The 140658-nt window shown below is 37.0% G+C and overlaps 15 protein-coding genes, 1 long non-coding RNA gene, 2 other non-coding genes and 5 pseudogenes across 28 annotated transcripts; 10 read left to right on the top strand and 13 right to left on the bottom strand.

Moving 5' to 3' along the window:
- The first annotated feature begins 1058 nt into the window (after positions 1-1058).
- Positions 1059-2186, top strand: LOC125202827 (NAC domain-containing protein 90-like). 2 transcript variants are annotated; one of them, XM_048101301.2, is made up of 3 exons: positions 1059-1229; positions 1313-1572; positions 1640-2186. In XM_048101301.2, the coding sequence occupies exons 1-3, from the start codon at positions 1073-1075 to the stop codon at positions 1883-1885; spliced, it is 663 nt and encodes a 220-aa protein (XP_047957258.1). In that variant the 5' UTR covers positions 1059-1072; the 3' UTR covers positions 1886-2186. The 2 variants fall into 2 exon arrangements, with proteins under 2 accessions (XP_047957258.1, XP_047957257.1); XM_048101300.2 differs by having other exon boundaries at positions 1310-1572.
- Positions 2187-16651: 14465 nt separating this feature from the next.
- LOC125212100 (protein ORANGE-LIKE, chloroplastic-like) lies at positions 16652-20028 on the top strand. Its single transcript, XM_089063522.1, has 8 exons — positions 16652-17015; positions 17403-17520; positions 17601-17708; positions 18023-18109; positions 18258-18334; positions 18443-18570; positions 18958-19091; positions 19667-20028. Exons 1-8 carry the CDS (start codon positions 16816-16818, stop codon positions 19742-19744), a joined length of 930 nt encoding a protein of 309 aa, XP_088919648.1. The 5' UTR covers positions 16652-16815; the 3' UTR covers positions 19745-20028.
- Positions 20029-21673: 1645 nt separating this feature from the next.
- On the top strand, positions 21674-24039 carry LOC125206526 (small ribosomal subunit protein uS11x). The gene is made up of 6 exons (XM_048105775.2): positions 21674-21799; positions 22479-22598; positions 22779-22824; positions 23333-23418; positions 23518-23647; positions 23754-24039. Exons 1-6 carry the CDS (start codon positions 21797-21799, stop codon positions 23819-23821), a joined length of 453 nt encoding a protein of 150 aa, XP_047961732.1. The 5' UTR covers positions 21674-21796; the 3' UTR covers positions 23822-24039.
- Positions 24040-28288: 4249 nt separating this feature from the next.
- Positions 28289-28819, bottom strand: LOC148932302 (uncharacterized; annotated as a pseudogene).
- Positions 28820-29164: 345 nt separating this feature from the next.
- Positions 29165-30763, bottom strand: LOC148932301 (uncharacterized; annotated as a pseudogene).
- A 2146-nt stretch (positions 30764-32909) lies between these two features.
- Positions 32910-36521, bottom strand: LOC148932300 (uncharacterized). The gene is made up of 2 exons (XM_089063655.1): positions 34707-36521; positions 32910-33358 (listed from the first exon to the last, which is right to left on the bottom strand). Exon 1 carries the CDS (start codon positions 35819-35821, stop codon positions 35228-35230), a length of 594 nt encoding a protein of 197 aa, XP_088919781.1. The 5' UTR covers positions 35822-36521; the 3' UTR covers positions 32910-33358; positions 34707-35227.
- A 13433-nt stretch (positions 36522-49954) lies between these two features.
- On the top strand, positions 49955-51075 carry LOC125221613 (NAC domain-containing protein 90-like). Of its 2 annotated transcripts, none has more exons than XM_089063385.1 (3): positions 49955-50114; positions 50236-50507; positions 50596-51075. In XM_089063385.1, the coding sequence occupies exons 1-3, from the start codon at positions 49955-49957 to the stop codon at positions 50830-50832; spliced, it is 669 nt and encodes a 222-aa protein (XP_088919511.1). In that variant the 3' UTR covers positions 50833-51075. The 2 variants fall into 2 exon arrangements, with proteins under 2 accessions (XP_088919511.1, XP_047979771.1); XM_048123814.2 differs by having other exon boundaries at positions 50224-50507.
- A 2407-nt stretch (positions 51076-53482) lies between these two features.
- On the top strand, positions 53483-57483 carry LOC125210600 (mitochondrial fission protein ELM1-like). 2 transcript variants are annotated; one of them, XM_048110150.2, is made up of 11 exons: positions 53483-53680; positions 53816-53957; positions 54057-54111; positions 54584-54680; positions 55184-55333; positions 55471-55597; positions 56154-56266; positions 56341-56404; positions 56854-56947; positions 57039-57147; positions 57261-57483. In XM_048110150.2, exons 1-11 carry the CDS (start codon positions 53570-53572, stop codon positions 57366-57368), a joined length of 1170 nt encoding a protein of 389 aa, XP_047966107.1. In that variant the 5' UTR covers positions 53483-53569; the 3' UTR covers positions 57369-57483. The 2 variants fall into 2 exon arrangements, with proteins under 2 accessions (XP_047966107.1, XP_047966099.1); XM_048110142.2 differs by having other exon boundaries at positions 53484-53680; positions 54054-54111.
- Positions 57261-58995, top strand: LOC125218002 (casparian strip membrane protein 1-like). Its single transcript, XM_048119596.2, has 4 exons — positions 57261-57384; positions 58029-58308; positions 58405-58528; positions 58597-58995. The coding sequence occupies exons 2-4, from the start codon at positions 58037-58039 to the stop codon at positions 58810-58812; spliced, it is 612 nt and encodes a 203-aa protein (XP_047975553.1). The 5' UTR covers positions 57261-57384; positions 58029-58036; the 3' UTR covers positions 58813-58995.
- Positions 58981-60018, bottom strand: LOC125217996 (putative F-box protein At2g36090 pseudogene; annotated as a pseudogene).
- An 888-nt stretch (positions 60019-60906) lies between these two features.
- On the bottom strand, positions 60907-64529 carry LOC125202581 (nuclear intron maturase 4, mitochondrial-like). 5 transcript variants are annotated; one of them, XM_048101007.2, is made up of 4 exons: positions 64386-64529; positions 64027-64136; positions 63742-63878; positions 60907-63578 (listed from the first exon to the last, which is right to left on the bottom strand). In XM_048101007.2, the coding sequence occupies exons 3-4, from the start codon at positions 63818-63820 to the stop codon at positions 61135-61137; spliced, it is 2523 nt and encodes an 840-aa protein (XP_047956964.1). In that variant the 5' UTR covers positions 63821-63878; positions 64027-64136; positions 64386-64529; the 3' UTR covers positions 60907-61134. The 5 variants fall into 5 exon arrangements, with proteins under 5 accessions (XP_047956964.1, XP_047956959.1, XP_047956962.1 ...); XM_048101002.2 differs by having other exon boundaries at positions 64027-64209; positions 64386-64528; XM_048101005.2 differs by having other exon boundaries at positions 64027-64303; positions 64386-64526.
- Positions 64530-65460: 931 nt separating this feature from the next.
- On the bottom strand, positions 65461-65540 carry TRNAL-UAG (transfer RNA leucine (anticodon UAG)). Its single transcript has one exon. It is a non-coding gene; the product is annotated as a tRNA-Leu (tRNA).
- Positions 65541-65921: 381 nt separating this feature from the next.
- LOC125202841 (protein trichome birefringence-like 8) lies at positions 65922-68069 on the bottom strand. Its single transcript, XM_048101318.2, has 4 exons — positions 67647-68069; positions 66695-67084; positions 66469-66627; positions 65922-66393 (listed from the first exon to the last, which is right to left on the bottom strand). Exons 1-4 carry the CDS (start codon positions 67997-67999, stop codon positions 66063-66065), a joined length of 1233 nt encoding a protein of 410 aa, XP_047957275.2. The 5' UTR covers positions 68000-68069; the 3' UTR covers positions 65922-66062.
- A 7609-nt stretch (positions 68070-75678) lies between these two features.
- On the bottom strand, positions 75679-76982 carry LOC125202842 (B3 domain-containing protein At2g36080-like; annotated as a pseudogene). The gene is made up of 2 exons (XR_016135280.1): positions 76151-76982; positions 75679-76035 (listed from the first exon to the last, which is right to left on the bottom strand). The product of XR_016135280.1 is annotated as a B3 domain-containing protein At2g36080-like (transcript).
- A 4920-nt stretch (positions 76983-81902) lies between these two features.
- Positions 81903-81974, top strand: TRNAG-UCC (transfer RNA glycine (anticodon UCC)). Its single transcript has one exon. It is a non-coding gene; the product is annotated as a tRNA-Gly (tRNA).
- Positions 81975-86750: 4776 nt separating this feature from the next.
- LOC125202681 (uncharacterized protein At5g41620-like) lies at positions 86751-89255 on the bottom strand. Its single transcript, XM_048101131.2, has 3 exons — positions 88490-89255; positions 88223-88324; positions 86751-88125 (listed from the first exon to the last, which is right to left on the bottom strand). Exons 1-3 carry the CDS (start codon positions 88946-88948, stop codon positions 86938-86940), a joined length of 1749 nt encoding a protein of 582 aa, XP_047957088.2. The 5' UTR covers positions 88949-89255; the 3' UTR covers positions 86751-86937.
- A 3517-nt stretch (positions 89256-92772) lies between these two features.
- Positions 92773-96685, bottom strand: LOC148932299 (uncharacterized). The gene is made up of 2 exons (XM_089065722.1): positions 96260-96685; positions 92773-96044 (listed from the first exon to the last, which is right to left on the bottom strand). Exons 1-2 carry the CDS (start codon positions 96665-96667, stop codon positions 94671-94673), a joined length of 1782 nt encoding a protein of 593 aa, XP_088921848.1. The 5' UTR covers positions 96668-96685; the 3' UTR covers positions 92773-94670.
- A 1922-nt stretch (positions 96686-98607) lies between these two features.
- LOC125207693 (UPF0496 protein At3g19330-like) lies at positions 98608-101969 on the bottom strand. Its single transcript, XM_048107148.2, has 3 exons — positions 101816-101969; positions 100408-100642; positions 98608-100067 (listed from the first exon to the last, which is right to left on the bottom strand). The coding sequence occupies exons 2-3, from the start codon at positions 100439-100441 to the stop codon at positions 99202-99204; spliced, it is 900 nt and encodes a 299-aa protein (XP_047963105.2). The 5' UTR covers positions 100442-100642; positions 101816-101969; the 3' UTR covers positions 98608-99201.
- A 3617-nt stretch (positions 101970-105586) lies between these two features.
- Positions 105587-106283, top strand: LOC125202554 (small ribosomal subunit protein eS17-like). The gene has a single exon (XM_048100967.2). It carries the CDS (start codon positions 105668-105670, stop codon positions 106097-106099), a length of 432 nt encoding a protein of 143 aa, XP_047956924.1. The 5' UTR covers positions 105587-105667; the 3' UTR covers positions 106100-106283.
- Positions 106284-107258: 975 nt separating this feature from the next.
- On the bottom strand, positions 107259-111164 carry LOC125216389 (TLD-domain containing nucleolar protein). 2 transcript variants are annotated; one of them, XM_089065504.1, is made up of 9 exons: positions 111123-111164; positions 110829-110915; positions 110657-110759; positions 110478-110582; positions 109385-109470; positions 109095-109297; positions 108675-108855; positions 108149-108326; positions 107259-107777 (listed from the first exon to the last, which is right to left on the bottom strand). In XM_089065504.1, the coding sequence occupies exons 2-9, from the start codon at positions 110879-110881 to the stop codon at positions 107475-107477; spliced, it is 1212 nt and encodes a 403-aa protein (XP_088921630.1). In that variant the 5' UTR covers positions 110882-110915; positions 111123-111164; the 3' UTR covers positions 107259-107474. The 2 variants fall into 2 exon arrangements, with proteins under 2 accessions (XP_088921630.1, XP_047974076.1); XM_048118119.2 differs by lacking the exon at positions 111123-111164 and having other exon boundaries at positions 110829-111005.
- Positions 111165-117660: 6496 nt separating this feature from the next.
- LOC125202422 (uncharacterized) lies at positions 117661-118973 on the bottom strand. The gene is made up of 2 exons (XR_007173098.2): positions 118008-118973; positions 117661-117930 (listed from the first exon to the last, which is right to left on the bottom strand). It is a non-coding gene; the product is annotated as an uncharacterized LOC125202422 (long non-coding RNA).
- A 2954-nt stretch (positions 118974-121927) lies between these two features.
- On the top strand, positions 121928-123785 carry LOC148932298 (uncharacterized). Its single transcript, XM_089065061.1, has 2 exons — positions 121928-123095; positions 123643-123785. The coding sequence occupies exons 1-2, from the start codon at positions 121928-121930 to the stop codon at positions 123678-123680; spliced, it is 1206 nt and encodes a 401-aa protein (XP_088921187.1). The 3' UTR covers positions 123681-123785.
- Positions 123786-138760: 14975 nt separating this feature from the next.
- Positions 138761-139475, top strand: LOC125201811 (protein GL2-INTERACTING REPRESSOR 1 pseudogene; annotated as a pseudogene). The gene is made up of 2 exons (XR_007172984.2): positions 138761-138929; positions 138994-139475. The product of XR_007172984.2 is annotated as a protein GL2-INTERACTING REPRESSOR 1 pseudogene (transcript).
- Positions 139476-140658: the final 1183 nt, after the last annotated feature.

Genomic DNA, 140658 nt, shown 5'->3' with positions numbered 1-140658 from the left:
GGCGATGTACCATATTTAACGCAAGAATGCAAGAAAAGTTAATTTCCACTAAATTTAATTAGTCTAGAGATGGCAAATAATATGGAATAAAAATAATATTCCAAATTCGAATTCTTCATTGGTTAGTTAGAGTTTATATCTGAAATTTCATAAAGTTCAAAATGTAAAATTCTAATTATTCTTGTCTCACCTGGACCACTTGATAATAATTATGTCTAATATATATATATATATTCTTGGATAACATTATCATCTTATGAAGCCTATTTATATTTACGTGGTATCAGAACAGGTCTAAGTAAATATTGATTTCTTTATCATCTCTTTGTTGGGTGAGTGAAAGTTTGATGTTTATTCTGGCCCACACATGCAGGGGCACTATAAAAAACTTATCTTTTAGTAGCGTTTGAATTTTTTTTTAAATAATCATAATTTAGGACGCAAAAGAAAGTGTTTCTCTTTACCAATAAAAAAAAGATGGCTTCTCTAAGTTGAGAGCAAATTATTTTAACCTTTTACTTTTTTAGGACGCTTTTAATTGTGTCCCCTAGTTTTAGTTGGAACACTAACAATATGGACACTTTATGAAGCGTTGGTGATATAATTAGACATACAAATTGCATCCTTAATAGCATTAAAAATGTCCTTATCCGATTTTTTTTTTAGTGGGTGGGGCTTGTTGAAACTCATTCTTATCCCACATCAGCTTAGCAATGATCATATTTCATCTATATATTTTTGGATAACTCATTATTTCTTATAATTATTTTTAAGGAGGGTGAGTGATTCAATTCTACGTAGTGTTGTACCAGTATAAATCAAGAAACAATATTTTTCTTCCATCGCAAATAAGAAAATATAAAATGAAATGACATGAGAATTGAAATGGGGACACGAGAAAATTGGTGGAAATTTCCACGCCGCGTCGTGTGTTTCCTCGTGATTGAGACTCAATTTCTCTCTTATTTACTTGAACCCCACGACTACATATCGTTTGCTAATGCTATAAATTACAATAGCATGCAAAATGGTTCAAAACTAATTACTACTCTCTACTCCCAACTTGTTAGAAATGGATGAGGTGCTACCAGGTTTTAGGTTCTATCCCACCGAAGAGGAACTAATATCATTCTATCTCCATCACAAGCTCAGAGGCACAAGATTGGAGGACATCGACACCCTCATCCCTCTCCTCGACATTTACCAATACAATCCATGGGATCTTCCACGTAACTTTTCAACTTAATTACTTTGTTATGATGATTAATTAAATGCTTAGATATATATGATTTGTATTTTGTATATATAGAAGTTGGTAGTGCGGAGAGTGAGCAGTGGTTCTTCTTCAGCCGGCAGCAAGAAAGGGAAGCGCGAGGGGGAAGGCCGAACCGCCTCACGGCCGAGGGCTACTGGAAGGCGACAGGCTCCCCCGGCGACGTCTACTCTTCGCAGAATTGTGTGATCGGCCGGAAAAGAACCATGGTTTACTACGTTGGGAGGGCTCCAAACGGAACTAAAACCCCTTGGAAAATGAACGAGTACAAGGCTGTTCATTCTCCTCCAAATCCACAGGTCTCCTCTCCTCATTAATTAATTATCATTCCAAAAATATATTTATTCAAATGAAAATTAATTGCAGTTGAGGGAAGAATTGAGCATTTGCCGAATATATAAAAAAGCAAGAAACATCACGGAATTCAACCGGCGGCCGCCTCTCCGTGAACAAGACACGGCCGTGCCGCTAATCAACCATCCATCACCAGCTGAGAGTTCGATGCCCAACGTTGTTAATCCGGGATTTCATCATCAATCACTGCAAAATGAAAATGAAAATGAAAATGAAAATGAAAACGAAAATGATAGGGATTGTGAATCCTATTGGTGATCAAAGTATGATATATGTATACATGTAATTTTACACATGTATATATATATATATTCAAGAGGAAGCAACAACATCACCAGCCAACAAGCAGCAACTCAGCGCAGCCACTTATCTTAGAGATTATACTATCTCAGACGGTATCTTATTTAATTTAGTAGTATATTAATGTTATTGAGTCGAGTATATTATTATAAACGCCTTCTCGGGTTATCTTTGTGGGTTCTTTCCGAGTCGAGAGTTAGTGTCTAGTATAAATATAGAGTCTTTGTTATTGAATAACATTGGAGAAATAATACATAAAATTTCTACAAATCCTATATTATCTCCTAAACTCGCATTTCTAGCTCTTACATATCCATGAGCGCTGCAACCACAAAAGTTTAAGAACAAAACACACACTTGTGCACGAAACTGTGTGATCGTATTACTAATAACTAATAAGTCCATCAAATTCCTACCAATATTAATTAACCGGAGGTAAATTGTAGTCATCGAGCAGATCACCACGTAGTCCCTAAACCTTTGTGCAATATGTATTAGTGAAAGAGATATTCTTACACCACATCTTCTTGTTTTAGCTGATGAACATCTATCTTGCCATACTTGATACTCCATCCCTCCCATAAAAATAGGGACATTTCCATTTCCATCCGTCCCATATACGTTAATTTATTTACAACTTATACCACTAAGGCCTACCATGCATTAAACACAAATAACACAAATAATAATGTGGGTTTCACTTTCCACTTACATTACTTTTAACTACCCTTCTCTTCTTTCTTACTTTACTATTATGCATTAATTCGCATGCCGTCCCAAATGTTTCGATTTTATGGGACGGAGGGAGTATATGAAGCTACTACTCACTCTGTCCTCGATATAAAGTCTTATTTCATCATTTGATTCAACGTCCACATTTAAAAATTCTACTCCCTTCGTCCACAAATATAAAAGGCACATTTGATTGGGCATGAGTTTTAAGAAGTGAAGTAGAAAGTGAAACGTTAATGGAAGGTGAATCTTAATTTTATATAATTTTATAGTGAGATAAATTGGACTTATTGACATACATGCCGATGAAAATAACAAAATAAAACATTTATTGGTGGACCGAGTGTAGTATATCCTTTTCTTGAGTATGTGTATCTCGTACTGCAATAAATCGTTATACTCACATTTCGGAAATGCTCTTTCTATCTCCCTCTCTGCCTGTCACATAGACGTTATAAAAATTGTACCTGATCAGCCGTTAGATAGGCTATTAGATCCTAATTTTGTGAACTGGCTTTGAGCAGCCCAGTGGATATGTTTAAGTGAATGCGACAGATAATAATTAGGATTTGATTATAATTTTATTGGTGAATTAGTATTAAATTCTAATTAACAGTAATTAATACTAGCAATATAGGAGTATATGTTGTGGTTGTCTGCACACAAGATTCAACAAAATTGCAAAATAGTGAATTATACTTTCTCTTAATTTTCACTTTTTTTAATGTTCTGTAGGGATGATAATTTTCATGGGCATGCATGATGGGAAAAAAAATCTGGGCAGACCATTTTTCACTCAAATTCATAATACTAGTAATTATTATGGCATAGTAGTGTCGCCGTGTAGGAGTGCTAGTTTCTCTCAGTTTTCATCTTGTTCTCATATTTTCTTATCTCTCACTTTCTTATGATAAATTTACATAACATCCCTAGAGAAAATTGGGTTGTGTGTGATTCTTGTAAATAAATTTACATTTCTATTGAATTCAACTGCGTAACATAAACACCTAATCTTCTTTTTGTTTATTAGATATATATTCTTAATCTCAAAATTTTGCTTTTATAAGGAGAATCACATAATTTGGGTTGGGGAGTTAAAATATGATTCAAAAAATGTAAAACGTCCGATTTTGAATTTGATTTGCATATGGATCATCTAATTGAATAATTATTTTATTACTCTTATATTTAGATTGGTTATTTAATCATCCAATTAATGACCAGTCTACAGTAATTATATTTCAGAACTACCCTCATATTACTACGCTAACATGTGCATTTTAATATTACTATTATACTTTCATGTTCCTGAAAATTTGTCTCATATTTCCTTTTTCATTCATCTCTAAAAGTTTGTCATTTTTCACTTTTACCATTTTTAATAGAGGACCCTACATTCCATATAGGGATGTCAATGTAGCCCGCAATCCGTGGCCCGGCCCGAATAGCCCGCCAAATTTACAGAGTTACGGCTGAAAATTTCTAGCCCGATAAAATTACAACCCAACTAGCCCGCACCCCGATTAACCCGCAACCCGTTAGGGCCAGACCCGAAAACCCGATGGGCTAAAAAAGTAACTTTCAATTTTATATATTAAATATATAAATTATATATTAAATATATAAATTATATATTAAATTTTTATTAACATAATAATAGATATATAAATTAGAAACTTCAAATTCATTGAAAAATATATTTCAATTTCTAAACCATGCTTTAAAATTTCTTGATGTTTATGTTTTATTTTGCATAAATCTCAAAATATTAATATTTGATCATGTTTATGTTTGAGTTTAAGCATATATCTCAAATTTATCATAATTAAATATTTTACATTTTATAAATATAACTAATTTTCACCATTATTTATTGGATTGAACGCGTGTTAATTTAATCGATAGCAACCCGATTAGCCCGCTGGACTAGCCTGAAACCTGAGCTTTTAGGGGTAGGGTTGAACTTTTATAACCCGAAAAAATCATAGCCCGATTAGCCCGCACCCGTTTCACCCGCAACCCGAATAGGGTTGGCCCGAAACCCGGTGGACTGGCCCGATTGACATCCCTAAATTTCCACTAACTCATTTACACTCACATTTTTTATTATAAAATTAATACTATATAAAAGTAGGACCCGCATGCCATCAACTTTTTTAACCCACTTTCTATTAAATTTCTTAAAATCCACACCGGGTCAAATGGTGATGAATTATTAGGGACGGGGGGGTACTATTTTGCACAAATCTTATAATATTTCTCTTAATGGATTTTAGACAATTTATAAAAAATCATAATCGACCTTTGGATTTACACGCGGTTCAACTTTTACTATAATTCTTTAATTATTTTTTCTTTCTACCTCTCTCTTACTTTATTAATTATGCATTAAAACTCATGCCTGACACAAAGTGCATATTTTTATGGGGTGGAGGGAGTATCACCTTATCTGAAGTTTAAAATATCGGATCCAACTTGTGCATATCATCTTTTCTGAAGATTGAAATTAATTGAGTAATGAGCATCGTCACTTCTACCTTGATGACATATCTAATATTTAAGGGTTTTTGGCTTTAAAAACTATAAACTTTCTCCGAATTCCGGCTTTCCCACTAATTTTGGGATTTGTTTTTAAAACCACGAACTTTTGATTTATTTGCTTCTTCCCACGACGGGTCAAAGGTGAAACCCGACTGATCTATGTGTCGTTTTTAATCTTATTTGGCAGTAAAATCATAAGTGAGCTCCAATATGGCAATGCTACATGTCTTATTCTATTTTGCCATATTCCCATTTTCCACCCTAAATCTTTGCTCTATTCTCATTTCTCATCCTTATCTTTTCCGTAATACCATTTTCCACATGAGGCTTCTCCAAATTCAGCTGCCACTCCCCTCATTCCTCCTCCTCAATTACTCCGACCTTGACCGCCTCACCCGCATCGTCAGCGGCGCGTCTACGAAACTAGCAACCAGATGCAAGGTGGAGATGGTTTCATCGCAGGGGAGTGAGCTAGACGAAGGTAAGGCGGCGCCGGCGAAGGGTGCAGAGTTGTCGTGAGAAGGAGGAGAGTGATGGAGAGGATAGTCAACTTCGGCTCGCACGCCGGTGACAGGGTAGACCGCGGTGGAGGCGGCAGCAGTGACGTCGACGGCGGATCATCGGGATGCGGCAGCGCTGCACACGGCTGTGAGAGAGAATGAGGAAGAGATGAGAAAGAACTAAATTTGGTGGCGGTGTGTTTTGTTGAGATCTGCGGATTGAGGAGCTCTCGGTGAAGAAGGAGCTCGAGAATTGCGGATTAAGGATCTGAATTGCAGATGCATCACTAGAAATCGTTGAAGATTGAGCTTGGGAATCACACATCTCCAGGAATTCTTCAATAATTATTTCATGTATTAAATTTGAAGTTTTAATTCAAAAAATAGTGTTATTTCAGTCACAAAACCAGTTTCCAAGTCATAATTCCGGTTGTCCACATTGGACAATTTTGCATCGGAGATTTGGTATTCGGGTCGGGTTGGAAAATAGCAAATGAATCAAAAGTTCGTGGTTTTAAAAACAAATCTCAAAGTTGGTGAGTAAAACCGGAATTCGGGTAAAGTTTAAAGCAAAAAACCAAATATTTTATCATTTTGACTTTTGAGAAGGGAAAACATGTAGTGTATTTATTTGAAACATTCAAGAGCTTTTCCAAAGGAAAAAAAGGTAAAAGAATGTTTATATTCTCAATTTACCTTATCAAAAAATAATTATATATTCTTTTTACATAATAATGAACTTCAGGAGAAAAGATAAATTTCAAACCAAATAAAATAACTAATGTAACCTTTTATATTTTGTGTGAAGAAGAAAAAGTAAAAATACATTTTCAAAATTAAACAATGTATAAGAGCATCCGCAATGGTCGGCTAGCGACCGGCTAGCCGATTCGTCGCGCTAGCCGATCGGCTAGCCGAACCATTGCAATCGGCAAACGCGATTTCGGCGAGCGGATCGGCGTGGGCTGGCCGATCGCTCGTCGCTGGCCGAAGCGCTAGCCGATCGGCTAGCCGCCATTGTGGAGGCCCGATCGACCAGCGCCGATTTTCGAATTTTTTTTTTTTTTTTTAAATCATATATAAACGCGATTTTCGTTTCATTTTCATTTACACCGCTTGTTTTAACGAGTTTTCTCTCTCTCTAACTTTCTGTTCAAGAGCATCATCGAGTGATGGATCACAACAACGAGTCCAGTCCGGCGACGAGCGGCTCTCAGACTCCCACAGTACCCGTGGGATCTGGATGGGGGCAGATGGGCCCGGGGTTTAACATCCCTTGGAATCAGATGATGGGGATGATGGCTGGTGCGCCGGGGGGCGATGGGGGGGAAACAGGGGGGTATGCCGGGGGGTATGCCGTGGGGGATGCCGGGCGGCGGGCAGGGGAGCGGCGGGCAGTCAGCGCCCGGGTGGGGGGGTATGCCCCAGATGCTGCAGCAGATGATGCTGCAGCAGATGATGGGGATGATGTGGCAGGGGGGGATGCCGCACGGTATGCATCCCGGGATGCCGGGGGGGTGCAGGGGTCACCGGGAGGGGACGCGGTATATCGGCCCTCGCTTGATTTTTTGACGGCTTCGTCTCACACGTCGACCCCGGTGGAGACGCAGTTCTCTGGCGATGACCTTCTGTTATTGCATGATATGGGGATCGATCTCGGGGACGATGATACTCCCGTTCCAGAAGACGAGGGGGAAGGGGAAGGGCAAGGCGGTCGGCGAGTCATCGCAGCCCGCTGCCACTGGCCGGAGGAAGTGGACGGAGGATGAGTACGCCGCGGTGGCCAAGGGGTGGTTGGAGGTGTGCGACGATCCACTGGTTGCGAACAACCAGCGGGTCATCAACATGTGGGCGAAGATCAGGGCTGCCTATAAGAGCCACTGCCCGCACGGGAAGGACTACAGCAACGAGGAGGTCCGGAAAGGGTGGGAGCGCACCAGGGCCACGGTGGGCCGTTTGCTGGGGTTTGGTGCCCCTTGCACAGCGGAAGACTTGTACAAACAAATAAATCAGACACGGATCTATTTGACCGATTATGCGATTAATCAATTCACATGTTAAACAGATAATTGCATGCTAGAACGCAAATAATTCTTGCTTAGAAAATATAAATCCTAAACATGAATACTACGGTTTAGAGTTACCAATTTGATTCTCCAAAGAATCGTCGATTGCTCGCGCCTTCTCCACGTGATGATCTTCAATACTAGACCACGGATCTTCTCTCTGGTTCCCGAACTGTATCTCGATATCAGGGTGGGCTGATCTTATCAAAATACTAGGACTCGAATAAAGAAGACAGAAGAAATCCTTTTGGGAAAAGGAGTAGAAATCGAATTCTCCTTCAGCTGGGGAGTTCGAAATTTTCGAAAATTTTGAGAATGAAAATTGTGATTATTCTGTCTCCTTTATTCTCCTATTTATATTAAGTTCCTTTTGGGCCCAGACAGGGATCTATGGAAGGTTTTGGATATGGGCTCGCCCAATTAGCTTTTTACTAATTAAATTGAACCCACAATTTAATACAAGCTTATATTGGAATATTACGAGCAGCCACTACAGAAGTAATATTGAACTCTCCCCATCCAAATCCGAAATTACAAGTAATCCGGGTTTCCACTTTTATTATTTATTTCCCGCGCTTAAGATATAAATGTCCATTAATTAATCAATGTCTGCTATGGACTTAATTAATTAATATCTTATTAATTCCAAGAGTGGACTTAGCAAGAAACATTTATTTATTATTCATAGAGTAATAAAACTCCAACTGGCCAGTTTTCCGAATAATAAAACCTTGTTCGAGCTCCTCTTGAGGACATTATCAAACGAGACTCACCTCGTGCACGATTCAACATAATAGCAATCCTAGCACCGCTAGATATTAATCATCACTACCCAATATATCAGGATTATTGGGTTGCGAAAAACCCGCACCATTTGATAAGTCAAAGTAGTGCATAATCAATACCGTATGCTCAATACTAACATATGTAGATTAAGAAAAAATATTTTATCAAGACCTAGTCTTTCAGTAGATAGCATAAAGACACGTCTTGCTGTTAGATCCGTTCAGTGCTATACCACACCATGTCATCTTGTTTCAGTAAGGCTTAGAAATATGCGGACTGACATTGCAACCTTTCACGATAGGTAGTCTAAGCCTATCTAGGTTGTGAAATTCTTCTTTTTCTTTTGCAAAGCATTGCATAGATCTGACCGTGTTACCTTAAAGTGGACGACGCCCACAACCGGTCTACTAAGCAAAAGACTTAGACTTTGTTTACTTCTTATGCATTTAAATGTTTGTAAAACATCTTATAAATGCACAAGCAAACACAATGTAATAATAATAGTGATTCTATTCGTGCGAGACTGCTCGAATAATACTGAATCGGGTTAAAAGTGGATTGTAGAGTTTTACGTATACAAGCAAGATTCTATTCGCGTGAAACTGCTCGAAACATGCTTTTCAGTATACCAAACCTAACACCGTTTTGCGAATTTGTACGCCAACGCCCTCCGTCAGCTCAGAAGTGGGCAGACTGAGGACGACGCCCGGAGGATCGCCGCGAGTCAGTTCCCCTTGGAGGGGAAGTATAAGGAGTTCACCTTCTGGGAGTGCTTCTTGTTGTTGAAGGACTCCGAGAAGTTCCGGGCTGGGTGCGACGCTGGGTGGCTGAAGAAGCAGCGACTTAACTATAGCGGCGACTACAGCGGCAGCAGCGGCGGATCCCACGACCTCCCCCCAGATGCTGAGGAGTTTCCATCCCCTCCTTCATTTACTGGTCGCCCCCGCCCGGTTGGACACAAGCGGGCGCAGCGGGCTGCGAGGGGCGGATCCCCCCTATCGCCCCGCGAGGTCCAGTCCTCCGCCCTCCCAGCCGCCCCACTCGAGTACACTCTCCATTCGCGTAACCAAACGCGGGCTCAGATGTTACAGGTCTTCCGAGAGTGGAAGAACGCCACTGACCCCACGGAGAAGAGGTTTCTTTACGAGATGCTCGAGAGCATGCGTGCTGATTTAGAGATCGCGAGGTCACGGCTGGGGGGTTCCGACGTGGGCTCAGATACCACGAGTGGCGGCAGCGGCGGCGGCGACGACGAGGACGACGGCGACGGTGATGAGGAGTAGAGAGTGGCGGGGCTCGTTTGTTGAAGCCCTTTTTTTAAAAAAAAAATCATGTACTTTTTTTTTAAAAATCTCAGTACTTTTTTTTAATGGAATGGATTATTTTTCCCGTATATGTGTCGTAAATTTAATTCCGTATATCGCAATTTTAATTCCGTAAATGTAGTATATTTTGAATTATTTTTATTGCGGCTGGCCTATGGCTGGCCTAAATCTGACGTGGCAGGTGGTTTTTTTAGTGTTGCTGACGTGGCAGAGGAAAGAATGGCTGGCCTATGGCTGGCCTAAGCACCATTGCGGATGCTCTAATACTTTCTCAAATACTCTTCCTATCGAATAATGCATTTTTATGAAGAAGAGTTAAATATTATAGTTATTTTTCTTTATCTCTTCCATTTATTTCTTCCCTTGGATATGCTCATAAACCAAAAGCATAAAAGAACGAACCACTTTGTTGTATACTAAACTTCCAAAGTCCATTCTCTTCCAAAGAAAAGAGCATGACTCGTGAATTTAGCATTGGTGCATTTATTTCTTCCCTTGGATATGCTCATAAACCAAAAGCATAAAAGAACGAACCACTTTGTTGTATACTAAACTTCCAAAGTCCATTCTCTTCCAAAGAAAAGAGCATGACTCGTGAATTTAGCATTGGTGCTATACTTTGAGACTTCAAGATGCTTCTTGGAGTACCAAGAAATTAAGTTATGCTCGAGAAATACAGTACAGTAGCCGACAATGGACCGTTGTTCGTCATGATCAAAAGCTCAATCAGAATGAGAAGGTAGTTATGATATTATTAGAAACTTGTATATTAATATCGTATTCTACTACCTCGCAAGATAACTTAATTAGGATGTGATTAGCTGCCTTCTAGTGAGAGTCCAAAGGACATGCCATGAATGGCTTATTGACTAATTTCTAGTCGTGCAAGTGTGACATATTACAAAGAATTGACTATACTTTTTTGTAAAAATTGTTAAATTTATAATTATAGTATAAAATTATTTTTAAGTTATTATTGCATGATAGTACCATTTACCTTTTGTTGATGTAATAAGTTACTATTATAAAAACAAGTTGAGTGGTTTTTGAGAATGTATGTGGAGTTAATCCAAGTATACGATGATATGGATTTAATAGTTTGATTACTAAAAAATTCAAGTAGAAAGCATTGTAATCCAAAGAAAATATTAAAGCCCAATGGGCCGAAATAACATTTAAAGAATATACTCCACAGAATCCATAGAAGTTAAGCCCAATATAAGTGACCTAGAAAAACAAACTATATAAGCCACTCACCCCTCTTCCTGTCCGCCCTATAACAAATATCTTCGCTCCATCTTCAAATTTCATTCTTCGCAATTTCCATACCCATTTTTCTCAATTTTTATAAGCGCAGCCCTTAAGATCGCCTTCCAAACTATAAATGGAAGCGTTTTGAGTCATAGCTGCGCGATATCAAATAAAATGAACTCGTGCATCCGCTTGATTTATGCGCAGCAATGTGTATATATCTCAGTGTTTTGCTGTGTGTTTATTTGGCGTTTTGTTTAGGGTTTTCCTTCTCAGAATTCCACTTTCCCACCTTCTTCATCACAGAGTCGGCCGATTCTGGCTTTGGATATTTGATTTTCCTATTTTTCGTGAATTTTTGCATATTTATTATGCTTGGTCCGATTAATAGGTTTTATTTACCCAAACGCTTGGTTTATGAACGCCTCTGCGCCGTAGATGGGAGACATCTCATTTGTATTTGTTTGTGATTTTTGTGAATTTTTTTTTCTGGTGGTAGAAAAAGGTGGAGTGTATTTGGTTAGGCGGATTTAAGTACTCTACTATTGCCAAAACTTAAATTTGCTTATTGATTAGTTTTATTACTACTGTTATGCAGTACGTTTTCGTTTTACCAAAATTTAAATTTACCTGTTGATGTATTTAGTTTGATTAATACTAGTATATCGGAAAAATAGTGAATTATAACAGTGGGTCACGCTGATGATCATTCTTGCTATTTCCTACAGATAAGAGATGATGGAGTAGGTGATCTCAAGTGTGTGCGATGGGTCTTGTTCCATTCAAGCTTATTCATATTCTGATTTCTCATTCCTTTGTTTGTATTATAATTTCAATTGATTTGATCTCGAACTTTTATTTTTTTTGTCATATTTCCAATCTATTAGATGAAAATATACTAGCATTTGGTTTTTGGTTTCGTTTTTTTGCCTAAATTAAAACGAAAATTGAAAAATTGGAAACTGAACTAAATTGAAAATAATCGAAATGATAATCCCAATCCGAAATTTGTAACATACTAATATCCCTGTACAAAGAGGTGAAATTTTGATAATCAGTACAGAATTAGTTGATTAATCTATTAATAAAGGGGACGCTATTATTACCAAAGGAAAGAACATTATTGTTCATAATTGGATTTCTAACAAAACAGAAGTTACGTTCAGATTATGATAAGGAGGGTTAATATTTGGGATTCAAATTGTCACAAATTTAAATTAGTTCTTTATCTGCTCGATAAAGTAAATGAAATTATTTTTGTTAACTCAGCACACGAGGCTCACCGCTGACGTATATCCCTTCCCTCCTCCATCTAGAAATAGAACTGACTAATCTTAAGTCAAAAGGTCGAGAAACTGAACGCCACTATTCTTGAACAAGTTAGAGCTGGGTCTTCTTTTTGTACTATTACGGATAGGCCTGTCAAATTGGGTACCCGTGAATACCTGATCCGAAATTTTCGGGTACCCGATCCCGAAATTCCCAAAATCCAATACCCGACCCGAATTTTATTTCGGGTACCCGGATACCCGACTCGGGTATCCAGTCCCAATTTTGATTTTGATTTTTTTTTTTTAAATTAACTACAAACTTTTAGAATTTATTTAATATTATTTAATTCAAATTTTATACAATGTTGAAGTACTAATATTCAAGTAAAAATAACTACAAGCTTTTAGAAATACAAAATTCTTATAGTAGCTCGAATTTAAGATAAAATAACTAATTCTTGTAGTAGTTCGAATTTAAAAGAAAATAACTACAAACTTTGAAAAATACAAAATTCATAAGTTATACATATTAACACCTTTCATCCATCCACAATAAGTCAATAACCATCAAAATTTATAAGTTCAAACATTCATCTTTTATAAATATCACAATTCAATAATTCATAAGAATCAAGATCTAACAATAATATCATCAAAAAATTCAAAATTATAAATATCACGAGTCAATGAAATTAAAATATAATTAAAAAAGTAAATTACATATCTTATATGCTAACTATTAAGTATTAATTAGATTATAGTTAAGAAATTATATTACATTTAATTATAATAAAAATATAATTTATTAATTTTAGAAAATAAATCGGATAATTCGGGTATACCCGATCGGATATCGGGTAATCCGATACCCGATAATCCAAAATTCTCACTACCCGATCCCGATCCGATACCCGAAAAATCGGGTTTCGGGTATCCAATTATCCGACTTTTTCGGGATTGGATATCGGGTATCCAATACCCGATATCCATTTTGACAGGCCTAATTACGGATATGAAAATAATGGTCAAAATCGGATGAAATTATCAACTGCCCCTATCGGAAATAGGATTTACTAGCGATTCCGAAGGGACTGGAGTTACATCCCCTTTCCATTCAAGAGTTCTTATGTGTTTCCACGCCCCTTTGAGACCCCGAAAAGTGGACAAATTCTTTTTCTTAAGTCTTAAGAACACATACAAGATTCTTCACTACAAAAAGGATAATGGTAACCCCACCATTAACTACTTCATTTATGAATTTCATAGTAATAGAAATACATGTCCTACCGAGACAGAATTTGCAATTTGCTAGCCTCTTGCCAAGCAGGCAAAGATTTACCTACGCGGAAAGGAAGATTCATTCGGATCGACATGAGAGCCCAACTGCATTGCCAGAATCCATGTTGTATATTTTCTATTTGAAAGAGGTTGACCTCCTTGCTTCTCTCGTGTACACGCTGAGCCCCTTTTCTCCTCAGCCCACGGAGACAAAATGTAGGACTGGTGCTAACAGTTCATCACGGAAGAAAGGACTCACTAAGCCAGGATCACTAACTAATCTAAATCACTAACTAATACTAATCGAATAACTAATACTAATCGAATCGAATAACTATTACTAATCGAATACTAATCTAATATAATAGAAAATACTAATATAATAGAAAAGAACTGTCCTTTCTGTATATTTTCCCCGGTTTCGTTGCTATCGCGGGCTTTACGCAATCGATTGGATTAGATAGATATCCCTTCAACACAACATAGGTCATCGAAAGGATCTCGGAGACCCACCAAAGTACGAAAGTCAGGATCTTTCAGAAAACGGATTCCTATTCGAAGAGTGCATAACTGCATGGATAAGCTTACACTAACCCGTCAATTTGGGATCCACCCAATTCGATATGTTATTTTCCTTGGGAGGTATCGGGAAGGAATTGGAATGGAATAAGATCGATTCATACAGAAGAAAAGGTTCTCTCTTGATTCTGTACCTATGGGATAGGGATAGAGGAAGAGGAAAAACCGAAGATTTCACATAGTACTTTTGATCGAAAAATCAATCAGATTTATTTCGTACCCTTCGTTCAATGGTCAAATTCTACAGGATCAAACCTATGGGACTGAGGAATGATAATTGATATAAAAAAAAGAGAGTGAAAAAGAAATTAATATTAAATAAAAATGAAGTAGAAGAACCCGAAGAACCCAGATTCCAAATGAACAAATTCAAACTTGAAAATTTCTGATTCTCGAAGAATGATGGGCAAGGGGATTGATCGAGAAAGATCTCTTGTTCTTATTATAGGATCGTGATTGGATCCGCATATGTTTGGTAAAGAGAATAATCTTCTCCTTTGAGAATAATCAAAAATGGAAAGTGTTCAATTGGAACATGAAAACGTGACTAAATTGGCCCTAATTACTCTTCGGGACAGAGTGGAAGAAGGGAGGGGATTCTCGAGCGCGGAAAAGGATCCAATGAATTCGAAAGAATTGAACGAGGAGCCGTATGAGGTGAAAATCTCATGTATCGTTCTGTAGAGTGGCAGTAAGGGTGACTTATCTGTCAACTTTTCCACTATCATCCCCCAAAAAACCAAATTCTGCCTTACGTAAAGTTGCTAGAGTACGATTAACCTCTGGATTTGAAATCACTGCTTATATACCTGGTATTGGCCATAATTCACAAGAAAATTCTTCAGTCTTAGTAAGAGGGGGGAGGGTTAAGGATTTACCCGGTGTAAGATATCACATTGTTCGAGGAACCCTAGATGCTGTCGGAGTAAAGGATCGTCAACAAGGGCGTTCTAGTGCGTTGTAGATTCTTATCCAAGACTTGTATCATTTGATGATGCCATGTGAATGGCTAGAAACATGTAAAGTGTATGGCTAACCCAATAACGAAAGTTTCGTAAGGGGGCTGGAGCAGGCTACCATGAGATAAAAGATCTTCTTTCTAAAGAGATTCGATTCGGAACTCTTATATGTCCAAGGTTCAATATTGAAATAATTTCAGAGGTTTTCCCTGACTTTGTCCGTGTCAACAAACAATTCGAAATACCTCGACTTTTTTAGAACAGGTCCGAGTCAAATAGCAATGATTTGAAGCACTTCTTTTTACACTATTTCGGAAACCCAGGGACTCAATCGGATGGATATGTAAAATACAGGATTTCCAAATCCTAGCAGGAAAGGGAGGGAAAGGGATACTCAATTTAAAGTGAGTAAACAGAATTCCATACTCGATCTCATAGATACATGTAGAATTCTGCGGAAAGCCGTATTCGATGAAAGTCGTATGTACGGCTTGGAGCGAGATCTTTCATATCTTTCGAGATCCACCCTACAATATGGGGTAAAAAAGCCAAAATAAGTGATTTTAGCCCTTATAAAAAGAAAACTGATTCTTAAACCCCTTTCACGCTCATGTCACGTCGAGACTTTTTTTTATTCACTCTGAAAAATTCACACAGAACTCACACACAGGGAACACACGCTAATCTTGAAGAAAAGAGAGGTTTCTTGGAGAAAGAATTCTCTTTGTTCATTGACTCACTGCTAACTAGATACAAGTAAAAACGGGCTTTATAAGTAGCTAAAACGAGTAGTAACCGCTCCTAACAGAATTGGAGCCAACTAGAGCATTAATAATAAATATAATATTATTATCATTTGTAATTAATAATTTATTAAAAAAATTTCTATTAATATTTTTTTATAAATAAAAAATAATAATAAGTACTATATTTTTAGTTTGGTGTTTAAATCAAATATATAATATAAAATCTTGATATTTTCCAAACACTGGAAAGTAAAGTGTTAAATTCTCTAAAAGTCTGTTACACATCGACTTGGTGATGATCCAATCTAATCTATATAAGTGTGGATAACCCTCCCCCTTATGAGGCCTTTTAAGGGGTGAGTGGCCCATTTCTAATATAAAGTTATTAGGAATCATATTCCCGGGTTTCATTTTCCCGAGAATCATTTTCCTTTCTAACTTTACTTTTCCGTCAACCAAACATGACCTTAATTCTTCACGTTTTTAAGAGCGTGGACTCATTTCTTACAATTATTAATAGTAGTAATAATATGACCCTGAAAAATTAAGTAAATTAGTAGTAATTCAATTGGAATTGTCAAGTTGGACTCCATGTTTAACCATTTAAAATGTCTATTTCAGACACCATGCTATTACTCCTCGTAGCCAATAAATCTAAATATAAGTTGATGACGCCAGACTAAAACTAAAACTCTAGAATAGAAGTATGGAGAAATATGTAAAGAAGTGAGTTTTGAAGGGGTAAGATTCAGTTATAGATTCCTTTAAAATTCCGATAGACAAACTTACAAACCGCCCATCCCCTGTCCCCGCCGGTCTCTCTCTCTAAGATTTGGATGAGCTGCTAAATTAACATGGCTTCTTTCTATGCTCCCCTGCCTTCCACGCCCCACGCCTATAAGCGTAATTTTTCCAGCAAACCTCTCATCTTCTCCACACATCCAAAACGCCTCCTCTTCTTTGGAAACGCCTCAAGAACCAAGATCATTGCATCTTCATCTTCTCCGAACGATGCCTCCGCTAATTCCGATGCTCCTGGAGACAGCGACGCAAGGTTGATTCTAGAAAACCTCCTTAATTCTTCTTTTAATTCTTTAACTGTGATTTCTCTAATTATAATCAGTCAATTGCCACTTTGTTTTGTTTTTTTTTTCCTCTGTGGTTTTCCCGTTTGAAGATTTAATAATTGAAATTGGGAGGATTTTGGACGGGTGTATTGATTCAGTCTTATGTATTCAGTGCAACTTGAAAACATGGTTTTGTGTTTTTTTATTTTGATTTCCTTGCAATCCTTTAATTTGGGAGCATCTTAATTTATAACTGATTTCTCCTTCCTGCTGAATTTCAGTTATTTAGGATATTATTCTGGAATGCTTTGATGATATTGTATTAGTAGTAGTAAGATTATTGCTGTCAAAATCCTCATCGTTTTACTCTGCAGCACTTTCTGCATTATAGAAGGGCCAGAGACTGTTCAGGATTTTGTTCAGATGCAGCTGCAGGAGATCCAAGACAACATTAAAAGTCGACGCAATAAAATTTTTCTTCTTATGGAAGAAGTGAGCTCCCTATTCTATTTCTTTCTGTATTTCTCCCCTTAGGCCAGCACGATAATATTTGTTTGTTTCCTTCACTGAAGTTGAGGAGGCTGAGAGTGCAACAACGCATTAAAAGCATGAAATGGGAGCCTGATCGTGAAAATGAGATGCCGGATATACCGTCATCAATTCCCTTTCTTCCTCATGTGGTAACTCTCCTGTGTAATCTTGCACATGATAGTATTACTATTGAAGTTTTCGGCTTATCTTCATTCTTTAACTACCTGCTTGTTGTGGGATTTCCTTTCGCGGTGACACAAGCCATTTATGGAACAACAACTTACTCATATTTCATACTAGTTCAATTGTTATTTTCATTATATATTATCTTTTCCATGATTTTATCGTATTTTCTAGTTATCCTACAACTCACACACGCACCCAGAGGTGACTTGAATCCCATTGTATTTCTGAATATCTTGTTCAGTAGTATCTAACACGGTTATCCATTCTCTTGAAGTAGACCCCAAGGACACTGAAGCAGTTGTATTTGACAAGCTTTTCGTTCATATCTGGAATTATAGTATTTGGCGGTCTCATTGCACCAACTGTAAGCTCCTAATCTTGGGAAGTTGCAACATTCCGCATGTGTCTGTCTGTTTTGTTTCTTATGATTGATGCAAGAAATAATGGGGATTCTATGCATTGTTCAAACTTCAAAGAGATGAGCTGAAATATAAAATCTTTTTATGTTGTAGCTTGAGCTAAAATTGGGCATTGGAGGAACTTCGTATGAAGACTTTATAAGCAAAATGCATTTGCCTATGCAATTAAGGTACGTGAATGCTTTAATTTTAAGCTTTGTTGTTACCACAGTATTGTAACTCTTGAGCTGAATCTAACTTTGCATGGAATTATGTACCACATGCGCTTATTGATCCAGTCAAGTAGATCCTATTGTCGCCTCGTTCTCAGGTGGTGCGGTGGGCGTTATTTCAGCATTGATGCTGCTAGAGATTAACAATGTCGAGCAGCAAGAGAAGAAAAGATGCAAATACTGTCATGGAACTGGTAATTATCTACATTTAAATAAAATATCGTCATCATTCCCAATGCTAGGAATGCTTAAACCACGACCTTCTTGTTATTGTGATACTTAATGCTACACAGTCCAGCATGGCAAACTCATGAAATATTGTGCATTAATACTTGGTGTCTGAAGACTTTCCAACATGGTGTGGTCTATAGTCGGGCCTTTGATCTTTTCCCAGAGCTGGTCTAATTTGAAGATAACTGATTATATTACATATCTAACGAATATTTCTGCTTTGAGAAATCTGTAGACTCAAACATTATTATTGCGTAATTTTTTGCATACTCGAAGTTTTGTGGTGCAACCCTTTTCGTTACTGATTTCATGTAGTATAATGTTTCATACATTCTTATATTTTTGGATAGGGTACTTGTCATGTGCCCGCTGTTCAGCAACCGGTTTGCGTGTGTCTGTTGAACCCATTTTGACAAGCGCTACGGATCGCGAGTTGAACGTACCAACTACTTGCAGGTGTCAAAATTGCTCTGGGTCTGGAAAGGTATGTAATTCTGTTAATTTCTATCATATGCATCACCTCGACCTACACAGTTCCGAAAGAGAACAAAGAATAAAATCAAGCAATAGAACTTTTTATTGATGGATATAATGTGATTCTTGCTCTTTCTTTTCCCATTTGCTGGAGAAGATTTACATTCTTTCCTTTTCCACGATTAGTACTAATTCATTTGTATTTACTGATTTAGCTTTTGATGCTATAGAAATGACCTTCTATAACATATTGACTTGTCTTGTTTCTTTTAACCACATATCTAATGTTGTTATCTCAACGAAATCTCGGGAAGAAACTTGATGATTAATATATGACATTGATGTAGCCCTTTCAACATTGAAACACATGTGGAAGTTGAGATTATGAAGAATTGATTGATCATAGTTTAGGTTTCTATTCACTTTTATATTGTTGTATATCTTTCTGATTTGCACTCTCCTTGATAAAAAATTTAGTATTCTTGGATAGATTGAACTGATGTGGTATATAGTTTCCTAGCTACGTAGATAAGTGCTGTACATTTGCTGAGTTTTGCCTACTGATTAGTTTTGGTTTGATTATAGGTAATGTGCCCCACCTGCCTTTGCACTGGGATGATAATGGCTAGCGAGCACGACCCTCGTATTGACCTATTCGACTAGAGGGCAGGGCAAGGGCGGTTAGATTGATTGGCTCAATTCTAGTACCTCGACCGGAAGTGTGATGTTTGCTATAATATGGAGCTAACCCCATGATTCATATGTCACCAATGTGATGTTGTATCATCGAATGCTGTATGTTTATGTTTGTTGTTATCAGACGAGTCATCTATGGAGTGAGGACATGAATGACAATTATAATTAACAAATGTAACAATGTTTGTACCGTGCGAGACGTTCCTCTTGATTTTTTTGCGAATGACATATATAGATGATTGGCTCTGTTATTATTAATTTATAATATTATTCTGCGAATGACATATATAGATGATCGGCCCTGTTATTACTATTAATTTATAATATTGTTAGTGGAATGATTTAATGGAATATCTTTAATAAAAATAGTAAAAGTAAATTGAGACAATTAATGAAGATAAGATGATAATGAAAAAAATAAGACAATTAATGTGAATTTGATGGAGTACTTTTGGTCACTTACATAATTATTTACTAGGTCTTGTTCAGGTAACAGTGAGATATAATATTAAATCAGTAATATAGATGAAATCATGAAAATGAGATGATTGATAATGAAATACTAGTACAATCTAATATTGACATTAGTCATCTTTTAATATTTTTTTTATTCATTTATTTATTGTAATAAATTTAATTTTGGCTAAAGTTTATTTGAATTGATTAATATTTTATCTCCATGTTCACATGATTATTCTTATTTAAATATTTAACCACCCTTACTTTTAGTCATTATTTATTAAGTGTCGTTCGAATATAGTGAGATCTACAATATTGGATAAGTTACAATAATATCTCTCAATAATTAAATTAATAGTAATATGAATGAAGATGAGATGGTTAATAATAAGATACAATTTAATATCTTGATATTATTGGACATGTCAAGATGTATTATCATAACTTAAGTTTTTGAGAAAAATGTAATCGAATAAAAAAATAAGATTAGCCATAACTTTTAATTATAAATATTCGTGATAATCAAATGACTCATAGTATTATTACATAGGAGTGACCTCCATCAAAATTTAATTAAAAATAAATAAATTCAGTAGCTATTATTATATAATTAATTCATTATTCATAATATGTCATTAGAACATCTACAATAGACATAGACTAGCAATAGTCCAGCCAAAAACTCCTTCTGTTATATTATCATACCTTTCCCACAGCCTGTAATAGTCTAACCAAACAATAGCCCTAACAATAGGTTAGCATTAGCCTAGCCAACGCCCTAGCCCAACAAATAAATTGACAAATATGATTAATTCATTTTAATTGTTGGTGTTTATCAAATATTAAAAAAATGAAGTGCAATTAATTGTAAATATAGAGTATAAATAAAAAAAAATTAAAAAAATCGGCTAGCCGATTGCTCGCCACGCAATAGGCGGCTAGCGATCAGCTAGCCGGTTAGTCCACACCCTAGCTCTACGGCCTTGGTTTTTCGTCCGTCCAGCTAGCCTAACGCAATAGCGGACTAGTCGAGCACCCTAGCCGCACGTCGGTGGCTAGGGCGTTGGTTAGTCCGCTATTGTGGATACTATACATTATCAAATACTCCTACAAATTTGTGGTCTAATTTTTTAAAACAATTATTGACCCGTTTCTAATATGAAAATTGATAAGTATCAACCATTTTTATTAATTATTATTATTATTATTATTATTATTATTATTATTCAAATTTGTGATCTGTTTTAAATGGAGAGTTTCTAAAAGTGATATCGATCCGTTTCTAAATAAAGAGTGATATCAACCACTTTTTTAAATTATTATTTTTGTTTTTTGAACTTTTTTAAATTAATTAATCGATCTTATGAAAGTTTTAATTAAACTCAAAGTAGATGGGCATTTTGGTCATATCGGTTGCACCCGTCATTCTAAACCCTAGCCCCCCGAGGTATAAAATGCTAATACTAACATTAGTTGAATTTTCTACTACCTGCAATTCTCCACTAGGTTTTTTTCCAGAGTTGTGAAGCAGCGAAAGCCAATTTCCCTTTAGCCGCAGCCATGGTAAATCCTTAGATTTATGATATTTTGTTTCTGTGTTCTGTTTTTTTCAAAATATGTCACATCTATGATTGAATTTTTGTATCTATTTGTTTCGAATGTGAAATCATATTGTTTTGTATGATTGCGATTCTGCTTATTTTTTCCTTTGGATTTGAATGCTCATTCACTGCTTTGATGCATGCCCTGTTATTCAGTTTAATCTGGATTTTTGGGTGCATTACCTGAAATTTTGAAATAAGTGTTTATGGGAGATAACTTGGGTCGCTTTTCAATAGCATGCCTCTGATTGGATCAATCTGTTGTTTTACTATTGTCATTGCCTTTGCTAATTGGGGGAAGACACTATTAATGCATGATTTCTAGATTAAAATAAATAAATAATGCGAATCTACACGTTAAACAATTTTTTGATTTAATCTGATTCTGCTGATGTTTTGTGCTCAGGAGTTTCCATTTTATTTGTTTTGTGTACACGACCTTCTACTTTTCCTGTTTCCCAGCCTTTAGTGGCCGATTGGAATTTAGGATTTTACCATCAATCCTTAATCACTCTAAATGGGCATTTGTGTTTGAGTTACTGCTTGATGAAGTCGTTCTTGTTCTGCTGTTACTATGTTGTTGATAAGAAATGTAAGTGTGCGACTAACTGTGTACTTGATCATTTATTTGAATTTTATAGTCGAAGAGAAAGACCAGGGAGCCAAAGGAAGATAATGTCACTCTTGGACCTGCCACTAGAGATGGGGAGCTTGTTTTTGGCGTGGCCCACATCTTTGCCTCTTTCAATGATACATTCATCGTGAGTGCAGAAGTGTTTTATTAGCATATATTTACAATAGGGTTACTGTAATAACTTCTAATTTTATTAATTGAAATGATATCAATTTATTCGTATTAACGTATGAAGATCTCCATGTTTACATGATTATTTTTATTAAAATATTCAGTCACTCTTACTTTTGGTCACCCTTGTTTGCAGCATGTCACTGATTTGTCTGGGAGAGAAACCATGGTTCGTATAACAGGTAGTCTTTATAGTGGCTCTTGGCTAACTGACTTTGTACTTACTTTTTGTTATATTTACTTCTTGAAAATTTAGCCATCGGTAGTCTTTATAAAAAAATTGCAAGTGAATTCAATTTTTTTAATGTTCTTTTATAACTAATGACCCATAGCAATTATTGATTCAAAATCTCCCAATAGTTCAGCACTTCAGCTACAAATGTTCAATAAGTTTCTATCAGAAGGATATAGATTGGAGCTTTGGGATGGAAGGAATGTTTGAACAATTTTTCAAATTGCACGCAATACCTTGACACCACTTTGGGGTGGAGATACATGCTTTGTACAGAAAGCAAAGTTTGATAGGTGTTGCCAGTGAAAATTGTTGAAACACTCTTTTATTTGAAGCATTGATGTGCTTATATCTTATTCCATGTCTGCTCTAAAAGCATAGTTTGATCGGTGTTTCCTTTTCAAGTAGCACCTTTCCTTAGATTGATTCTGATTTTCAAATTTCTCTTTTAAATTTAGGTGGTATGAAGGTGAAGGCTGACAGGGATGAATCATCTCCCTATGCAGCTATGCTTGCTGCACAAGATATTTCTCAGAGATGCAAGGTTCTATGATATTCCATCTAAACTTGCTATCCTTACAGAACATGCCATGAAACTATTAGTCTGCTTTCTGTATAAACTGATCCCTGGGCAACATATCAGGAACTTGGCATCAACGCCCTTCACATTAAGCTTCGTGCTACTGGTGGCAACAAAACTAAGACTCCTGGTCCTGGTGCTCAGTCTGCGCTCAGAGCTCTTGCCCGTTCTGGCATGAAGATTGGCCGTATAGGTATGGGAAATTTGTTGATGTCTGAATGTTTTAATGCCTTTTTTCAATCATGTTTCATTTCATTCAATGGAACCTTTCATAATGGGCACGTTGTTTACACTTGCAGAGGATGTGACTCCAATTCCAACTGACAGCACTCGCAGAAAGGGTGGTAGAAGGGGAAGAAGGCTGTAATTTTGTCATTTTGGTCATTGTACTCGCAGTTGTCTGTGGTTCATTTTTATGGAGTTTCTTATTTCTTCCCAGTGTTTAAAAATTTATAGTTCTACCAAAACCCATTGATGTTTTTACTCTGCGACATCGACCAATTATGAAATACTATTACTAGTATTTTTGCTCGAACTAGCTTAACGTTGCACATCATTTATACTAGTACAACGCATCTTTATTTACCTCATTGCCTTTTTTGCATTAATTTGGTTTTTAGTTATAAATTAGAATTGTTAATGGTTTCTACTCCTTTTGTTTTCATCTATATCTAGATAACAATCGATTACAATCATTAATTAGTTCATATATTGCAATTTGCATCCAAGATTTTCTAAAGATTTGATTGTTTTATATACAATATTTTTTGGTCAACAACACCATGGTGGGGATTGTTGATATATCCAAGATTAACTTTCTCGAGCTTTTGACATTTTTCTATTCAGTTTAATGTGTTCAGAAAATATGGCCCTAATTAAATATGGCCCTAATTAAATCTGAAATGCATGAAACAAATATGGCCCTAATTAAATCTTTATTGCCCCACCACATGCGAAATGATTGTAGGTGTTTGGTTGTACACATTTGAGCTCCAGGTTTTGGTAGACATGCGAGGACGTTGACGACTTTGTCCTCCATAATGTGGCGGTATACCTAATATACCCTCATGCTTTTAGCGGCTAAATCGAAATGAAAATATTGAATTTACCTCCAAATGAAATTCCATATGTGGCGGCAAATGGCTGTCTTTAAATAATGTGTGACTTTGTCGACAGATTCATGCTTGTTCAAACTTTAATCTAGTATGTGTCCCGCAAAATGTATTCGTAGCATATGTATTCCATTCTTTGCCGATTCATTCTAATGTATTCGGATTGTGTTCTGTAGATTGATATGTCCAGTTGTCCACTACAATGGAAGCTTCCGGCGCCACGACGGTCGGAGGAAGTGATCCTTCTGGTATGTGGGTTTTAGTTGTACCTTTTTTTTCGGTTCTTCAGAGGTGGTTATGGATAGCGTTGACGTGTGTGATTTGTAGGCGCGCCTCCTGAAAAACCAAGTCGAAAGTATAAAAAGGGGGATCGCACTCGACGTCTTTGGTCCCATCGCAAGGAAGAATAGCAGCTACTTTGGTCGAACTAGTTGCGCTGGGTTGGAAATCAAACAACGATTTTCGAACTGGATACCTTCAAAGATGTGAGGATAATATCAGGCAAGAATTTCCGACCTCTGACATCAAAGGTACACCGCATGTAGTCTCCAAATTCACTGCATGGAAAGCAAGCTACACAAGTCTGCGCAATATCCTCGAGCGGACCGGTGTAGGGTTCAGTTCGAACGGTGATTACAAAATCAACATCGACGACGAACAGTGGGAGCACGTTGTTAAGGTAGTAACATTGCATATATCTGAGTGCGGTCTTGTTTATGCAGATCAATTGTCTCAATTTAGTTTTATGTGAGGTTTTAAAGGTAGACCTGAAAGCGAAATTCATGCGCCATAAATCATGGCCTCTGTGGGAGACGTGGAAGACCATCTTCGGGAAAGACCGTGCCACTGGCGGTGGGGCGAGAATATTTCTGTTGCAGCAGCGCGCCTGCACGATTCTGACGGGGAGATAGTCAATGCGATGAGAGCGACTCCCAGCCCCCCTTCGTGTCAGTCCCCTTCACTGATCATGACACACCGGTAGATGAACATATTGGCGATCACATTAGTTCGGGTGCAAGCGACAAGCAAACTGGTGTTCCCAAAACAGGGGATGAAAAACGTAAGGTAGCTAGTTCGGACGAACTTCTTATGGACTTTTTGTCAAATTTACATGCTGAGAGTCTGAGACTAACTCAAGGTTGGAAGTTTTGTCATCGAAAATTGGGTACGAGTTCGATCTAGGCCAGGCTCAGCAAGTTATGTTTCAGAAGCTGGGTGAGGTTGACGGACTCACCACACGTCAAAAATACCAATTGTGCAATATATTGGTGATAAGGCTAATTTCATGCATCGGTTATGTGGTGAAAAACACTATATTTTACTGGGTCTATTATAGTTTTTAAGCCAGGTGTGTGACGGAATCGCTAGATCCAAGAAAAGCCGGAGGAAACGGACTAGCGAAGGAAATAAAGGAAAGTGAGCAGAACTGAAGGGAAAAGAATGGCTAGAAGAAGAGAGTCAATAGCTGAGGGAAACAAAGACTATCTATACCTCGCTGGGCCCACTTCAAACGCCTATAAATAAAGGAGCATGCACCACACGCATAGGGACGAATTTTGCTCTTAGCTCACACACGAAAAAAAACACACACTTGGGAAATGGGAGTTCTGGGGTAGTTTAGGGTTCTAAGGGTCTTATCTTCCGAGAAAGTCAGTCATAACACCGTCCTTGCGAAGGGCGAAGAAACAATCTACTTACATTCTGTCTTTGCACCTTATTTCATTCGAACTTCGCGTTTTGGAAGTCGATTTGGTTGTTGCTGTTACCGATTATCTATGCATTCAGTTTGTTTTTGTCATATTGGTGTTATCTTGTGTTGATCTACGTTGATTCTGTTTTGTTTGAAGTTTTATTTCGGCAGTTGCATGTTAATCTCTGTTTGGGTCAATTCTGTGCTTGATCTGGGGAATACGGCGATAGATCTGTGTTATTGTTGTTGATCGGAAGTTGTTGGGCGATTCTGTAGCTATGGGTATGTTTTTGGCCGGAGTTTATGTCGGATGCTTGGATCCGGAGTGGATTTAGCATCCGAGGTTGGATCTGAACAGGGGATTCAAGTTGTGCATGGATTTTGAGTTTTCTATTTCCTTTCTGTCTTACTTCGTCTAGTAGTCGTAGATCTGTTTAGTTTTTAATTGTTCTTCACTAAATTGCTTAAATCCAGTCTGCTTTGTTTTCCGATTACGTTTCATACCTGTTTCTACTGAGTTTTTATGCAATTTGATTTGAAGAAGATGATGTCGCTGTTAGTTAGTACTTTAGTTAGTTGTTTTTCCAGCTTTTCGTCCGTACACTGCTTTTTCAGCCATGGTCCCCACCGTCAGTTTATTTCCCAGGTCTAGGTAATTTAGAATAGTTTCTTAGATCTAGTGATTGTCTCGGTCTCCAGTTTACATGCATGATTTCCGTTTTGCCTAGATCTAGCTGTTAGTGTAGCAGATTTAAATTCCAAGTTTAGTCTAATTTCCTCAACCCAAAAAAATGCGTGGCAGCAGCCAACCCAAAAATAGTTTCCGAATCCTTGAGCATGTTCATTTCGCATCTGTCTCTGTGGGATCGATCCCTACTTCCCTGTGCTAAATTTTAGTATACGTGGTTGAGGGTTTTTGAAGTGGTATTCTGTGTGTCCGACGACCGAGATCTTCCAACGATCCGTGAGTTCCTAGACCTTGTGACCTAGAGGATTCACTGGACCTAGGAGTCTTGTTATTCCTTACTGTGCACGCAGTCTAAACAAAAAATAAGGAGCTTCAATTGGGCGATAAACCGCAGCGGCTTGAGGTTTTCATGGAGATGACCGAGCCTGACCGGCTTGGCTATCTTCTTGCTATGTTAGAGGAAGAAGGATGACTACCTTTACGTTGTTGTGTTTGTATTAGACTAGTCTTCGTATCGGTCATTTGTTTTCTTTTGTTGGTGTGAAGTATGTTGTGCTTAAGTTTGTTAACGTTTTGTATTGTGTAACCCATCAACCTTTTGGTTGGTGTATGGTAGAATATTGTATGGTTACTCCTAACCTAATTTTCCTATATGAATGACATGGATAGGCCGTGCAAGGTTGTGGAGTACACTACGCTACAAAGATGCAACATAAATCCACGCGTGACGATTAAAATTTATGTAGTAGATAATGCATACGTCGTCCATACCCAACTTACAACGACAATTAACAAAACAACCTTTACGCATTCTACGACCATAATGGCTTCAAACGACCTACTTACTCCATCAAACCAAAATACATTAACTTCTCCATATACATCAAGTTAGCCGTCACCAACCGAGGATAATCAAAGACATCCTCAATTCCATCTCACTTACTGGAATCCTGTTTGGCCATACGGCTATACGGCGAGTTAGATGTAACCGAACTTCCATTGGGGACACGGTGTTGGGAGCCTCGATAACATCCTGTCCAACGTGGGTACATGGGGCAGATAATGACTCAGTCTCAAACAATGTTGTCAAAGTAGTATGGCGGTCCATGGCGGTTCGCCCGAAAAATGCCACATGGATATGGCGTATCGGTATGGCGGGATATGGCGGTCATTAATTAAATATATAAAATAATATTTATATATTCATATATAATTCAAAAAATTAGAAAATAATAAAAATATAACATTAAAAACTCTAAAAATATGTAATAAAGCATAAAATAGAACGCAATTATATAAAAGTCTAGTAATTAAAGTCTTTAATTCAAGTGTTCAACAAAACATAAAACCATGATAAGCTTAATAGACATCAAGCTCAACATAGTCTTCTAGTTCATCATCATCACTATCATCGGCATCCATTTCATCTTCATCCTCCATTGCTTCATCCTCTTGATCTCCACTTACACTACCCTCAAATTCTCCCTCTTCCAATTCTTCATCTACAAGCTCAAGCCTTTTCCCTTTCCCTTTCCCTTTCCCCTTTTCTAGGAATGATAGGTTTCTTTTTCTTAGAAACTCTAAGACAACTTGAACTAGATGTAGAAGATTCTTTCCTTTTCTTTGACCTAGTATATGTCCTAGGCTCTCCAACACCCGAAGCCTTATACACCATGTTCCAATCAAGTGTATCATCGTCATCATGAACCAAATGATTACTACCATCAATATCATCATCATCATCATCCAACTCCCCAACTAGCTACTCATTACATCAATATCATCGAGAATAATAGGATCAAATCCATCGGTTGCACTAAGCTTGTTCTTATCATGCAATTTTTGGTTATATTTCACATAAACCAAATCTTGCATCCTCTTATACTTGAGCATATTTCTCTTTTTTGTATGAATCTACAAAATAAATATAATTAATCACATAATTGTTATTTATAAATATTATTAGATACTAATTCACTATTAAGTACAGTAAGTAATCTTTAAAAAAAAGTACATCAAGTAGTAAAGTAAGTACTAACCTGCTCAAAGACACTTCAATTGCGCTCACAACTGGAAACGCTACATGTCAAACTTAAGATTTTGATTGCAAACTTTTGCAAAATCCTAGTGTCTTTCCCAAACATAGACCACCAAGTAGCTGCACAATCATATATGTTACCAAATTAGAAAATAGAATTCAAAATTTTTTAAGTACTAAGTTTAAAGTTTCTCACCGGGATGTACAATCTTCCTTTGCCGTTGCGCAGCCTCGGTACCAAAGAAGTCGCCTGCGGCATTTGTGTACACATTCAACTCTTGAAGCTCCCTATCTTCCTCTCCTTGTTATCATAGAAGATGCTTGGATTCAGAAAATATCTAGCTTCATGCCATGGCCTATGGAGTTGACGACTCCATCTTTTATCAATTATCTTGAAAACATCTTCATATTTTTTTTCAATCCCATTGAAAGACTTCTTGATCGTCTCTTTCACCTTCTCCATTGCCTCATAGATGTAGCCCATCGCTGCCTTCTTCTCACCATCCACCATTCTAAGCACTCTTACAAGGGGACCCATTATTTTGAGAATGTAGACGACATTATTCCAAAAGGAAGTCATCATGACGGTCTTTGTTGCTTCGATCCCCTTCGCCTCCTTTGATAGCTTGTTGTGCATCCACTCATCACAAGTAAACATTTTTCTTAGGTTGTCCCTTTCCTCTTGAAGCCTTTACAATGATAGATAGGGCGTAGCAAATCGAGTGATGGCCGGCCTCACTAACTCCTTCTTGTTTGTGGTAGTCCTTAACAAGTGTAAGGTGAAACCATGACTATAAATATAGCCAACAAGACTAACACTCCTTTTAATTGTATTCTTAATCACGACAATCTTACCAATATCTTCGAGCATTAGGTCTATACAGTGTGCCGCACATGGAGTCCAATAAAGATGCTATCTCTTTGCCATCAACCACTTCCCGGCTGCAACATAATTACTCATGTTGTCTGTTACTACTTGGACAACATTTTCTTCGCCAATTTCATCAACCACAGAATCAAGCATCTCAAATATTTTTTCTCCTGTCTTCACAATGCCAGATGCATCAATAGATCTAATAAATACCGATCCACTAGGAGAATTAACTAAAAAGTTAATAATACTCCTCTGTTTTCGATCAGACCATCCATCCGACATAATCGAGCAATCAACCTCCGTCCATACCTTCTTCTTTTTCTCCAATAATGCTTCAGTACGTTCCATCTCTTTGTGCAAAGAGGAACTATGGTGTCGTGATAGCTCGGAACTGGCAAATGCTTGCCAAATTCTCCAATTGATTTAACCATAACTTCAAAGTAAGACAACCGAATCGCGTTGAACGACAAGCCTGCTTGATACCAAAACCGAGCAATATCCTGGTGGACTAGCGCTACAGCTTTTTTATCAAGAGATTCTTTCACATTCTGTTGCCTTATATTCTCTTTACTTAGTTTTCATAAACGCATCCATCGGCCCTCTCACTACTGTTGCATCTTCATCTGCATTGACACTCGTACTACTAGTACCACCTAAATCAACAAACTCTGTATACTTCGAAAAATCTGAGCTTCCAAAATTTTTTTTGGATTGGAAGTGATCCCAAGGCTCATTAGATGCTCTTTCGCTCTTGTGATGCCCCCGTTCATCTCTTTGTTGCAAAAGTTGCATTTGACTTTATTAGTCAACTTTTCATCAACGGGAGAACAATACTTTCAGCCCGGATCAGTTCTATTCGAAATTTTCCAATAGTGGCAGCTGTTGAAGCTTCTTCTCCATGAGACATTCTTGCAAATAAACATAATTAGTAAACAAAATCCAGAATGTTGACATGCTCTTGTTTATCACACAACTAGCTGATGATATCATTACTTTTTAAGTTTTTATACATTATAGAATGGGTAAAGCATATAATAGAACCACAAAATAGAAAAACACCTTGCCGGAAGGAGCTGATTGCTGGTCGCTGGAGGCCTGCTGTTGCTAGAAGGTGTTGGGCTGCTGTAGGCGGCGCGGGGGTGGGGGCGGCAAGTGGCTGGGCGGTGGCTGAGTGGGGATGTGTGGGGTTTAGGAGGCAGATTGTGAATATGAGGGGCTGTAGGGTGCTGGGCTGCTAGAGGTGGTGGCGGCGGCGAGTGGCTGGGCGGCAGATTGTGGAAGGAGTAGCCGTTGGTTGAATTAGGGTTTAGTTTTTCATTTTAATTAAATATTAAATGGGTTAGAATTGTTGGGGTGGATTGATTTAGTTTTGGGCCTATGCAAAATTCAATTGAAAAGTAAAAAGCCCCATTAAAAATTCAAAATTAGCACAAAAAAAGTCAAAATTGGCCTAAAATACCGCCATGGCGAGATATGGTGGCGCCACGACCGTGGCGGGCATGGCGGCCGCCACAGAAAAATGCCATGTATCGTTGTGGCGATGACGTTTTCATTAAAAACTAATATGCTATAGCGCCATATCCCCGCCATAGCCGCAATTTGAAAACATTGGTCTCAAACCTTGAGCGGACGTTTCTACTCGTCAGCTTCGGTTCACTTGCGGGAGCAATTTGAGACGGATTGGCGACCCCTTCCTCAGGAAAAAGCTTACGACGTACGCCTACCCTGGTCGGGAAAGCCAACGATTTGACCTCTTCTTCGTCAGTATCCACCTCCATGTCATCCTCTGATAGACCAACAGTGCCTCCTGAACTTGATATCTCAATCACACTTATGGTTGTCTCTTCCACGTTGTCTCCTGCCCCGAAGAGTTTACGAAGACGGTTGTATTCGGCTTCTCTATGGTAGTAGTAAGTCGCGGCAAATGGGTTGGTTTACGCATATTCCACAGAGTTCAACATGTAAAAGTGGTGTGTAACGACATCAAACAAGACAAAAACAAAGATATCGGGTTTTTGTATTACCTGCATTATAGTCTTCCAAATTGAATCGACCGCGTATACAAAGTTATCAACCTTGTCCCAATACGTTCCTTTGGTGGTGAAGAGATGGTACTTGTTTAGAAGCTAATGATGGTTAGCGAAAGCGTGTTCTTAAAAATAATGAAGAAAACCCTCGGTCCAGGAAATCCGCTAGACACTGGGTCTAGGACCTCAGAGAACCTTGACCTACATGTCGTCGGGTACACAATCATTTCCTTAACTCCCTCTTCAAAAACCCTCAACCCACTTTAGCTAGGAAAACTAGTACGTGGAAGTAGGGATCGAATCTACAGAGATGAATGCGCAAATAAACATGTTCAAAGACTCGGGGGCTATATATTTTTTTTGTTGGCTGCTGCCACGCAATTTTAGGGTTGAGCTTTAATTCCTAGACTTGGTAATTGAAATATGCTACTCTTACAGCTAGATTTAGGCAGAAACTTAAAAACATGCATATTAAGGAAAATAGAGCGAGACAATTGCTAGATCGAACGAACAATTTCCTAAATTAACCTAGACCTGGGAAAGCAACTGAATGTGGGGACCATTTTCTGAAAAGGTAGAGTACGATTGAAAAGCTGCAAAATAACTAACTAAAGGACTAACTAACAGCGACATCATCTTCTCCAACATTTATCATGAAACAACCAGTTAAAACAGAGCAAGAACGAAGATCAAAGCAAAGTAGACGGAATTAAAAGCGACAAAATCGAAGAACAGTTAAAACTAAGGCAAATCTACGGCTACTAGACGAGGTAAAACGAGAATACAGAATTTAAACAACTAAATGAAACACAAACAAGCAGATCCAACCACGGGACGCTTAATCCACTCCGGATCCAAGCCATCCACAACAACCAAACACCATTACCATCTCCGATCCTCACTGATCTACGTAGATTTAACCGATCAACAACAGATTTCTTATAAAACAACTTCAAACTCAGATCAACCAACAAAGATCAGCAAATCAAACCCAAAACAACACAATAAGATAAAAAAAAACATAAACAGACATATCCATTGCAAAATACGAGATATCCAACGATAGAAACAACACCAAAGTCGAGCCTCGAACAGCGAGGACTCGGCGAGTACCAAAAGTAGACAGAAAATTAAAGATAATTGTTTCTTCGCCTCCGTAGAGACGGTGTTGCACCCAAACTTCCGATGAAACGAGAACCCCCCTCAACTTTCCCCCAAGTGAGTGTGTAGAAAAAGTAGAAAAAAAACTAAGCTAGGAGCTGGAAAAGTGATGATCAAGTATATCTTCATGTGGATTGTGTGCTCCTTTTTATAGTGGATAGAGCTTCTAGACTGTTCTTGTGATTCCTATTTTGCCCTCCAATCGATGCTCCTCAGTCTAGTGGCTCTTCATCCTTCTGCTCAATTTTCCTTGCCAGCTTCCTTCACCATGCGATCTCTGTAATCCTCCTGGGGTTGGCATTTTCTCTACACACCTGGCTCACAAAGGTTTGTTAGACCTGTGAAATCGCAGAATTTAACCTTATAACCAATGCATGAAATTAGCCTTATCAAACTGCTAACACTTAAACAATACTTGTCCTCAAGTATAAAGACAAGAAAAAGAGAAATAAGGCGAATTTCGATGCATGGTTATTCTCTTACCAAAGTAAACTCCTAGACCTAGACACTAACATATGAACGAAAATAACACTTAGAAAATAAAACACATAGGCATGAACTAGTTCAAATTTTTAAGCAGTCGTCCCCACAAGCTTAAGGTCAATCAAATAGTCTACACACTCCAAATCCTCCCCTTCCTTTTGTCCACCTAGTCGCTCGATCACTCATTCCTCACCAGGGATGTTAGGATCGATCACTCTTTAGTAAATTCCTGCCACTGATGCTTCGGGTTATGTGAATTTCTCCTTCTATCCTCCTTTCCTAATTCTTTTCTTCTTCTTTTTTCCCTGGACTTCGTCCAGCTTATACCTCCTCTTTTCCTGGACTTCATCCAGCTTATACCTTCAGATCATTATATATTTTTTATTTTTCCTCCTCTGGACTTTGTCCAGCTTATACCTCTAGATTTGAAAATTTTTCTTCTATCTTTTTCTTCCCTATTTTTCTCCTTACTAAATTCTTCTCCCTAAGCATCAGGTGGCAACCCCTTTTATCATGTTAGCACTCAATGTTAAGGCTTTTAACTCACTTATGTAGTGGAGCTTCACAACTAGGTCAGTTAAGGCACCTTCTATCGTTCTTGCCTCCTCCAAACCGATTTCAGTTTCTCAAAGAAAGAGGTCTCAAAGTTGCATGCATCCTATTCTCAATTACTTTTACTAAGGGAATCTTGCCTTATTATTATCACCAGTTCATGCTATAACACATAGATCCTAAAAACTAAAACTCCTAGACCTAAGAACTCCTAAACATGCTGAGCACATACTGCACTAACTCTCCCACCCCCTCCCACTTTACTCCAGCTTGTTCCCAAGCTGTCCTGGTGAAGGGGGGAAATGAGGGAGTTGGTGCACACAATCAAAATAAAATACATAAAACTTCTCACACTTAGACCGAACAACGGGCTAAGTGGGAGAAAACAAAGACATAAAAAAAACAGCACACAAACTTCTCACACTTAGACCAAGAATTGGGCTAAGTGGGAGATAAACACCTAATCACAAGAAAGCATGCTTACGAAACATATAAACTTCTCACACTTAGACCAAAGATTGGGCTAAGTGGGAGAACACACTAGAAACAGCTAAACATGCTCAGCACAAATAATATGGATAAACAAAAACAGAAACTAAAATGAAATGACTGAAATGTAAAGTTTACTTGGTCAATGAGGGGGAAATTCAATTCTGAGTCCGGCTCCCTTGGGAGCCAGACTTTGGTGGAACGTTGGGGAGGTTCACTTTCACTTTCTTCTTTAACGGAGATGCCGACGCTTCCTCTTTAGTAATCACGGGGGGTCTAGACAGGGGTTTCTTCACCGGGACAGACGTCAAGGCCGGAGACACATGCGGGGCTACCGAAGGCTTGGGGGGGTGGTGGAAGCTGCTGTTGGGAGGAACTTCTGGGGCCGGGTTGCCGCTTCTCTTTGATTTGGGGAAACATCTCTCCCAACCATATTGCCATTCTCTGCATTAGCTTGACCACCTCGGTCATTCTCTCATTCTGGGCAGATGAGCGTCCAGCCAGGGTGTTCAAACTCCCCTTGATCTCTTGCAGCACCTTCTTGACTTCACCAATATCTCCTCTCACCACAGCCATCTCCTTCTGCAGCTCTGCCACGTCATCATTCACCACATCTTCCACCAGCTCCGGTTCACGCTTCACCTTGTCCACGTTGGCCCCTATGTTGTAGAAACACAACTCCTTCCCTTCCATTTGCGTTCCTTGGCCACTCGACGCTCTTCCTCGGCGTCTACCTCTTCTTCAGAGTCAGGAGTCTCTCCCTCCTGCATGCTTGTCGCCCCCGGGGCCAGGAATCCTGATCCCTTCGTCTGGTCATCCTCATCCACTTCGTCCAGCAAGCTTCGCCGGACCATCCTCCTTGACGCCCGCGGATCAGCGGGTGCGTCCTCTGGTTCCTCCTCCAGATCCAGTATCTCCATCGGCCCGTCCTCTTCGGGCCTCTGTCCTGCAACATCAATGGGGACCTCGTCCCCTCCAGAATTCTTAGGGATTTCTCCCTCAGCACACGTAACTAAGGTTTCCCCCGTAGATTTAATCGGAGTCTCCTCCTCAGGTTTGTTAGGGATTTCTCCCTCAGACACAATTGGGGTTTCCCCCTCCACATACACATTCGGGGTTTCCCCCTCCACATTCTTAGAAACTAGGGTTTCCCCCCTCACAGATTCAACCACAGGGGATTCCCCCTCCACTAATTGTACAACAGATGCATTACCTTCCCTCGCGATTCCATCCAACGAAAAATCCACCGCCATTCTGTCAATTTCGTCAGCAAATCCGCTGACGCTTTCCTCCTCGAGTCCGCTGCCGCCCTTCCCATGTTATGCGCTGTTTGGGTTCGGCCCCGTTGCATGCGTCTGATCTAGGGTTTTGGAAACCCTTAGGTTTGAACTCGGTGGTTGCGCCTTTGAGTCCTCAGGAATTGCCAGCGGTTGCTGACGAAACATCGAGAAATGGGAGAACAGTTCCTCAGCCTCTTCTTTACTTCCGAACTTCTCTTCTAATTCCTTCAAAAATGCTTCCTCATCGGGACTTTTAACGGTAGAGGAACCTTGCACAGAAGTCGGGTTCCATTCTGAGCGAATATCGAGCGCCGAGAAAGTCAGTTGAAACGGCGGTTGTCTAGACGACTCGCCGGACGGTGGTCTGGTGGCTGGGTCTCCCTTCTTCACGGTGGTTCCTTGTACTTTCTTCATGGTTACCTGCAACTGCACAATTTCTGGGGTAGGTTTGGTTAGGGTTTGAAACGATTTTGGGGAAAATTATTTAGAGAGAGAATTATAAGAGTAGAGAGAGAATGGACGATTGATTCTAATTGAGAATCAAATATCTCCAGCCTTTTTCAGAGTGGCAGGCGAACGGTTGCCATATGATGCAAGCAACCGTACGTTCCTCGAAAAGCAGAATTCGAATTTCAAAAGACAACCGCCTTCTCTCCTATCTACAAGGCTCTTCCTCCCCCTAGCAATTCAAAAACAAAGGAAATGAAACACCAAATTCCTTGGTCGGAGATCTCGAGTGACAAAACAATTTCCCTAAGGATTTTGGTGCTTCAAAAATATTTTTGGAAAATTAAAATTTTTAATTTGTTTGGATTTTCTAGTTTTTTTAGAAAGCAACTAAAATATTTACATAGCAAATGAATATCCTCAAGATTTCCTAGGTCAGTGCAAAAATAAATTTTGTTTCCCACTCTACGTGACCTAGGAATTTATTAAGGATATCCACTTGCCTGACCATCTTAAGAAATAATAACAGATGCATGTAGTGGCGTCACTTCCACCACATGCACATCTGTGTTATCTCTGTATACCTTCATTATGTGCCCATTTACCAGGAAGGGAACTGAGTTTGGGGCACTTCCTTGAATCTCTACAGCTCCATTTGCTCGAAGGCCAACGATCGTGTATGGCCCTATCCACTTGGATTTCAATTTACTTGGCATTAGCTTCAGCCGGGATTGAAAAAGGAGTACTTTCTGCCCTACGCGAAATTCCTTGACTCGGAGATTCTTATCATGCCAGAGCTTTGTTCTTTCTTTATACCACATGGCCGAGTCGAATGCCTCCAGTCTTAGTTCTTCCAATTCATGTAGCTACAGTTTCCGTTCCTCTTCACAATCCTGGGCCTTCATATTCATCTTTTTCACAGCCCAGTAGGCCCCTATGCTCCACTTCCACGGGCAAATGGCACATCTTCCCGAACACCAATCTGTACGGTGACATCCCGATTGGCGTTTTGTAAGCAGTCCTATATGCCCAGAGAGCATCGTCGAGGTTCTTACTCCAATCTTTCCTTGTGGTGTTCACCGTCTCTTCCAAGATGTTTTTGATTTCTCTGTTCAAAATCTCTGCTTGACCATTTGACTGGGGATGATAGGGTGTGGATAACCGATGATGTACACCATACTTTCTCATCAAAGCTTCTATTGTGCGATTACAAAAATGCGTACATTGATCCGAGATGATGGCTCTGGGCACCCCATACTTGTTGAAAATATTGGCCCGCAAAAATTTAGCTACCTCCTTTGACTCGCAGGTGGGTGTAGCCTTTGCTTCTATCCATTTGGAGACGTAATCCACCGCAACCAAAATGTATGTGTTCCCATATGAAGATGGGAAATGGCCCATGAAGTCCATGCCCCAAACATTGAAAATCTCACAAACTATTATCGGATTCTACGGCATCTCATCTCTTCTAGAAATTCCCCCGGTCAGTTGACATCTTTCACAGACTTGACAAAACTCAAAAGAGTCCTTGTTCAGAGTCGGCCAATAAAATCCATTGTCCAAAACTTTCCTGGCGGTTTTCCTAGGCCCAAAATGCCCCCCACAGGCTAAAGCATGGCAGTGGTTCAAGACATCTTTCTGTTCCCACTCCAGAATGCATCGTCGGGTAACCTGGTCTGAGCACATCTTCCAGAGGTAGGGATCATCCCAGAAGTAGTATTTGGCTTCACTCTTCAGCTTCATTCTCTGGGCCCGGGAAATTTCATGGGACCCTGGTAGTTCTTCAGTGACTAAGTAATTAGCCAGGTCAGCGAACCATGGCTCTGCATTCATCGGACGCTTCCCCCTGTCTGATGTTCCTAGACCTGTTGCTGTGAACACTGCTTCCCAGTCAATAGACCTAGCAGACTTCCGTACATAATAAAGATGTTCCTCGGGGAAGGCATCCAGTATAGCTTCATCCGTATCCCCTTGGAAAATTCGGCTCAGATGATCTGCAACTTTGTTCTCCGTCCCTTTCTTGTCTTTTACCTCCCAATCAAATTCTTGCAGCAACAACACCCATCTAATCAACCTTGGCTTAGATTCCCTCTTGGCCAGGAGTTACTTAATCGCAGCGTGATCAGTGTAGACTACCACTTTCGACCATAGCAGATACGGTCGAAATTTCTCGAATGAGTACACCACTGCCAGCATCTCTTTCTCTATGGTATAGTTCTTCTGAGCCTGGTTGAGGGTCTTCGAGGCATAAAAAATGACATAGCTTTTCCCGTAAATCCTTTGACCTAGGAATGCTCCCACTGCAAAATCACTGTCATCGCACATTACTTCAAAGGGGTAGTTCCAGTCTGGTGCGCGGATTATCGGGGCGGAGACAAGTCTATCCTTCAGCATCTGGAATGCCTTCTTGCATACTTCATCAAAATCAAATTCCACATCATTGTGCAAGAGATGCGTTAGCGGTTGGGCAATTTTTGCAAAATCCCTGATAAACCGCCTATAGAAACCTGCGTGACCCAGGAACCCTCTAACTTCCTTCTGATTCGTGGGGTAGGGTAGTTCCGAGATTACATCCACCTTGGCTTTATCCACTTGAATCCTTCGCTCAGAGACTACATGGCCGAGGACTATTCCTTCTGGTACCATGAAATGGCATTTCTTAAAGTTTAGGACTAAATTCTTCTCTTGACACCTTCTCAACACCAGATCCAAATTTGCCAAGCATGCATCGAAGGAATTTCCATACACCGTGAAATCATCCATAAAAATTTCAATGCATACCTCCAACAGGTCTGAGAAGATGCTCATCATACAACGCTGGAACGTTCCTGGTGCATTGCATAGTCTAAATGGCATCCTTCTATATGCATAAGTACCAAACGGGCAGGTAAAAGTTGTCTTCTCCTGATCTTCTGGATCCACATATATTTGGAAGTATCCACTGTATCCATCTAGGAAGCAAAAATATTGCTTTCCAGCCAACCTCTCCAACATCTGATCAATGATTGGCAAGGGAAATTGATCCTTTTTAGTGGCTTCATTAAGCTTCCTGTAATCAATGCACATTCTCCATCCAGTTACCAATCTTGTAGGCACCAATTCATTCTTATCATTTTCCACAACTTGTATTCCTGATTTCTTTGGCACCATGTGAACTGGGCTAACCCATTCGCTGTCTGGAATGGAGTAAATAATCCCCAAGGATAGCAACTTCAATACTTCCTTCAGAACTTCTTCCCTCATGTTTGGGTTTAGCTTGCGTTGTGGGTCTCTATGCGCTTTCACCCCTTCTTCCAGTCGGATGTGATGCATGCAAAGATCAGGGTTGATTCCTACCAAATGGGAGAGTGTCCACCCTATGGCCTTCTTGTTCCTCCGGATTACCTCCAATAGATCATTCTCATGTTCCGCTGTCAAGTGGCTGTTGATTATCACTGGGAATGTTTCATCTTCCCCAAGGTAGGCATACTTGAGTGTCTCAGGTAGTTTCTTCAACTCCTTCTTTGGTGTGATGGCTTCCTGGGGCAGGGGGTTTTTCTCCAGATTCTTTGTTGCTATCTCATCTAAATTGGTTCCCTCGTCTGGACCCTTCACCTGAACAGACCCCGTAGACTCGAATGACAGTGGTTGGTGGCAGAATGCCATGATCGCTTCATTGATCTGTTCATCTGTCAGGTTCCGAGTCAAAAGGGTTTCATACCATCCTGCCACCTCCTTATCAACAGACTGGCTCAGCTCCGAGTTGTTAAACTGTTCCTGCATTAATTCAGTCTCAAGATATTCCTGGACCAGGGGGTTAATGACATCGACAGAATGCAAATTCTCAACATCCAAGGGTTTCTTCATGGCTTCATCGATGTTAAATATATATTTTTCCCAATGATAATCCAGGCATATTGTTCCATCAAACACATATATTATAGTCTTAGCGGTGTGTAAGAATGGTCTCCCTAATAGCACTCCGCTAGACTCAGCAGATTCATTATCACTTATTTTTATCACATGAAAATCAGTTGGGTACAGGAAATCATGCACTTTCACTATCACGTTCTCCAACACACCTTCGGGTGAAATGCATGTCCTATCGGCTAACTGAATTACCACTTTTGTATCCACCGGACTCACTCCTATCAACTTCTTATATATCGAAAGTGGCAACACATTTATCGAGGCTCCTAAATCACACATAGCATGCTCAATTTTTATGTCACCCAGAGAAATAGACAAAGTGAACATACCTGGGTCTGTGCATTTTGATGGCATCCTCCTCTTTTGTATCACAGCTGACACATTTTCACCAATTACTATTTTCCCGTCGGGCTTGGTCTTTCCTGCTATGAACTCCTTGATGAATTTACTGAATGTAGGCAGCTTCAAAGTTTGTAGGAAGGGCAGGTTGATCTCCAGCTTGCCGAAAATCTCCATGAAGTCTCCGGTGTCGTCCTTCTTCTTTTTGGCTTCCCCTCGATGAGGAAATGGCTTCGTACGCTTCAACGTCCCTGCCAGACCTGAGACGGATGACTCACCGACTTCTTTCCTTCCTTCCTCAATCTCCACTTCAGACTCCGGGTCTAAGAAAAATGGATCGGCCATCCGAGGTAGTGGTTTCTCCAAATCCCCTTTTTGAAGACCGTCTTCCACTCTGACATTGCTTACCTCAGTATCCTCTAGGTCAGGGGTTTCTCCTTCCTTGCTCGTCAATAGAGGTGTATTCTCATTTTTTCTCATCACCGGACCTTCATAGCCCCGTCCTGACCTCAAAGTTATCTGACTAATATTTGCTCGGTCAGGTGGTTTTACTGAAGCTGGTATCCTTCCTTTGTGTCCCCTCATTTCATTCAAGGAAGTGGCCAATTGTGACATTTGTTTGGCCAACATATCCATGACAGACTTATGCTCCTGTTGAGCATCTTGGATTTTGTGTACCACATCATTGTTTGCTTGCATTGTTCTGCATGTGTTGTTGAGAGCTGACTAGGTCATGTACCATCTCATCCAGATTCCTCGGAGGTTTGTAGTTCGACTGATTTGAGTTGACCCCTGACTGTGGCTCGGTCCGCTCCCCTGATTTGGGCGGTAATTACCTTGACCTCCTTGATTGTTGCTGAACTGGTTCCCCGACCCTTGATTTCCTTGGTGCGCATGCTGAAAATTCTGATTGTTTCCGGTGGCGTTCCTCTGATGTGGTGGCACATAAGAGCTCCCTTGATTACTCTGGTTCATGCTGTTCCAATTGGACTGGTCCCCTTGATTTCTGTAACTCCAATTATTTGGTCCTTCCTGGTTCTTCCCTGACCAGTTTGAATTATGTTGGGGTCCATCCTGACCACGGTTAGACCAGTTCTGCTGGTTCTCTGCTGGACCTAAGTACTGTAGCTGTAGTTGTTGGTTTCCGTCTCCCCATCTAAAACAAGGGTTGTCTCTCCATGGTGCCTCTTTAATCTTCCACTGATTCCAGCTTGTATTCTGATTACTTTGATTCCAATTCCCCACTGCATTTGCTTTGGCTTGGAACTCTCCACCGGGCGGTGGACCATAATAGAGATGGAATTGATTTTCCTCTGGACCGGGCGGCTTCTCTTTCTCCTGCGAGGTCGGGGAATTCTTTTTCTCAATCGCACTAAGAAGTGCCTTCTCCAACCGATCTATTCTGTCCCCAACTCCTTCTCCTTCTTGTTCCTTAATTGTGTTTGTTGAACCTCTCCTCATGATACGCGGGTGATCATAGGCCTTCTTTGCGTCGATCAGCCTTCCCAAAATCTCTCGTGCTTCACTTGCCTTGTTTTTTGTAAAATTCCCCCCGCTCGAAGAATTCATTAAGTCCTTCGACTCAGGATTAGCTCCTTCATAGAACAAGTAAAAGGTCTCAGCCTCCATCATCCTATGGTTGGGACAGGCGTCGAGCAGCCCCTTAAATCGAGACCAGTATTGACTCAGGGACTCATCGTAATCCTGCTTGCATTCCTGAATCTCCTTCTTCAGGGCATTTGTTTTGTTGGACGGGAAGAAATAATCCAGGAATTCTAGCTTGACATCTTTCCATGTGTTGATCGAGTCTGGTGGAAGCCTCAGCAGCCAAGTATTAGCCTCCCCCTTAAGGGCAAACGGGATTGCGCGCAAACGGTAGTCCTCCTTAGTAGCCTCGTTGGGTCACTTTTGGATACTGCACAGCTTACTAAACTCGTTTAGGAATTCGTAAGGACATTCATTCATTCGTCCAGAGAATGTAGGTAAAACACCCAGCACATTTGTCTTGATATCAATGGCCCTCTGGCTCTGGTTTGAGACTATGGCATGGGCGGGCTCACCTTCCAGATGCGCGGTGAGTGAACTATCTCCGGATCGGGATCCTCCAAGTGTGCCATATCTACGTCTTCCTCTTCCTCGGTTATGGAGTGCTCTGTTTCTGTAGACGACTTCGGGTCCTCTCCTCCTGAGGAGTTCCACTCCTCACTTTCTGATTCAAATGGGAATGGATCTACTGTCGTAAACCCTGATCTGGTGGTGATGGTGGACGTCGATTCCTTAACCTGCCACCTGACTTGAGCGTCCTTTGACCCAGACGGGTTACTCCAGTTCCCAAATCGTGAGCTCTTGCTCTAAACTGCCAAGAAAAATAAATAACAGAAATTAAACTATATACACCAAATCCTCAAACACGTAAACAATTTACGCCATCCGTCCCCGGAAACGGCGCCATTTGAAGAGCTGGTACTTGTTTAGAAGCTAATGATGGTTAGCGAAAGCGTGTTCTTAAAATAATGAAGAAAACCCTCGGTCCAGGAAATCCGCTAGACACTGGGTCTAGGAACTCAGAGAAACTTGAGCTACCTGTCGTCGGGCACACAATCACTTCCTTAACTCCCTCTTCAAAAACCCTCAACCCACTTTAGCTAGGAAAACTAGTACGTGGAAGTAGAGATCGAATTCACAGAGATGAATGCGCAAATAAACATGTTCAAAGACTCGGGGGCTATATATTTTTTTTGTTGGCTGCTGCCACGCAATTTTAGGGTTGAGCTTTAATTCCTAAACTTGGTAATTGAAATATGCTACTCTAACAGCTAGATCTAGGCAGAAACTTAAAAACATGCTTATTAAGGGAAATAGAACGAGACAATTGCTAGATCGAACGAACAATTTCCTATAATAACCTAGACCTGGGAAAGCAACTGAATGTGGGGACCATTTTCTGAAAAGGTAGAGTACGATTGAAAAGCTGCAAAATAACTAACTAAAGGACTAACTAACAGCGACATCATCTTCTCCAACATTTATCATGAAACAACCAGTTAAAACAGAGCAAGAACGAAGATCAAAGCAAAGTAGACGGAATTAAAAGCGACAAAATCAAAGAACAGTTAAAACTAAGGCAAATCTACGGCTACTAGACGAGGTAAAACGAGAATACAGAATTTAAACAACTAAATGAAACACAAACAAGCAGATCCAACCACGGGACGCTTAATCCACTCCGGATCCAAGCCATCCACAACAACCAAACACCATTACCATCTCCGATCCTCACTGATCTACGTAGATTTAACCGATCAACAACAGATTTCTTATAAAACAACTTCAAACTCAGATCAACCAACAAAGATCAGCAAATCAAACCCAAAACAACACAATAAGATAAAAAAAAAAAACATAAACAGACATATCCATTGCAAAATACGAGATATCCAACGATAGAAACAACACCAAAGTCGAGCCTCGAACAGCGAGGACTCGGCGAGTACCAAAAGTAGACAGAAAATTAAAGATAATTGTTTCTTCGCCTCCGTAGAGACGGTGTTGCACCCAAACTTCCGATGAAACGAGAACCCCCCTCAACTTTCCCCCAAGTGAGTGTGTAGAAAAAGTAGAAAAAAAACTAAGCTAGGAGCTGGAAAAGTGATGATCAAGTATATCTTCATGTGGATTGTGTGCTCCTTTTTATAGTGGATAGAGCTTCTAGACTGTTCTTGTGATTCCTATTTTGCCCTCCAATCGATGCTCCTCAGTCTAGTGGCTCTTCATCCTTCTGCTCAATTTTCCTTGCCAGCTTCCTTCACCATGCGATCTCTGTAATCCTCCTGGGGTTGGCATTTTCTCTACACACCTGGCTCACAAAGGTTTGTTAGACCTGTGAAATCGCAGAATTTAACCTTATAACCAATGCATGAAATTAGCCTTATCAGGTGGTTATGATATCGTGGAAAGTTTTGCGACGGACGGAGAGAAAGCTAATGCGGATGATGATTGAAGGTTCGGTAAATGATAGGCCACACTTATCACGTAGCTCTCGCGCAACTTGGGCCATCAAATACGTTGGGAAATCTTCTCCAATCCACTCAACTTCTTCCTTCAGCCGAATCATGGTATCAATGAGCACTCCGTCGATGTTCGAGGCCCAATTACCATAATGCTTGTTGATTTATGTACTTAGCACCACAATAGTCAACATTACATGTCATCACACTTCACAATGTACACCTAGCTTCATATTTGAGCTGTAAAATCGATATCTACATTTATTCCCTACTACATCCCTCGACCGAACTAGATATATGGGTCATGATTTTCAATATCTACCAAATCTCTCAAATCTTACTTGTCTAGTCATTCGAACGCGGTTCCCAACCCGCCCACTTGTGTGGTGGTTGGTTGCATAGCATGAAATGACCGAAAAACGTTAATATCCACATTAAACAAAGCTTATGTACCACAAATATGAGATGTATGCATGCACATTTCATGTAACGTGATACATTAGTAATACCTAGACGACATCTAATCATGCAAACTGCATACACATACGTCGTGATGCGGTTGTGGTGCATCTCGTAGGCATCCTTCGACGACAATGATATTTTTGGATTATGTTTAACAAGAAATTGTTGCATAACGTGTTATCAAAATAATACGCACATCAAACGGCGACGATGCCTATCATCCCCCATACTAACAAAAACCAACATAGCAGATGTTCGCTAGTGAACGACAAAGGGAGTTGAGAAAGTATACAGACACCATAATTAATACGACATCACAAAAACTAAACAAAGTGTTTGTCGCGTAAGGGAAGCCAGCAAATACAATACCATAGCCACTCTCGCCCAAAATGCAACCCAAATTCACGAAATTAACAAATCTATGGGCGGTTAAATGGATCAGGCACTTCCCCAAGGTCATTGTCATCCGGCGTTACTCGGCACAAGAGCTGCAATAGGGCACAGTACTCCGGCTCGTCTCAGAGGTAGTACGCAATGGCGAACGGGAATCTCCGGCTGATCCCTCCCACCCTGGTAGGACGAACACAAATTGTATGTTCCTATCACAAACCGCCAAAGTATTCGTTGCTATTTGGCCTTTACGCGTTCGATATCGTGGCTTGTCCGTACTGCTCACTAACACGTTTATATGGGTACCATCAAGAGCACCAAGACATCTCTGGCATTATGAACGCAACAAGCCGAGTTATTTGAATATCTGGAATCACAAAGTCATACATTCAACCACTCGTCACACCTGGAACCATTTCCAACGGTAGTCCAAATAGCCTTATGTCACCGCATCCAGCTTGGAAAGCAATATATCGTGTAGACTCAATACAGCCCCCAAGACTTTGTTCACGTAATGCGACATGGTGGATCCCGACCGCCAAAACTGGAACTTCACAACGCGATTCTTCTGATGATGCGCTAAGACGAGCACGAACATCGCAACTTGTTCTTCGACACCAACACACTTTCCAGTTGTTAGACCAGAACGAATGGAAAGAACACGACATAGGCGACCGAAAGTGTTCTGGTTCATTCGTAGGTTGGCGAGGCAGTCGTAGTCAGTGAGCTTAATAAGCCGATCCATATGCTTCACTTGGATAGGAAGCTTATTAAGCACACTGTAACGCCGAGCGTTCTCCAGAATACGGAGCCGCTTCTTCCGGCCTTTACATTTCAGATAACGATGAATTAAAGATGTGGTTAATAAACACAACTGTTGCGTTATATTCTCCACCATGATGCACACCAAAGCAGATTTACTACGTGATTTCCTCATCTATACCAACACCAGGCAGACAAAAAATGTTTACAAATTAACCAAAACATTACCAAGACACACGCTTTATCAAAAAACTGCAAATTGCACGAAAGGAACAAAACGCAAAGACGACAATCGGGACAACGCATAAATTTAAAAACTTACTTTCGTCAAACCGTCGATCTGGTTCGCCGGAACTAAATCGACTTTAACATATTCACGGAATTCAAAAGCACAGATCCAACTAAAAGAAAAAACATACGAGGAAAGGGGAATTCACCCAAAATACAACAGAATTGTTGACTGGTTCTAATGAAAAATCGGTATACACAACCATAACATTTAAGCCACCCAATATAAAAATCAAATCATGGTTTAAAGCGGGATACCTACTCACGGCAGATGCGGTTGATATTGCTCATTTGCCGGCTCCACACACGGTCGGATCAACACAGATCTGAGGAAATTGAGTGAATTAGCAAACGGTAATAATAGAGACACAAACAATGAAGAAGACGAACAAATTGCGAAGTATTTCGTGCGCTCGATACGAGATTCAGAGGAGAAACGACAAGTTTTACACAGGTCTGGTAGCATTTCGGTACGGTGTCATCACCGACTTTGATCTACTCTCCGGCGCAAATGCTCTTGTGTTGGGAAGACGGAGAGATAGAACGAGATAGAGAGAGAGTGTGGGAGTGGAAGAGAGAGAGAGAGAGTGAGAGTGGAAGAGAGAGAAGGCGTGTTGAACAAATGAGAGTGAATTTGTGGTCTGGGATTGTTTCGAATATTTCAGGGACAAATTTGGAATTTTGTCTCCAAATCTAGTTAACTGTAGCGGACCCGATTTCAAATATTGGCTGGCTTCCGTGATTTCTATTAGACGATAAATGGCTCAAACAGTGCGGGCCGGCTGCAAAGTGACGGGCTATGCAGAGTTAACAAATGGTCACCGAACCATGAGAATTGCATAGATTTGTCGTCTATTACGTCCAAACAGGGGTCACCAAACGGACCCTTAACATAATACGTGCTTGTTTGCTTGTCATAATAAACTTAAGATTTAATCCTAATCTGCCTTTAATAATAATAAATAGTTCGACTTTTTAGATTCAATTTTCATATGATCCATGACTAACTAAAAGCCCGAGACTCATAGCCCTACCCCTGCAACAATTTTAATCTGTCTTTTTTTCTCTTCAGCCTCGTCCTTTGCAGTCTCTTCTCTCTTTCTCAGTCTATTCTCACCCCATGCTTTTCTTTTCTCTTTAATCCATTGGTCGGATTAATCATTATCATTTGCTTAATTAAGTGTAAGAAATAAATTAATAGCTTAAATATTATCATTGGCAAAATATGTTAAATTTATGTTTGATCTTTTTTTAAAATTAAAAGAAATATATAATTAATCTTAATTGCCAAACACCTTACTGAAAGTATTTTATACATAATCTATGGGCAACCGAACAATAATACAAAATCGAATACTAATTTAATCCTAGACAAAATCCATCTTAATTTATTCCATATTTTATCTTACTATTTTGTCTGACGAACCAAACACCACCTAAAGTGTTTCAATTTTTTTCACTTTGGTCTGTTCCTTAAAATTTTGCACTTTCTATTTCAAGAAATTTTTGTTCTCTCTAATGGTGGGACCCGTTATCCACTAAATATACTTCAACCAATTTTTCTTTCTATTTTTGTCTTATTTTACCAATTATAAATTAAAGTATGTACCATTTCAAAAGTTGTTATTTTTAAGGATATAGGGAGTAATTCTTCAGAATTCAAAATGTGGCCAAAAACTAATTTTGTGGGAAATTAGCTATTGCGTCCAAGCTCATTTTTTAAACCAAGTTTTAAGTTCATCCAGATATACCAAAATTTTATCATAGTTCGTGATTTAGTTACCAATACCTCATTCATTCCAAAAAAATAAGGACATTTGAGATGACACGAGAATTAATATATAATTGGTAAAGTAAGAGAGATGAGAAGAAAGGTAGTTGAAATAGTGTAAGTGGATTTATTGGAACCCTCGCTACTATTGTAGCAGTGTTTAATGGAGGAATCTAGTGATATAAGTTGTAAATAAATTGATGTATATGAGTAATGAATTTGTGAAAACTTTTCATAAATGGAAATGAGATATTTTATGGAAGAGACGCAAAAGGAAAATGTCCTTATTTTTATGGGACGGAGGGAATAACACTTTATATATTGCTCCAATGTTTACAATTTATTTACCAAAGAAATTAAGTATTATATTATCCACACGCTAAATACACTCTCCTCCCAATTACAACCACCTAATAACTTTATTAAACCATGCAGAATATTAGCAAAAAGACCTAAAAACAATCTTGCATGCAATCAGTTTTATTACTAATAAAGAAGACCCTAACAATTAATTTATTATGCAGTCAGACCGTGTGGGACTGTGGGGTGTTTCTACCTATTTGTGGAATTAGGCAGACACGAAATCTAGGAGAAGTTTCGTGATTACTATCGATCATCATAGTGAATCATAGTATTCTAAAGGAATATCTTCTTTTTTCCTTTGCTTAAAGACTTTTACTTAGGAAATTAAAATTCAACTGTACATACTTCTTATTTTAAAATTAGTTACATCTAAAGAGCTTCACTTTAATGACTAATTAATCCATGTTTCTTATTTAAAAAACTAGTGTTGTTAGAAAAGTTGACTGCGTGTATAAGAGAAAGTTATTAGATGTGAGAGTTACTACTTTTAGTATACCATTAAATATGTATTTAAAAAAACATAATCAAACCATTGAATCAGGCGGAGGCAATATCCTGGTTGTATGGAATGCGTTGAAAAATAATTTCATGATAATTAGAATCGTCGAACTATCCAATTTTAATTCCATCGCAAAGTGTGGATAACTGATAAAAAAACACAAAACAAAACCAAATTAATGGTTGTTTATTAAACACTTGACATGCCTAAAATATTGAACCCACAGTTTTAGTTACCAGTTTACCACTAACTAGCTTAATGGAGATGGTATTATATCATGCAGTAATGTGCACGGCATATCCCTTTTATACACTTTATGTAAATAAATAAATAAACTATGTATCTTGACTATTACTCCCCCATCCACAATTAAAAGACACAACTTCCTTTTCATCCCTCCACAATTAATTATCTCATTTACTTTTTTATTATTTTTATTTATGGACCTCACATTACACAAACATATTTCACTCACATTTTATTATAAAATTAATAAAAGTAATAGTCACCTTTTTTTGAATCAATTTTCAACTACATTTCTTAAAATCTGAACCGAACAAACTCATGACAATTAATCGTTGTTGGGGAGTATAATTCTTCTAAGTATGTTGAATAAGGAAACACAAAAGGAATCGCTTGCCAGCTTGCAACTTTGAAAACTTTTTCACTTCAAATTAAAACTAATCTCAGTCTTTCTTAATGCAGAAAATGGAAATCTCTCCCTATAAATGTACCCTAAAAAATGAGTTTTTAACATGTCATTCATTGCCTCTTATATCTCCTCAATTGAATGAATGCATCATGTGTTTTTGATTGATAGATACATATATATATATATATATACTTATAAATAAATATAAACAAGTAATATGGATGATGAAGAAGTGGTTGTAGGTTTTAGGTTCTATCCCACTGAGGAAGAGCTGCTCTCTTATTATCTCCCAAAGAAGCTGAATGGCCCCACACCGGCTATTGATAGGGTTATACCAATCCTCCCTATCTACGACTACAACCCTTGGGAGCTACCACGTACTAATTAACATCAATTTTTATTTATTTTCCATTCTTGTAACTAACCTTTTAATTTTTCATGTAAATTATTTAAGTGTGAAGTTTATAATTGGGTGCTGTTGAGCAGAATTTGCTGGAGAAGTGTGTCGTGGCGACGGAGATCAGTGGTTCTTCTTCACCGCGATGCAAGAAAGGGAAGCCCGCGGAGGAAGACCTAATCGCCTAACCGAGACTGGATACTGGAAAGCTACTGGCTCTCCTTGTGATGTTTATACTTGTCAAAATATCCGAATTGGAAGGAAAAAAACCATGGTATTTTACGAGGGCCGAGCTCCCCACGGGTCTAAAACTAGCTGGAAAATGAACGAGTATAAACTCTATGATCAATCTTCTGCTGCTGCTATTCCTCAGGTCTGTTTCTAGGGCTTTATAATGTGAGTATTTGATAATGATTAATTGATTTGAATGTTTATATGAATTACTTGTCATGAAAATTAAGCTGAAGGAAGAGCTCAGTTTGTGCCGAATTTACAAGAGATCCAAATTTCCGAGGGCGTTTGATAGGCGGCCGGTGGCGTTGCACCACCACCATCGAAGTAGTGATGAGGTTGTGATGACAACTGATGATCAGCAGAATTCAGGTGTGGAAAATGAAGTTGATTTGGATATGGCAACCGAAATTGAACCCTTAGAAGATTGGGAAATAGGCATGTGGCTTAACTACTTTGGCATATGAAAGATCTGGCAAAAGAGATTAACTTCTAATATTGTGATATACTTAGTACTAGCAGAATCTTACATATTTAGCAGTAACATTATTTATAAGCAACGCGGTTAATTAATGTTCTTGCGAAGAACAAATTAGGTGGTTGGGGATTGCTCTACTTATTAATCAAGTGTTGGAATAATCATGTCTGGATTCTCTTTTCATGTGTTTTTACATATATTATCAATGAATATAGTACTACATATTATGACATGCAGTGCAGGTTTTTTATGGTAGTGCGAAGATTATCATTATGTTTCAATTTGTGAGATTATAAATTTTTTATATGTGATCATTGTTTAGACTTGACACGGACAGTTCAACCGGCAGGCCGGTTCATGACCGAACTGGCCAATTTCCTCGGTTCAAAATGGTTTGATTTATAGGGTTCATGCTAAATGTGAATATGTGATATGACTCTTGGATTAAAGTTTCTGTAATATGACTATTATTCAAACAACACTACTGCAAAAAGAATTTGATTGACCTCAAGTCAATCGAAGGAAAATTAAATGTCACATTTCAATTGATTTTTATTTGACTTTGATGGGATTGGCTAGTGATCCAAGTAAACTTGGACATGCTAAACCTAATCTTGTATTTTCACTTAATTATAGCTCATCAGAATATTTATTAGGACAACTATCATAATCAATATTGACTTAATTAATCTTCAATGTGTAATTTATGTAAAATTAATTCTAATTTCTTATCTCTTTCACTTAGAAGTTGGACGATATCATAGATGTGATATAAATATTTAGGATCCTTACTTGTTAATTAAGAGTAGGAATCTCGAATGTATAAAATTTATCATTTAGATCTTTTATCTATTAATTTTCAATATGTGTTGTTTGTTTGATCTTTTATCTATTAATTTTGAATATGTGTTGTTTGTTTGTAGGTGTAGGATTATTAACCTACCGATAGAGCTAGGTTAGTTGCTAGGGGAGTGATCAATTGCTAACTCGTCATTTAATTGTTAACTACAACTAATTCAAGGCCATATGATTTTAGAAAACGTGCGGTCTACAATTTGTCATGTGTAATTTTCGTTTTTATTAATTAAATCAAAAAAGATAAAAAAAAATTCCAAATTAAGGTTTTGGATGAAAATGTCAATATAGTGTTCGGAAAATATCAACACACTGCTTTGAGAATGTCAACACGATGCTTTAAGAATGTTAACCCATTCCTTATATTGACATTCTACATGTATTATATTGACACATTTTATATAGTATGTTGACAGAAACATTTCTGCTTGTACGAAAAAATTAAAAAAAATTCAATTTTTTTTTAAAATTTTGACGTCGAAACATATGCATGTAGGATATCTTCGGAATCCTTATGAAATTATCTTTAATTTGATATATGTTGTATGAATTTAAAGTTTTGGGATTTCTTTTAAAAGTTAGTTATAACTAAACATGTAGTTAATTGACATTAATACCCATATTGATATTTTTTGGAATTAATCATATGGTCTTATTGACATTTTTCGTTGATCGTATTGACATTTAGGGATTAATGATCTAAGCTCTTAATTTGAATATTTAATAGATATTATTTAGTTGTGGTTAGCAATATAGGGGTGCACTATGGTGCCACCATAGATAGGATAACACCATACCACCAATATAGTCCGTTAGATCTCGTTTATGGATGCCTAGAATTAAGTTTCGTGAAAAAACACGGGTTTGCGGTCTACTGTATTAGATATTGCAGTCGTGGTAAACTGCAATATTGTTGTGGTAAGACTGCAATATTCAATGAACAGCACTGCAATCTGTTAACGTAAAATTAGAAATTTCCTATTTTACCCCTCCGTGTTTTTACACGTGGCAGCATGACAAGCACACGATTTTCAAATCCAATAACTTAAAATAATGGTATAGTGTTACAATAAAAAGGGTTGTCATCTTAATGCATCCCCAGCAATATAACACTCCCAACATTAATTCTATTAGTTGCCGTTGAACTCATTGAAAGAGTGTCCATAATTTGATTGCATGCTTTTGTACTTATTTAATTGTTTTACATTTCATTTTAACTTAATTAATTCATCTTTATTTGAATATAATCTCTAAGTGGTTCGATTGCCTTAGTACTACAATAACAACTGTATTTTTTCCGTGGTGGTAATATTAGACATTTAATTAAGCTTAGCTAGCTAGCTATTTCCAATTTTAAAATTGAACCACATTTTGAATAGATCTTCAAATAAATTATTTAAAATTGAATTTTATAAATATATTTGATTTAAGTATGTTGATTAGTTGTAAGATAATGGTGCATAGCATTATTACTTATTCCCTCCGTTCTATAAAGATTGTCCCATTTTTCCATTTCGGTCCGTCCCACAAAGTTTGTCTCATCTCACTTTTACCATTTTTGGTAGTGGACCTCATATTCCACTAACTCATTCATACTCATATTTTATTATAAAACTAATATATAAAAGTAGGATCCACATTCCACTAACTTTATCAACTCACTTTCCATTACGTTTCTTAAAACTCGTGCCCGGTCGAAGTGGGACAATCTTTGTGAGACGGAGGAATTATGTGCTATGATCTTCTCCTTATCAAGTCTAGTCAAGTCTAGTCTCATAATTTTGGACTATTCAACATAAGTCTATTTCCAAAATCCCTAAACCCTGAATTAGATTGAATAAAATCCATCAATTTTCCGATGAATTAACTCAATGCGGGTGATCAGCACAGCCATTGTGATCGGAAACGGCGTCGCCGGCGCCCAAAATCAGTGCATCGGCTTGCTTCGAGCTCTGGGTCTATCCGATAGATACACACTCTATGTAAGCAAATTTTATCCTCAATTAACGGAAACTCGATTCAGCTGCTGAAATGTGTTACGTAGTTTGGCCAATTAGCTTGCGTTATTTCACTCATTTTCTTGTAATGTCTGCTCATAAATTCTCCAATTGTTGCAGCGTGTTAATCGGCCGAGAGGCCGGATCAATGATAAACTTCGTTGGTTGCCAATTAATGTGCATAAACAATTAGATGGTGCTGTTGAGTGGATTCGTGGAAAACCATCTAAGAAATTGATGCCCTTTCCAGCTGAACCGAGAGGTATTTCATAAGCTCTGTAACTTTGTTTGTATATCTTCATCTGACAGGGGGTTCATGAATGAATTTATTGTGCCTCTGTTAATGGTATTGTCTCAGAAGTTTTGGAGGCAGATGCAAGACATATCGCCAGAGCTGCTCAGCAAACATTTGAGAGGTGCCTTTTCTTTTTTCAAGAAGTTGATTGTTCTTTTGAATCGTATCTTATGTATATTGTTGGATAGGCATTGATTATTTCGAAAGGCCAAAAGATGTTCAATTGTCATTTTTGCAATGTATTTTAGTATCCCACCAGATATCTTTGGTTTATCTTTGTTTTCTGTTGATGTAGTTTACTTAGTACCTCTTGGAACAAGTTATCGTGCTACCTTTGTAACTCAGTTTGGAACTTGGGTACAATATATGAAGCAATATCTATTTATGAAGGAAGCTTAGATGCATGTCTCTTTGCATTAGTGTCATCCATTTGTTATGCTTGGTGATCAAGAACATGAAGAAACTTGATCGACATGTTTCATAGTTTAGCCGATATAGGTTAACATAATTATAGGCTTATGACTATAAGGTGAGATATACATATAAGAGAACTGGGAAATGCTTCTGTGTGTTCTCAAGTTGCTTTCTCTTAGGGACGGCCCCATCTTGGTGGTTGCATCAGGTCATGATACCATCACTGTAGCAAGTTCCATCAAGAAGTTGGTTCCAGACAATGTCTTTCTTGTTCAGGTATGATGAGGTGCTATTGTGTTAAGTATTTATTCCTTTGACATGATCCTAGCTATTATGTTTTTTGCAAATCGCAAAATGTGTCTTGATACCTGAACTAGAATCACATCATATTTGGAATGCTAAAATCTAAAGGAACTTTAATTTCCATGGGTCCTGAGATAGTAGTTCTTATAAAGTGAAAATAATACGTGAAAATTGCGTTACTACATTGATTGATCGGACTCCAAGTGTACCAAGTTATATAAGCTCCTCTGGTTGTCTCTTCTCTTCACAAGCAGAAATTTTTAGGTTTTGCCAATGACTTGTTCTCACTGCATCTCTCTCTCTCTCTCTATGGAGATAGTTTACTAGTTCAACATCTTCATGGTTCTCACCAACCAAGGTGAAGTTTTAACCTTTTTATTTTGATGTGCAAGTGGAGTATGGTTAGTAAACCTGTGCTAGTTGGGAAGCATAATATCACCCTTCAGGATTTAATATGTTTTGCTATTTGCTTTCAGATACAACATCCAAGGTATCGTCTACACAGATTTGATCTAGTGATAACACCTCAGCATGATTATTACCCCTTATCGCCTGAGGCACGAGAACAAATCCCTTTATTGCTAAGAAGGTGGGTGACACCTCGAAAGCCTCCTGATAAACATGTGGTATGTTTACTCCTTCATTGGTCAAGGGATTTCATTGGCCACAGAAACTCTCGAATCTTTATCTGAAAATAGTTTCAGTTGTCAGCCATTATTTGACATTATTTATAAGCTTTATATAGCTGAAACGTTACTCTTAGGTCCTTACGGTGGGAGCTCTACACCAGGCTGATTCTGATGCTTTGAGAAGTGCAGCTTCTGTGTGGCATGATGAGATGGCACTCTTGCCTAAGCCCTTACTTGTTGTTTCCATTGGAGGCCCTACAAGTAGGTTATGCATTTATTTTTTGTGGACCCTTAAATTTTTTGAGTGTTAGTAGGAATGATCAAACCATTACCGCTTAGTGCTTACCTTGATGTCAGCATTCGCACCTCATCACATATAATATCAACATTGTACGGGCACATTTACATGTAATCAGAAGAGTAAATACAAACTGAGCATGATATGTTGCATGTACAATATGCAATCCCAAGATGCTTTATTCAATGCTAAAAGTTTTTTTATCCAAAAATGCTTCTGTGTTATGTTAGTTCTCATGTGCTACCTTCATCATACTGCCTCTGAATGCCGTATATTTGTTTTTAAGTGGTTCTTTAGGCGATTAGTCAAACTTATTTTTCTTACTATCTAAACTCAATTCTCATGAAACATATTCATATAAATACCATTTGTATGCTGCATTGCATGCTAATCTGCTAATAACTTGCTATGTTTCTTCTTCACTTTTCACTTCTATAAGGTTCGTCATTTATCTTCATGGAACCTCCTATTGGAAAATTCAATGTCATTAACCGTTTCTTGAATCTCTCGCTTCCACAGGACATTGCAGATATGGTGCTGATCTTGCAATGCAGCTTACAGCTTCAATAAAAAGTGTACTTCCCACTTGTGGAAGTATAAGAATATCGTTTTCTCGTCGAACTCCCAAGATTGTGCGTACTCTCTTCAGAATTTATGTAATTACCTATCTAAAGCTAAATTACTTTTTCATGGCTGCAACAAACAGGTATCTGAAATTATTTTAACTGAATTCTCAAACCATCCAAGAGTATACATTTGGAACGGTCAAGGTACTTAATTGAATATCATCTCTCTTTCTGTGTCACCACTTTACGTTTTTTATCAGATTTTGACAGACGTTATCATCTGACTGTCATATATTTCCTTAAAATTGAGTAAAAGAGATTGGAGACCTCGTAGCACTGTATTCACATTGGCTGGTGGCTTCTCGTAGTTCTTTGACTAGGAATTAATATTCTTCTCTCTTTCTGTTTCCCTTTTCCTTTTTTTTGTCCCTGATTTGCTCTCCTCTCAGAGAAAACGTTTCTTTTCAATATGGCTTTGCTTGGTGCTTTTGTTTACCATTGTTCTTTTTCTACATTAGTATCTATGAAGGTATAATTGTTGTAGTTTTGAAGAAAACCTTTTACTACATAAAGGCTCGGATCATTCTAATGAATAATATCAGTAAATTCCTCTTCAAGAGCTATTCTAAATTGCATCATATGATATCGTTCAGATCCAAATCCACATATGGGACATCTAGCTTTAGCAGATGCTTTTGTAATTACAGCTGATTCAGTAAGCATGTTGAGTGAAGCTTGCAGCACGGGGTATGTGGCTGTGTAGAAACTTACTCCTTTGGAAGTCTTTATTATTGTTTTAGCTAACTTTTTTATCCCAATATCTGGATTGACACTGCAGGAAGCCAGTGTATGTAATCGGAGCAGAGCGGTGTACATGGAAGTTTTCACATTTTATCAGAACCCTGCATAGCAGAGGAGCAGTTCGACCATTCACCGGTACAGAAAATGTAAGCAACTACTACTTACTTCCTTTGAAGTTCTTTTTTTGCCCGTTAATCCCGATTTATCCGCTAATACTGACTGATAACTGAGGAAATGGTAATCTAACTGGTTTGTGCAGATTTGTGAGAAATGGGAGTATGCTCCACTTGATGATACGGAGAGGGCTGCTGCGGAAGTGATTAAGGCAGTTGCAGAACGTGGATGGAGATTGCTGCCTTATTGTTAGAAGCAGCAGATTAATTGTACAAACTTTTGCACTCTAATCTCTTGTACTTTTTTTACCTAATTTAAAAATTATTTACCTTTACTATAATCCACATAATATAAACTTAATTATTTCAGCTTCATGCCTATTTTATTTGACTCTCTCTCTCTCTCTCCCATATGATTATATGGTCAAATAACTTTATAAGATTGTCTTAATTACACATAACAAATTGCCTCCTAGTGGATTAGGGAAGGTGCTCATTTACTTGTGATTGGTTGGACCATTTCTTACATCAGCCATGCATACATCTCTAAAATAAATCCCTTTTGACTTGTTAGTTTTTAACATAATTAATTCCAAAGTGGCAAACTGATATATGTAAAGTTTCACACAAATGATTATATATTTGCACGATTCAATCTACTCCTTAATCTAATGTCAACCCCTCTACCCCAACAAAATATTCCAAGTGACAAATTCAAAAAGTGATGAAATTTATATTCTCCCTCAACTGAAAGTAAAGCAACAACTCTTCTTGCTCCATTATCTTTACACTTCATCAACCCATCCCTAATTTCAATTGAAATCAGTATATAAAGCCACATTTCCTGTTTGCAATGCATCACAAAAACAACTCTCTTAATCTTAATTAATTAGTAATCCATCCATTCCAAGCAGTGAAAGCAATGGAGAAGAGTGAGGCCGCTACCATCGAAATGGGCAACACGAGCCGGGAAAGCAAAGGGAAAGCGCCTCTCCTTGCAGCTGCCGTCCACCACAACAAGGCGGCAGGTGGATACAAGAGGGGTGCTGCTGTGTTCGACCTCATCCTCCGGGTCTGCGCAGTGGCGGCAGCTATGGCGGCCACCATCACCATGGCGACCACCGAGGAGACGCTTCCCTTCTTCACACAGTTCTTCCAGTTCCGAGCCAGCTACGACGATCTCCCTACTTTCACGTCAGTCTCTAGCTCCGGAATCACACTTTTTAATAGTAGATCAATATATATTGTAATTGTACAATAAAATGATATAATGTTGTTGGTGTGGTTCAGATTCTTCGTTATAGGCATGGCAGTGGTGACGGGCTACCTCATTCTTTCCGTGCCTTTCTCCATCGTGTGCATTGCTCGCCCCGCTGTTATCGGGGCGCGTCTCCTACTCATTATCTGCGACACAGTAAGCTCTCTTTTTCTCTCTATCTCCCTCTGACGGCGATGGTGATAGGTTTGTTTTGAGTGGTGCAGTTGGCAGTTACGCTGGCTACGTCAGCAGGGGGTGCGTCGGCCGCGATAGTGTACCTGGCCCACAACGGCAACTCGGACGCCAATTGGCTCGCTATTTGCCAGCAGTTCAATGACTTCTGCCAGAGGGTGAGCGGCGCCGTCGTCGCCTCCTTCATCACGGTGGTGCTGATCATTTTCCTCGTCGTCATCTCCGCCGTCGCTCTCAGGAAGCATTAATCATATGATATCTCACCAACATTTCGGATTTGCTTGTTACATGTATATGGAGCTTTCTCTTGTTAATTTCCTTTTATTTTTATTTTGTTTCTCACCTAGTTAATTTGGTGTCTCATTGTTCTTACGCAAATATTGTAATTGTGACTCAATCAAATTATACCACATTTGTTTGCATAATATTCACATCAATATGTCCAGACCATTTAATCTATGAACAACACTAAATCACAAAATATAAAACCAAAAATAGAAATAAATGGATACTACAATAGCTAAACACAAGATATCCCAATCTCCCTCCCTTCTCAACTCTCTCTCCCTTTTTTCTCTCTTCGTCTCCTCAAACTCTTCGTACCTCCGCCGCGCCTCGGCCGCCCTGTTCTTCCCGGTGCCCTTTTCGGCCTCCAACGCCCCTTGCAAAATGACCAAACTCTCCTCCCCATTCAAATGCCTCCCATCCATATCCTCAATCTCCATCCTCACGTCTCTCACATCCATCTCGCCGCCGCACGTGACAACTATCCCGCATATCACGTGACCTCCATCGCCGCCGCAGAAGACCGAGCCAAACCGCACCTCCAGGTCCCCCGTCAGCCAGTGCCGCCGCACGGAAACCGGCTCGTGCGACGACAGATTCGCCGCCCGCCGCCCCACCGGATCGATCACGATCCAGCTCAGCGTCATTACACCTTCATGCATGCCGCCGTTTCCGGCGCCGGCGGAGCTCTTGACGGCGGCCGGGGCCGCTTCCTTGAGCTCTATAAGGTCGGCACGGAACGGGGAGCAGCGGAACCAGTCGCTGCTGGTGTCGGTGGAGTGGAGTTTGGTGAAGATTAGTTTGCCGTCGTAGTGTATGTCGACGGCGGAGAGTATCTCCGGCGGGGATGAGGGAAGGTGGGTGAGGGGGAGTTTGGAGAGGAGGGGGAAGGCGTGAGAGAAGAAAGCACGCGGGCCACCGCCGGGGAAGGTGGAGATGAGTTGGGAGAGGCGCGGGGAGGCGGTGGCCGGCCAAGTTGAGTGGCATATGCTCATCCATAGGCTGTGGTCGGAGGAGTGACGGCGGAGAGCGGAGGAGCAGCAGGCGACGGAGGCCAGGGCTGGGCCGTCCAAACGGCTGAGAATGTGGGAATCGATGATTTCGGGGTGTAAGGTGGGGAATCCGGCGGTGGCGCCACCGGCCAACGGCGGAGGATGCATTTCTTTTACACTCTGTAAAAAGGTGTATTGTAAGGTGTAGGAAATACTCCTATATGATTATATAGTATAATTGCAACTTCAGAAACCACAAACGTTGTCGTTTTGGTGGGATTATGATTATTCTAGTTTTAGAAGCTAAATATGAAATTTATCTGTAATGGTTAAATGAAAGTTAATTTGGAGAGTAATCATATGTAGGCGGTGTAAGATTCAAGTTCAAAAGATTGCACACTGCGTGCAAAAGTAACATATGATATTTTATTGTAAAATGTAATACACCAAAATATAATGACCGGCCTTTTAACGCTAATCTTGTCCAAACTTGGTGTTTCTATTACCCTTAAAGAAAGTCATTAAGTCGTTGTCAACAAATTTGTTTAATGTTTATGTGCTTATTGTGGTGATAAGTAACATCAAATTTGCTACGTTTGAACTTATTTTTGTTTTGACTCATTTGTTTAATGCAATTAATATATGCTAGTGTCGTGTTGGGTTTCTAATGTCTTACTTTAAGGGGGACTTTACTTTCGTGAATTCAAACTCAAAACTCAGTATATAATATAACTTGTATAAGATAAAATTTGCATAACCAAATCTTACCATATGATATAACACAATAATAGACGTACATAAGATTATTACAAGAATCAAGTTTGACAGTGATCTCAACAAATTCAATTTGATCACACCCATAGCTGAATAACCTCAACCACCATATAATACTTACTCCTAAGAACAGACACAAGACGTCACAGACAAAAATATCCACAAAGACAATGTCAATATCGGTAGTATAATTTAATTTGTCTTTGCACAAACTCACTTCGATTTATATAATCTAAGAGATTCTTGAGATGTCATTACTCTTGTCTGCACCAGTTGAATTTGAAAAGGAAGTAAATAAGTATTTTCACTATGAAAACTTTGATACGATACAACTATTCTCTCTCTTGCCAGAAATACTAATATACTTTGAAATCAAGAAAAATCTATAGAAGAGTTAAGTTACCACCTTAGCTGCTGCAAACTGAATAAAAGATTCCATAGCTATATTTTTGCAGTAGCTAATTTTTTCCAATCTCAACAACATGGATGGATAGAAGCAACATGTTCAAAGAGCAGAATTCACCTCCAAGTACCAAATCCTATTGATTGAAGTGATATGTTTCCAAGAAACAAGTCTTTCACATGCTTTTTACACAATCCTATTCTTCTCCTGTGTAAGCTGGGATGTATACAACTTGAAAATCCAGTCTTCCAGGCTGGAAATTTTTGTCTTTCCATTACATGAAGAGTATAAACACATGGCACTGAGGCTGAGCACCCTATGACGAAACAATAGCAAGGGCGTGACTCACTCACCATTCTAGCCAATGACAACGAACACAAGCCGCTGTATTGTATTCCATACATTAAGGCGCCATCAAAGTTATATTCCGGAGAAATCAGTTCCGTGATTGCTTCCTCAAGTTCAATATCTTCGGTTGAGGGGATTCTACTCAGCTCTGAATCAAATTTCTTCTCTATATCTGACTCGTGAATCCTATACTTCACAGCTAGTGTTCGGATGCATGACATTCTTACCTGTTCACAGATTAAGTGCTTCACTTCATTAAAGTTGTTGCACCCCCTGTACCATCTTAGCCAGCGGTGGAGTATCCCTGTAAACCAATCAATGATTTGATCGTGATCCAGTAAGATTAGCACGTAGCATGGCCGACCATATCCCTCCCTATTAGTCAATCCATAGCGATGAAGACGTTTCAATAAGACGTTTAGTGGGACAACAGTCTCTGTTACAAAAAGAGGTTCGGGTGAAGAATTTGAGCCACTTAGAAGTGCGAGTGTCGAAGATGTCTCGGAATCAACATATTCTTTAGCTCGTTTCTGAAACTCGAAGTAAGCATCTCTTAGTTCTTGTGGAAGAGCTGGTTCTACAACAAGTTTAGTTAACAATTTTTCTTCATTCCCTACACTTTTAGCATTTACCTGTTGCACCCAAATTTTCAGCAGCACCTTGTACCAGTGGTCTGTTTTCATCCCAGATCTACGATAACAGGAAATCTTATGTAAAATGGAGCTACTATCAGCTAATTGTTTGATCTCTGACTCTTTAACCTTTTTGAGTCCATGAGCCAGCCACTTCTTCCCAATTCTGAGAGCTCCTGCATCCCAAGACTCTTGTTTCTGTTCAGCAAATATCTTGACTTTGTCCTTCAACTTGTGAACAGCTCGTAAAGCAGGAGTCTCTTTCACGCGCCTTCTGATCAAAGTACCAAGAAATTTAACACCACGTGGATCATTGGATGCTAAAATATCAGCTTTATCATCTACCTCCAAGTATAGTGAATCCTTTAAGAACCCTTCAATTTCAGATTTGAACGTCAACGCAACTTCTTTGGAACCGGAAAAGGCAAAAAAGACCTCATCCATAAAGCGACAGCAATGCACCCTCACCCCTGAGTCCTTTCCAGAATCGTGTTGCTGCGAACTACTGCCACTCATCTGTTTCCTAAACCAACCACGGAGCTTTGAGTGCAACTTCTGTTCTTCAGACCCAAGAGTGTGCAAAGTCTCGTAGTGCATTGACATCCTATATACCTCACGGTCAAAGAGATCAAGATATATGTTCATCAATATAGGTGAAAGGACCCCTTCTTGTGGAAGACCATGCCCTTTAGGAAAATACCCAAACTCTACATTGAGCACCCGGGCTTTAAACATTTCCTTTATAATATCACATAAACCAGGATCTTCTATCTTGTCCTCCATTGATGACAGAAGTTTTTGAAGGATGCAGTCATCAAGAGTTTTGTTAATGGGCAAAGTGAACCACCAGTCCGGATCAGGTATCTCTTTGCAGATATACTTCAACGCTGACCAGTGATCCCTATTACTTCGAAGACTGTGCGAAATCCTAGAGAAGTGAGGGCGGTAAACAACTTCCAAGACTATTCTAATGGCCTCTTGAACAACCCTTAATTTCAGTTCTGGTAAAACAAGTTCCTCTTTCTTGACCTTTGGCCCTTTCGACCGCATTGAATACGTATGGGCCCCAACATCAAAGTTTCCATCAGCTAGTTCTTCCGCAATGGCCAAAAACGGCAAGTCGTCACCATCTGATGCCAAATCGACATTAGAGGTCAGCCTTATACAATCATATGCATCTTTTAGAGTGGTCGGATCAGCAATCACTTTCATCATGAGGTCGTGGTACTTCCCATTCCTGTACTGTGCTTTCACCTTCTTCTTTATTCGCATCTCAAGAAACCTTTTGATCTCCACACGGGTTTTTTCTTTTGGTTCTTTGTTGGAAACTTCAAAAGATTCTTGAACCAAGGATGCCAAATTCTTAGCCAGATCAATTTTTTCATATCTTTCATCACCGTGATAGCTCTCTAGCCCGGCTTTGTCAGTTGAGTTTAAGGGCTCCTCCAACAAGTTAGCCAAATTCTTGGCCAGTGGCACTTTCCTAATTCCATCACCACCTTCACAATACTTAGTAGGCAGTTGATTTGGATCCTGGGTTGAATAAAACGTAACAGGAAGAAGTATTCGAGGAGAGCTCCCTGACACAAGATTCATACGAAATTCATCACATAACCTCCCAGACTTGTATGACATGAAGACAAAAGAATGAAAGCATAAAAAGCATATAGGAACAACTTGCAATAAGGTGTAATATAAGGATAATATCACAAAAGATGAACAAGTGCGTGGAAGCGGCTTTACCAATACTGGTCACAGGCAGCAAGAAGTTGGAGTCAGCACGGGAAAACTTTCTCAGCAGTCGATGAGATTTGGCGAGCATGGCTGTTTAACTAGCCTTCAACACTCATTTCATAAACATTTTTTCGAATATAACTCCACTGTGAGGAAATTTTAAAGCTCTATCAGCATCAACACACATAAAAATAGTGGGTGTGGCATGTGAACTTTCTCATAGACATTTTAACAAACAGGTGGCGGATTGCAAATTGGTTCCATCTTCAGTGAAAGAAGAGTTAGCCAGATTACCTCTTTGGTTTCTAGAGGTCCAAAAAGCTTCGTTCTTGGTCCGTGAGTACTTCTGAGAAGCTCCCAGAATCCGTCGACCCAGGCTGCTCCGCCCCGACCCCACACTATGGCTGCTTCGTCTCCATGGAAGAGTAATGAGGAAGAAAATTAGAGGAATAGAGAGTAAAGGCATCCCCAACCATCCTGCAAAACCCATATTTGGAGTAGAATTCACCTCCAACCATACTCCATATCCCTACCCAAATTTCAGTTTTTGAACAGTGATGCACCAAAGATGCTGCATTTCACTTTATGAAGTTCTGAAAATTGCAATTGGATCTCTCATAATTATGTATTTTGGAATAGAAGCTAGGAATTACCTGATTTATGGAGATGCTTGACGATTGAAGAAGTTGGCGAAGAAATTTTTCTGAGATGCAGAGAGAAACGAAATACAGAAGAATGAGCGGCGAAATTTACTGTAGAGAGACAAAATTATATTTCAGTTTAAATTAGCATAATGGGCTCGGTCATAAATAAAATTCTTGTAGATAGGATACAGTAGATGGATTTAAAATAGTGAAGGTTTATGTTATGTAGTAGTATTTGGATTTAAAATAGTGAAAGTGTATTTTATGTAGTATTTATTTATTACTTGTTTTAGGATATAGACGGGTTTTTTATCAATTACTACTATTTACTCAAAAATTATTTAATATTCATTTTAAATTATATAAATTAATAGTACTTAATTCTTTATTTTGTATAATTATGATATGATATTTAATATTATAGGAAAATAAATTAAATAATACTCCTCATAACATAAACAATTGTATTAAATTATTTAATTATGTTTGAAAAGTTATTGATAAAGTGTTGTGAGGTTGATATATAATTTAAATCAATATTTAGGTAAGATTGAAAAAGTAAAAAAAGTACGTTAATGATGAAAAATATTTAAGTATGAGTTTGGTGTAAATGGTTGGAGTAGAATTACTGTTTGACATGACAGAACTGAAAAAATAGATTTGAGTTTGGAGTAAATAGTTGGAGTAGAACTTAAAAAAATAGGTTTGAGTTTGGAATAAATGGTTGGAGATGAAATTGTTTCAAAAAAAAAATCTTCTCGATAAAATTGAAAAATTATGAAAATCTATAGACTGCAGAAGTTTGGAAAGACATATATTACATTATTTTTGGACTACAATTGTTTGGTTTTCTAAATCCGTCCGTCGACGATATAGGTGAAAGTGAAATCTAAGAAGTTCAACCTGACATTTTCATATGTCCTAATTCCTAAACTCCAAAGACATGTCTTGGTAATAAAAAAAAATATGCATTTAAAGCTACGTTTCAATTAAACAATAAAACAGAATAATAGTCCACCTAAAATTTGGGCCTCGATCAAATAATAAATAAAAAGAGTGATGTAAAAAAAGAAAATATATATTATGACAGCTGTGGGATTTGAACCCACGCCCTTTCGGACCAGAGCCTAAATCTGGCGCCTTAGACCACTCGGCCAAACTGTCACTTGTATTAAGTAAATTCCCATTATATTATAAGACTGTTTTATTTGGAAAACTTTTGAAGTAACCTTTTGTATTTCTGTAGTAACAATGTTTATTTATAATACCTTTGAAAGTAGCCTTTTTAAATTTGGTATTGCCATTGGTCACGCTAAACAATTATATGCCGAAAAAAAAATACCAATGATTCAATGAACTACATAATTCTTTTTTAACGCGGAATCCCCATAAATTTGCATGTTTCATGTTTGTATTATAGTGATTAGTTTATCTGAAGAAACGAAGAGTAACAATATTTAGAGACGGGTAGCTCGTGTCCTTAACAAATGTGAACGAATCTTGAATAAATATCCCATAAATCAATTATCTTGTCATCTAAGAATATTGGTAAATTTGAAATACTTGTTACCTTTCCTTAAAACAATAATACAATGCCAATCTTTACTTTCTTATTCTAAACTTGGTGTTAAGTTAGCTCATACTACTATATTAGCAACACTGCAACAACAAAAAAAGCAGTTTTTTTCATCCCTTTGATCTGAATCCCATTGCCACCAGCTGAGCATAAAGAAGTTGGTTCCACGTGTCCGGCACTCCGGGCAGGCACCAGTGGCTGCAGTCCTGCGGCGCACTGGCCGGAGTCCCCGGCTCCCGGTTGCTCGACGGGTGCCCATCTTTTCTCAGCTCTGTCATATATGTTATGTTCAATATCTCAACTCTGTTTTCCTCTGTATTTCTGTGTCTAAACACCTCATAAATTATTTGATTGTTCAATGGCTCCCGCTCGAGTCTCGAGTAATCCGTCTCCGGCTCGTTGCTCGTGTTACAGTACCCACCTCTGTTCCATTCTCCATCCCTACCGACAGCAACATTGCACTAAATTAAAGTCTACCAAAATTACTTATAAAAAAAGTTAAGACTCTCAATTTACCTGAAATGTACAGGGGAGTAACTCCTAAAGAAGACATGAGATTTCCTAGTGTCCAATTTTTGTGTCACCCACAGCTTCAAAGTGTGGAGTGATCTTCGAAAAGCTTCCATCACATCCATTGTCATATTCACATGCTCCATCTCCTGAAAGTAGTGGCCCCTGTCGTATCACGAGGCGTTAGTGGTAAGCATGCATCCTCGAGTAACGGGCATGTGTGCATACGTACGAGTTTAATGTCTTGTCTTGGTTCCACCAATGCCCCGCGCTGAAAATGAGGACGTCCGCGCCCACCCACTTGGACGATAGCCAGTGCAGCTTATCGACCATGATGGCGCCCCGGACCTGCTCCGGGGCGCCTTTAGGCGGGCGACCCGTGGTCACGAGGTAAGGCACTCTGAAATACTCTACCGTGAGATTGTAATCTTGAAATTTGATGGACAGGTACCCTTTGTGCTTTGTTATTGGGTTGCCGTTTTCTTCGTATATTGCGGACGCATTGGAGACGCCTTGCGCGAGCATGCACACTAGCGACTCCCATTGGTTTCGGCCTATCGAGTCGCCCACGAACACGACCCGCCCGCCTCGGCTCCGCTCTAGAAACTCCCTCTCATCGAACCTATATAGATACTATATCTAATTTGTATCATTTCAAATACAAATTAAAAATTCAATTTGCAACAAAAGGACATATGTATGGGTAAAAGTTTGGCACTTAACAATTGCAATCATGAAATATCATATGACTGCTGCTTTATGGGCTAAAAAGGGGACAGAATGAACAAGCATGAAGCCTATGCACTTAACATGTCTCAACTTTATATTTACAGCACAAAAGGCACAAGAAGTTGACATTTACTAAACACAACACAAAACATAAAAATTAAATGAACTTCATAATATATGCCAATTAGATGTCAGTAATCAAAGTAAAATATTGAAGCCAAAGCCACAAACCCAAAAGCACCACGTGCATGGCCTCCAAAAGTGTGCAATAAAACAAATTAAATAGCATTAGTAACATGTTACATGCATGATCCACGCAACAAGCAAACGTTTAATTACAAAAACAAAACATAGGAGTAGTAATTCTAATGATTCCTCATCAAACCCCACAATTCCAATTTAATGATATCATATTCTTCGAAATAAAATAAAATAAAAAAATAGTAAATAAATACCTTGGAATATCACATAGATGGGGCTGCCAACGCCATTTCTGGTAACCGGAATCGCGGCGGCCGTTACTTAGGCAGCGGAAACCCGGATCCAGAAACGGGCAATTCTCGGTGTAGGTCCGACCCGGTTGGGTTTCATCCCAAACCCACTTGCCGTAGCTGTAATCGCAGACTTTTTTTGGCGGGTTTGTGGGTAGGATCCGGGTGAAGAAGTCGATGTTGAAGGGAGAGAGAGGGTGTAGCTGCGTGAGGAGGTTGTAGCCGACTACGGCGGAGAGGATTAAGGAGGAGAGTATGAAGAAGTGGTTGTTTTCTTTGTTGAGGTGATGAGAGAGAAAGTGGAGCTTTAGGTGCATGGAGGGCAGATGAGAAAAGAGAGAGAGATGGAAGAATTTGGGTTGAAGAGGAAGTTGGGCGCGCAGGCGGGGAAGGGGTGAGAATTTATGGCTGTGATTTGGTCAAATTGTATATATTTATGTTTTCTAATAATTTGATAAATACTACTCCAATAAATATGGAAAGGATGTATATAGAAATTGACGTAATTCATGATTTTTCTTCCAAAATTTTGAACGATAGAAATGGTATATTCTTCATAAAGAATCTAAAAATTTGACTAACATTCTAGGTGAGATCATCTACATTTCCTTCTATTTCTTTACCAAATTCTTTATCAAAGAGATATTTGATAAAAATAAATTATAAATTATAGTAATACCTTTTAATTTAGTTTTTGTTTTAGTTTATAATATTATGAGTTTATGACTAATTCATTCTTAGTATATAATTTTCGATATTTTTAACCCAATCAATTTAGGAAAAAATCATTAATTTAGATATGAATTGATTATGGAATTTATGGTAAGTTTAATTAACATGCTACATAATTAAATTACGATATTAAATTATGAAATAATTTTATAACTTAATACTCTCTAAATAGTTCGCCTTCTATAGTGGATGCATTTATTTTGGGCATGAAATCTAAGAGACTTAATAAAGTGAGTATAAGCCATAAAGTAGAAAATTATACTATAAAGTAGAAAAATAAAGAGAAAAATTGTGTTGTTTTTGGCCATATAAGAAAATGAATCAACTACAGTGGATAACCCAAAAAAGGAATACGACTCGGCTACGATAGGGATGGAGGGAGAACTATAATATTATATATATTTCAAATAAATTTATATTAGTTATTTTATAGGTTAATATCTACTAGTTTTTTCTTTTATCTCTTGTGTACAGTATTATTTTTCCTAACTTGTTTCTTTTTTTCGTTAATTTTTTTACAACAAATTATCGTAATGAATCAATACTATAGTATGAACATTTATCTAAATATATGAACAAATAAAAATATAATAAAGTATTTTTCTTATTGATGTGAATTAAGGAATACATTTTAAAATAATAGTATAGCCATAATGATTGAGCATTTTTCTTTTGTATTATCTTTTCGTCTTTTTTTGTAATTTTCCTTTTTGTATTGCTTTTATTTAGCTTGTTTCCTTTAAAATATACAAAAACAACGTGAATATAATATTTTTTATTTTTTTTATATGTGAGCATTTTTATATTAGAAAACATTAATTATTATCTCTTCCTTAATTAAAATGAAGGATAATTAAGTAAATTAAAATTTTCAATTAAAATAAATAAATCCATTAATTTAGGAAATTATGAAATTAGTAAAATTATTCTAATTATATAATATTATGTAAATTCATCACTACCCATTATTTCTTATTTTAGACATTTAATGCATCTTATTTATTTAGTTTTTTTAAGAATTTTATTTCAGAGTTTAATCACGGGCCGGCTGAAACTAATCAACTCAATTTACTCAATTTATCACGGGCCGCGCGCGTGTGGGTTCTATAGCCCATCTTAGTCCACTATAATTATTACATGTAATAATCTTTCTTATTAAATATTTGTTTAATAAGGTTGTTACTTTCAACGTGGGATAATTAACTCACTTAATTAATTTCATGAGTTATCTCATAGCTTATTTAGATAGTTCACAATTTTGCACAACTTTATTCCATTATTTCTCACTCACCGGTAATCGGATTTGAGAAAATGAATATACCACGGTCATCTACTCCGAACCTAGATCGACGCTATATCGTTTACTTTTACAAAATTAAATGTCTCATTGAAATCATCCTTAGTCAAAATCCTTTGACCAGGCATACGATTCCAACAATACTTAAATCGGATACATTTTACCTATTGTAGTGATAGATCATCCAGGAGTCCTCCAACGTCTAAGGGTGACAAAGTCCTCCAAGAGTAATGGATTTCGGCCACTGGTGTCAAAGAGACAGCCTAGTATTTCTCTTATTATTGAGCTTTAGTTCCTAGGTGTCTGAATTCCTTCTAGGCGATGAAGAAGCAACACATGGACTAAGACTTTTCTCCGTTTTTCTACAAACCAACTGATTACAGAACCAATACGTGCAACTTGAACCAATCTCTCAGCAAATAGTGAATTCTGGATTATCTGATTCGTACACAATTACATCTTAGAAATATTATTACGATGATAATGTTGTTTTATTTTGATCATTCTTAAACAATTTTGTTTAATTATTTTGAGTGATCTACATAGATGGTACCTGATCTTTCACTTTCGCACGTAAATGGTACTTGATCTTTATTTTATATCGCTTTTGGTATCTATAAATCACATTTTTGGTACCTGATGCAATTTTCTTCCCAAAATGCCCTCTAAACAAATACATTTTCTCATTTATGCCATAAAGGATATTTTAGGTATACATAAAATAGTACCAAAAGTGATATTTTAATATCTTCTCTCATTCTCCTCACTCTTTATACTATTATTATTAATCAATATCAATATTATTATTTTGATGTTATAAAATAATAATTAATTTATTTTTAATATCATTCAAATATAGTTAATTATAATTATAGTTATAATTATATTTAATTATTATAAAAATATTATTGTTATAATAGTAAAAATTAGTAGTAATTAATAAATTATATTATAATTATATAATTATGAATCATATAATATTATGTAATAATAATTGCGAATTGTATTCATAATGATATAAAGAGTTGAATATTTTCAGTTAGGTGTTTCAATCATAAAATGAGTATAAAGTAATTTAATAAAAAATATTCAATTGATTTAATTATTTTAAATAATTAATTTAATTAGACATTTTGTTCTTGATTTATATTATGAATGCAATTGATGTATGTATAAAAAACTAAAAGGAAAGAAGATAAAGAAGACAAAAGAAAAAAGAAAGAAGAAGAAATATAAACTAAGGAGAAAAAAGAAAGATAAATTACTATAAAAAAGAAGAAAATGAAGAAAAAAGAATGAAGAAGAAACTAAAAAAGAAATAATAAAGATGGAAAAAATAATCACATATTTGGTACTCCCTCCGTCCCGCTTAAGATGAAACGTTTTCCTTTTTAGTTTGTCCCAACCAAGATGACACATTTCCTTTTTTGGTAACTTTCTCTCTCCAATTAATACACTCAACCACTTTTTCTCACTCCTATTAAAATATCGGATTTGGATCCCCTGCTGTGGTTGATAGCACAGCAGGGGCTGCTGTTCCTCCCAATGTATTATTTTATTGTTAAATAATAATGTTAAAATATTTGTATCTTTTATTATAAATAAATTTGATGTGTGTGTGCATAATAGCACAGCCCCTGCACAGCAGGGGATCCCAGCCCTAAAATATCCATCTATCTTCATCTCTCTACTTTAATACTTACATCCACCTTCTCTCTCTCCAATTAAACACTTTAACCAATAACTCCTAAAATCTCGTGCCGGCTAAGCAATATGTCATCTTAGCCGGGACGGAGGGAGTACTATTTAATTGAAATTTCTAAAAATATCCTCCATAACAAAAAAATCACATGTTTGGTACCTAGGGTTATTTTTGTCACAGGTAACCAAAAACGATATAAAGTAAAGATCAGATACCATTTATGTGCGAAAGTGAAAGATCATATATCATTTATGTAGTTCACTCAATTATTTTTTATCTCTAATTAAGAGGTCCTCTGTTTTTCTCCAAATGATTCATACTCCCTCCGTCCCACAAAGATAGTCCCACTTTGACACGGCACGAGTTTTAAGAAATGTAATTAAAAGTGAGTTGAAAGTTGGTGGGATGTGGGTCCTACTTTTAAAGTATTAGTTTTATAATAAAATGTGAGTAGGAATGAGTTAGTGGAATATGGGGTCCACTACCAGAAATGGTAAAAGTGAAATGGGACAAATTTTGTGGGACGGACGAAAATAGAAAAATGAGACAATCTTTGTAGGACGGAGGGAGTAAATATGTACTCCTAGTTATGAGATCTTTATTAGTTGAAGTCATGTATAAAGATTCTCTTTTTCTATTTTCATTCATAGTCAACCCCTGATCGAGTATTACCCATTTAGGAAATAAAGCATAGATAAACAATCGACCCTATAATAAACTTATCATATAAAAATAAAAAATTATGCATTGATATTTTTTTTAAAAAAATTATCAATATTAAAGAGTAAGTTTATAATTAAATAGCGCTAATAGCTAAAAAAATACATCAACTTTTGGCCAGATTTTTAACACGAACTTTAAATGTCATGAAAAAATATATTCTGGCCAATTAAAATTTGTGCATTTCAAAGTTTGTGTTATTCCTTTTACAAAGTTATAAGTTCGTCCTATAAACTACGTCGTTTAAGGGGACTGATAGTCAGATGACATGACATCCCCGATGAGCCACCATGTAGGACTAAATTTCGGCGAAATTGAATTTTGTGGAAATTTACTAAAAGTTAAAAATTGATATATTCTTTTCACATTTAAAGTACATGGTAAAAAACTGAATTAACCAGTAGTTGGTACGATTTTTTTTGGGGTGTGTGCTATTAGTTAGCCCTAATAAAATGTGTCATGTTATTCCTGAACTAGTTGAATTTTTACGAGTGTGTTTGGTGAAACTTGCTAACTAAACAGAGTTAAAACTTGAAACAATAGTATTATGGTCGTTAGCTCGCGCGTTAGCAAGTCGTTTGTTAAAACATTTTGTAAACATTCCTAGAGTGAAGATAATTGGTTTATGCTCGTGAATCTTGAATTGCATACCAAATAGTGTTGGAGCTAGACTCAATTCGATTACGAACTACAACCCTAACCGAGAGTGGGCCCATTAATTGTATTCAAGAGTCCAAAATGCGAGAAAGAATTGAGTTGAGAATTGAGATTAATGGTCCTACAGTTGCTATTGGGCAATTGGCTGTTACTGTGAAGCTAGTGAGTCCATACATCTTGGGACCCTCCCACTACCATCACCACTCACCCCAACCCAAGCTTCACTCTTTTCTTATTATAGATTAATTAAGGTAGGGATAATTTCCTGCTCCAAGTGCACTTTGACACATGGCTCGACTCGACTTGACATTTCTCTAATCCTGTACCCATTATCATGAATCACTAAATTGGGCCTTTCTGTAATAACATGGATGGAAACAATTCATTCTTATTTTCCCAATTGTTTCACTGAATTAAATAGTAGGCACCTGGACCAGGTGGAATTATTGTAGAGAGGGGCATTAATGAGTAGTGAGCATGAAAAGTCAAGTCCCTATCTCCCACTCTCCTTGTCACAAATGCTATTTATTGTGTGTTGATAAAATGGATTACTAGTCTACAGTAGTAAATTGCAACATGCATGTATAATATCTTGTTTGCAGAGATTCCATTTAGTCTTACCAATTACCATTCATTCTTCCATCCACCTGGGGCTGGGGATCTCAGTGAGAAATCATATCTAATTGGACCCCATCCTTAGTATTTACCCTCTCTTTATTAACCTCATTTTCCACACAATACAATTTCACTTTGGGGTGTTGCCACCCCCTCCTCTACTCTTAACAACTTTCCAAATCTGCATTCATACATGGAAAAAATCATTGCTTGCCAACCAAATTTTTTTTTAGTAGTAAATAAGTCTCTTGAACCTACATGGGTGCTAAATGGTCACATTATGATCACACTTAACTATATTAGTAAATTCAAGTGTTAGTTATTAAATGAAAGTAGTTAGAATTTTTACACACGCTAGCTTCTCACGTTCTCACTCGACAACATTTCCGACTTTAGGCATTGCAAATTGGAGATTTCATCGAGGCTAGCTAGAATCTTTTCGAACCAAGAACGGAATGAGATAGCAAAGAACAATAGGTGAAAAATGCGATTTAGGTCTTTGCAAATTGGAGATTTCGTGGAGGCTGGAGTGGCGAGAATCTCTCTGAACCAAGAATATGAGGAAGAAGTGGGAAAAAAAAACTTGATTTAGGAGCCAAAATCTTCAAAGACAAAACGATAAAATTAAGTTGAACCTGAATTATAATTAAATTGATTTATTTTTATATTGGATCAGTTTATTGAAAGCCACACTATGACTCCACTAACATTTTTATTCAAAAACATTTTTTTTACTCCATAGATTTATTGTTTTCTCAGTAGTTCCTTTTCCAAGAATTTGATTGTTTGTAAGAATTGAAATAAATACTAGTAACACTTGATTGGAGAGACCGAGGACTTAATTTCATTCCTTTTGGATTAACTTTCTTACTAAGAAAATGAAGAATAGTTGGCAGTTTCTTGTTAGCATGCATAGGATGTCACATCGCCAAGATCTTATCCATGCTGATTATGATAATGATGCACATTAACCAAACTATTAAACAAACTTATCCTTTTATATTTAGTACATGCAATATCAATATTGTACTTGAGCTCCATTTGTATACCAATGGAACATAATTATAAGCCATTATATCTTAACTCTCTCTTAATTCTTTTTTTAAGTGGGACTGCGAAAGATGGGAAATGAAAATTCAACACTAGACCTCTTTGTCTATGAATATAGAAGAGAAAAAATCAACGTTTGATGACCCAACTACTATATGTGTGGTGTTACTATCACCGCGTCTCATATTTTAGTAATAGTAATAGTAGCCTACCAACTTTGGGTGACGTGTGTAGCCTCATTTACAACACATAGCAGTCAAAACCTATATATAAATATAACTACATACCCTACACCAAACCACAATATTAACATAATTTAGGGACGAAGTAGTGAGCCAAGTCAAATCCATCGATACTTTCTAATATAAATTCATTGCAAAAAAACAAGATTTTCCCAATTATCATATTACTAACAAAATGGTTTTAATTTTTCATCATATGGGATAATTCTAACTCCACAACAGTTTTAATTTTTTAACCCATATAAATAATCATTATAATTACCGTAAAAACATTAAACTTAAAGTGACCCCACTATGTATGTTTGACCGCTTTGAAAAAAAATATTCTAAGTTTATGTGAATTTTTTTTGTCAGGCTATGTACCAAATAATCAAATATTATTGGACCACATTCACCACACCACACAGATCAAAACTGTAAGATCAATAATATCTAAGGCAAATAATAAGATTATTTGCACTAAAATCTGTCACATGTACATATATACATACGCGTAGGATTAGCTGATAAAATAAAATTATCTGAAAATTCGAAACCATTTCAAATAATTAAATCATAAAATATACAATAAATTCATCATTTATTATTTGAATTCGTATTAGACTCTGAATTTTATAGGAGCGAAATTTCAAATTTTGAATCCATTCATATATTTTTTACAATGATTTTATTCATGTACCAAGAAGATTTCATGATTTATAACTCATTTGAAATTTGCTTAATATAGTTTTTTATACATATACATGTATAGTTGGTATAATTATATAGTAGTAATATATTTATAGATGATGATTTCATTTGATACGGGAAGAAATATTTTATACCAATATTTATAGTAGTACGTACATCAGAGAAGATAAAAGAAAAGGTAATAAATACTCTTACTAGCTAGATATAAGTTGAATGTGTATTTATTTCCTTGTTCAACGGAAGATTACTTGTTCAAGTTGACAACTAGCTAGTTCCTTGATTGAGATCATGTTTGAGCAGAAATAATTTATCTAAATTAAAGGCAGTAATTGTTCCACAATATAATTCCCATCTATATGTGCAGAAATCGTGACTGTTTGATTAAGGGAAACAACAACTAAATTAAACTAGGAAATTGTACCAGTCACATCTCCACCACCACCAACTCTCTTAAATATTTGTGGAATCACACGCCGTAGCTTACTGTGTGACCGGCTCGACGATGGCTCGAGTAGTACTCATGGTATGCCTGTTCCTCAACTTGACCCTTCCCCGAACCCGAAGTCGATTCCTCCTCCTCCCACTCTAAGTTCACCCCGAATAATCTCAACCTCTTCGAATTCCCATTTCTTTCTTTTACATTATTCTCTGCAAAATAATTTACTATCATGATCCACTGAGATTTAATTTTTTATTTTTCTAAAATATGAAAGAGTATTCTTAATTAAAGAATATTAATTGAAAATGGGTTTTTTTTTGTTACCTGCATGAGGGCAACCAGTGTACGATGCAGAAGAATTAGAGGAGTGGTTAGCAGAGTAAAGCTGGCCACTCCAACCACCGACACACGGTGGCGGAGGAGCAGCAGGCTCTTGCCCGCTCCTCCGCCGCCATCCAATAAAGAGGCGGCCGAGGTCGTTGGGGTGGCGAGCGAAGAGGACGATGTCACCGGCATCGAGCCTCTTCTCTTTCACGAAGCGGCTCCAACCCTTGGTCAGCACGTAGCTCTGGCTGCTATTCCAATATGAGTATCGGAACCGCCACGGCTTCCCGGCCTCGTCCTCGAAGCCCAGCAGCAGCCCCTTCTCCACGCCGCCGTTCAAGGGGAAGTACCTCTCCGCATGCTGCTTCGGTATCACTAACCGGTTCAGCTTCCCGACGTCGCTAGGCGTCAACGGCTTCTCGAACAACGGCTCTTTCGACACCTGGATTTGTGCACCGTCTTCCATCGCCACCGCCGCCGGATCCTCGATCACAAGCTCATCCTCGTCTTCATTTTTGAGGCTGAGGCAGAACGCCGTGCTCTGGCTGCGGAGCACGGCGTCTGCGGGCCAGAAACTGGCGGCGGTGGTAGGGATCGATTGGGTTTTTAGCTCCGGAGATAGCCAGTGGTTAATTGGCATTTTTGAAGAAGTGTGATCAAAAATGGAAGGGAAACAGTGGAATTTAAAGGTGTTGTGAATTTTCTCACCTATTATGTTTTTGATATAATTAATTATCCAAACAGTAAAAATCTCCTTTTTCTCTGGCAAATAATTTGAGTATTTTATTGATGTAGGAAACTGTGGGACTATTTGAGAATGAACAGTTAGGCAGCTTGGCAAAAATAGAAACTGCAATTTTACAAAGAGAGTGGGAAGTGTTGGTATATATAGTGATAATTCAGTTTTTAAACTATACATTTGTGGATTAAAAACTGTTTGTACAGTAGAAATTGGTTTGTAACTATGGGCCTGATCGATCAGGTATGGTACGTTTATTTTTGTCTATTATTGGATAACAGGCTACACCTGTCTCTCACTTTATAACCAAATGCAATAAATGAACCATAATTTTGTCAATTACTACTATATATGATCAACCTAATAATATCGTAATACAACTATACTTACTGTTTGTTTTTATAACTCCTTCAAATTGGTTTTACAAACAATGAAACAATCCTGTCATATTAATACAGTAGTACTATTATAAATAGTGTATACTACTACTACTATATAGTTAAAGCTCCTGCCTACTATTTTTCCTTACTTTTGATTTTCTGATTCTAGATATATCTTTTATCAAAATTTATTGTGTCAGAATCCAGATTCTCAGACACCAGCTTGATGGTAGATATATATACACGGTTTATCATGATTTCGTTTACCATTAATTTGCCTGTTCCTTTAGGAAGTGTAGAGATGAAATTTCATGTTATATTTTAATATTGCATTTATATTTTCCAATTATTAATTGATTTATTAATTAATACTCCATCTATCTTTAAAACTAGTCTTATTTGTGAAAGATACATATTTTTTTAATATCTAATTACTACTCCCTCCATTTCATAGTAATGGAGACAAAACTTTTCGGCACGGAAATTAAGAAAAATTGTGTTAGATGAGTTGAGTAAAGAGAGAATAAAGTGGAAAATGAAAAAGGTAGAGAGATGAAGAGAGAATAAAGTAGGTGTGGAAAAATGTGTTGACTTTTACTAAAAAGGGTAATGACTCTATTACTATGAAACAAACGGAAATGGAAAAACGTCTCTATAACTATGGAATGGAGGGAGTATTAAATAGGAGAGAGAATAAATGTGAGTGAAGTAGAAGAAAAAAATGGTGTGAAAATTTTCTTAGAAAAATATAATTAGTTTTGGTTAACAAATTGAAATTAAAAAACAGTACTATTATATTAACGGATAGAGTATTATTAACTTTATTCGCAAAAAACTCTAATAATATTAACTTTATATACATATTGTGTATAAAGCAACTTAGAACATAACTTAATTTGGTAGCCCGTACACTTATTTTCAATAATACTCTTCCTAAAATTTTCATAAGAACAAAGATATAATTATAGAAAACAGGAGTATTGTATCTAAAAAGTCAAATTATACAATAATAATTACTACTACTATATAAACCTCTCGTATTTATGACTCAACTTTTATTAAGAGGATCACATATATAATTTAAACCTCCTCTTTTACTACCTAGATTAGATTGCAAATTACATGTTCCCTCTGTCCAATAACAATACATGCAATTAAAATGATAATGAGAATTAATGCACAATTGATAAAATAAGAAAGAAAAAAATAAGGATAGTTAAAGTAGTGTTAATGGACAATATGATCCACATTATTATTATAGTATCTAATGAGTTATAATGGGAGTCATAGTGGTACAAGTTGTACTAAATTGATGTATATATATGAGTAATGAGTTGGTGACAACTTCCATAAATAAAAATGCACATAATTTTATGGAACAAACGAAATTAGAAATTACAAATATTCTAATAGGGTTGAGAGAGTATTATGTAACTAGCTAGCATCGTACGGCTATAATCCATGGTATGGACTTCCAAACAGTTCATAAGATCTAATGTGGTCACAATTGTCTCAAACCTTTTTGGTTTTATTGTCCTAATGTGTTAATTATTTCAGCAATTCATTTCTTGAATCTTGTAACAATACCCAAATCATTCAATTATTGGCCAGATAACTAAAAGGATTAAGAATATGAACAACTAAAATAAAACATTGTCAAGATACTAAATTTTATTTCCCTATAGAATTGAAAAATAAAGGAGTAAGAATATGAACAACTAAAAATACATCAAAATTAATTACTCTCAAATCATACAGTTATAAAATTTTAGTTCCCTGCAGAATTGAAAAATAAAAACAAAACAACAAAGAAAATCATGTTCAAAGAAAACCCCAAAAGATAAACCCTATGCAATAATCATTGTTGGTTTTTAACTTGCACAGAAGTCTGAAACTCCTAGCCTAGAATGTTTGTGTGCTCGTGTCTCTGCAGTTTAGCGCTTGACTCGCGTGATTTAGCTGTTGCTGATCATTTACTTGTTCAAAACCTTTGGAAGTTTTTCTTGCTTGGATTTTTTTTTTTTTTTTTTTTTGTGACATTCCTTGTTGTTCTAATTTATTGCTAGTAACTTTTTGCTTTGCTTTTTTCTTCTTGTGATTTAGGCTCATCTTTTTTTTTTGTTGCGACTTTGTTTGACTCATTATTTGATGGTTTGAACAGTACTTTCTTTGATGACAAAAAAAATACTACTAATGAAACTTGTGTAGCCAACTTGAGGATATTCGTGAATTCTTTATTAACATATTTCTTCTTAATGCAATACGTATATGGAGTACACAATAGGTACCTTCTGGGACATCCCGAAGCATACTGCTTTCAGGCCCATCCGTTTTCATTCAACCTAGCCAAAATGATTTCATAAACCATCAATTATTTTTTTATTAGGAATAAATTTATTTTAGTTTGATGATGCATATTACATTCAAATGTACACAATCTTAATCACACATTTGCCATAAGTCTTTTTATAGAAAAACATCAATTCTTATCACATAATTGAGTAAGATTAATATACATTTAATATCTGAAAGTTAGAGTAATTTGGACATTAAACTCAAACTTGTGATAGTGCGAGTCTTGTTAAGATTAAACAAACAAAGTTTCAACAAAAATTATTTAAGATATGTGAGGATCCGTTGCACTTATACACGAACCGAATGTAATGAAAAGACAAGAGAAAATGAATTTTGGGGGTGATTCCAAATGAAGAAGCATGATCAGAGCGAAGATGTGATAAGATATAAATCGGTAGACCGTTTCTGAAATTGCATTCGTGTTTGATTTCTCTCCTCATTCTCTCTATATATAACTATTTTAATCCTTGCCTCTGTCACATAATCAATTGCATCACAACCTCTGTCTCTATCTATCTATCTCTTCATTTTTATTTTTCTGCAAAATTATTTTCTCAAATTCTGTGTCGTTATACTATATTTACCTCAAAATTTTCCAACCACCTACATACATTCAGAAAGCATTATTAAAATTTATCTAGTATGTTCTTATGACTAATCATGTGATCAAACTGATACGAGTCGGTCTCCTTTATATATTATTTAATTTATAGTAGTAAAATTTAATTTAAATTAGAAGTAAATCAATTACTGGAGTTGAAAACTCTTATGTGGATAACAAATTAACCTTAATTATACTATATAAAATTATTATTGAAATTTGCTAATTACTTCTATTTGAAATTTTAATGTATGATATATATGGAGTAGTATATGATAAATTTAGAAAATGGTGACAAAAATAGATGATATATTTTGTTGGGGTGATTGCGACAGTGAGCATCTATATCAATAGATGCTCACATGCACCATGTTATACAACTATCATCAATTTTGTTTATCTATTAAACGGCACTGAAAATGACAAAATATGTTCAGGATCCAAATTACGAGCAGATATATTTACAAATTCTGTTCTACTGATTCACACCAAAAGTGCACAATTTATTCTTAAAAAAAATCTTCCCTTCGATTCGCTTCTCTTCCGTTCTATTTTTGTCTCTTGTAATATTTTTACCTTTTTTGGCTCCATATCCCCTTTATTATTTCATAAAGAATGAAAAGAGACTTACATTTTAATTTTTTTCATACCCACTTTTTAGGGAGGAAAATCATAAAAATGAAACAATAAATAGTCAGAAATATTGGACTACTGAATTAGGTACTAAAGCTACTCCCACCACTTTACAAAAAAAATAAAAATAAATACTCCCACCATACGAAAATCAATAGTACTATTGGATCAATGCCAGTTTAAGAAATTATTTGTTTTTATAAAGAAAATTGGATGGAAAAAATTAGTAAATAAAAGTTACTACTACCTTTTAATATTTGATATTACAAAAATATATGAATAAAATGGATTAGTGCTGTGTGGAAATAATAATATTGAAATGAGATCTTTAATAACATACGAGCGAAAATAATAGTATAAAATATTTAATGACTGATATAGAGAATATTATAGAGAGGAGTAATTTGTTGTTAATTTAGCTATAAAAAAAAAATTCGTATAAATGTCCACTGCTATTGGATTTGGAAGTATATTAATCTTTTTTATATATAAATTAAATTAATATAAAAAGAGAAAAAATGGTTGAGATACTATTATTTGAAGATGAATAATTAAAAGATAGAATAAGAAAGAAAGAGAAAATGGTATGAATCTGATATGACGCGTCAGATGCCATATATCGTAAATTTGACTATATTACATTGTTATTATTGTAATATATAGAGAGAGTATTTAATTATTATTAATCAGTCATTGTAAACATCCTTTACTTAAAAGTGTAATTTACCCAAAACCTATCAAATATCAATTGTGTTGCAGTGGAGTCGTTTCAAATTGTTAATTATCACTACTCACTAGGGCCCTTTTCTGGCGAATAATGGGGCATACCTACATTTTGATTATATCATTCAGTAGGTGTTCAGTAAATTCAATATATCTACAGATGGCTGAACTATTTGTCATATATAAATACTTGCATGTACAAGATAATTAGTATATTTTGGTGAAAGAAAAAAGGTTATTAAACTAATTCACCCTCGGGCATGGTCCGTTGATTTTTAAATATAGACTTTTAGAATTAAATTGTAATGTCTCCTCTATAAAGCGTTTGTAGTCCAACGGTTAGGATAATTGCCTTCCAAGCAATAGACCCGGGTTCGACTCCCGGCAAACGCATTTTTAATTATTCAGATAATCATATTTTCCTTTGACTAATGATTTTAAAATCACATCAATATCATTTTTTATGGTAACTATATCATATATGATGTGATTGCAAATGAGATGCATAGTTGTTAGGCAAGGACAACCCTAACTTGTAAGATATTTTTAGACAAAGTAGTTTACTTATACGATTCCACATAAACAGATTTTATATCTGAAAATGAGTACTATCTCTATTATATAAAATTGCACTCCATTATAGTATATATATGATGTCTGAGATTCCTCAATTTCCAACGATCCACCTTGATAATTAGGCCAATATAATCCCAGTGTGTGAGACAACTTTTGTGATCGTTCTATAGATACAGTGGATCTAATACTATAGTATTAGCTAGATTTTGTGTATTGTTGATCTAATTGATTAGATTAAAAAAATAAATATCTAATTGATTAGATTTTAAATTAATTATTCAAGGAAAAACTTAACCTATATATTCCCTCTTCGACGCCCTTCTTTTTTACAAGTGGTTGATACTGTTTTTACGATAATGTGTTCTTATTTTAATATTCATGACTGTAGGAAAAAAATTTGTTCGAATCTATTCATTTGTTTGCGTGGAATCTATTACATTCAACTCTACTTTTATTCTTTGAAGCATGCAATGTCAAACGAGTAAAGTAACCCCTGTGTTAAGTTGTAAACTTTTACTGTACTATTTAATTTCAAAACAAGATATATGAATTTAATTTTTAAATAATAATATTTCCCAAGAATAATGTTTTGTATAAATAATATCTAACCAAAATCGCCACCTTTTGAAAGACCTGGCCAGCACGAAGAGAGAACCAAAGAATAGAAAATATTTGACCCTAAACAAAGAATTGCTACATTTTGATCTTAGAGTTTTGCAGCCGTCGAGGCCGGACGGAGATGGACGCGAGGCAGCCAGCGGTCTTGAGTAGGATGACCCACGTGAGTTACTATTGTTGAAACGGTGCTATTTCCGTAGGTTCGTGTTAGAAATATGGAAAAATCATAAGCCATGCACAGACTACTCTAAAATACAATGAAAATAATAAATGAGCGAATACTTTGAATTGTATTGTGTGTTCTTCTGTCCTAAACTTTACATCTATTTATTTATAAGCCAGAAGTTGATATGAAATGATTAACATTCAAGTTACTCATAGTGAGTGAGTGAATTCTTCAAAATTTAAGGCCAAAGCAAAAACCTTGGCCACAGCCCACATGAGTCATGACTCATGACCAAAAGCCTTTCCTTTATATCTATCGTTTCCAACAGTTAGTTGGCATTACATTTAAGTAAATCCATGCACAAACTAGAGGTTAATTTAATTATGCACATGGAAAATGGGTTATGGTTGAATAAGTAAGAGAATTAAAAATTACTACGACTTATATATCGACATTTAAAAAAATGTGTGATAAAGGTGTGGGGGACCTTGTATAATTGGGGTTTGATATTTTGGATGGACCATCTCACTTTTTCCTTTTCATAACTGTCATTTTATTGAGACTACGCAATTAGGTAAGCCCATATAAGATTAGTAATGTTGTTGCAGACAGGAAATAGTTAAGGTATTTTTTTTCCTATACTATCAAAATTCACATATCACAATACTAAATCAGGTGTCTCAATCTAGGGATTTTTTTTTCTTCAAAGATTCGGTGTTGCTACTAAGTAGGTAGATGATACTCAAATTCACAATTTCTCAATCACAAGATCTTTTGCCTCTTTGTCTATTCAATATTGTTTTATGAGTTCAATAGAGATGGCATAAAGTGCTTTCCACTCAAGTAATAGGGAGCAGGAGATAATTAAAGCCCTCGTTGAATTATTTTATTAACTTTTTTCTATTAAAAATTTAGTTTAGTTTAGTGTAAATTATTATGTAAAATTTTCTATAAATAATTTAAATTAATTAAAAATATATTTTAAAATAAAATTTAGAAATTCAGCCTCTATCAATAAATATTTCTGCATCCACTGCCGTTCCAAGAAGGAAAACGAACACTCAAAATTACATGAACCCCCAAAAAACCCTCCTGGTAGTGGGGTTGTGACTTGTGACCATTAAAATCTAACAAATAAAATCCTCCCGTTTTGGAAAAATCTCATGATGACTGTTGGGTCTGAAATAGCTAAAGCCCTACAACTAATTCTGGTAGATTGTGTCAAATATCATGATTAGAAAACATCGTAAAGTGGCGAGGTTTTTTCGACTTAGATAGTGTCAAAACTAATTTATTGATACTAGGTAGTACTTAGTATATTTTTTCAATTTTTATTTATTGAGTTAGAGTGAAACTACAAATTTTATGTTCAGATTAGTATATTTGGGCCTAAAAAGAACTATAAATATTATCAATATTTATTGCTATTGGTTACCACTGGAGTATTACTTTTACTTATTACAGTGGTCCAAAGAATTGAAATGGAGTACAACAGAAGCATGTGCATTATGTAATAGGGCCATTCCATGAAGACTATAGGCCCACTTCATAATCCATTTACATACCACCATATACATAGATTGATTTCAAAATTGGTCATTTGTGATTTATTATAATTCTATAAATCAATAATAAATAAAAAAATTGTAAGATTTCTTCTAATAAAGTTAGGAAGTAAGGAAACCATTGCTTGCCTGTAATTTTAATCAATTTATGATCCTGATGAATCAAGTGTAGGTAAACGTGATCTTTTACACTCTTTAAGAATTGATTTAGTTTAGGGCTTTGAACCTATTTCCGAGTTATCCTCTATAATTCCAATATATCTATGGTCATTTATCAGTTAATTTGTAAATCGTTATCTATTTTCAAATTCTAAAAATATTTTTTTGAGTCGGAATAATGTTACCACTTTCAATTGTCACAAAATTAACATCCTGACTGGTAGGCCTGTCAAATTGGGTACACGCGGATAACCGATCCGAAATTTTCGGGTACCCGATCCTGAAATTTCCAAAATCCAACACCCGATACCAGACCCGAATTTTATTCCGGGTACCCGGATACCCGACTCGAGTATCCAGTCCCAATTGTGATTTTGATTTTTTTAAAAATTAACTACAAACTTTTAGAATTTATTTAATATTATTTAATTCAAATTTAATACAAAGTTGAAGTACTAATATTCAAGTAAAAATAAATACAAACTTTTAGAATTACAAAATTCTTATAGTAGCTCGAATTTAAGAGAAAATAACTATAAACTTTTAGGAATACAAAATTCTTGTAGTAATTCGAATTTAAAAGAAAATAACTATAAACTTTGAAAAGTACAAAATTCATAAGTTATATATATTAACATCTTTCATTCATCCACAATAAGTCAATAATCATCAAAATTCATAAGTTCAAACATTCATCCTTTATAAATATCACAATTCAATAATTCATAAGAATCAAGATCTAACAATATCATCAAAAAATTTAAAATTATAAATATCACAAGTCAATGAAATTAAAATCAATGAAATTAAAATGTAATTAAATAATTAAATTACATATCTTATATGCTAAGTATTAATTAAATTATAGTTAAGAAATTAAATTATATTAAATTATAATAAAAATTATAATTTATTAATTTTAGAAAATAAATTGGATATTTCGGGTATACCCGATCCCCGATCGGATATCGGGTAACCCGATACCCGATAATCCAAAATTCTCATTATCCGATCCCGATCGGTTTCGGGTATCCAATTATCAGACTTTTTTGGATTTGGATATCGAGTATCCAATACCCGATATCCATTTTGACAGGCCTACTGACTGGAGTCCACCGCCACAACCTCAATTTTGTTTTACTCTAAATTAACACAAGTAGCATTATTACGACATTTATTAACAATAAAAAAATAGATGAAAGTTCATAATTAGCAATTAATTTTATTGTTAAGGACTTAAGGTGTCATTTAATTGTATTCAATATAAAAACAATTGCAATTAATGATAATAATCAAATAAGTCAGTATTATTAAATTTTAATGATACATAGAGTTAAGAACTTTCAAATTTTGAATTATAAAGTTCGACTGTGCAAATAAAATATATCTAACCCAATATGAATTTTCTGTGATTGTCACCTTAAATATTCTTCTCTTGGCATTGTGCCACTTAAGACTAATACTACTCCTACATTTTCTTTTTCTATCCTTCGAGTTAAAAATCTACTCCCTCCCCTGTGTCCTACAATAAGAGTCATATTTGGTGTGAGCACAAGTTTTAAAAAATTTAACTCCTCTCTGTCCTACAATAAGAGTCATATTTGGTGTGAGCACAAGTTTTAAAAAATTTAAAAAATAATGAATTAAAAAAGTTAGTGAAATATGAGGCTGACTATTTTATATTGGTTTTATAATAAAATAAGAGTGAAGTGATTTAGTAGAATTTGAGGCCTATTTATCATTTATGGTAGAAGTAAAATGTGACTCTTATTGTGTGATGGAGCGAAATGCCAAAATATGACTCTTATTATACGGATAGTATTTTTCAAGTAACAAAATACTGTACTAAAGTTGAAAAGCTCTATGGTTAGAAGTTCCAGAACTCAATAGCATCCAATGAATATAACTTTTTGTTGATAAAACATCCGACGTAGTTTTTGGTGCCTCATTTTCATTGCAAGAATTTAGTTCAGAATTTCATCAATTGTAATAGCTGCATGTTAGATTTAAGGAACCATCACCAATTGAAAATTACATTCTCATGTGCAAGAATGTAAACATTAAGAAAATCAGAAAACAAGAATATAAACAAAATCAAAGCTGGATTTCAATATTTGCACAAAGTAACAGCAAAAAGTCAATATCATATTGACTACTTCTTCATACTTCACAATTAGAACTCCAAGGTTTTATACTGTTTCTTGATTCTACAAAGCAACAGTTAATACATTTCAGAAAGAATTCACCATTTAGGTTTCCAGGAAGGAAATGGCTAGTCCCTCTGCTGGGATGGACTGTAGCAATCTCTGGTTAACGATGATCGCGACAACACGTGCTCGTGGGGTCCCTTGATACCTCTGTATCTCGTCATCTCATCCGTGCAGCTCCTTCTGTGTTCCTTCTCAACCTCGGGAAATCTTTGCCTGTCCAAACCATCTCCTTTTTCATGGCGACGAATGCCACCTTCGACTCCATCTGATATAGCCCTTTGGAGTGCGGTGCCCCTCCATGAGACCTGACCCGAGATGGAGTTCCTAGCTTTGATCTCATCAACTGTTACTTTCTTGGGATCACGAGCGATTGCAGAGCTACTATACGCATATGCCCATTTGTGGATTTTGCTCGTGTTGTTCTTGCTCTCAGTCAAGTGATCACCTTCTGTTGATTCTACTCTGCTGTCTCTACCATCCTCAACCTCTCTGTCATCTTGTGGGAGTGACTTAATGCTCAGTTTGCTCAAACGCGTTGCTCTCTCCTCATCTTTGTCCCTTTTGGCTCCGAGGAAGACTTCCAATTGTTTCCTCAGTTTGCTGATGGCGGAGCTCTTCTCCTCGAACTGATGCTTAGCCTCGGAGAGCTTCATCTGCCCTCTCCCCTTCCGCAACTTATCAGCCAACTCGAGCATCTCCCTCTCCTTCTCCACTTGAGCTCTATCCTCATCGACGTTCCTTGCTAGCTCATCGCATACTTGTTCAGTAACCTCTCTTGCCCTCCTCTCACTCTCGAGCTCCCTAACTGCTTTTATGAATGATGACTTGATCTCCGTTAGCTCTTTCCCTAGATTCTTATTCAAGCCCTCGAGCCGCCTCCTAAGCTTCCTCTCCACCTCAAGCTCACCAGCAATGGACGCAATCGCTGCCTCAATCGCTAGGTGCTCTTTGTTCTTCCACGACATCTTTTCCTCAGCAAAACACTTGATGAGATGGTGGACCTCGTTCCTACTCGTTCGGTGCTCCTGCATGAGATGATTGACCTGCGTCCGAGCTCTCTCAAGCTCAGCGTGCAGCGCTGACACCACAGACATGTGTGAAGAAGGTTGGTCTGCCTGACGAGCCCAAATGCGGCTAATGATTTTCAGCAACTCCTTCGACGTGGTCAGAGCGTTATTTACATCCTTAAGGCGACTCCTACCGCCACTAACCGATCCACTCGAAGTCGGGGCCCTCGACCTACTCTCAATCTGCAAGCCATGTTCATACTCAGCCAGTTTATTGTACAACACAATTTCAAATTTCACACCTCTACACAACATAGTTTGATGGGAAAAAGAAGAGTACCTCCATAAAACTAGCATTGCTGATAGAATCAAATTCAGCAGAGGTTTGCCTCCGAGAAATCGATGGTGTCCTCTTCTCACTAGCTATACCACTTCGATCAACCTTCCACAACATCCACAAACTAAATCAGTTCATCATCTTCTAAATTCAGCATATGCCAAGAATCGATTTTTTCTTTTTAATTGAAGCAGATAATCACCAAATTCAAACAATACACAACAAATAACTCATGAATTGAAGATTTTGATAAAAGAAGCATTGATCAACCTCGGAAGCGGTCGGGGTGTGAGAGGGATCGGACAAATGCGGCGGAAGAGAGGCGCAGCTCGAGCGCGGGCCCCAGCCCGACTGCATTTTCTCTCTCTTGAAAACCTCCTTGGTGCCACTATTCCTCAGATGCTGCTTCACCGCCTCCAAATCGCTCCCACTCAGCCCGGGCGACGGAATCTCATTCATCTCCCAGAGCGTGGCCGCGAGCCGCCGGGCCGAAACGGGCTGGGCCGCCCGCCCTCTCTCCGAATACTTGGGAGACTCCACGGCGCTCGGGGTGGCGGATCTGGACCCCCCGAGCCCGGCCCGGCTCCGGCCCACCACAATGGCCCGCTTATTCAGCCTGTAGTGATGAATTCTCGAGGAGGAAGACGACGAAGGCGAGCACCCTCTTTTCCTCGTTTTTGTAATTGCGATGCCCTCCATCATCACCCTGCCATGCCTATGCTTCGGCATTCCGCTCAATTTAATTTCTCCCAGTTTTTGCCCTTATATCGTTTGAATTTTGCTGATCTGTTTTAACCAGCAAAAATAGCAACTTTTTTGAAGAATGTCATTGGATGAGAAATCCAATTGAAGGAAGAGTGAGATGGACTGATCAACATCAAAAACAGTTTCAATTGACAATGGGGTTTTTTCGGAGAATCTTTGAAGAGCGGTTTCTCTGATATATAAGTGGAGCAGTTAATGTGGTGTGATGAAAAAGGGGAGAGAAATAATTGTGTTTTTGTTTAGAGGTGGAATTTGGATTGAGATGAAGGTACAGTAGAGGTAAATATAGAGCATTGGGGAAGAAGAGTCGTTAAATAGGGCATGTGAGTCGGACACGTGGCAGGTGATGAATGGCTGGAACCAGAATGTCTTTTTTCTTACTCCGTATTTCATAATTTTTGATTGGTTACTTTAAATGTATTATTAAACCTTAATTACAATTTAGTCGCTCTGTTTATGACTTAATCGCACTTTACTTTTTGCAAGTGCTAGGGAATCTTGCTAACGTGGAGACTATTATTGGATTCGAAGATGACAAGAGTGACTGTGCTCTATAATGAATTTATGAGCCAGTACTAATCTTTGTTAAATTATTTTTATAAAAGAAACTATTTCGACTTCATTTCATACCGTGTCGACCAGGATTCATCTCCAATGCATTGAGTTATTGGTTTGTATATTATGAAGAAATAGAGAATCTTTCTTACTGTGAGAATATTATAATTATTATTTATTTATTGGATCACACTCATGTAGTAGTATTTGTTTGGTGAAAGAATATATTTGATCACACTCATATACTCTATTTGTTTGATGAATGAATGTAGCTCATGAGTTCGAATTTCAAAGAATTTGTTCGGAGTTAAATTAATAGTAAATGTAGTAATTTTAGTATGCTCTAGTATTTTTTTAAAAATCTAATGAATGTAGTAATTTTATTGTTACACATACATATTAGAGATATGTGGCCGTTGCGTTCACATACCATCTCAAAATATTTAAAATTTTCAATAGTTAAATAGTGCACTGTTACACTATATATCAGTTCCATAATTAAATAGGAGTACGTTAGAAAATTACTTTCAACTATTTGAAATAATTTCGGATATTACTATATTCCTGTAATCAGCAGTATACATATTAGATAATAAATAGTAAGTAATACTTTAGTAACTAGTACTATACTCTATCTACATATTCAGCTGTATACACATTATTCATAAGCAATGACTTATATTTGATCCACAACATCAGGTTTTGTGTAGTCACAGTCAAAAATTTTATGATATTTAATTCTCGATATATATTAATTGTCCAACCACTAATAAGCCGGAAAAAAATAATTGATTTATATTAATTGTCCAACACACATTTCTAACATTAGTAGTGCTGTTATATTTATCTTTATGTCTTTTCTTTTTCAGCCTTTATTTGAGTTAAATTTCACATGCCCAATCAAAATGAAGAGGAAACTGTAGCCACTGAACTGCGTAGAACTTTCCAATCCACTTTTTGTTTACTCATTTTTGCTGTACCGACTTCGTCTTCTTGCCTAGTTATTTCCCAAGGTATATAATAAAAAAAGTGAACTAAAAAAAATAGTCTCTGGACTATGTGTCTATCTCGTTAATGAATCCTGAACTTTAAAAATATTCTCAGACAATCCTGGACTAAGCGTTTATCTCGAAAATGATCCTTTTTCACTGTTTCGTGACGAAAATACCCTTTTGGGGGGTTTGGGCAATTTGGTCTTTTTACATTTTAAATCTGATATTATTTCAGTTATGTACTAAATCTGATATTATTTCAAAATTATCATTCTTCTTCCCTTTTGGCATCCTTCACTTTGTTTCTTTATTTCAATATTAGATTTAATTTTATAAAATTAAATTTTTAAATATCAATAAATTTTTTTAATTATTAAAATTACTATTAAATAACAAATTAATAGTTTTAATCAATATTTGATAGTGTCTAATATTTAATCAATATGGTACGACGACGCCTTAGTTTTAATCAATATTTAATAGTTTTAATCATAAATAGATCATATAACACGATTTAGTCAACTTCATAATATTTTTAGTCAAATTCTCCTATACATTAGATGCATATTTATTTCGGAATAAATCGTGTTATATGATCTATTTATGATTAAAATTATTAAATATTGATTAAATCTAAGGTGTCATCGTACCTTATTCATTAAATATTAGACACTATCAAATATTGATTAAAACTATTAATTTGTTATTTAATAGTAATTTTAATAATTAAAAAAATTATTGATATTTAAAAATTAAAATTTAAAATTTAATTTTATAAAATTAAATCTAATATTGAAATAAAAAAACAAAGTGAAGGATGACAAAATTAATAGTTGAATGATAATTTTGAAATAATATCAGATTTAGTACATAACTGAAATAATATCAGATTTAAAATGTAAAAAGACAAAATTGTCTAAACCCTCCAAAACCCCCTAAAAGGGTATTTTCGTCACGAAACAGTGAAAAATGATCATTTTCGAGATAAACGCTTAGTCCAGGGTTGTCTGGGAATATTTTTAAAGTGCAGAATTCATTGGCGAGATAAACGCATAGTCCAAAGACTATTTTTGTAGTTCACTCGATAAAAAAATGGAATGAATTTGTGAATGTCTCAGAAATTGAGGAGTATTGCTATTGAAACACATCAAGATTCATCTATCGTTTTTACCATTAGTAATTATTAGTATTAACTTGAGAACTTCCGAATAGACAAAGATTCCAATAGAAAAAATAACCGTCTAATTATAGTGATTTTTCCCCAACATGGGTATGGCGCATATATAAAATGGTACTGAGAGTCTCAGAATGTATCCATTTAAAGTCAATTTTCACATTACTTTCATATTAAGTACGTATATTTTTCTTAGTATCATTGTAGAGAGAGAAAAAAAATGTTTAAGTAGTACTAATACCACAATAATGTAATAATAATAATAATAACGCATACCAATTTGAAAAGCGCCGTGTGGATTTGATATTTCGAACAATCGCATACATAATCACTAATTTAACAATAATATTAATGACACCCTGCCGTCTAAATTTAACTCCGTTTCGTCTCAATAATCATGCATGGTTTTAAAATCGTGGTTAAATTATCTCTCATCATTTACTCGTCTACCTACATATCACCAACTCTCATCCAACTGTTAAAACATCATGTATGAAAATATTTGCCTCCAAAATACTTATCTGGGGGCTAAATAATTTCGACAAATCACTCATAATTCAAATTGGTTTAGAAATAAGTCACTATAAAATATGCATCAGGTTTCACATGTCATCATAAATATACACAAACTGGAAACCTATTTGTTGAGCGTATTAAAATGGACTCAATTAACTTCGTTCCATTAATATCGAATCAAACTCTCCAACCACAATATCAGACCTATAGGCTATAGCTAAAATTCAAGAATCGAGTGTGTGAAACAGAAAAATTGCCAATGTTATCAAAGTGTGCTTGAAAAGTGTATTATCAATGAATGTAACATAACTGGTATTGAATATGTTATTTGCATAGCTGACAATGCCCACCTTTGAAGGAGGAAGTCCAGAAAGCAATAATCTCTCCTTCGAGCAACAACAATAGCACGCCGAGACGATCAGATTCGCAGACTATCATCCAAAGACAACTAACTTAACATAGATTGTCATTTCCTGTATTAACAATATCACCATTCCTCCTGAAGAAGTATATGAAAAATCATAATTGAAAGAGAAAATAAGATCGACAGATAGATATTGAACTGCAGTGCCTTTCTTTTCTTTCTTATTTCACAAATAGTTCCGAGTACATGAGCATCATATTTATATACAAAGAATGAGAACAATTCAGAATACTAACAAACTCAGATACTTAAGCACACAAATCTCAACAGTAGACATTTAAGCAGATAAATCTCAACGGCAAATATTATCTTCTTTCAGCTGAGGTGAATCACTCCTTTGGTCCATATCAGATTTAATACATGCCATGTTGCACGTTTGGCATTGCAGCTCATTTACGCCATCATCAGATTGATCGATCCTTCTAACACGCCCTCTCAATTCAAGCGACGACTGAGAGCACACGCCTAGCTTATTCCTCAGTCTTGAGAAGAATTGAAGAGTCAATGGCTTTGTAAGAATATCAGCTACCTAATCAGCCGAAGGAACATGTCGGAGACCTAATTTCTTTTCCAACACTTTATCTCTAATGAAATGCACATCGAGTTCGATGTGTTTCGTTCTCGCATGAAGAACGGGATTGGAGGCAATTGCAATAGCACTTAAATTATCCACCCATGCGACAGGAACCCTTGGTTCCTTGACTTCCAGCTCACTCAAAAGAAATTGTATCCAAGTAACTTCTGCCGCTACATGAGCCAAGCTCCTATACTCTGCTTCAGTGCTCGATCTAGACACAACTGATTGTTTCTTGGCACACCAAGAAATCAAGTTCGATCCAAAGTATGTGCAGTATCCCGTCGTTGAACACCGATCGTCCAAGTCCGAGGCCCAATCAGAGTCGCTGAAGGCAGTTATAGAGCCATCAGAGGGACGAAGATGAAGGCCATAATCTGCAGTACCTGCAAGGTATCGCAATATTCTCTTCACTGCTTTCCAGTGAGAGTCGAGAGGATTGGCCATATATTGGCTAACCTTATTTACTGCAAATGATATATCCGGCCTCATGATGATTGCATATTGCAAACCTCCCACCATGCTCCTGTACAGAGTACCATCTATCGTTGGGCTGCCTACCACCTTGCTCAACTCACAGCTAGAGACCATGGGTGTAGGACATCCTCTAGTATCTTCCATCTTAGCTTTCTTTAAAAGATCCTTGATGTAATTGGCTTGGCATAAGTGCAGACCTTGCTTGGTGCGAGTGACTTCGATACCAAGAAATTGTCTCACCTCCCCGAGGTCTTTTAAAGAGAAGTGAGAACCAACTGATTGATCACACGATGAATACCAGAAGTGGAGTTGCCTGTGACGAGCATGTCGTCCACATATATAAGCAGATATATTACCTCATTTCCTTTGATCCTAAAGAAGAGAGATGGATCGGCTTTAGACTGCTTGAATTCAAGAGATAGGAGCACGGATAGCACAGTTAAGAACCACGATCTCGACGCCTGTTTCAGGCCATAAATGACTTTATTTAACTTGCATACCAGTTGAGGAGAACCTTGCTCAAAACCAAGTGGCTGACGCATGTAAATTTCGTCAGTCAAGTCACCATGAAGGAAGGCATTATTGACGTCGAGGTGGGTGATGGACCAGCCTGCAGAAATGGCAAGACTTAAAATAATCCGAATTGTTTGAGGCTTTACAACTGGACTAAATGTGTCAGTAAAATCAAAGCCGGACTGTTGGGAGAACCCTTGAGCAACAAGTCGTGCTTTGTGTCGGGCAATACAACCATCTATATGTCGCTTGATTCTGAAAATCCAGGTACATCCCACAAGGTTTTTACCGGGCGGTAATGTAGTGAGCACCCATGTCTTATTCCTTAGAAGTGCAAGAAATTCCTCCAACATTGCCTGTTTCCAAACAGGAATAAGAAGAGCAATCAAGGCAGATTTAGGAATGAGAGAGGGAGAGACGGTGAGATTGAAAGATTTGGGTTTAAACACACCTGCTTCCCTCTAGTAATCATATGATGGATAGGTGGTGGAGTAGGAGCGGATGGGGGGGGTAGAAACAGGAGGATCAACAGAGTTGGAAGTGGGAGTTATAGTAGGAATAGACGATGTCTGAGATGGAGTGAGAGCAGGAGGACTAATAACTGAAGTAGGAGGAGGAGTAGGGATAATTGATGACTGAGATGTTGTAGTAGGAAGAGTATTTGATGTGGGAATTGCTGTAGGAGAAAGTGATATTGGGGATGATGGAGGATTTATGATGAGAGGAGGGGCAGAAGAGGCTGGAGTGGGTGAATGGTGACTAGAGTCAGCACGAAGAAAAGGGAATGAGTACTCATCAAAGGTGATATCACGTGTAATAATAACCTTTCCTGGTGGGAGTAAAGCCTTATAACCTTTGTGAGAGGTGCTATATCCAATGAATGTGGCAGGTTCAGATCTGTATTGCAATTTGTGTTTGTTATATGGCCTAGTGAGAGGATAGCAAAGACATCCAAATGCTTTGAGAGAGTGGTAATCAGGAGGGGTCTTGAATAGCTTAGCAAAAGGTGATTGAAGCTGAATGGCTTTGGAAGGAAGGCGGTTCGAGATATATGTGGATGAGATGAAGGCGTCATCCCAGAATTTTGTCGGCAAACCACCTTGAGCCAACAAAGCAAGACCCATTTCATCAATATTTCTATGCTTTCTCTCAGCCAAGCCATTTTGCTGAGGAGTATAAGGACATGAGATTCTGTGTAGAATTCCAGTGTCTTGCAAAAAACCAGATATCCCTTGGTATTCACCTCCCCAATCAGATTGCAACATTTTAATTTTGCAAGAAAGCTGATTTTCCACCATGGATTTGAATGCTTTAAACACATTAAGAACATCACTTTTGTGCTTCAATAGATAAATCCAAGTGTATCTGCTGTAATGGTCAACAAATGATACATAATAGGAGTATCCATTCCTTGATACAACAGGAGATGGCCCCCAAAGATCACTATGAACTAGCTGTAGAGGAGCAGTATATTGAGTAGAGGAGAGAGTATAAGGCAATCTGTGAGCTTTTGAAACAGAACATGGATGACAAAGAGAAGAAGATTTCATTGATTCAAAGGGTATTTTACAATCAACAAGAACCTTTTTAACTATGTCAAATGAAGCATGACCTAATCTTTTGTGCCACAAGGCAATGCTAGGAACAACAGTGCTAGAAAGAGAAACAACATCAGATGGTAGTGAGGCAGAACACACAGTTGAAGAAGTGATCTTTTTATTGAAAGCAGTAATGGTGGAAGAACTTGAGCTCTTGGTTGAGGAGTTTTGTAGTAGGAAACGATAGAGGCCTTGATCAAGGGAACCCTTAAGGATTATTTCCTTGGTGACTTGATCCTTGACAAAACAAAAGTTATGATGAAATTCAAAGAAAACACCATTATCTTTAGCAAACTGAGAGACGCTAAGAAGATTTTTAGTGACAGATGGAACATGGAGAAGATTCCTAAGAAAGAGAGGTCTAGACTGAGATGATGGAGAGGATTTAACTTCAGAATCACCAACATGAGAAATTTTAACACCTAAGCCATTACCAAGGTGAAGCAATTTACCTCCAGTATACTCAGTGTTGATGCTGAGATTGTTGAGGTCATTGGAGACATGATTAGTAGCTCCTGAATCCGGGTACCAAGAAGTGGGGTGAGGTGCCTCAAAGCTATATTCTGGTTGAGATCTGGAGAATGGAGGAGCTTGAGGTATTCTTGCTTGAGCAACATATGCAGAGAGATTGGAGCTAGATCCTGAGTTGAAGGCTTGAGAATATTGCTGCTGCCTGCCATTGTTGGAATTTTGAGGAGTATTTTGCTCATAGCGATACCAGCATTTGTCAGCAGCGTGTCCCGGCTTTTGACAAAGTTGACACACCAATTTGTTCCCATAACCTCTGCCACCTCTTCCTCTAAACGATCTTCCACCCCGGCCCTCAAATTTGTAGCCTTTCCCATGCTGAGAACTTCCATCCTTCCTTGAATATGGAGTATGAGCAATGGCGGATCCAAAAACCAAATATCGTGGGGTCGGACTAGAAAATAAATATTTAAATTAATTATTTTTATAAATATATGTAGTATTAATATAAATAATTAATGCAGAGTCATGGGTTATTTCTTTTTGGGATGTCCCACTATAAGTGGGTCATTTCTCTTTTTAACAAAAAAATTCTCACTCTTACTCTATTCTTCACCTACTTTATTCTCTCTTTTCTTCTATATTTTTCTGTCTCTCATATTTTACTCTCTCTATTTTAATTATTTAAATATCAATTTCTTAAATCTCGTGTACAAAAGAAGTGCTTCCTTTATCTTGGGACGGAGGGAGTACAATTTTTTCTGTAACATCCCAAATTTTGAAAATTTAATTTGAATATGAAGAATAAGGTTGAAATCTACATTATAAAATTAAAAAATATGAAATTAGGAAATATTAACTTTATATTCATTAAAGTACTATGTGCTTATTTTAAATAAGTTTGATTTAGTGATAAGTAAGAAATATATTTAACCTTAATTGAAATTATTTGACGAGAATTTATTTGAAATGAAATTCTAATAAGGTTAAATATATTTCAAAGAAAGAAAGAAATTTTCACAACCTTTTAACAGTTAGATACACCATAATTCTAATAATTATTACTCCACAGAGAAAGAGAGAAATTTTCACAACCCATTTAATCTACGGAGTACTCCATTAACTTTAGTTAAATTTTATTTAAATCATTTTTATTAACTTTGCAAATATTGGGAAAAGGAATGACGATAGAAATACTTTTCATATTCTGCATTTTCATTCTCTCTCCTCGTCTTCCCCCACAGCGCCAAACCAGGCCAGTTTCATCTCTCTCTTTCTGAAAATAAGCTGTCTCCCCTACCGCGAGGCCGCCGCTGGATTCCGGCGTCATCTCACCCTACGTTGGTGGGGTCGAAGATGCGAACGCTGTGGGTCGGAGGCCGATGAATAGAGCTTTCCGGCGGCACTCCGGGAAGGGTGGTGGGGTCGGCCGACCCCACTCGACCCCACCTGGATCCGCCGATGAGTATGAGACAGATTGAGAGAAGGTTGGGATCCTTCAAGGGTTACAGCTGAATTCTTTTGAGATTCAATACGCGATTCAAAACTCAACAATAGCGAACTCAACTCTTGAACAGACCAAGGCTCCGTTCTTGATGTGACAGAAACCATTATAGAATCATATTCGGATCCTAATCCGCCCAGGATGTATAAAATTTGGTCATCCTCTGTAACTTTGCATCCTGCCGCGCCAAGCAAATCACAACAGGACTTTACTTTGCTGAGAAAATCGGTCATTGGCAAGGAGTCTTTCTTGATTGTCTGTAATTGGAGTTTGTGCTGCATGATTTTTGCTCTGGACTGGCTAGCAAAATTGGTCTCCAAGGCTTTCCAAATATCCTTCGTGGTTCCCAGTCCAACAACTAGGATCATTGCACTTTCAGAGAGTGACGATTGAATCCACGAGGACAGAAGTTGATCTTGACGATTCCATGTTACGAAATCCGGGTTTATGACCCTTTGTGTTGATCCTCGAGTAGTTATCAACTTAGATGGAGCTTGTTCATCTCCAGTGAGAAAGGATTCAAGACCGTATCCTCTCACTGCCGCCAAGATTTGTTGTCTCCATATGAGAAAATTTCCTTCACCTAGCTTTACGGACACCGGGTGATTTTGCGGAAGCACCGTCACTGAGGACGAAGAGTGGGAAATAGTGGTGTTTATGTGGTCAGTTTCAGTATCTGAGCTATCTGAATCTGCCATGTTTATTTAAAGCAAAATAAGGAATAGAAGAATAAAAGAGGTAGGAGAGACAGGCCCTTAAAAGCCTGCTCTGATACCATGAAGAAGTATATGAAAAATCATAATTGAAAGAGAAAATAAGATCGACAGATAGATATTGAACTGCAGTGCCTTTCTTTTCTTTCTTATTTCACAAATAGTTCCGAGTACATGAGCATCATATTTATATACAAAGAATGAGAACAATTCAGAATACTAACAAACTCAGATACTTAAGCACACAAATCTCAACAGTAGACATTTAAGCAAATAAATCTCAACGGCAAATATTATCTTCTTTCAGCTGAGGTGAATCACTCCTTTGGTCCAGATCAGATTTAATACATGCCATGTTGCACGTTTGGCATTGCAGCTCATTTACACCATCATCAGATTGATCGATCCTTCTAACACCTCCAACCTAGATGAGTTGCAAGATGTTGACAGAATAGGTTCATAGATCTTGTGGAGGTTGCAGGTGAAACGGCTGGCCAAGCTTGTGCAGTCTGAAGACTCTAAACACACCAATGGTGGGGCCATCATGCATACACGTCTGGTGTCACAAATATCTTCACAAGAAAGTTTTCGTCTTACTCTGGTGCAATCAGTCAGGAAGTTGATGTGGATGGATCTTTTGAAGTATACATGATCGGGTCTGTTTTATTGCATCAAAACAGAGAAGCAAATTTCCCTCGAGATGTGTAAGTCATTCCATAAAACTTGGACGGTTTCTCTGGAGCTGCTTCAGTACCTGCTGAATGAGATACTTGTCCATCTCCCTGTCCAATGCATGGTGAATAGAGAACATGTCGTATTCAACATCGTCGTATAAATGGGCAACCAAGCGATCAATGGTGTCTAGATCTCTGCGCAATACAAAAGCACTTCTTGATGCCTTATCAAGCAGAACAATGTCACCCTTTTCTTTCTTAATCATATTAGAAGGGAAAAGAGCGAAACAAATGGGGCTCCCAGCAAGGGCAACTAGCGCATTGGTAGCCCTTGACCTTGGCTTTACTGGATGATGATTAAGCTCGTGAGTGAGCTGGGAGAAGCGCTGGCGCATATCATCAAAGTTCTGTGAAGCATTAGAGATGAAGGGATTTTCAAGACGGTCAAACTGGAGAAAGACATTATATGCCAAGTTGCTCTGGGAATCAGAGAGTAAATATGAGTCAGAATCAAACTCCAGGAGAAGGTTATTAACAAGATCATGTATAGGAGCATATGCGAGGCGAGCCTGGTGGACTTTCTGGTAGAGAAGGATGCATAAACGAAAAGTTTGCTCACTATGATCAAAGTACGTAGCAACAATATCAGTAAGTGGGCTGGTGCTAATTAAGGAAAGTGTCTCTTGAACACACTCACGGCTTGGTTGAAGAACCTGTTCCAACAACTTGTCTCCCTTAATGCCGTCCAAATGTCCACTATCTACAATTTGGTCAAAAGATCTGTCTTGGTCAAAGGTACTCCGAATCTCACCATAAGAACTTGTAAGAGTGTATTCTCGAGTAAGGTCAATAGTTTGAAAGGTGCGGGCACTTGACCTAGGGGTATTCTCAACGGAATCACCTGAATTGTGATTTAAACAGTCAGATGATAATAGTATAACTTTAGGAATGAAACAAGGACAATGTATCAGGCCAGATTTTAGAAAAAAAGGAAAAGTGATTTCAGTGGTACTGACAACCCTATTGAATGGTCCTCCTTGAGTTGGTCAGTTGGTTGGAGGGTTAAGGGATATGGAGTATTTTTCATGATCTTCTAATTTTGGTCTGATAATTCTGATTTTTTCGCATCTTTTGTATATGTCTTAATGTCTTCACGATGAACTGGGGTTGAACAATTCTCTCTATTTGACGCTTTAAATTTTCCAGATTCATAGGATTTGGAGAGAGTTATGAGAGTTTACCTTGTGGTGGCAGTGTCTTCAAACAAGACAGCATTGAAACCAACTAAATGTTGTTGAATGACTAGCATCTCCAAAATCATCTCGTACCAAAGAAAGTTAATTGTAGCCTCTATCTGAAGAGAAGTGACTTCCAAAATACTCTTGTTCTAGATGCAGAGCAAAGAAACTTAAGATGGCAAACTGATCGCTCCAATGGAAACTCAACCCAATCAGCAAGTTATGTACTTTCTTTGCTCTGATAGATTTTTGAATAAAGAGGGAAAAATTAGAAATAGATTAAACTAATCACATTCAAGTATCTCCCAATCATTTCTTTTAAACATAGAAAATAATCCCTCTGTCCCATTAAAAATGCAACGTTTTCCTTTTTTGATTGTCTCATTAAAAATGAAACGTTTCCTTAAATGGAAACAACTCTATCTCTACTTTTTCATCTCTCTTACTTTAATCTCTCTTCATTAACTCACAAAACAACACTACATAAAATCTCGTGCCGATTCTCAAATGTTGCATTTTAAGTGGGACGGAGGGAGTACTATGAAAGTGTTCTGTCGAAAAAGAACATATTCAAACCCAACACACAAAATTGAGTTAACAGGAAGCACCAATTGCTGAGGCCACTCTTCTTCAGCTATCTGGTATCAACTATTGAGTTTGAAGCTGTAATTATCTAAATCTAATGCCACTAACCCTAGCCAATCAATCAGGTGAAATGTGTATTTAGGAGTGTAGGGTGATCAAAGAGAAGTCTTGTTCACAATTTGCACTGAACAAAAGCAGTAAACTCCAAAGCTTTCCTTCATCCAATGACCTTTATGTTCCTAATTCAACTGAATTAGATTATTTCTCCAACTTCCTAAGCAGATAATGGCAAGTGAATCGCGAATCGCGAATCAACTCACCAATTGTTACTCAATGCACAACAATACCCTTAAGGGGGTGTTCACTCTTGAAGATTAGCCTGCATATAGTAAAATAGGATAAGCAAATCTATTGGTTAATACTCTCTACTGGCTTGAATCATTATCCAATGGGGAAAGTAAGGGCTGCATAATACTCAAGCAACTATTTTATCAATTCTAAATAATAATGTAACCACCCCTAGGTACATCTAACACATTATCAAATCTTTTTATTTCATAGATCCACAAACGTTCCAGGAATCATACACCTTACACAATCTAAATAGAGTTAGAAAAACAAATACTACCAGAAAAGAAACAGCGCAAAAGTTTATGCACAATCCAAATGAGAAAAGAAAGCAATCAAATTACGACATAAATTTCTGCTAAAGTAGCTCAAATAGCGTCGAGGTAGCGATCGGCAACACAACCGAATCCAAATAATCTAATTTTCAGCGAGACGGTGAAATCATAAGCGCATAGAGTAAATGAAGTGAGGAAAATACCAAAAAGAGCAGATTTCTGAGTTTAATCTTCGAAGCAAGCAGTACAAGGCCAAGGCTAGCTGCTTTGCCGTCGAAAATGGCAATATTACAATCACGATTTGCGGTGTTTTATCATTTCTGCTTCCAATTTCTAGTGTGCAGAAGCTATTTTTCCATAATGTTTACTCCTCTGCTTAATAGATGCCCTATTTTTTTAAATTAGTAATAGAGGCGTTTTTCCATTTTCGTTTGTTCCATAGTAATAGAGTCATTTTTTTTTATAGTAAAATTCAACACATTTTTCCACACCTACTTTACCCTCTCTTACTTTTTTCTCTCTTCATCTCTCTACCTTTTTCATTTTCCACTTTATTCTCTCTTTACTTAACCCACCTAACACAATTTTTCTTAATCTCCGTGCCGAAAAGTTTTGCCAACATTACTATGGAACTTAGGGAGTAGTACTTAGTAATTACTACTACTTGATTTTATAATATTAATAGCCAACGAGATTAAATTGTTCTAAAATTCTTCTAAAAATATGAGTACATGAGATTAAATTAATATAAAATTCTTCTAACAATTGATTCAGTTACTGAAGATTAAATTGATTTGGATTATTTATAACTAATATTATTACAATATTACTTCCCTCGTCTCATAAGAATAGACACTCTTTCCTTTTCAGTCCACCTCACAAAATTATGCTCTTTCTAATTTTGCAAACTTTTTCCTCTTATTTTATCAATCTTGCATTAAAACTCGTGTCGAACCCAAAGTACATATTCTTTGGGGACGAAAGAAGTATTAAATAGAGATTATACTATTATTTCGGAAGACTAAATTAAATTAATCGTACATATTATTCTGAGATTAAAAGTATCAATTATATTTAACTCAACCAAATAAATATTCATTGTTCACCATAATAATCTCATTTATGAATGACATAAATTTTAATAGAAAATGAAAAACGTTTAAAAGGGACAAAAATGGATAAAATAAAAGAGATGGAAAATATAATAAGAAGGTTTTCATACAAAAAAGTTATACTCCTTTCGCCTTTGAAAAATATGCATTATTTTCTTATTAGTCCGCACTTGAAAAATATGAACTTTTTAAATTTTGGAATAAGTAAACAACACATTACCTCTACACATCATTTTATTTACAATTTATATCATTAAACTACATTACTAATAATGTGAAGTCGATATATCTCTCTTACTTTACTAGTTATACATTAAAATTTGTGTCGAACCAAATGTTTATACTTTTCAGATGCGGAGTACTAATTTTGCTATGCAAACGAAAATAAATACTAATAATGTATGAACTACTCCCTCCATCCCATATAAAACTCTTATTTCACTTTTACAATAAATGGTAAATAAATGGCAAGTAGACTTCATATTCAACTAATACTATGTGAGTCTCATATTCAACTAACTTTTTCAACCCACTTTTCTTTACATTTATTAAATAAGACTCTTGTTGTGGGACGGAGGAAGTATTTCTTTATTAGTCTGTCCCCAAAAAGTATAAATATTTGGTTTGACACAGATTTTAATGTATAATTAGTAAAGTAAAAGAGAGAGAAATAATAGTCTAAGTAGTGTTAGATTGTTCTATAGTGTGATAGATTGTCGGGGATGAGGATTCAAGGTTGAATCCAACTTATAGGGTTAGGGCATCCTTAATCCCGGCCCGGATTTAGGCTCCAAGTCACCTCCACGTTATCATTCCTCAAATTTTGAGGCTCAGGCTACAACTTTTCTAACCCTGCATGTCTCATCCAGGCTCCAACTATTAAAATTGCACTATTTACAACTCCAACCTATTTTACTTGTAAAAATTGAAAGCGTTGAACAATTATAACACGAAAAATGCATTTTTAATTCGAAAATTATAAATTAAAAATTAAAAATTTTAAAAATTGAACAAAATAAGAAAATCAAAATGAGAGCTCCACTTCCAAATTTCCAACATATAATTATAAATTATATAAACTAAAAAAAATTAAAAATGAGAAAATCAAAATAGTCTTCACTTCCCAATGAAAATGAGAAATCAAAATAGTCTCCACTTCCCAACCTCTGCACGCATCTCTCCTCTTAATTTTTTCTTCAATTCTTCTTCTAGGATCTATATTTCAAATGCAAAAAATTAGAAATTGAGGTCTGGGTCTGGCCCGAACCCCTCCAACGCCGGGCGGGGACGCACCGGGGCATGGCCCCACATCCTCAACCCCGAGTTGGGCTGCAACAGGGTGCGGCCCGGGGACTCAACTACGGCACCAGGTGCGACCTGAGCCTCTTCTCGCTCCCCATTATCGCGCCAGGCCGCGGGCTGGGACCCAGGTGCGATCCGGCTTGCGGCATTTAGGATGGCCTAACAAGAGTAGCATATACTCGTCTTCATCAATTGTAAATGGAGTAGTATTCTGTAATCCGCAGAAACATGCATATAATCCTTTTGCTAATTAATTGTTGTTTAAGACATTTAATTTTGTGGATTTAATTAAGGTATTTTTTAAAATCGTTCAATGAGATACTTCCTCCATTCATCAATAAACATTTTATTTTTTCATATCCGTCCGTCCGTCCATAAATAAATATTCTATTTGATTTTCTCTTTAGGCAATGAACCTCACATTACACTAATTTTATCCACTCACATTTTACTACAAAATTAATATATAAAAGTAGGGTTGTCAAATCGGGTATCCGTGATCCGAAAATTTCGGGTAACTGATCCTGAAATTCCCATAATCTAGTACCCAATACCCAATCCGATTTCGATTCGGATACCCAAATACCCGACTCGGGTATCCAGTCTCGATTTCAATTTCAATTTTGAGGAAAGTTGGGCAGTAGAGGGCAGCAGCTGGGCAGTAAAGGAGAGCTCGTTGTGGCTGGCGCTGGGAGAGATGAGGGTTGGTGCTGTGAGAGGAGACGGCGCCGGCGGAGGAGGCACAAGCGAGAGAGTAGAAAAGGGGAGGGAGACGTGTCTGCTGTAACTCAGTAACTACCATTAACCAAATTACTTAATTACTTAAACTTTAAAAACAGAACTAATATAATAGCAATGATTGAAGAAATTTTAATATAAAGCGTAAAGTTTGGGTATTTCATATTTGAGTAAGAATATGCAAATTACAATTAACACACTATTTATTAATTTTTTTAAAAATCGGGTAATTTGGGTATACCCGATTGGATATCGGTTTATCCGATATTCGAAAATCTAAAATTCTCAATATCCAATCCCGATCCGATCCAATTATCCGATTTTTTCGGATCAGATATCGGGTATCCAATACCCGATATCTATTTTGACATGTCTATATAAAAGTATACGTATATTCTACTATATTCTACTGACCCTTTTTCACTCATAATATATTTCAATTTTGTAAAATCTGTGTCATACTATTAAATATGGACTTGCAATTGTGAACGGGAGTATTCATTAATATATCTCCAACGACATGTTATGACGAACTCTCAAAATGTTGCAACACAGTAAGACTGTAATTTGTAGTTGTACCATTACTGGGCTCAGCAGTTTTTTCATTTATTTTGGGCTCAGCAGTTTTTTCATTTATTTTGGGCTCAGCATTCACAAATTCACAATTATACAAACTACCGGTCCCGATTGCGATTCGTCCAAGTCGAACCGGAACAAATCAATATACTGAAGCCGTGGGCCATTTTGAAATAAACAAATAAGACAGGGCCTCATTGCTAAACCCTAACTAAATCCCCTTTATATATAAATCAATCAATCGCAAATCGTCTCCTCAAAGCGCAAACCCTAACAGCACAGCACTCCACTCTCTCATCTCCACGCCGCGCCACAGCAACCGCCGCCATGGGTCGCGTTCGCACTAAAACCGTGAAGAAATCATCCAGGCAGGTCATCGAGCGCTACTACGCCAAGATGACGCTCGATTTCCACACCAACAAGAAGATTCTGGAAGAGGTCGCCATCATCCCCTCGAAGCGCCTCCGCAACAAAATCGCTGGCTTCTCAACCCATCTGATGAAGCGGATCCAGAAGGGGCCGGTGCGCGGCATCTCGCTCAAGCTGCAGGAGGAGGAAAGGGAGCGCCGTATGGACTTTGTTCCCGACGAGTCGGCGATCAAGGTTGACCGCATTGAGGTCGACCAGGAGACTGTCGATTTGCTGGAGTCGCTTGGAATGAAGGATCTCCCAGGGGTCGTCCTCAGAGAGGAGGATGGGGCTATTGGTGGCGCGCCGCAAGTCAGCTACGGCCGCGGAGGTGGTGCCAGGCGTTATTGAAGAAGCTTTTTAGGTTAAATTTATGGTTTATGTTTTTGGTCATCTCTGGTTTGGATAATTGATACTCCTTGTTTGTTCTTGTTTTGAAACGGTCTCATCTGTTGCTTTTGAGAGATGATTATGATTATTTGATGTTTGTTAGGTGAACTTAAATCTTCCTAATATGAATTTTGATATTACTATATGGTTGATATAGTCTTGATTTTCATTATTGATTGCTACTGCTGAAATTGTCTATCTTGTTTACTTGTTACTATTCCTAGATCATGCTCTTTTAGGTTGCATTATACATATCATGAAATTTGTTTTGCCCTCCCAATTATATTTTATAAATTTTGTATCTTGGCCACTTATTTTCTAGGCTGTGCCTTTTTGGGCTGCATCGTCCCAATCACATTTTAAAGCCCTAGCCAGTAATTTAATCACATTGATCCTTTTAATCTTAGTTGCAATATTTCATGGTTGCAATTCATGACTTTTGTAACATTGTTATAGGAGTAGTATTCAATTTATGCTTACTGCTCCATGAGCATTTTGGTTATCTGATAAGCATTTGTTGAACTTCGGTTTATGATGCCACAGATTGTCATGTCTTCGTTTGTATGGATTTTGTAGTATGAGCCTTTTCAAGATAGTATTATCCAACAGTTTAGTTTATGAATCACTTTTATTCAATTAATGCCTATTGCTTTTGAATCATAAGTTTTTTTTTTGGGGGGCAGTTTTGTTCTCTGATAAGCATTTGTTAAAAACTTTAGCTTGGTTTATGATGCAACAGATTCTTATGTCATCGTTTGAATGGATTTTATTGTATGAACCTTTTCAAATTAGTAGTACTAGTATTTCCCAACTGTTTAGTAGCACTTTAGTTTGTGAATCGCTTTTGTTTATGTTTCACTTTCTGAATTTTTATTTGATTCTTATACCGCTTAAAACATAATTGTGATTTGGTAGGCCTTTCTATAGTGAATGTATGTCTGCTAGTACAGTGTTTATATTGTTAATTTTATTCGTAAATATAAAATTAACTCATTATTAGCCATGTTAATGTTAAGGAAAGTTTTGTACTATTAATATTGAGCGTGAATTATAAATAGGTTTCTAGCCAAACCCAGAATTTCTTACAAATACTGATTGCTGAAAATTTGTTGCCCAAAGCTAAACGATAAAGCAATGTGAACTCGACCCGTACAAAAGTGAACAATTAAATTACATGAAGATACTCGTACTCTATACGTGAATTGATCTAGTACAGCATAACATTTTGCACACTGGGAGGCCTTGAGCAGAACAAGGATATAAGTTTTGGCATCTAAGAAAAATACGTGATGAGGCTCAACATGCCAATGTTCAAGGTCATATTTGTGCATAAGATTTATTCGCTTGAATTTGCAAGTCCGACCATATTAAGCATATGACGATCCTCCTTAAACCTGTCGAGCACTGTGCCTTTAAGACCTTCAGGCCTATCATCTCCTGCCGCTGGAACAACACCCCAGCATTCAATCGTCTCTGGATATATTCGGGTGGTCTTGGACAATGATGGGCTTCCAAATGTAGTGCACTCAAAGGTGTGGCCCTGATCAAAATTTGCTGATACGAACAAGCCTAGATGGTTTATTTTGCCTCCAAAACCAATGCCATTAGGAATGCTCTCTGAACTAAAACCTACAGCGCACTGCAAAAACAAGAAATTTTGTAATGTGATCACCATTGAATGATTGAATGCCTCACATAGTTTTGATACATAGGGATTAAGGGAGATATGGTCTATTGAATGACTCACATAATTTTGTAATGTGATCACCATTGAATGATTGAATGCCTCACATAGTTTTGATACATAGGGACTAAAAACAAGAAGTTTCTTTTGATTCTAGAAAAGGAAGATATGGTCTATTCTGCCATGTTTAAGAACTACTATAAGTAAAGATATGATAACTTTGGAAGCTGTGAGTTGAAATACTGAGGATGTGAGTAATGACATACAATGTACCCTATGTTGAATATCTATTTAACTGATTCATTGCAGAGAACTCAAATACTTACCCATTGTATATTATGGTTGGCTCCAGTTGGCCGGAAACTTGCTGCTTTTGGGTATAATTGAAAAATGAAAGACTTCATATCCCCATAGAAGTCAGGATGTCTTTCCCATGGCTGAGAAGCATAGCCTCCATAGATGCAACCTTCTTTATCTTTGATGACCAATACTGTAGGTGCTTTTCTGCAGATTAAATTGAACAGTCACAATTCCATCCCTATTCAAAGATAGAAGTGGCAACCTAGAAACTGACACAGAAATACACAGATTTTGGCCACCACCCTCCTCAAAATTACAATGATACAAAAGCAAACATATGCCTTTCGGCTAATTACATCAAGTCATGGGCTCAGCCACTCAGATATGCATGCGTGTGGAAATATTTTTTCTCAATACAAAACCTAATTGGATGAGTCAGTGCCACAGACAGTTGATGTCCTTATTGCATGTAAATCTATGCTTATCCTCTGTGACCGGTAACAAAGCATTAGAACACAATTAAAAATATGATGTCATAAGCAAGCTACTCACATCATATGGCCCAAAAATGTGTTGAAACTTTGTCCATGAACGCCACTGTGATATAGAAGTTTCCACTCCTCTAAATCATGATGGGAGAGTGCTCCACCAATATGCCAAGCATATTCCTTTGTTAACAAGATTTGACCACGATCAATATTGTCTGGAATAAGAAACTTTGGTATCTGAGTACCTGCAAAAACGAGATATGAGTTTCTGGCAGCAACTGCGTTTAAATTGGTCTTCAGTTAGACTCACTACTCAATTTTCATGCGGTATTTTCATGGAGGTATAACTTTTTCACATGCAAATGGACAAGACTCGAATGCTATGAGGAAAAATAGCAATTGCGGTAAATTTTGATATATTATTACACAGAGTTGTACCCTCATCAAAGAAGGCGTGCAGAGAGAGAGAGAGATAACTAGAAACCTGAATCAGATGGCTTTAACAAACTGCCCAGATATTTCCTGACTGCTGGAACATGGGCACACCATTTCTGGAAATCTTCGAGGGACATGCTATCACTAGTAAGATTTGCAGAATCAATGAAAGCCTCAATTTGCTTAAGCTCGGAGCCATCTTCATGAAAAAGGTTATTGAACATTGAAGTTAAGACGACTTCAAGATCAGATCTAGCAAAAACCAAGTATAGTAATATTAGACTGGAAAAATGGTTTATTTACATAAAGAACTCTATGGTAAGAAATGCCATTTGTTACCTTCCAACTATACCATCATCTGATACATCTAGTAGTTGGAAAATGAACTCTTCGATCTCCTGCTTAGTCCCCTTCTCATATGTCCCCTAAAGCATGAAGAAAGAATAAACTCACACCTATGTTCTACTCATTTTAATAGGTTGTTAAAACTAATAACTCACCACCCCCCCACATTCCACGTGCACACAGAAAGGGAAAAAAAGTAGAGGAAGGCGACAAGCTAATGCGGGGGTGCATTTTGTGGGTTCAAATGAAACTAAGTGCATTTTATTTGCTAAAAGACTTAAAAGGAGATTTAGTTTGTACCTAGGTTTTATTAACAAGGAAATAGAGGGAACATAAACTTAACTCCATCTGTGCCTGGGTTCGGTACTGCATGTCCTAAAGTTGGATGAGTCTTGTGTTCAGGTTGTAAGACTACAGTTATATTGGGATAACAAGAGGGATAGTGGTGAAGTGTCCTAAAAATTGTGCTACTACTTAAAGAAGTCAATTCTAGCAACTAGCACTGCAGCGTAAATGTATAACACCACTATATGAGCATCCACTCATCCATATCATCTTGTAGAGCTTGCCAATCAGATAATCATTCACAATATATGCTTGGTTGCACTTCATGAGATGATAAAATATAATCTGTCTCCGTCGGGCTTCATTTACATTGCACTAAGTCCTCTTTCTTTTTAAATTCTTCTTTGCTTCTTGTTCTCACATCAATATTTATCAAATCTCCCCTTATGGCGCTTGGTTCAAGTACTTAAACTGATCAAGTAATGGCTGAGGACAGAATCACTTCGGGAATCAGATTTAAAAAACAACAATTTTGATTCCGGGAACCCCCAATACCAAACAGCATTAATGAGAGTGATGACCTAATTTCCACTCCCCAATTTGAGTACCCAACCAGACTTCCCTAAATAGCATTGTCATTCTTATATAGTAGTACTAGTGAGTAACAAGGCAAAGTATCCTGTGCCCAAAGCTGGCGAAGTTCCTAACTATCCTTTGTACAAAGCTCTTAGAAAATGTGTAACATAATAGGCCAGAACAAAAATTTGAAGGACAATTAGTTCCCCTAAAGCTGCAAAATTACCTTAGCAATAACGAGGTCTTCATAAGTAAGCCTTTGATCCTTCCGTTTGTGTGTCACCAAATCGAAAATTCTATCCCCAAAAGGCCCATCGATGCCAATATACGCCTATATACATACATATGCAAGCTCATACTAGTAATCACCTGAAATATGCGTAGAAACGGAAGGAGAAACAGCACCTTGAAAACATCAGGAGAGACGTATTGTGCATTAGTTCCGGACTGAGCAGCAAGCGATGCGTGGAGCGATCTCAAATCTTCCAATCCCTTGGGAGTGAAAGCTCTGCAGATATGGAAAAAGCGTGGGCATAATTTGGAATTGCATATCTGGAAGTGATGAGTGATAGAAAACCTGGCAGCGGCGGAATAACGGGGATCGTCGGAGGATGATCCTGAGTTGCCCATTGCTCCACCGCGTTTTGGTATTTTCGTTTATACACTAATTACCAGAATACATATGTTCGTAAGAATATAAGATCAGATATGAAATTTTGCGATGACTATTTTTAAATTACATTTGACAAAATTGCATCAAAATACACAAATCAAATTCAATAATATTTTATTATTATCATTAAATAAATAAATTGCCATGGACGGGAGGAACTATAAGATTTGTTCATTACTTATTTTTTTGGTATATTACCTTGAATTTTGTAATGTAATGATTCCTTTCATGTAATACGGAGTGTCTGGATTTTGGTAATTTAGAAGTTGAGTTACTTTAGTACTATCAAATCGAGAAAGTCAGTAAGTATATTGTTTAAAAGTTTATGAGTTTATCGTTAAATGGATAATATAATGCAATGATGCAATAATGCTGACTGAAATTGTTTGCCAATAAAGATCTTTTATACACTTTATTAAGGAAATTGTGATTTTATAAAATGAGAAAAGAAATGGTTTAGCTGATTATCCCACTTTATAGAGAAAGACAATCTTATATTCGAATATAGAAGCCATATTATTGAGGCCTGAGGGTAATGTGTAATGACCTTTGGAGAGTGCAAGAGTTGGCAAACAAAATAGTTATACATGGCTTCCACCACCACAAATCATCAGAAAAGAGACACCTGTCCTTAATTAAAATCTTGAATATATTCTAGATCATAAGTAGGAGTATATAGTAAGATTGTTCATCGAATTTATAATTTAATTCAATTTCAATTTAAAATTTAGGGAAGTCATATCATGTAAATTTATGTTCATTTATTAATACAAAATCGGCCATATTTTCCTTTTTTATCTGGTAGGAGATCTTTGGTTATCCTCCTATTCTTATTATATGTGGTTCTGTGCTTTTGCAGAGATTAAAAACAACAATTATACGAAAATTAACCTTAATTAATGATGAAATGGGATTTGAAAGCAATTATGGGAATTGATAAAATACTCACGTCAATTAAATTAAAAAGACAGATTATATAAATAGGAATAAGATACTCCATATGCCAAGGCTATATCTCAGAACTCATTTTGGAAACATTTTATTCCATGCAATATATCTCAGCCACACCAAGAAAATTATACAAAACTTCTACTCTGCATAAGCCATTATGTTACTTTACAGCCTAAAAGATAGTACTTCAAATCAAACACTAGCAACTTCGCAAAACAAAGATGCAGAGTTTAATGCTCATAGAGTTGAACTTATGTATTTGACATTCACATAAATATGTGTAAAGCACCCAGCCCAATGTTCAAAAAGGTTTTAATAGCACATAAAACATCAACTTGACTATTAGAAGAACGCAATGAAAAGGATAGTAGGTAACTAGGCATTTTACATCAGATTGTCCTTATAACGACGTTGTTAACTGATTTTAATCTGAAACCAGAGGAGAATTACTATTCTGAACAAGAAAATGAAATACGAGTTTGAATGCCAAGTAGAAAGATGTGGATACCATCTATCTGAATATGCTTCCAATAGCATTTCTAGCACTTCCACATCAAGGTGCTTGCTTATGGGACTATGGGTAGTATGCGTTCCATGACTTCGTCTGCTTGGGGGTTTAGGGCCACCAAACAATGCCTCCTCACTCTTCACTTTTTGGCGATCAGCATAAGTGCAGTACTCCAACTCCTGGAATGGCATGTTAATGATTTTGATGAGATTGAAGTATTTGTAGGAAACACATGCCTGTCGTCAATGTCAGCCTCATCTTGCTCGTCCACCATAGAAACGGAAGAAGACTCAAGCTGTTCATCTAGTTTGTCCGTTAAATACATCTCTGCCATATCGTCATTGTCATCCACCAAATGCTCTAGCTCATCCCTCACCTGATAAACCATGCTATTTTTTGACAAAACTTTATTCTCGATCTCTCGTACTTTACTTTTGATTTCTTTCTCATATTCTATATCCAATTTAACATTTAAAGTTTTAAACATCAATTTCTTAAATTTTGTTCCATCTTTTTTTGGTCTTACTGTCTTTATGAGTGGTGTGAATCATTATTAGTGGCGGTAACCTCTGGTTGTCTTTTATCGTGCATATCAATTATTGTATAAACTCTATGGAGTATTGATCTTGATAAGTCATGGAGTCAGTATTTCTCATTATATTTATGGTTGGAGCATTTTTCGTAAAATACCTATATATTTATATATATTATAAAGTGTAGTGAGGTACATATTACAAATATAAATGTTATCCATTCCTACTTAGTGCATATATATCCCAATGGACATATCAATTATTTTATATGCCTTTTCTCTTGCACGTGAAACATATACTCAAATCTTTTGTAGCATTGTATTTGGATTGCTGCGTTACATGATTACAATAAAGAAAAAGAAAATGTTAGTACTCCTATATACTAATTATATCATTATTCATGGACTCTAGCTAGACAGAGGATTATGGTCTTACTAGAGTTGATTAGGTTGATATTTTAAATAATAGACTAGCCAATAATTGGTATGTGCAATATATAAAATGAATGTTCATGAAATGTTACTATATAACTTTCTCATAGTTGTAATTGTAAGGATATTTAATTAAATACAAAAGGACTTCTAAAGTAAATAACGAAGGAAATAACTTATATAAAATGTGGTGTTTAACTACTACAAGCTAGGAAATGATTTTGATATGTATTTGAAAAACAATTTGATCTTATTAAAATTAAAAAAACTGCATTTCTTGAAACAATAAATAATCTACATATTATCAAATATTTTTGCAAAAAAACTACTCCATTAAGTAAGAGCATCTCCAATAGGCGGAATTCCCCCACGCCCTTTCACTAGGACTTCCCAAAAACATCTTCTGCCACGTCACTAGGACTTCCACTGCACAATCCGCCCTTCCCGCAATAAAAAAAAATTCACAAATTTACAAATTCACAAATAAGCAATTTACGTTTACGGAAATAAAATTTCGACACAAATACGAACGGGAAAAATTAACAACTTCATTAAAAAAAACATACATGATTCGATTAAAAAAAAAAAAAAATTAAAAGCGGACGTTCGCGGCGGACATCTGCACGTCCACAATGGCGGACGTCCGCCCGCCCGTCAGCCGGAAATCCGCGGACGTCAGGTGTCCGCCCGGGACATCCGTGTCCGCCTCCCTCATTCCCAATGGCGGACGTCCGCCGCGCCCTTCGCAGAAGTCCGACGGGACATCCGCCGTTGGAGATCCTCTAAGTGGTTTTTGTTTCATACTATAGATAGACCGTTTCAACCAAATTCAGAATACATCGTTCAATAATTTGCTTGTCAATTCCCCTAGTAATATAGTAGTATGAGCTAAATGAGCCTACTTTAAACTAAAAAGTTATGTTTTGTTTAATTATTGGCTGTCATTTTATTTCCGGAAACTAAAATGAATAGTATAAAAATGTACTTTAAAGAAAGGTAATAAGGAAAAAGTATGTTAATGATAATATAAATGTCAATGTAATTGATAGCATTACATTATTGTAGAAACACCAAATCATAGTGGAAGAGCTCAAGATTGAAAAATAATACTCCTACTTGTAGTAAGAAATTTTCTTCAATACTCTAGGCGTAATTTTATATGTCCCACGAGTATTTTTCTTATTTAACATAAGATTTTATGTAATACTATTATTTTATTAATTAATTATAGAGAGAATAAAGTAGAAAAATTCAGTACCATCGTTTATATAATGTGACACCACAAAAAAAAATGTTAATAGGACGGAGATAGTAAAACAAATACATATATTTGAATTAGCTATACCACCAAGACATTGTAGCAATAAAACTTTAATTACACTCTTTTTGATGAAAAAAAAACGTATTGTTAATTCTATTGATAGAAGCAACTTAATCTCTCAACCCAATGCCTGCAGAAGTGCGAAAGAGGTGACATTGACGAGGATAAAGATCTTCGACACACTAAAAGTTGTGGGTGAGTTTGGCAAAGGATTCGTGAAGAGCGTACATCTTCTCAAGACCCCAAAAGTAAGCATTTGAGTTTTTGTTTTTTGCTCTAGTCGATCGTTTAGTCCTATGAGAGGCACTGATGAGTAGTCAGAAATCGAGAAGCGCCATTGAAACACCTTCGAAGGAAGAGCCGAAGAGGACTCACTCGGTTTATAGCTAATAGTATAGACATAGGTTAGAGATGGGATTAATTATGTGTTTGAAGAACTCAACTCAGCCTGATGGCAATTTTGGTTTCAATGTTTGACTATGTAAAGATTGTTCAATGTTATGAAGTGATTTTGATTAAAATCTAATTCCATATTCTTCGAAGGCAGTTGATTTAATTCTTAATATAGTTACTTCATACATCCAATGCAATGTTTTTAATTTTTACAATAAAAATAAGTTATGTATATAGAGATGATATAATGCATAGATTCAGCGCAACATACGAACTTTTGATATTTTTTAATTTATGTTATTTGCTTGTAAATACAAATTTTTGATATTTTAATTTTTCCTTAAGCTTTGTTTAATCCAAATACTCACTACATCAACTTTGAGATTTTCTTAATTTTTCCCTAACAAACATTTTCCACAAAATTAAAGCTTATGTAGACTATATATGTCTATCACATATTACGCAAAACATGGCAAGACAATACGACAAGTTACTTACCTAAATACCCGAATTATTGTTGGTTTGTACTTTCTAATTTTCCGTAAAAGCTTTTATTTCCTAATCTATATACATGAACTTATATATTTCTTATGATTGATTTACTAATGATTTGCTTAGACGGACAATTTCTAATTGTTTTGTGATTTTCTCTAGCTTAGCCCTTTCCTAACCTATAGTATTGCTTTAATTTCTTGGGCAAATTGTCAAAGAAATAAAAATGACGGTCAAGTTATGGTCTAATTACACACATTTCAAGTTTGATATTTTTTCAATTATCTTTGACATAAAAATGACGGTCAAGTTATGGTCTAATTACACACATTTCAAGTTTGATATTTTTTCAATTATCTCATCCTTCATCTTAGGGCTGGCAATTTTTGACACGACACGATAACACGACACGAACCGGCACGAAATTAATGGGTTTGGGTCAGAGCTTATCGTGTTCGTGTCCTTATCGGGTCGACCCATTAAGGACACGAAAATTTCGTGTCGTGTTCGTGTCGGGTTCGTGTTATCCGTTAACAATGCGTGTTCGTGTTATCCGTTAACACATAATATTTTAATATTATTATTCTTATTAACACATAATATTTTAATATTATTATTCTTATTATTTTCATTTTTCAATACTTATTTTCGTGTCATTAATGGATTCGTGTCGTGTTCGTGTCGTGTTGACCCGAAACGGTTCGTGTTATTAATGGGTTCGTGTCGTGTTCGTGTCTGAGGGTAGCGGGTCGTGTTCGTGTTCGTGTTTGAGGTTTTCTTAACGGGTTGTGTTCGTGTTTGTCGTTATCGTGTCGACACAATAACGACCCGACACGCACGATTTGGCACCCCTACTTCATCTTCATGTGAATCACATACTAATGCGGTAGCCAGTTTAAAATGCGCGGATTTCAAACTCAATCAAATGATGTAGTTTTGTCCAATGTTGTTTTAGTCCAATGTATTTTAATTTTTTTTATTTTTTTGGTATCGATCTTGATTTCTATCGATGATACATCTCTATTTAGCAAAATGAATCTAAATTAATTAGATCTGAGACAACAACATACTGTTTTTCGATATCCAAAATTAGTCCTTGATTTATCTTCGTTCGTTGATATCGATCTTGATATTTCTTGATGTTACGTTGCATCTCTATTTAGCTAAATGAAGCTAATTAATTAGATCTGAGACAACTGCATACTGTTTTTCGATATCCGAAATTAGTCCTTGATTTATTTTCGTTCTCATTTTCTAAAGTTTTGATTTTTTTATATCGATCTTGATATTTTTTGATGTCAATGATGCATATCTATTTAGCTAAATGAAGCTAAACTAATTAGATCAGAGGCAACTACACACACAGTTTTTTGTTATCCGAAATCAAATCCTGTCCTTTTATTTTGGTTCAAGATGATTTAAATTGTTTAATCGATTTTGTCCTTTTATATCTTTAAATCAAAATCATAAAGATATAAATTGTTTCAAGACCTATCAATTTTGATTTAAAATATGATAAATCGTTCCACGATTTTGGAACTTTTTTGATTTTTTAGATGATAAATAAATCATTTCACCTTTTTGGGTCGTTTCACCGGTTTGAGTCGTTTCACCGGTTTGGGATTTTTTGTTTTAAAAATTTATAAATCATATTGTCTTATTCTAATATTTTACCACATTTTGCCTACAATGGAACTAAAATGTCGTCCATATATGACGATTTTGCCCACGACTAACGATTTTAGGCGTATTTGATTTGTTGATTTAGACATGTATTAATTAAATTTAGACGAATTTGAATCACTATTAGGCGAATTTGAATTACTAGATCTACTCGAATTTAATGACTGATCTGCATTTCTGATTAATTCATAATACTGTTTCTGTCCAATTTGAACTACCGTACATTTGGTTGTTGATTTAGTTGTTTTTGATTTGTTGGCAGATTATGTGTAATACCCGCACCATTTGTTTGCTTTCGATATATTAATGTGGAACTAGAAATGTAACGTCCTCTCTTTTCGTGAAGTTTTAGTGGATCTCGAGCCTTTAATGAAACTTAATTTTTTTAGTTGCGAAGTAAAAACTAAAGAAGTAAGTGAGCAAGTTAAAACAGACTAAAGACACACTTCGGAAAAATAAAATGTTTCGAATGGCATTTCATGTTCAACAAAATGAACAACTAATGGAATAGGTTACATGGATCAAAGTCCTTAAAGAAAGAAAACAAGGAAAGGAAAATATAAAATGTGGAGTGCATTTCGGGCCTTTTCTCCAGGCCCAATTTAGGGCCCGTTTCGGGCAGCCCGTCGGCCCAGACATCAAATCCAGGCCCGCTCGAAGTGCAGCTAGGTGGGAGCTAAGATTCCTCTCTCACCTGCAAGATAAAAACAAGTTTTAATGGCCATGGGACAAGAGTAATTAATGGAATACTTATAGAGGGGAAGAAACAACCTTTCTTTTCCTATGAAGACCAAGGACTTACCCAAAAAGGGGGCAAGTCCAGCCTGCAAAGCCCTTCACTAATGCAGCACCTGTTATACCTAGCCACAATCAAACAATGGGATTTATTCACCAAGTACCAAGTACCCAAACTAGCCAACAAACTACATTAAGACAAAGGGGCTGCATGATCAGAAAAAGAGAGATATGTTGTGATATGAAGACAAGAGAGATCAGCCCCATTTAATTCCCCCATAGTACGCCAAAGCCCAGCCTATAAAATCCCCTCCACACCACCTTTAAACACCCTCCTACACATCTCAAATTTTAGCAACTCTAGTGAGAACCAAGAACAAGCAGTAGCAAGTTTGAGAGGAAGAAAACTGAGGTTTTAAGAGCTGATTTCCTCAAGGCAGCCGCAGCTTCAAGAGGTATTCCACCTCTAACCCTTCTCCCAATCAAATTTGCATATCAACCATGTAGAAATCAACCCAAAGCATGTTAAAGCACGTGTCTTAAACCTGGGCTATTAGCTGATAAAAGATGTAGTATAATCATAGAATCATGGCAATAGAAACCTCTAGCAAGTATAGAAAATCATGTTTAAAGCTCAAGAACTTAGAACATTAGGATTTCCACATCATACAATCTGGAACAAGAAATATCATAAGCTGCTTTAGCCAAGATCAGTAACAGTTTATCATGACTACTACCCAAGGAAGATCAAGCTTAAGCACACATAGTCAAGACCTTCAACACCATATGACTACTACCCAAATTTCATAAGAATGCTCTAAGTAATGAGAGGGGCAAGAGAACTTAGCTGTAAAGCCGAAGGGCTGCCCCGACGACCACCGCGAAGGCGAGGCCACAGGGGCAGCAACGGCACTAGCGAGAACGGACAGAGAGACGACGGAGGGCGAGCTAAATCCGTCTTCGCAGGCGGGGAGCAGGGCGAGGCGGTGGCAGCCCCACACCCCGTTTCGTCACTAATTTCACAACCTTCACAAATTAATTTCCAAAACTTTTAAATCTAAGATTATAAATCCTTAGAAAATGAGAAAAAAAGGGGGGACGATAAAATCCTTACCTTTTGGGAGTTTGGCGAGGAGGCAGAGGCCGGGGCTGGAGTGGCGCCGGGAAACTGCTCCGGCGGCCCGGGGCACGGAGGAGGCCGAAACCGCCGCCTGTACATGCACAGCAGCGGCGGCAGATCTGGAGAGAGTGGCGGTGGCGTGAGCGTGGCCGAGGGAGAAAGAGAGAGAGAGAGAGATGGAGCAGAGGTGGCGGCTATGGTGCTCCGGCGACGGGTGAAGCGGCGATTTCCGTTGAGAGGGAGAGAAGAGAGGGATTTTGGATTAGGGTTTGGTGTGGGTTTGATTTGGGAAATTTTTTTTGTGTATAGAGGAGAGGCCGATGGGTATGGGGAGTAATTGGGCCTCTTTTCTTTTTATTTGTTTTGGGCCATGTTCAATTAATTAATGTTTTGGGCCACTGATTAAAATAAAGTATGGGCTAAGAACTTAATTAAACCATGGACTCTCCTATGTTATGGATTAAATAATAGTCCGCTAATTATTTCCACGAGGATAAGTCGTTTTTCTTCCGGAATTTAGTATGAGTGCTCGAATAATTAATGATAGGAATTGATATGCTAACGATGAATAGACCTCGAGTTATTTTTAGTGCTTGAATAAATGGCATAGGAGGTAACACCCTCTAGTTAAGCAAATAATTTTTCCAAATAAATTAAATCTACTGATTTAATTAATGTTCAAGAATTCTAGAACTTTTTCTAGAAAAATAAGAAAGAGAATAACAAAAAAAAAAAGAGCACGCACTTAGGATGCATTCACGTTTGAGTTCATTTGGCTTCTTAAGCCTAATTAAGTATTATTTCCATGTTACTAAAGGGGCGTCTTCGCGCGTCATCTAAAAATCAAGCTAAGGAGTTTGTTCGGCTAAGAGATAGCCTTTGAGGTGGGCATTTCTTTCAAAACGTGATTTCAGTATGAAAATGTGAATCTTTGCTCAAGTATGTTGTCATGCCATGTTTTGTTTTATGATTACCTATCTGCTTGGCTATGCCAATTTAAGTTAAATCGAATTCGGGTCCCAGTAGGGCCGCAAACCCTACTCGGACTAGTGTACACATAAGGGGATCGTGAGCTAACAAAGGAGTTGGCCGGTCCAGTGACCGTCGTGGAATGTGGCCACATTCCCAGTTCACATCAGTTTCAGATATGGTATATCTATGTTATATGATTGCGCAATCAAATCTTTACTAAAGGAAAAGTATTTTAGTGACTCGGGTCTTTTAAGTAAAACCCCGTGATCACTCAACTGTGGCATTGACAATTAAAGATAGAACTATTTTTGGCAATGTGCCCACTGAGTATATCAAATATTCAGCCCTGCATGTTATTTTCAAATGTGCAGGTTGAACGTGGACGAGCAGGCGAAGGTGTTGGGACAAGCTTTTTAAATAAGTAGTTAGGTAGCCCAAAGTAGCATGTCTTCATACGTGCTATTTTGTCTTGGACTCTTCCGCTGCAAATCTAGAATTATGTGCTAGAAAGCTATGAACTTAGTCTTGATACTCTGAATACGTTTTGACTATGTACCCATATGCCTTTGATACTATTGATTTAAGTGATTTCATCCTTTTTATTGTTGTCCCTTGATTACTGAGAATTGTTTAGTCGCGAAATAGCTACGCTCACTAGCACTAGGGAGTTGTGGTCGTGACAATATGCTTGAAACATGGAAATTAATTAAGTCGTGTAGATATCAATTATTCATAAAGCACATGCTAAACTCGTCCAAAATTCCCAATATCAGCAAGAGAGAATATTAAATAATGAGATATGTATTATTGAGACTTTAAATTGGGTTTATAGGCTGGCATTTTCCAGCTGCATCAACTACGTTGCAGCTGGTTAAGTTTGATGGAATTGGCAGAAAGTGGAATTGTTTTTTCGAACCATAGTCATCTTCATGTAGCCTATGACAGTGGTGATATATGGCGGTTGCAAATTCCCACTGAAGAGAACTCCGATCACCTTCGAGTTTGTGAAGGTGATATAGATGGGGTCTCTTGTGGATTATTCAGGCTCTGAGTCTCGTTGTGTTGGTGTTTATTCAGGTTACTTTTTAGATTAAATATGCTTTAACTACCAATTTATTTTGTTTTTTATTAATAGTTTCATTTATTATATAGGTGATGTAGCTTTTCGGGTTTGGGATGGAGTGATGGGTGCTGTCTTGTATATGGGAGAGAGTATGAGTTTGCCTGACGGAGATGTGCCAGTCAGTATTCGTTTGGTGTCTGGATCTCTAGTGTTTGTTAGCTCTTACACTAGGGCTTGTTTTTTTAGTATGGATGATCCGAGTAAAGTCTCTGTCTTGGCCGAGGGTAATGTGAAACTTGGAGGAGTTGGTAGTCACCCTTATGTGGTGTTGTATGTTGGGGCTGGAGTAGCTACTAGAATCTATTCGTCATCTCGTAATGGGGAGTTGGATGTCTTGGTTTTGGACGACCTTTTGCAATTGTGTTTGCTTGCCTGTCTCACTGGGTCTGTTTGTGTGTCTCTCGGTCGAAGTGGGCATATTATGGTTTTGGATACTTTCACCGGTTTTCATCTCTCCTCTCGAGAAGATGATTTGGTACTGTTGGAAAGTAAATAAAATAAAATCAAGAAAAGATCCCTAAGATTAGGGAATTACCGTGGAGAAGGGGAAATTAGTTAGGGTAAATCTTTACCATATTTAGCTATTTCTTCTAATACTTAATACCATGTGTATGCTTCTGTAAATTATACAATTGAAGGAATGAAATTCTCCTTTCCACAATACACTCTTTTAACATGACATCAGAGAAAGGCTTAGAATAAAGATTCATCACAGCTCGAGAATACCAAATCTCGGCCACCATGGCAGATCATGGAGACGATGAAGAGAAACCCAACAACAACAACAACAATGACGATTCAAGATGGAGAATGAGTAAGAACGTCACTCTGGCGGTCAAACTCAATGGAAACAACTACCCTCTCTGGCAGAAACTAATGAGGATAGCCATTGTGGGCAGACGAGCCCTTCGGCACCTCACAGGTTTACCTACGCCTCCGGAACCAGGGGCGAAAGGCTACACCGAATGGGAAGAGACTGACATGATCGTGTTTTCTTGGATAATCGACAATATCGAAACTGATATCGTCGTCGACTTTGCACACCACCAAACTACGCAGGCCCTGTGGGAGAGCTTGTCAGTCACGTTTGCGAGCACCGCCGATCCGTACCTGTTATACGACTTGGAGGAAAGAGCAAGTAAGATAGTGCAAGGAGAACAAGGCCTCGAAACTTACTGGCGTCGTCTCCATGGAATCTGGATCGAGATAGATCGATGCGAGAATCGCCCGATTGATTGTTGTGACAAAGGAGTCGGGCAATTCCGAACATACATAGGAACAAGACGTTTGTTCAAGTTCCTCATCGGACTGAACGAACGATACGACGGAATCCGACGCGATATCCTCAAAGAACATCCCCTGCCCTCAGCCGAAACCGCATACGGGCGGGTGAAACGAGAAGCTACCCGGCTCAAAATCATGCCGCCGGCAGCAAACTCAGATCCCCCGACCGGAACAACTAGCGACGACTCATCATCGGGCGGCGTGGGGCTAGGATTCACTGCCCGAAACCAACCCCAGCAGCAGCAACGCGTCAACCAACCACCACCGCCACGCGCTGCCGGACCCAATCGCAGAGGAGGAGGATTCAAACCAGACAAATCCAAGCTGTGGTGCTCTCATTGCGGTAAACAGAAACATACCAGAGAATCGTGTTTTCTCTTGGTTGGATTTCCCGAATGGTGGGACGAAAATCAAAGGGCAAAAGCCCGATTGGCCATCGGGGTGGACGATGGCAGCGGTGGTGGATTGTTCCCGACGGGAGGAGGCAACCGTGAGGTCACCAATCCTCGCACAAGAACCGGAGATGGAGACTCCCGGAACGGAGGGGGCGACAGACGTGGAGAATCGGCGGAGGTAATCGGCGAGGCGGCGTTCGCCGAGAGAAAGGGGGGTGCTACATATGGAGGTACTGGATTAGGGTTTGATAATCCCAATCCCCCAATTTATTTGCAGAAAGGTCCCCCAATTTATTGTGCTTCAAATATTATACCCCATCATATGCCTATATCCTCATCTGCCCCTTGTAGAGATAAATGTGTTCAATTTAACCCTAAACATGTGAAAAATCGTAATTCTGCCCCAAAACTGCCAAAACCGTCGTTTGTGACTCTGAACCCGTTTGCACCCTTAGAAAAAATTTCTAATGCATGGCCCAAAACAAAACTGATTCCAAGGAGAATGGGTGGATATTTGATTGTGGGGCTACAGATACAATGACCTATGATAAAAATGATTTTTCCATGTTTAATGAGGCTACCAAAAGTTTAATTCAAACTGCTGATGGGGAATGTACGGCTGTTAGTGGGAGTGGAACTATTGAGATATCGCCGAGCTTGAAACTTTCCAATTGTCTTTATGTGCCAAAATTGTCTCATAAACTTATGTCCATTAGTCATGTGACTAAAGAGCTGAATTGTACATTATTGATGCATCCCAATTTCTGTGTATTACAGGATATCAGGACGAGGAGGATAATTGGGCGTGGCACTGAGCGTCAAGGCCTCTACTATGTGGATTAGATTACTCAACAAGGTGGCATCGCGATGCTTGCTCACGGATCTGCTAATCGAGAAGTCTGGTTGTGGCACCGCAGATTGGGACATCCATCCTCGGGTTACCTTAAAAATTTGTTTCCCAATTTTTCTAAGTTTAAAGATATTTCTTGTGAATCTTGTGTTTTGGCAAAGAGCCACAGACAATCTTTCAAATCTAGTGAGACACGGGTTAAGGATATTTTCTCGTTAGTGCATGCTGATGTGTGGGGCCCGACGCTTATTATTGGTGGTCATGTTTTTAAATATTTTCTCATATTTGTGGATGATTGCACTAGACTAACTTGGATATATTTTTTGAAAAATAAATCTGAGGTTTTTGAAAAATTTGCTCTTTTCTTCACCTTGATTCAAACGCAGTTCCAAACCACTATTAAGATACTTCGATCAGATAATGGTAAGGAATTTGTTAATAAAGAAATGACAGAGTTTTTTAGAAGTAAAGACTTAGTTCTGTTGGGACTACCGCAGCGGAAGACACGGAAACCAAACAGGTCCTAGAACGGATCTATTTAGTTGATTATGCATTCGACTCCAATTTCATGCAATAAACATAGATCTATAGATATAACATCAAATAAACACATAATCATGCATATTCGATGTAGATTCGATTGTTACCTCATAATCCATCATTGGATTGACGTTGCTAGCTGCACCACCCGGAGATCCTTGGTTTATCGACCACGTATCTTCCGTACTATTCCCTCGTCCTTGATTCTCCATCCGTGTGGGCGGATTTTAGAAAACCAATTAAATAACATTGAATGGATCTAGGGAAACCCAATACAAACACCAAATTGTCTAGATCTAATCCTATGAATTATGATAGATCAAGAACAATAATCAAAACCCTAATTCTCCCACAACTATGGCTCGAAAATCGAGACCAAGAGGAAGAGGAAGGAGGCGCCGATTTCTAGGCACTAGGGTTAGGGTTTTGTGTTGTCTTGGATTGTGTGCTAGGGTTTCCCTTTCATTCATTATTTATAGTGGACCTTATTGGGCTAGTAAGGGGATCCTTGGAATGACTTAAGTGTTGGGCTCACCCATTAGATAAATTACTAATTAAATCAAATGACCCATGATTTAATATATTATCAATGGAATATTATTTTGTTCCACTAAAGAATAATATTGCACTCCCACTTAAATCACCAAATTACAAATAACTTGGGTCCATTTTATTTTATAATATTTCCCGCGTTTAAGATTATCTTGATCCATCAATTTAATTCTTTTGTCTGCTATGTGACTAGAATTAAATTAATTCTCCAAAGAGTTTTTCTAGTTTGAAACTTTATTTATTATTTGTGGAATAAATTCCAACTGCGCAGTTTTCTGAATAATAAATTCCTCTTTCAAACACCTCTTGGGGATCACCCCTTAGGGATTTAATCATACCACACTGGACACGCGAATTCTATGAAATAATATTCCAATACCTTCATGTTATTCAATTACTACCACCCAAGATATCATGAACTTGAGTTACGTACAAACTCTCACATATTGATAAGTCAAAGTGGCGTTTGATTGAATAAACAATATTGATATTAATATCATAGTACTAAACTTTCTTGAAATATATTCTTTCAGTAGATAGCAATAAAGAATACATTTCAGATTAGATCCTTTCAGTGCTTTACCACACCGGTGTCACTAATCTCATCTTAGGTAAGAGAGAGTTATCACAAACACCGCAACTGTTCCAATAGGTAGCCAAAGCCTATCTAGGTTGTGAATACGTTTTTCTTCTTACTAGATCTGGCCAAGTCCCCTACTGGAAAACTCATGAGGAGATTCATCGAATTTCCCTACTTGACCTTCTTAGTAAAAAGCCCTAGACTTGTTTGTCATATTTCAATAATAAACCATTTATATTATATTATTTATTCTCATAAATAGGTAAACAAGTGGACGTGGCGTTTCTCGTATACATGCACAAGCTGACTGTACAAAGGCATGTACGCTCGAAGCATCTTTTAGTATACAAACCCCAACAAGTTCATCAAACGACTTGTCCATATACCCCCGAACAAAATGGAGTAGCAGAACGGAAAAATAGGATAATCCTAGAAGTTACTCGAGCCCTGTTTTTTGACTCAAATGTTCCAAAATTCTTGTGGCCTGAAGCTGTAGCTACTGCTGTGTACTTAGTTAATCGTCTTCCTACCAAAATTTTGGGTATGCGAACACCTCTTCAAGTACTTTCAGCCCTAGCAAAAATTCCAGAACCTCTTACACTTCCGCTCAGAATTTTTGGGTGCTCTGTATATGTTCATATTCCTAAGCATGAAAGAAGTAAATTTTCTGCTTGTGCACTTAAGTGCGTTTTTTTGGGGTATGGGACTAATCAAAAGGGGTATCGATGTTATGATCCAATTTCTAGAAAAATAATTACAACTATGAACTGTAATTTTCTAGAATGTGAGTATTTTTTCCACACCCAAACTCGGGGTCAGGGGGAGAGTTTTATCAGTCAGGGGGAGAAACCGAGGGATAGTTATAGACCCCTTCCTTGGGCTGTGTTACCACAATCAGGTGACTCGTCTGTGGAACCAACAGAGCAACCTAGTGCCACCGCCGAGCAGATCATGTCCACTGTGGAGCCTCCTCAACCGCCTACACCACAGTTAAGTCCTCCTCCAGTGATATCTGAGGTAATTCCTGAAACTAGCTCAGATAGTATAATTCTTACCTCTAACAACTCTGGTGAAGAGGAGAATGCAGCAATTGACGGTGACACAGGACGATACATACTCCCCTCAAGAATCAATCGTGGTGTACCGCCTAAGCGTTACAGCCCAGAAAAGGCTAACACGAGAAGTCGGTATTCAATGGCAAATTTGGCTAAGGCGAACTTGAGTGAGATGGCAAGGGCATTTGCAGCAGCCCTTTATGAAGAGGAGGAGCTCCCTCGAACTGCAGAGGAAGCCATGAAAATTGCCCATTGGAGAGAAGCAATGTTGGTAGAGATGAAGGCTCTAATGAAGAACAACACATGGGAAGTTTGCCTGAAACCTACGGGAATCCACACTGTGGGGTGTCGGTGGGTCTTCACCATCAAAAGGAGGCCAGATGGATCCATTGAACGATATAAAGCAAGGTTAGTGGCAAAAGGGTACACTCAAACCTATGGAGTTGACTATGCTGAAACTTTCTCACCTGTGGCAAAGATGAGTACTATTCGAGTTCTGTTCTCGATAGCGGCGAACAGAGAGTGGCCACTTCATCAGTTTGATGTGACAAATGCATTCCTACATGGGGAGCTATCGAAACCGATATACATGGAGGCACCACCTGGGTTTACAGAGGAATTTGAAGGAGGAAAGATTTGCAAACTGAAGAAGACCTTGTATGGACTCAAACAGTCACCCAGAGCATGGTTTGGGAGGTTCACAGAGGTGATGAAGAAGTATGGATACAAGCAAAGTAACTCTGATCACACGCTATTTCTGAAGAAAAGAGAAGGAAAGATTACGTGTCTAATTATTTATGTGGATGATATGATCCTTACTGGAGATGATGCAGAGGAAATCAGTCAGTTAAGGAAAAATTTGTTTTCCGAATTTCAAATGAAAGATTTGGGTCTACTGAAGTACTTTTTGGGAATAGAAGTATTGAGGTCGAGAAAGGGAATCTTCATCAATCAGAGAAAGTATGTACTTGACTTATTGGCGGAAACAGGAATGTTAGATTGTAAGCCAGCTGACACTCCTATGATGCAAAATCATAGTCTACAGATAGATGAAGGAGCTGAGCCAACTCCTCGAACGAGGTATCAACGTTTAGTTGGGAAGTTGATCTACCTATCTCATACCCGGCCTGACATCGCCTATGCTGTGGGCGTGGTCGGTCAGTTCATGCATGCACCTCAAGTAGCTCACTGGGAAGCAGCTCTGAGGATAGTTTGATATTTGAAGGGGACACCTGGACATGGAATTATGTTTGAAAAACACGGGCACCTAGAGATTCATGGTTTCACTGATGCTGATTGGGCTGGAAATCCAAATGATAGAAAGTCGACTGCGGGATACTTTACCTTTGTAGGAGGGAATCTTGTCACTTGGCGGAGTAAAAAACAGAAAGTGGTGGCCTTGTCAAGTGCCGAGGCAGAATTTCGAGGAATAAGGAGTGGGCTAACCGAGATCCTATGGTTGAAGAAGCTAATGACGGAGTTAAGCATGAATTCACAGAAGTCGTGTAAATTGTTCTGCGATAACAAGGCAGCAATCAGTATATCTGAGAACCCAGTTCAGCATGATCGGACGAAGCATGTAGAGGTAGATAGACACTTCATCAAAGATAACATAGAAGCCAAGATAGTAGAACTTCCCTTTGTAAAGTCTGAAGATCAGTTGGCTGATATCCTCACGAAGGCTGTGGACTCAAGAAGCTTCCGCGAAGTATTGGGCAAGTTAAGAATGGGTGATCCCATTACTTAACTCGAGGGGGAGTGTTGGAAAGTAAATAAAATAAAATCAAGAAAAGATCCCTAAGATTAGGGAATTACCGTGGAGAAGGGGAAATTAGTTAGGGTAAATCTTTACCATATTTAGCTATTTCTTCTACTACTTAATACCATGTGTATGCTTCTGTAAATTATACAATTGAAGGAATGAAATTCTCCTTTCCACAATACACTCTTTTAACAGGTACGACACTGCACATGTATGGTTGGAGGAAACCGATCCATCTTAGTTGCCCATCGGTATCATTTGGCGCATATGCATTCTTGATACTTAGATAGATTACTTGGAGATTTGATTTGTATGCTTTTGCATTCTTTACTTAAGAGATTACTTAGAGATTTGATTAGTATGAATTTCCCACTATGTTGCATATACTCGAAGATTATGTTTGTCATTTAGCTTCTTGAATGACCTATCCTAAAGTTAGTTAAATATATTCATTTTTCAATGAATATTTGATTGAGATGAGACCGGTATATGTTCGATTAGCATGATTGGCTACTTGATTAAAGCCTGTGAAAAAGATGTTAATTACGCATTATTATTGATTTTTATATTTTTCTTTCAGGATGCTAATCGAGTCAATTTTAATTGGGCACACTTTAAATTATTTTTAATTCGATGCAAGTCGGGCTCAATACTTTTGATCCTCGGGTTTAAACCATTTATAAAAAAGATAATGTATGCAAAAATCCCTGATAATATATATCTTTCCACAAATGTAATTTGGTGGTTTCTCAATCAACTCTTATTTAATGAAAAATTAAAATGATAGTACTATTTTAAATTTTGCAACCAAACTAGTGAAGTGAATTAATAAACCATCCAAAGTATAAAGAACTTTCATCCGCATCGCATTCGCTATTGCGCGGCCACTAGCTATACGATTGCGTTGCTTGGAGGGTGCGGTGAGGTGTGTCGTGCCGATGGTCATGTTATTATTTGGTCGGCGTGGAAAAAGAGATGCGACGGAAGGAACACCGGGGTTGCAATGACCACATCAACCATTGCTGACTTCAAATTATTTATTCAAAATTTGTAGCTAAATTGTTGGTGTTGTGACTGAAGTTTGAAATACTAATGTGTCGTATAAATACAAAACTTTTGATTCAAAATTTGAGGTCAGATTATGGAAGATATCAATACGTCAGATTTTGATTTATGATTGAACCGCGAACCACAAATTATATAAAGTCAAAATTTTCATTCACTCAATGTTATAAAAAACATTAGTACAAGTTAAATTTAAGCATAGCATCATTTATTAGATGTTCATAAAAGAACATTGATACAAGCTATATATAAATATTTAAATGTTTTGATTTAAAGTAGAATTAACCTTGCTGGATCCAAAACATAGTTTAGGGTGACTCATCATATAGAACTTAGTGACTCATAATATAGGCTTAAAACTCCTAGGATGTGAGTTAATTTTGGTTTAGTCAAGAAATTCAGTAGGTATTTAGTCCAAATTGATCAAAACATGAATTTGGATGGTACAGTAACTACACATCACACATAAAATCAACCACCCATGTGACTATACTTTATTTTATAAGGTGGAAAATAACACGTTATTTGTTTATATATGGAAAGAGAGAGAGTTGATCAATCTCAATCCTAAACAAAATATATAGTGAAATATATGATCATAATTTATTGATTTAAATTATCTCTCTCATACTCCAAAGAGAGGGGTGTAATCCCTTTTCTCATAATCACAAATATAGAATTATTACTCACAAGTTTTATGTATGCATTGCTCTTACTAACATTACTATTTCTAGAAGATTTCTAAAAAGCCACATTACTAAAATTGTTAATCTTAAAGTAAACTTAACAAAATTGTTGAAACAAATCATGCTTAACAATTTGAAATGCTAGTGAATTTCTAACATAAAACCGTGGAAATTGAAAACATTAATTCATTAAATTCGAAAAAAATAGACTAGACAAAGGCATTACAAGAGTCAAGAGGATGGAAGATTCCAAACATGATCTATAGAGATGTGACCCAACATTTCATAGATTACAACGTGTGATATTTTCCCAAATATGTGTGTCAATTTACCACATGAAATTTAGATAGTGGTAGGATAATTGGTGATATTTTGGTTAGACTATATATTTGAAAGTAATTTCACAATTGAGAAACATAAATTGTGTTGTTTTGACAATCAAACGTGATATAAGACGATCCATGTTGGTGTAGAGGTATCAATTTACACTAGTAGCCCACCTTTTTTGGATTTATTGTATCACACACTTGGCATCTTACTTTTAATTTATTGTTGGCGTAGGTCCCTAATATTAATAATTATCTTTTCTTTTTAAAGGAAATATACTCTCTTTGTCCCATTAGAAATAAAACGTTTTCCTTTTTAGGTTGTACAACTAAAAATGAAATATTTCCTAAATTGAAAACAACACTCTCTTTAGTTTTTCTCATCTCTTACTTTACTCTATCTTCAATAACTCACAAAACAACACTACATAAAATCACGTTCCGGAAACCAAATGTTTCATATTTATTAGAACAGAGGAAATATTTCATATATACTCTCTTCTCTACGTACCATAAAAATAAATTTGATCGGATGCGATTCCGATTTTAATGAAAGTGGTTGGTATATTTCTTTTTTGTTGTTTATATTTCAGTTGGCTAGTGTCTTCGTTTTTGGTGATTGGTCTTGATGCTCGTGTTGTTTAGTTACAGATATTGTGTTGCGTTTAGAGAGTTGTTATCGGTAGGTCTCCATATTACTATTATATTTATTTGTTTGGGTCAAAATTAAAAAACACTACTATTCCCGTAAGTGGAAAAATTTTGAGCCATAACATAGCAAAAGAAAAAAGTAAAAGTAATATATTTCGAAGTAATACAAATAAATATAAGACTATACTTTTTTATAATAGTATAAGATAATGAATGACGAGAATGGAGTATTTTTGGGGGTGAATAAAACGTACATTATACACAAATATAAAGTGTCCATGTCACCTTAGTGGATTGCTTATAATAAGTACTCCCTCCGTCCCACTTAAAATGCAACATTTGGAAATCGGCACGGGATTTTATGTAGTGTTGTTGTGAGTAAATGAAAAGAGAGTAAAATAAGAGAGATGAAAAAGTAGAGATAGAATTGTTTCCATTTTAGGAAACGTTTCATTTTTAATGGGACAACCAAAAAAGGAAAACGTTGCATTTTTAATGGGACAGAGGGAGTATTTACTACTACATTATATTTATGTATATTATAAAGTCTAGTGAGGTACATTGTACAAATATAAAGTGTTGTCCATTCCTACTAAGTGCATATATATCCCAATGGACATATCAATTATTTTATATGCCTTTTCTCTTGCACGTGAAACATACTCAAATCTTTTGTAGCATTGTATTTGGTTTGTTGCGTGACATGATTACAATAAAGAAAAAGAAAATGTTAGTACTCCTATATACTAATTATATCATTATTCATGGACTCTAACTAGACAGAGGATTATGGTCTTATTAGAGTTGATTAGGTTGATATTTTAAATAATAGACTAGCCAATAATTGGTACGTGCAATATATAAAATGAATGTTCATGAATATGTTATACTCCCTCCGTCCCGACTAAGATGACACATTGCTTAGTCGGCACGGGATTTTAAGAGTTATTGATTAAAGTGTTTAATAGGAGAGAGAGAAGGTGGGTGTAAATATTAAAGTAGAGAGATAAAGAAATATGAGTATTTTAATAGGAGTGAGAAAAAGTAGTTGAGTGTATTAATTAGAGAGAGAAAGTTACCAAAAAAGGAAATGTGTCATCTTAGTTGGGACAAACTAAAAAGAAAAACGTGTCATCTTAAGCGGGACGGAGGGAGTACTATATAACTATTTCATAGTTGTAATTGTAAGGATATTTAATTAAATACAAAAGGACTTCTAAAGTAAATAACTATATTAAATGTGGTGTTTAACTACTACAAGCTAGGAAATGATTTTGATATTTATTTGAAAAACAATTTGATCTTATTAAAATTAAAAAAACTGCATTTCTTGAAACAATAAATAATCTACTTATTATCAAATATTTTTACAAAAAAACTACTCCATTAGAGCATCTCCAGTGGGCGGACTTCCCCCACGCCCTTCCACTAGGACTTCCCAAAAACATCTCCTGCCACGTCACTAGGACTTCCACTGCACAATCCGCCCTTCCCGCGCGGACTTCCCGCAGTAAAAAAAATTCTCAAATAAGCAATTTACGTTTACGGAAATAAAATTTCGACACAAATACGAACGGGAAAAATTAACAACTTCATTAAAAAAAACATACATGATTCGATAAAAAAAATTATTAAAAGCAGACGTCCGCCCGCCCGCCAGCCGGAAATCCGCGGACGCCAGGTGTCTGCCAGGGACGTCTGTGTCCGCCTCACTCACTCCCAATGGCGGACGTCCGCCGCACCCTTTGCAGAAGTCCGACGGGACGTCCGCCGTTGGAAATGCACTAAGTGGTTTTTGTTTCATACTACAGATAGATCGTTTCAACCAAATTTATAGAATACATCGTTCAATAATTTGCTTGACAATTCCCCCTAGTAATATAGTAGTATTATGAGCTAAATGAGCCTACTTTAAACTAAAAAGTTATGTTTTGTTTAATTATCTGTTGTCTTTCATTTCCGGAAACTAAAATGAACAGTATAAAAATGTATTTTAAAGAAAGGTAATTAGGAAAAAGTATGTTAATGATAATATAAATGTCAATGTAATTGATAGCATTACATTATTGTAGAAACACCAAATCATAGTGGAAGAGCTCAAGATTGAAAAATAATAATCCTACTTGTAGTAAGAAATTTTCTTCAATATTCTAGGCGTAATTTTATATGTCCCACGAGTATTTTTTCTTATTTAACATAAGATTTTATGTGATACTATTATTTTATTAATTAATTATAGAGAAAATAAAATAGAAAAAATTCAGTACTATCATTTATATAGTGTGACACCACATAAAAAATGTTAATAGGACGGAGATAGTAAAACAAATACATATCGTAGCAACGTATTTGAATTAGCTATACCACCAAGACATTGTAGCAATAAAACTTTAATTACACTCTTTTTGATTGAAAAAGAAAGTGTTATTAATTCTATTGATAGAAGCAACTTAATCTCTCAACCCAATGCCCGCAGAAGCGCGAAAGAGATGACATTGACGAGGATAAAGATCTATTCGACACACTAAAAGTTGTGGGTGAGTTTGGCAAAGGATTTGTGAAGAGCGTAAATCTTCTGAAGACCCCAAAAGTAAGCAGTTGAGTGTTTTTTTCACTCTAGTCGATCATTTAGTCCTATGAGAGGCGCTGATGAGTAGTCGAAAATCGAGAAGCGCCATTGAAACACCTTCAAGAAGAGGACTCACTCGGTTTATAGACATAGTTTAGAGATGAGATTAATTATGTGTTTGATGAACTCAACTCAGCCTGATGGCAATTTTGGTTTCAATCTAATGTTTGATTTATGATATGTAAAAGATTGTTCAAGATCTTTGTATGCTGAAGTGATGTTGTAACGAAAAAAAAAACTTATTAATTTGACAAAATCGTGGAGAATTATAAATTTTTATTCCATAAATGATGCTAATTTATGTTTCTAAAGGATAAATTGTGTTGTACATCTTATCGGAGTTCTATAATGATTAAAGAGTTATTTGCCTATAAATAATTCTCAAATCCCAATACTACAAAACGAGGATCAATACAAAGTAGATAACTCATCCCAAGATTTAAAAATAGGTATGCTTTTTAAAATCTAATTCCATATTCTTTGAATGCAGTTGATTTAATTCTTAATATAGTTACTTCATACAGCCAATGCAATATTTTTTAACTTTTATAATAAAAATAAGTTATCTATATAGAGGTGATATAATGCATAGATTCATTTTTATTGCGAAAACTAAGAATTGAACTCATAAAATTACTAAATCACATTTAACTGACCTATATTAATAGAGTGAATTGTGAGAATCAACGGCTCAGCGCAACATACGAACTTTTGATATTTTTTAATTTATATTATTTGCTTGTAAATACAAATTTTTGATATTTTTGTTTTTCCTTAAGCTTTGTTTAATCCAAATACTCACTACATCAACTTTAAGATTTTCTTAATTTTTCCCTAACAAACATTTTCCACAAATTAAAGCTTATGTAGACTGGGATGTGATCAAATACAAACCCCTATATATTATACAAACTACAAACTTTCATCCTAACCGTTAATTATCACAAATCTATGATTAATAATGTGCTGAATTTTTATGTCAACGGATTTCAATTATTCTATCAACCGGGGTATAAATGAAAATTGAATTTTTTACATTAGTTATATGCATCCCTAATTTCACTCCAACCTTCCATATTATTAATAATGATACTAACGTAAATGATTCAGCCGTGTACAGTCAATATATTAGTCCCTAATTTATCTCCAATCTTCCAAACTACCAATATTCATATTTATGGAGAACAAATTTCATTCAGTCTGAACAATTATTTAAGACACATTTTGACCTACTGACAATTCATGTTGCTTTAGCTTTGACACACTTTTTCTTCCAGAATATTTTTTCCGTTGATTACGAATGTCAACAAAAATATGTATATTGTTGTCTACATCTTGTAACTATGTCAAAGTACACCCTCAATGTCTACACTAAGTACAACACAACTTCCAATGCTTGAATAAGGTATCTACTCATTTCATGTATTCAAGTTTTCAATTTCAGTAACTCATCTCCACAATTGAACATTTTCAGTAACTCATCTCCACAATTGAACAAGAATATCAACACCGTTTCATAGTGTAGATACCATTCACTAAACAGTCCAATATCATGTTTCCTGGATCGAAATACATTCCTAAGGAATACGGCCTCTACGCAAATGCATTTCACAAAATATACCATTCATTACACAATCCAATACCATGTTTTTTAAATCAAAATACCATTGTAAGAAGACCAACACCAATACATTCCACAAAATGTCAACAAAATTTCAACAACTAAGTGTCTTTTTCTATCTAACTTCAAAAGTAAATACTAATATCCAAAAACTAACATGTAGATTTCAAAAACAAATAGTCAATTCCTAAGCAAATCAAACCAACTTGCATTTCTTCTTTGCTGGTTCGTTGTTTTCCTCGATGTTGGGAGCTTTGCTCAACAAACCATTCACCTGCCTCGCATAAATTGTCCTGAAGTCAAGGGTCACGTTGATATAAGTGTTCATCATGTGCGTGAATTTTTCTCTGGCAGTGTTGAGTTGAGCAAGAAACATGATCTTGCAATACTAAAAACACCCACCTTCGATTCTAACAATATAATGTCTGGTATCATCTTTGATTCCAACACCTTCATCTGCATACAAAAAACATCCACCTTCTCGTCAAGTGGTATAGTTTCTAGATACCTATCTAATGCTTGTCATTCTGCCAGATCGCTCAAATTTAATTTCCCCAAGGGGAAACCTAAAACAAGTTCAACATCTTTAGCCTCGATCTCAACTTCAGCACTGTTAGGCAGTTTTAGAGAGCACCTTAGGTGATCAAAATGTTTCAGCAGCCAATAGGCTAAAGTCGTTGGAATAGACGTCACATCATACTCTAAAAAACCTTCGAATCCTAGCTCCCCAACCGCAGTTTTCTGCCTGTCCGTTTGAGATTCCAGGATGCACAAGAAAAACCTTCTTGTTCTCTTAATCCTAAGGTTAGATTTCTTGACTGGTTTAGGCTCTCGACCACTTTCCTTTTTGTTTGTTTCCCAGTTGGTCGTGTTCGATTCGCACTGATCTCACCAACAACAACGGTTTTACCTATGTCAACAGATATAACAATGTCAAATCACAAATTCCAACAGATGAAAAATATCAATAATCAATGTCAATGAGAACACCAACAAAACCAAAAACAATCTCAACAAACCATAAATGTCAACAACAAAATTCATCATCTAATCCCCAAACATCAATCACAAATGTCAACAGATAGACTATAATATCAATTCCAAACGTTGCAAAATATCAATGAGAACAACAATAAAACCAAAAACAATCTCAATAAACCATAAATGTCAACAACCATCATATTTCAGCCTTTAAATGTCAATCGGAAATGTTATAACACAAACATCAACACCAAACCGTTGCAAAATATCACTAAGCAATGTCAATTAGAACAAACAAATGTCAATATGTCAAAATGTCAACAGACCTCCAAAGGCACCCACAAAATATCAGTCCAAAATTTCAAATGCAATTCACAATGTCAACAAACTTGCATTACCAAAATTTCAACACCTCAACAAATGTCATCGTATGATGTTAAAATTTCAGTACAATGTCAAAAGCAAAATGCAGAATATCAACAAACCAACATCACCAACATTTCAGCACCTCAACAACACAAAAAATTTCAATGCAAAATGCATGGCAACTGAAGTTAAAAAGTAACAACAAACACAAACAATCTAAGAAAAAGAGCAGAAACTCCGGTTCACAAATCAGAAATAAAGCTTTTAACAACATCTGGAATTCTCGCATAAAATAAGTATGGCAAGTTCAGGAATACATGAGTTCAGACGAAACGAACAAATAATGAATGAGAGCTGAAATTAACTGTAAATTTTTTTAACAACAATGGAAAGCTAGGTTTTTACCCATATAATCAGAAAATTCATGAAAGTCTTTCAGAATTGGAAAAGGATCGGCATGTGCTAAGGTTTTTGGCCATAAAACAAACAAAAAAAACGGAATAAAATGTCAATAGCTGTGAAAACTAGGTGTTTAGGACGGAGAATCAAACAACTAGCCAGAACAAAAATGCCACCACGATTGAAAACTAGGGCTTTGGCCGGAAATCTGACCTTTCGTTGATAACTTACACAAGTTGTCGCTGACCGAAACTCATGACACCGCTGCTTTAGAGATTATCATCGCGATTCCGATACGACCCCGCCGCCTTTGGAATGATGAACGAAGAGAGAGATGAAGCTGATTAATTACGTGAATAACAGAAGAGAGAGAACGACGCATTTATCGGGATTACATAATCTCACCATAATTAAGGATTTCAACTAATTCGTTCAGTCTCTAAAATACCCTTTATTGACCGATTTATAGGAAGCATTGACATTTTAACCAAATACTAGATTAACCGTTGATTAATTAATAATAGTGGATAGGATTAAAGTTTGTATAGTTTGTAGATAGAGGGATTTGTAGATTATCATGACCCTATATATATATATATATATATATATATATATATATATATATATATATATATATATGGAAATTGACAAATGACAATCATACCTTTCATATATATGCAGAATAAAATGAACTACACATACTGGGAAATCTGAACAGTAAATGTGATTTGCAATTGTTTCATAGCTCCATGCATGATTTAAATATGATAATGCAATTGTTTCGCTTCTACCTTTTCAAAATTTCACTTTTGTTCCAGATTCAATACAAAATTATTTAATTAGAGGGCACTTTCTGAAATATAGACTACATATAATACAAAGAATTGAATTGAATTCACTGTGCAGATCGTAAAGTGTCTGGTGTCAGGCGCAAATATAATTCACATGTAAAACGTAATAATATAGTGGAGTAATAAAATCATACAGTACTTGTTTAGTTATAAAAAATATCTTTTCAATATGTTGAGATTCTTTGAGTTGGGTCCATCTCTTTTTATTTTTGGTAAACATTTAATTCGAGCACATCCAGTTAACTTTAAATTTTCCATTTTCTTCAATTTGGTCCGTGAATATTTATGAAATTAGGCTGTTGCCATTTAAATTCACGATCGACTCCATGTTGGTTTCATTTCTTTTGATCGATACTCATTTCTGAATTCCGAATATTTAAGTTCATATGCTGGGCAAGACCATATCAAAGTCATTTTCTTTTCTCTTAATCGTGAACAAAGAGAAGTAGTTTGTACAAAGAAACATTATTAACTCCGTCCATAAAAATTACTCCTGTTTTTTCATTCTTTACGGAGAAGTAGTCTTTGCTATCGGATCTTGAGCATAACGGAGATGGTTTTTGATATATTAAAGGTGGAAATGAAAGCACAGAAATCCAATTCAAAGAAATTGTTTTAAAGTATATTCACCGACCCATTTTCCGTATTACCTAATCACAAATAATCCAGTATGAGAAATTAAGCTAATTAAATGAGATTGATAAGAACAAAATCTGGACCCATATAAAGTATGGAAGCCGTCCAACACATGCAATAACTTCAATACCAAAACTATTAATAATGGTGAGATTGGATTCGTTAGAAATTAAGTGGTGCTTTAATGGATTTGTTACACCGTACGTATATCGGTATATGTATTGTATCTACATACACACCGACTCCTCAGGCAATCAATGCGGCCAGTGTTGTGTAATTGCAATATTTACTACAAATTTCCCATTCTTGCTCTTGGGATTTTTTCCCATCAATTAATACACCATCTCTTCTTCTATCTTTCCCTTGCAATTCAACTCAACTCAACCACACCCTTTCTCTATCTACCTCCACCTCTCACCTTAATTTATTGAGCATTAAAGCAATCCCTCTATATATACATATGATGCTACTGATTCTACTCCTAACACAACTCTCCACCACCTTAAGGCATAAGGTAATCCAGTTATACACTAACTCAATTAAACTAGTTCATGCTCATGATTTTGTGTCTTAATTAGGGTTGAAAGGGAGTAGTAAAAAGGATGAGTGTGAATGGAGCAAAGCTGGAGCTGAAGTTGAACTTGTCTCCACCGAGGACGACCTCATGCGCCTCGGTGAACCAGCAGGATGAGCAGCTCTGCTACTCAACTAGCCCGACCGCAAAGATGATGATGCTGGTGGGATGCCCTCGGTGTCTCATGTATGTGATGCTGTCGGAGGAGGATCCGAGGTGTCCCAAATGCAAGAGCTCTGTTTTGCTCGACATCATGCACACCTCTGCCCCAAAAACCAACAGGAGTTGATCCAAAAACAGAAATAAGGATCAAAGTAGAGGTAGTTAGCACTTGTGGAGCCTTAATAGTGCTGTTTTTTTTTTTTGGTTTCTTTCTTTTTGTTTAGTTTTCATCCATTTCCAGTAAGTCATGGTCTCATGGCTATGCATAAGAAGAATGAGTCTAAAGTTCTCTTGTAACAAATTTAATGTAATTTCTTTCCTGCATCTTCACTCATCTTTGTGTGTGTGTGTGTCAATTCATCTTGTAGGAAGCTGCTTTGTGTTGATGAATGGAACAGTGAGATAGTTATAGTTTACAAGTGCAAACTCCACTATTGATTAGTGAAAAAGATGCCATATTAAAAAAAGTCCTAAAATAAGTAGAATGTTTTAACTAAAAGAATGGCAAATATTGGCTAATTTCATAAGCTACAGATAATTGTGTTCCAATCAACTAATTGGATTTCAAAATATCATATCAACAGTACATTACAACTACAAAGTCTACATAAGATCTCAGTTTGAAGTAGTACTAGTACGTATTAATTTGATGGTATACTTTTCCACAGAAGAGAAGTGCATGAACTATTAACATCAAGTGGTTTACCAACCAACATAATATATTAAATTAAGGCATTTATGAGCTCCAACAGCTTGACTTGACAAATCAATGACAATAACTAGTAACGATAAAATTTTGTGGACAAAGAAGCACTTATGTTAATATTATCATTATGTGCCTGGGAACTACGTAGGACGTTAGCTACGAGGATTTGTAAGAGGAGATAATTAGCAAAAATAAGGATACCTGAATAAGAGATGTCAGAGGATGAGAAGACTCCATTTGGTCCAACTCAGCTTCCCATTTAAAAAACATGACACCTAAAGAAGACTATTCCTGAGAGTGGTCTCAGTTACACCATTTCATGACCCATGCTGGAACTACCCTCCTAAACTAGGCAGTTGGCCTCACAAAGTGAACTACCACTCCGTCTCAAGGAAGATGACCCCTTCCTTGGACGGCACGGGGATTTATACAACTTTATTTTATGTATGAAGTGGAGAGAGGAAAGTAAGAGAGGGGGAATAAAGTAGAGAGAAAAGTGTTTTCAATTTTAGTAATGAGTCATCTTAGTTGTGACAAACTAAAAAGGAACGTCGTTCATCTTCAATGGGACGGAGGGAGTACTACTTAAAAACTTGTGTCTGTTGCTAAAGTCTCTATTTTCAGAGAGTACGAAAGTGAGTATTTATTAAGGATAAATAATCGATTTTGTCCTATTATTTTTTGATGTTTATCTAAATATCTCCCATCATTTAGGTGATTGCGTTTTAGTGCCCATCGTTAAATTTGGGAATTTAATGTACTGCAAAAGATTTCTATAAATCAAAATACTAACATGGCAAA

Source organism: Salvia hispanica, chromosome 2, assembly GCF_029641045.1.
Source record: "Salvia hispanica isolate PSC_SH4W2 chromosome 2, Shi_PSC_v1, whole genome shotgun sequence".
NCBI classification, from domain to species: domain Eukaryota; kingdom Viridiplantae; phylum Streptophyta; class Magnoliopsida; order Lamiales; family Lamiaceae; genus Salvia; species Salvia hispanica.
The sequence above is the reverse complement of the archived record's forward strand: the minus strand, read 5'-3'. Positions and strand labels throughout refer to the sequence as shown.

What these genes read in the sequence shown, in the direction of transcription:
- LOC125202827 (XM_048101300.2), top strand. Translation starts at nt 1,073, where the DNA reads ATGGATGAGGTGCTACCAGGTTTTAGGTTCTATCCCACCGAAGAGGAA. An exon ending in CAATCCATGGGATCTTCCAC is followed by an intron (nt 1,230 to 1,309) that starts GTAACTTTTCAA and finishes TTGTATATATAG; the next exon opens with AAGTTGGTAGTGCGGAGAGT. An exon ending in ATTCTCCTCCAAATCCACAG is followed by an intron (nt 1,573 to 1,639) that starts GTCTCCTCTCCT and finishes AATTAATTGCAG; the next exon opens with TTGAGGGAAGAATTGAGCAT.
- LOC125212100 (XM_089063522.1), top strand. Translation starts at nt 16,816, where the DNA reads ATGGCTTCTTTCTATGCTCCCCTGCCTTCCACGCCCCACGCCTATAAG. An exon ending in TTCCCTTTCTTCCTCATGTG is followed by an intron (nt 17,709 to 18,022) that starts GTAACTCTCCTG and finishes CTCTTGAAGTAG; the next exon opens with ACCCCAAGGACACTGAAGCA. An exon ending in CAAATACTGTCATGGAACTG is followed by an intron (nt 18,571 to 18,957) that starts GTAATTATCTAC and finishes ATTTTTGGATAG; the next exon opens with GGTACTTGTCATGTGCCCGC.
- LOC125206526 (XM_048105775.2), top strand. An exon ending in CTTTCAATGATACATTCATC is followed by an intron (nt 22,599 to 22,778) that starts GTGAGTGCAGAA and finishes CCTTGTTTGCAG; the next exon opens with CATGTCACTGATTTGTCTGG. An exon ending in CATGAAGATTGGCCGTATAG is followed by an intron (nt 23,648 to 23,753) that starts GTATGGGAAATT and finishes TTACACTTGCAG; the next exon opens with AGGATGTGACTCCAATTCCA.
- LOC148932300 (XM_089063655.1), bottom strand. Translation starts at nt 35,821, where the DNA reads ATGGCGGTGGATTTTTCGTTGGATGGAATCGCGAGGGAAGGTAATGCA.
- LOC125221613 (XM_048123814.2), top strand. Translation starts at nt 49,955, where the DNA reads ATGGATGATGAAGAAGTGGTTGTAGGTTTTAGGTTCTATCCCACTGAG. An exon ending in CAACCCTTGGGAGCTACCAC is followed by an intron (nt 50,115 to 50,223) that starts GTACTAATTAAC and finishes GCTGTTGAGCAG; the next exon opens with AATTTGCTGGAGAAGTGTGT. An exon ending in CTGCTGCTGCTATTCCTCAG is followed by an intron (nt 50,508 to 50,595) that starts GTCTGTTTCTAG and finishes ATGAAAATTAAG; the next exon opens with CTGAAGGAAGAGCTCAGTTT.
- LOC125210600 (XM_048110142.2), top strand. Translation starts at nt 53,570, where the DNA reads ATGCGGGTGATCAGCACAGCCATTGTGATCGGAAACGGCGTCGCCGGC. An exon ending in AGCCTCCTGATAAACATGTG is followed by an intron (nt 55,334 to 55,470) that starts GTATGTTTACTC and finishes CGTTACTCTTAG; the next exon opens with GTCCTTACGGTGGGAGCTCT. An exon ending in ATACATTTGGAACGGTCAAG is followed by an intron (nt 56,405 to 56,853) that starts GTACTTAATTGA and finishes GATATCGTTCAG; the next exon opens with ATCCAAATCCACATATGGGA.
- LOC125218002 (XM_048119596.2), top strand. Translation starts at nt 58,037, where the DNA reads ATGGAGAAGAGTGAGGCCGCTACCATCGAAATGGGCAACACGAGCCGG. An exon ending in GACGATCTCCCTACTTTCAC is followed by an intron (nt 58,309 to 58,404) that starts GTCAGTCTCTAG and finishes GGTGTGGTTCAG; the next exon opens with ATTCTTCGTTATAGGCATGG. An exon ending in TACTCATTATCTGCGACACA is followed by an intron (nt 58,529 to 58,596) that starts GTAAGCTCTCTT and finishes TGAGTGGTGCAG; the next exon opens with TTGGCAGTTACGCTGGCTAC.
- LOC125202581 (XM_048101007.2), bottom strand. Translation starts at nt 63,820, where the DNA reads ATGCTCGCCAAATCTCATCGACTGCTGAGAAAGTTTTCCCGTGCTGAC. An exon ending in GCTGCCTGTGACCAGTATTG is followed by an intron (nt 63,579 to 63,741) that starts GTAAAGCCGCTT and finishes ATCTTGTGTCAG; the next exon opens with GGAGCTCTCCTCGAATACTT.
- LOC125202841 (XM_048101318.2), bottom strand. Translation starts at nt 67,999, where the DNA reads ATGCACCTAAAGCTCCACTTTCTCTCTCATCACCTCAACAAAGAAAAC. An exon ending in CATCTATGTGATATTCCAAG is followed by an intron (nt 67,085 to 67,646) that starts GTATTTATTTAC and finishes GTATCTATATAG; the next exon opens with GTTCGATGAGAGGGAGTTTC. An exon ending in CAAGACAAGACATTAAACTC is followed by an intron (nt 66,628 to 66,694) that starts GTACGTATGCAC and finishes GTGATACGACAG; the next exon opens with GGGCCACTACTTTCAGGAGA.
- LOC125202681 (XM_048101131.2), bottom strand. Translation starts at nt 88,948, where the DNA reads ATGCCGAAGCATAGGCATGGCAGGGTGATGATGGAGGGCATCGCAATT. An exon ending in ACACCCCGACCGCTTCCGAG is followed by an intron (nt 88,325 to 88,489) that starts GTTGATCAATGC and finishes ATGTTGTGGAAG; the next exon opens with GTTGATCGAAGTGGTATAGC. An exon ending in GCAATGCTAGTTTTATGGAG is followed by an intron (nt 88,126 to 88,222) that starts GTACTCTTCTTT and finishes CATGGCTTGCAG; the next exon opens with ATTGAGAGTAGGTCGAGGGC.
- LOC148932299 (XM_089065722.1), bottom strand. Translation starts at nt 96,667, where the DNA reads ATGGAAGTTCTCAGCATGGGAAAGGCTACAAATTTGAGGGCCGGGGTG. An exon ending in CAACACTGAGTATACTGGAG is followed by an intron (nt 96,045 to 96,259) that starts GTAAATTGCTTC and finishes TGTTTTGTCAAG; the next exon opens with GATCAAGTCACCAAGGAAAT.
- LOC125207693 (XM_048107148.2), bottom strand. Translation starts at nt 100,441, where the DNA reads ATGCTGTCTTGTTTGAAGACACTGCCACCACAAG. An exon ending in GAAGACACTGCCACCACAAG is followed by an intron (nt 100,068 to 100,407) that starts GTAAACTCTCAT and finishes ATCACAATTCAG; the next exon opens with GTGATTCCGTTGAGAATACC.
- LOC125202554 (XM_048100967.2), top strand. Translation starts at nt 105,668, where the DNA reads ATGGGTCGCGTTCGCACTAAAACCGTGAAGAAATCATCCAGGCAGGTC.
- LOC125216389 (XM_089065504.1), bottom strand. Translation starts at nt 110,881, where the DNA reads ATGGGCAACTCAGGATCATCCTCCGACGATCCCCGTTATTCCGCCGCT. An exon ending in CGTTATTCCGCCGCTGCCAG is followed by an intron (nt 110,760 to 110,828) that starts GTTTTCTATCAC and finishes CCATATCTGCAG; the next exon opens with AGCTTTCACTCCCAAGGGAT. An exon ending in ACATTTTTGGGCCATATGAT is followed by an intron (nt 108,327 to 108,674) that starts GTGAGTAGCTTG and finishes TTTAATCTGCAG; the next exon opens with AAAAGCACCTACAGTATTGG.
- LOC148932298 (XM_089065061.1), top strand. Translation starts at nt 121,928, where the DNA reads ATGGCAGATCATGGAGACGATGAAGAGAAACCCAACAACAACAACAAC. An exon ending in GGGGGGTGCTACATATGGAG is followed by an intron (nt 123,096 to 123,642) that starts GTACTGGATTAG and finishes TGTGTATTACAG; the next exon opens with GATATCAGGACGAGGAGGAT.